This window comes from Mastigoproctus giganteus, chromosome 6, assembly GCF_048544385.1.
Source record: "Mastigoproctus giganteus isolate SK-2022 chromosome 6, ASM4854438v1, whole genome shotgun sequence".
In the NCBI taxonomy this organism is placed as follows: Eukaryota; Metazoa; Arthropoda; class Arachnida; order Uropygi; family Thelyphonidae; genus Mastigoproctus; species Mastigoproctus giganteus.
In genome coordinates, this window is record NC_143580.1 from 6,093,205 (window position 1) to 6,215,100 (window position 121,896).

At 37.3% G+C, this 121,896-nt stretch overlaps 2 protein-coding genes across 5 annotated transcripts; both read left to right on the top strand.

Annotated features, from left to right (window-relative positions):
• Window positions 1–38,580: 38,580 nt before the first annotated feature.
• Window positions 38,581–94,651, top strand: LOC150083864 (uncharacterized). Of its 4 annotated transcripts, none has more exons than XM_090374908.1 (9): window positions 38,581–38,822; window positions 73,126–73,252; window positions 73,384–73,448; window positions 73,688–73,714; window positions 73,940–74,031; window positions 79,509–79,562; window positions 84,863–84,941; window positions 90,526–90,595; window positions 94,453–94,651. In XM_090374908.1, the coding sequence occupies exons 2-9, from the start codon at window positions 73,134–73,136 to the stop codon at window positions 94,643–94,645; spliced, it is 699 nt and encodes a 232-aa protein (XP_090231034.1). In that variant the 5' UTR covers window positions 38,581–38,822; window positions 73,126–73,133; the 3' UTR covers window positions 94,646–94,651. The 4 variants fall into 4 exon arrangements, with proteins under 4 accessions (XP_090231034.1, XP_090231035.1, XP_090231032.1 ...); XM_090374909.1 differs by lacking the exon at window positions 38,581–38,822 and adding an exon at window positions 39,868–40,153; XM_090374906.1 differs by lacking the exon at window positions 38,581–38,822 and adding an exon at window positions 43,651–43,753.
• A 136-nt stretch (window positions 94,652–94,787) lies between these two features.
• LOC150083865 (uncharacterized) lies at window positions 94,788–114,050 on the top strand. The gene is made up of 5 exons (XM_090374911.1): window positions 94,788–94,819; window positions 99,561–99,681; window positions 99,833–99,971; window positions 108,757–108,840; window positions 113,310–114,050. The coding sequence occupies exons 3-5, from the start codon at window positions 99,846–99,848 to the stop codon at window positions 113,454–113,456; spliced, it is 357 nt and encodes a 118-aa protein (XP_090231037.1). The 5' UTR covers window positions 94,788–94,819; window positions 99,561–99,681; window positions 99,833–99,845; the 3' UTR covers window positions 113,457–114,050.
• The last annotated feature ends 7,846 nt before the right edge of the window (window positions 114,051–121,896 follow it).

Here is a 121,896-nt window from a genome sequence, read left to right on the forward strand (position 1 = left end):
GCAAGAACTAGGACTCCTGGTGCGTATAGACCAACGGTCCTACTTCTTAAACGTTGCACTGATGCCGCGTAGGGGTCTTAGGAGACCATGTGCATTCTGCCATGTTGCCTTTTTTTCCCATGATCATCCAAGGCAATAATGCGCCTCATTGTGCGCGAGTGGTTCGAGAACACAGAGAAGATATCACCCATCTTACCTGGCCTGCAAATTCGCTTCACCTCAATCCAATTGAACACCTGTGGGATGTTTTGGAATGGAAAGTGAAGTGTATGGACGATCATCATTTATTCTGACACCGTGCAAAACCTTGCAAGCAGCAAGGCAGCAGGTCCCTACAGACGTTTTCAAAATTCTAGTAAATGCACAAGAGAACAGTGACTGTTATCCATGGGAACGGTGGCTAAAAGCGGTATTAGGTAGGTGGTCATAATTCAGTGGTCATTGAGTGTATGTGGCACAATATGGTCTAAGTCATTAAAGCGCATTCAATCCTATAACAGCCAACCAACCACTGTTAGAGTGCACACTCTCTGTGCTAAAAACTATCGATCCATTGTGGTTGATCAGGTACACTCCTTCATGGTGGCTGCCTTCCCAGAAGGCCCAGATATGTTCCAGCAGGATAATGCGCCGTTCTGCTTGCCGGTATTGTTCGAGAGTGGTTCGCCGATGGACTTCTAGGTGTTACCTTGGCAGCCGAATTCTCCAGATATAAAAACCCCATATCACATTTGTGGAATTACGTGGATCGATAGATCCAACGATTGAGTTTTCCACCTAGGACTACCTCCGATCTATAGACGCAATCCTGGTGACATGGTACAATGTATCAAGTCGCCATGAAATCTAAGGCTTGTGAACCTTGCCGGAGGTTCAGAACCCTTAGACTCCATGACTCGCCGTGTGGTGGCTGCAGTGATGGCAAGAGGAGATCATACATTATGACCTCTGTAATGTAAAACTGCAAAAATCTTTCTGTGATCTCTGAAAAAACTCGATCTGTGCCATTGTATCCTGTGAACCACGAATCTTGTAATCTAGAGGTATAGAGAACTGGTTCACATGTCATCTGTTCGTGGATTTTATTTTATTTATTAATTTTGTTATTTTTCATTATCATTATTTATCTTGTTATCTTATTTTATTATATTACTATCCATGTCAAACCCCTGGCACCATGCAGTGATGGGTGCATTGCATCGTGTCCTTATGTACAATAAAGATTAATTAATAACTATTATGTAGGAGATCATAATGCTTTGACTGTACAGTGCATGTCTGAATGTCTGCGCAGGAAGCACAGTAGTATCGTCACCATCCTCCCAAAACTGGGTGGAAAAGGCAAAGGGTTCGAATCCGTCAATGACGCCAGGAACTTTTATGGGATTTTTCTGATTTAGTCGATGTCAGGCGTAGATAGCAAGGTTTTTTTCCTGAAACCCCCTTCGTCTAGCAAAGAAGGCAAACCGACCAGAGAATATACGCAATTTAAAGACATAATATGCATGGGTGGTTGAAAGAAAATTTCTAGCCTTAATATAATAGTTTAGTTTAGTTTTTTTATGTATGTCTGAGTGAAGGTATATCCAGATTTCACCATTCTTCTTCCATCAGGATATTTGTCAGCTACAGTTCTGTGATCAACAGAGAACTGCGAAGTCTAAAGACCCTTTTCAACGTATCCCAGATATTCCCAACCGGATTCAGATCTGGATTATTAAGCAGCCAGAGCAGATATTGAAAATCTTGGGAATATTCCTCGAACCATTTAGATGCAATTTTTGCAATGTGGATAGCTCGCTGTCGTTGAAAAAATCCATAGGAATCACTGTAGGTAAAGAGGAAACACTGTAGGGCGAAGTTGGTACCATACGACAGGAAGATAATCCTTGGTGGAAAGACCACCTTCTAACGGAATAAGAGGACTCAGTCCGTGCCACAAGAACATATTTTGCTATGATACCACCTACCTCCAGCCGCTTGAGTGAGCCAACATGGTTCGGACAGTTGGTGGGATCAACATCCTCACCACAGCGGGTAAAAAAGACATGAGTTCGAGTCCCATAGATTACGATTGAAATTTTTATGAACCTTTTAGATAAGGTGGCTGAGTTAGTCAGTCTCATGTGAGGTTATCTTGGTTTTTTCTCCCGGAAATTATGGCTTTTCATCCAGCAAACAAAATCTATTACAACAACAGTAAATTTCCTTAAAAAAAAGCACATCCTACAGTTACTCGACATAAAAAGAAATTTAGTTAATACCTAAGTTGACAATAGTTAGTTAACCTAACTTTAGTTAATACTTAAGTTGTTGCCAACAGCAAATCTTCCACAATTTGTTCAACTGTGCAATTAAAATCGTATTCTCTGCTTTCAAAACCTGCAATTATTTTTATTATATCTTTAGCAGTGGACTTGTATAAATTGCAAAAGAAAGATTATTTTATTTGGGACAGGCTGTTGGAAATTGAATTCTTTAAATTAATTAATTTAAATTAAAGAAATATGAACACGATAATTTTATTTAAAATTGCTGCATTTATAACTTTTGGTTATTTGCCTTTTTAAATAACAGATGGCGCTCACATACGTACGTCTCTTCAGTGTGTATCAGATATTTGGAAATCTTTCATATATGAACAAATTCGATATAAAGAAGTCTCAACAAATTATGGGATCTCTGGGAAGGGGAGGGTAATAAATAAAAGGGCCTTTATCATATCTTTATATGTTTATTATTATTCTTTGTATTATATGTATTCCTTCAATATTTTTTCTATTTATTATCTTATTATTTATCGTTGTATTTGGCTATCTCAGGTGAGGGTAGCATCGGTTTTTCTTCCTGAAACTCGGGTTTTTCGTCCAGGAATAAGGCGGGGTTATATCTTTCAGATAAGGATAAGGAAGAGTTATATCTTTCAGCTATAACTCCTCCTTATCCCTTACAAACTGTCAAATAAGAAGTAACACTACAAAGTAGATGCCCTTTACTATTCGTCTAACCCTTCAGTTTTATGAATATTCAAATTTCTTTGTTCACGGTATTTTTTGTTGTACTGTATGTCTTTTTTTTCTTTTTTTTTCTTGTGTTTATTTATTCACTCAATCGTAAAACCGAAACTTTTAGGACTTCAGGTATTCTCAGGTATTCCTATAAGTATTAAAAAAAAAAATGAGTGGCGCAGGATAATTAATAGCCGGATTTGGAAGATTAACCTGCATTTAAAAATAGTTTATTGTTATCATAGCAACAGTAGCTATAAAATAAGTGCCGCTGTGTGGTTACACCACAAGAGATATAAGAGTGTAGGAAACGTCCCAAATGATAGCATAGATTACATTGATTAAATTATATAATCTACAAAATATTTTGAAAGTTCGAGAAAATCAATATATGATCAATATAATCTCCAACTGATTGTCCTATTTTTTTTTAAATACAATTTCCCAATATGTTTTGATGGGTTTGGACTTCCTAATCTCGTTTTAATCAGATATTCTTGTATGGTTTCTGCGATGTGTAACATAGATGTACTCCAATATTTTTGTACCCTAAGGTTAATTTTGCCTACAGTGAGGCGGGGAAGGGGGATTAAGCACCAATGAAACCATGAAGGCATATACAGTGAGTGGACAGAAATCATGGGACACCTACCTAGTAACGGGTAGACCCACCTTTCGCCCAGATATGGGCAGTCATACAGTGAGGCATTGAGTTCACGAAAGCATTCCACAGGTATATCCATCCATGCTTGCTGTACCGCTGTTCATAATTCCGTCACATCCATGGGTGGAGGATCCAAAGCTCGAACGGATCTTTCCACAGCATCCCAAAGATGCTGTGTAAAATCCATTACCTCCCCAAAGGACTTGAACATCACTTCATTGACACGGAAGACGAGTAAAGAGCGCTTTCCCAGTATGCACAGGACCCCTTCACAAGGAGAAAGGTGTTAATTGCCATACATCGAGACTGATAGTACAGTATCATAAACAAATCGCATAACACAGAGAAACCACAGAGACAACTCCTGTAAAAGAAAACTTTGGAAGAAAAGAGAATGAACGGAAAAGAAAGGGGAAAAGGGATAACGAAAGTGTCCCAACCTGAATTAAGTGGACAGGAATAGAGAGAACAAACCGCAACCTAGCTGCGAAAGCCTTACGGCAGCCTGAAGAGGACACCCTAGCCCCCTTCACCTTTAAACCCTACTTCCCGGGGGGACGATTCTCTCGTCTCCCCACCCTAATTTCTACTCTGGTGGGACATAGGCATGCCCCACTGAAACTTAGGGCTGTCTTCCCTATTTGTCCCATACTTCTGTCTTTCCCCCCCCCCACAGTCTTCAGACTCTCCCCCTCTCTACCTTCACGCTAGCGAAGCCCACCCCCACACACCTAAATTTAAACACATCCAAAATATCTTCGCCCACGTCCTGGCCTATCAACTCAAGCGACATCAACCTTCACGATTGACTCTGGTAAGTGTATGCACGTTGTGTGTGTATATGTGTGTATGTGTATGTATATATATGTGTATATATGTATGTGTATAAACAATATAAGAATACTTTCTTTTTTTTTCTTTAGGTCCTAGCCACTGAAATCTCAGGAAATTAGGGGGCAGGACCTGCCAGAGTGAAACTAAAACTATTGGGTTCCTGGTCTGCCTCCACAGGGCGAAGTTGGGGCAACGTTGGGCCTCAGATGGGGTCCTGCGGCTAAACGACAAGATGAACAACGGTACACGACACTACACATATACAATATCCATGCAATTTTAAATCTCTGTCATTTCCAGCGAACTGGTACACTCACAATGAAAAGTATGCGGAGATGGGGGAAAACCCTGGTGCCGTCTGACACTAAATACACCTTACAGCTTACCTAAACATGTTTAGGTATATACCGTATATCTATACCTTGTGTTGCAACAGCAACTCCAATCTGCGACGTCTCAACCACGGAACTTACAGGAGTTAAAGGATCTGGTGCTTACGTGTTGTTACCAGATACCACAAGACACATTTAGAAATCTTGTAGCGTCCATGCCTCGCCGGGTACGAGCTGTTTTGGATGCACGTGGAGGATCAACATCATATTAGGTAGGTGGTCATAATGTTTTGGCTCATCGGTGCATAAACCTAATTTAAAGAACTAATTTTGGATAGATAAATATCTCGGGGTTTTTCGACCAGCAAAACAGGAAAATCTTTGTGCGCTTGCAGTTTTATAAAAATCGAAATTGGCTCTCTGACTTTCATTTGTTTACATTGAAGGAACTGAGTTGTAACCACTAACCCTATCTTTTTGTTATTATATTTATAGATGTAAATAAATTCAATTGTTTGTACTTAATATTCATTGAAATGTGCTTCAATTCAATACACAATTCAGAGGAGAAGGGTTGCATGCTACATACTCTAACCTCCAAAAATTATCTGAACGCAACGTCGGTTTCACATCTTCGTTACTGCCACTCAGTTCAGTTACATGTGGGTCCATCCTCCATTCCTCCTGCAGATCAGTAACTAGCTGAGCTATAATAAAAGACAAAAGATTATCGCGAATTATGAAGTAGAAACCCGATCAGTTGAGCTCTCTCAAAAAAGGAAGTATTTGGCTGGCCCTTACTCGCCGTTCCAGTTCTTCATAGGTGTTCCATAAAGTTGAAATCAGAACTGTGCTCTGCGCTTGCCATTCCAACTTTTATACATCCATGTCCATGAAGTATTCTAGAACAACACCGGGTGGAATGGCATGAGACATTATCCTATTGAACAAACATGAGTGAGGGGATGGTGCAATGCACTAAGAAATCAGGGATTCCCTGATACCTTTCGAAGAATAATGTGTATTTTATGATTAAGCTCCATGTGTTCACCTCTTCTGTTTCTTTGATTTAATCTTAGACAATTAATTTTAAACTTATTTGTCTTTAGAATTTTATACTTTTTAATTGTTACGTGGCCATCCCAGTGGTATCTTAAGAAAACATTTTGTGAAAAATGCGAAATGTAGTTTAAAACTTACGCAAGGAAGACAAATAAAATGGGTGTCATGGTGTTAGCCCACATATTAATTTGATAACACACATTGTTAAAACGTGACGCAAATTTTCAAAAGGAATGATTTCATAAAGTTTGGTAATGTTCTCTTTAAGTTCCTCAATTGAACGTTGATTGCTTTCAAGAGTATGCTCTTTAAGATAATTCCAGAAGAAATAATCTTACAAACTCAAATCAGAATGTCCCAACACCGAGCAAACATGTTGTCTAAACTCTGACGGAATCCTCTCTGTTGCAATACGGCAATGAAGACTTCCAGCCAGATGTTGCCCCATCTGGCTGGAAGTTTTCCAGGTGAAGGAAGAAACTTTGAAAAAAAAATTTAATAACAGTTATTAAAATTTCGATTCAGCACTTTTGCGAGAAAAACTGATCCAAACATTCGTGACTAGGGTTCACACATTGATTTTAAAGAACGTAGGGACACATCAGAATGAGTACATATCTTTATCTGGTTATTTCGACAAGTGGACAGTATTGATGCAATAAGAAGGTAATTTTATTTTGCGTGCTCTTTAACATGATTCATATGACAAACACTTCATCTCATATGAATCATATGAGAAGATGAAATGATTTCCAAAGATCTGAAACTTGTCTCTGGCACTTATACGTATTCTGAGGTAAAGACAGTTGCATTTACACTTCGAGGCTTGGCACAGTTGCTGTTTCACGAAATTGCTTCATAATTTTTCAAAAGAAAGATTTCGCGTGTACATATTGTTTCTATATAACGTTTGATCGAAAAGTAATTTCAAAAAAGAAAACAACACTGGTGCGAGGTTATCACTAACCTGGTTAGCCGTTTATTGTTGATATTCAACCAGCTAGACACTCCTTGATGTCTGTTATGTAACTTTGAGCTACATTTCTTATTTAAATGATCTATAATTAATTTTACTAATACTAATTAAAGCTTTGGTTTTTCTGAGTTTTGAATCAGTCTGTACTTATAGATGGTTGTTTTAAACAAAACCACGAACATTGAGGTCTATCTAGACGTCCTGAACAATAGTGGTTGGGCAGCGTCGAGGAAGGTCGATACCTGTATCGGCAACACAACGCTCCACAGTATACTGCTGGCCAAGTAACAGACTGTTTCGAGGACCAGAGCAACGAAAAGTTGGACTGGCCAGTCCAGGGACCCTGCTTCCAGTCCTATAAAGAACCTCTGTATAGGACTGGATACAGATATCGAAGACATTTACAAAAAAACTGGAGGAGAGTGTTTCACGGAGACTATAAGCTGTCATAAAGGCTAGAGATTTGATTTGATATTAGATTTAGTGTAAATAAAGGTTATTTGTAGATATGCTGGTATGGCAGTGTATATGTCCTCTTTTGTTTTGTATGAGATTTTCAAATTAACTTTAAACACCAAATTAACTCCTAACCCATGGGAAATTAAGTTTAAAGTAGAATATAAATGTAGGTTAAAGTAGGATATATAAATCAGTGCTCACTTTGAAAAGTGAGCACTGGTTTCAATTGCGTATGACCAAATATCGCCCCTGCTCTTATTTCACGCTATTTTATTTTGAATTTTTTGCGGTTAAGCTCAATGGCTTGACTTTATATGAAAATGTGTCTAATTTCCCCATACTGTTCGTAATAATCATTTCAGAGGTTAGCAGCAACATCTGAAAATTATTGTTTTCAACAACCTGATGGGGATTCTACCACCTAAGAAAAAAATGTAAAAGTTATTTTATTGAACATAGCCAGGGGCTCAAAATATTAAGAGAAGTATTTTCCGAATATTTCTCAGAAGAGTGTGCTTATGAATGGAAGATGCTCCACCTACACGTACAAAGGAAAAGTGTCTCAGATGTTGTTAGTCCTACCAAGGGAAAAAATTATAACCCTCCATCTAGATCTCGGTACTCCTCCCCCTCCCTAAATTGACCAGTTGCCAACATTTGCAGTCAGCACCTTCTAAGCCATTCTTTATATAGACGTTGATCCCCTCACAAATATTTCACCCTGCTTAAAAATTCCTTCTGTTATTGAGGGAACCTAGACCAGAGCCCTTTTTCCACCTGACTGGAGGAGACGGTGCTTATATGCACTGTATTACCTACGATGGCACCGTATAGAGGAATAATTACATCCTGATAAACTCATGTTTGACTATATCTTAACTCCTAAATGTTTTTCGCCGTGAACCACCTTTAACTACTTCCTTTAGTCTGTAAGTTGTTCCCTGGGTTTCTCTTCCCAAGATGTAAAACCTTACATTATTAGCGTTAAACCTTAGTTGCCAATTTTCAGACCATGTCATCAAGCTTAAATCATTTTCTTTTCGTTTACTGCCCTCTCCACCCTTCAAACTGTCAGAAAAATTCAGCTCCATCTGTACGTCATCAACTTCATCATTAATCAAAATTAGAAACAAAATCCCAGCACAGATCCCTCAGATCCAAGGTTCTTATAGTTCATGATAATAGCATAAATTCCCTTATTCTGCTAAGATCCACCGATGCATTGCATGATCTGGCGTTCCCTAATAACTCCATACAAATGAACAGTCGGTTCTGTAAATGCGGTGAATGATTTTTGTCTCGCAGGTCATGCTTTATCTTAACCAAACTCTCATGCAAATCTAAACATATACTGAACTACAATCATCTGATTAATCAACTGAAGATGTGAATGGCCAGCATGGAATTTCTGATCACTGCACTTTCAATTTAAGCCTCAGAAGTACTTTCAAATATGATTAGATGAAACAATTTCCTTTATTTTTCGTATTTCGTTGTAATCAAGTGTACTTTAGTCGTGTTTTAGTGTCATATTTCTGCTATGTTTTGAATGTATTGTATACCTGCCAGATGATAGCTATTAAGGGGTGCAACTAATATTGGTTCAAACTTGATAGCAAATAAATAAAAATAAATAAATTGAACTGTTTTCTGAAGTGAACATTTCATCGAATTCGTTGTAGTTCATTTATTCTTTAATAGATGGCGCTGTTGTTAATTATTACATATGATTTTCTCCCAAACAATCGAGGCTATATCATCTCCCACAACCTCTTGATGACCGTAAATGATGAATCTTTCAAGTATCTCTCCTGACTTACCAGCGACTGTGTTCATGGATCCAATTGCACATTGAAAAAAATTCATTCGAGAACCCCCCCCCCCCTCTGCACCCGAGAACCACTTAAAACAACCGAAAGAGAATCTTTAAATACCTTCAACTGAACAAACGAACGGAACAGACTTTTCCAATTTGATGGTGAGGTACAAAACGTTGTCGCAAATTTTTGTCATGGCCCTAAGGAAATGTGCTTTTTCACAGATATTCATGTTTAGTATGTTAACTAGTTTTGATGCATGGTGAAGGTACATTGCATAATCTGGAAATGCTAGTTATATGCAGTACAGGCAACAGACAGTGACATTCCACCAAGTCGTATACAGAATGAATTATTCATATACCACTCCTCTCCACCCACAACTATCAATATCACTTCGGCGTGTTTTTGAAACCTAATCAGGCCAAGAGACAATGGAAGTCTCCCGTTCTGCTTTATCACTGTCTGTTGAGGAGCATTGGAGCGTACGAATATACACACTAAACAATGACAGAGAAATCTGTAGCATCATCATTAGTAATTTCCTTCCATTTTCCCTCACCTCTCTTGGCCTTTACTCAGATCGGAGGTTACACCAGACAGACCTATTGCCATGAAGATCAAGTATGTGTTTGTTTAAAGCCCAATGGGAGCTAGCAACGAGTCTTCCAGTCTACTGCATGTGCTGTTAACTTTTCATAATGTAATATGACCCGTATTCTCTGCAGACTCGCATGTCAGATATTTTCCCTGCAGATAATTTTTCAAAGTGTACATTATCACTGGACACAACGGCAATAGAGCGTGTGTGGGAGTAGTTGCCTAGCAACCGTTGCTAGGTTTCTGAACTATGTCCACCAATACACGAAACAAGCCACACTCCAAGCACGTGCACAACTACCTTCCCCTCCCCGATAAAAGTGCACGATAATACCATGTTGCATTTTGACACCCACACTAGAAAAGTCGATCTGTCCGTCTCATCTTGAGGGCGTTATTTCTAGAAAGATCATCAACAGCGTAACAGGCCAACAGAAGAGATCCAAACACCGTTGCTAGGCAACAGGCGTCCAGTCTGAATAATCCAAACAGACGTGTTCTCCTTTGCTGTTTACAATGACGTCAAGAAGCCCATCTGTGTCAACACCACAAGAAAGGAAAAGATCCATACCAGTCGACCCTGAGCCTGATACAGACATAGCAAGGGGCACGTATACACCCACTATCAATTATTTGACGCACGCATTTTAGCAACGAAAGACAAAACGTGACATCCAGTAAGGCTGGAGTTAACACAACTACTATGATGTTGGAGCAGTTGTATTTTAGCCACATGCAGGTGGAAAAACTGGAAAAAAAAAATCGCCATAGTCCTATAACCTATTATTTTTCACTCTCCTCACAGAGTTTTAATTATCTTAATTAATATTCTTTGTGATATTAAAAACAGAAGAGCTTTTTTTGCATTCATAAAATAAATAAGTATTATTTAGGATATTTATTCATTTTTTTTGCACAAATTTGAAATGGAAAGGCAACTTTTATGAAGGTGACGCTGTATAGAATTATAGAAATATTTTGAAATAAAATGCAGCTACAAAAAGTTCTTCATTTGTCTTTAATTTTCGTACTTCCTCTCATCAGGTCCGTTGTTTGACCTCGGACCTCATTAGTACTAAATGGCATGATCACATCATTAAAATAATCTCTCACCAAGGCACTTCCTGTTGTCTTACACAAGACATTTTCATCCCTCTAACATCTGCTGATCGCGTGTTAAGAAACAATGCTATCTCATTCCTGCTGCTTCATTTAGAAATTTCGTAAGAATTTTGAAAAGATACGAAATCAGAGTCGATTAAATTTATCAAAATTTAGCTACTTTCATGATCACTTTGTAATATTTTCCAATTGGAAAATTTCGAAAGAATTTCCAATATACTCGAATAAAGCGACACCTACTGGTCTTGCTTCTAACATCGTCTGATTTAATTAATGACGGCTTCATAATAATCGATAAAAATTATAAATAAAATTTCCGATATTAAAATTAAGTAATAATTAATTTTTAAAATATGATAATTATATTCGCTTAACAAAAATTAAAGCTAGGCACTGTTAAAGATTACTTCACAATGCTTATCACAAAAAATCACAATTCCAACAGCTTTATTTAGACTATTATACAACGCCTATGACGCTTTATGACGTAATATGACGTCATGAGCCATTACAATGGCATATCTCACCAGCTGTGAATAGTCGATTGCTTTCAAGTAAAAACTCAAATAAAATAAAAGAATTTTGTTTCAATCAAATTTAATCAACTACAGAAGCAAAATTATGAGAAAAGTAACAGCGACACCTACCCTGTCTTGCTGTTGCTGTCGTCATAATTTTAAATTAAATATTAATGAAAATACTTTTAATGAAATATGAATGTTTTTTCTTGCTACTGAACAGGAGCAATCCAAGTTGAGAAATATGTTAAAAAACAAGCTCTATTTTATTACAAAATAAATAACATCCTTTCTGCAATTCACTTCTTTCCGGAAATTACATAATCACCAGTTTTAAAGCTTACGTAACCTAATTACAACCGATAAAACAGTGTTTTCAGCAAACCTTGAGTTTGGCCTTCCTCTACTTACCAATTCGAATACGTATAAAATAAAGGACAATGTTTATTACTGGACTTAGCTGACCTGATTTAATTAATAATCGTAATTAATATTTATAAAGTTTTATGATTAATTTCGCATCTTTTATAAAAAAGTAACAAAATTATTTGTTATCAATTAATGATAATTAATAGTACCTTATAATTATATATAAATTATAATTAGTTATAAATTAATAACTATAAAATTGGCACATTTTTACAGGGTACGTACAAGTAGTAGGCCCCCAAAACCTCTCTCTCAGTCTTCTAGATTCCATTCAGAAGAGGTTAATTAATGACTAATCTCGAACAGAGTCTTTCTGTCTCGTAGACGTTCTGTTTCTGCTTCATGTCTCTTCTATAGATACTTCCACGGGCACTGTTCTTCTGAATTGGCTTCTATAATTCCCGCTCTCTTTCAAAGCACTCGAACACGTGCAGCAACTCGTCAACATCCTTTTACTGTCCAACTTCAAACTCACAGAACCAACTTTTCTTCTTCCTCATTTATTCATTCAACTTCCGTTGTCTGGAACAACCTTCCTTCATATGTATTTCCTGAAAATTACAATCTACAGAAGTTGAAATCTAATGTCAACAAATATCTTCTTTCATCTTCTCAATCTCCAACCCAGGCACGGTACTATTATATCTTTATTGCAATCAGCGAAGAATTTTACATGGATGCCTGATGTAATACCCATAACAGCAACAATGCTTGGAGTTTAACATAAAAAGGAACCAAAACTAGTTGTTGAAGCTAAGTTCTAAGGTTCTAATAACTCTCGTGGTTGGGGGTTTCATTAAAAAAAAAATCTAACAGTTCTGTTGATGAGAAATATAGGCTAATAAAAGAAATATAGGCTATAAAAGTATGCTGATAACATACTTTTAGATCCCATTCTTGTAGATTAAAAAAAAAACCTTTGTTTCTACTAATTGGTTCTTGGGTTCTACTCCTTGACTCTTTGGTTCTACTACTACTACTACTACTACTACTGCATTATTGATTGAATTCTGGATCTTTGTTAAGAAAGTGGTGTAATTTAAAAATATACAGTATTATGGTTTTCTTTAAAAATATATTACGATCAAAATGAGTGACAGATTGCTAGAGATCTTAGTCGCTTCCTCCCTCGTGAATGTGACCTGCAACATCGTCTACCAATCTGGAAGAAAGCATAAAATCGCAGTAATTAGAATATTTTAAAGAATCTTTTTGAATATACTTTTATTGAAATTTGGTTATTGTAATTTTAAAATATATTACGTAAAATGTAATAAACATGTATTTTTAGGACACGTATTTTGAAAAACTTTTTACATTTTACATTTCAGAGATTATAGTAATTTCAAAACGTTTAGAAGTTTAGTTTAATCAGGAAATATAAAACATTGAGGATTTCCGCAATTATTCCAATCCACAATCATTTCCCGGTTTCGAGATACCCGGTGCCTCCCCATTAAAACAAAAGGACAATACATATTTTTTACCATCACGTGAGTACTATTTTGCTGAATGACGTTAACAAGTAGTTGTGTAACAACCACAAATAGTAAGAAATGAGGCTTTTTGACTCACATCTCCTCTTAGGTGTTTGAGGGATGATATAATGCAGTGTCTAAGAAACAGTGACTTCTTTTCGGTGAATAAAAGCCACTAAATGCGGTCGCTTTGTCCTGCTAGCAAACTTTATAGCGTGATTAATGTTTAATGACCACCTATAAAGATAAGACGTTTCATTGCGTGAGGATAATTTTACATACGGAAGAACTGATTAAATTTTGCCCCTTTCCTCGCCCTTTCTTTCCTAGAAATTCGATGAAAAGGCTTAGCTAGCACCTGACAATGAAGTATTGTCTCAATGTGTAATTAGTAGGATGTGGTCCTGTTCCTCCTACTTTCAGAAGGATTGGCTTTCAACAACTCTTTCAAACGACTACAGATAAAACTTGTGACCTTCAAAATAAAGTACCTCTATAATTAGTTATTCAACATCTATTCATAACATAAGACTATATTAGGATTTTTGGTTAGGGCCACCATGAATTTGGATTTATGGTGGCGCTAAATACGATCAAAGTGAGTGACAGATTGCCGATCTTAGTCGCTATGAATGTGATATGCAACATTCTCTACCAGTCTGAAATAACGCCTTAAGGAAGCACCTAAAATAAAAGTAGTTAGAATCTAAATTTAAGAATCATTTTTGAATACACTTTTATCGAAATTTGTTTATAAAACATCTTATCCTTAATTTGTAGTGTTTAAACATAACTGGTTATGACATGTTCATTTGGTTACCGAGAAAGTGATACTGGAGATTAAATGAAAAGAATCAAAAAAACAACATTGCTCCAAGCCATGACAGCCTATCAGTCGTTCCAAGAAATTTTTCCATCTCCTTACATCCACGTCACGTCGTACATCAAATCCTCTCTCAGGGAATTTACTTCCCTCATGACGCACATTGTTCCCATTTTATGGGAGGAACGTGCTTTCTTTAAAGACCTGGTTCTCAAACAAACTGGTATACTTGTGTTTTTTTTTTTTTTTTTAAATCTGAAACTGAAACATTATGGTACGTGATCTCGTTGACCTGAATCCATTTTTCCCTTTAGGAACCCTCATTTCCTTTAAGTTTAAATCAGTCATCTTCCATTAGAGTTAAGTACCTTTTCGATTACATTTAACTATGTAAATTGTTTCCATTTCTTAAGAGATCCTTCTTGTACGAAGTTACGTAAACACTCGAACTGTGAAATCACTTCTTACATTGTGTCGACAGTGGCAATGGCTTTGCAATTCATCCGAAAAATTTAAGACCTAATTTGATTCAGGTAAACGGGTAGTGCAGGTAGAATATAGCACTATGTAATTCTCCAAGGAAAAACAAAATTGTTAAAAAAATATCAATATCATATTACGAAACAAATCAATACGAGTTTTACACAAAAAATAGCTCTCGTGAGTAGGACGGTTAGTATAATCAAAAGGTACTAGAACCTATAATACTTAGTACCGTGAGTGGGTTGAAGGTTGAGCTGACAGAAGATGATTTGACATTACACTTGAATTTCTGTAGATGACTTTCGGGAAATATGTGTGAAAGAAGTTTGCTCCAGAAAACAGAAGTAGAAGAGATAAATAAAGAAGAAAAGAAGTTGGTTGGTTTTGGGGTTTGAAATTGGACAGTAAACGGATGTTGACTTGTCTGAGACACGTGTTCCAACTGTTTTGAACAATGCAATTACAGATGCAAATTCATAAGTATAGTGTCAATTGAAGTATCTATAGAAAAACATGTGAACGTCTAGGCAGAGAGACTTCATAAAAGACAGGTCATTAATTAACCCGACTGCCGTCTTTTGAAGGGAGTCCAGAACCATGAGAGAGATTTTGAGGCACCACTCCCGATGTGGGAACAATGTTCCATGATAGGGTGGATTTCAGATTTGAGTCATCAGAGTCATTAGCTGTATTGAAGTCCTCTCTTTTCCTTTGAGAACGGAAATCTCTACCTGTTTTACGACATTGTAGTCGCTACCTGTTATTGATTAGAAATCTTAATAAAAACCAGGTCGAGGAGGAGACCCCTCTTGTACTTTCTTTGATATATTTGAATAAATAACAATCAACTAGATAGCTCATAAATCTCTTTCCACATGGCATATTACAAATCCGAGATTTTCGATTTACAAGAGAGAGAGAGAGAGAGAGGTTGAACTCACCATTAATAATGAGGCACACTTGGCTGCCGATTCAATTTGCCTACAGATATTTGTCATATTCTTCATTATAGTTTGATTTGTAATATCATCTTCCCAAGTATCATCTTCCCTTTACAGCAAGGCATCTTGCACCACACAGATGCAACCTCCATACGAACTTGATCTGACTCTGGGTACAGTCTGTTCACTTTTACAGAGCTTTTGATAAAAAGCATGGATCAAAAGCACAAATTCGTTTAATTTCTTTACAGTACTCCCGACATTATTATATAGACAAATTAAATCCTTATCTTTTGGCTTTTTATAAACCTGGATATCCTTTATACCTTCATGGGCACCACAGAAACTGCCTTCCATATAATAATAATCTTCTCTGCACCTGGTGGAAAAATCCCGAGTTCATCAATGACGCTAGGAATTTTTCACAACGCGACTGAGTTAGTCGGTCTCAGACGAGGGTTGCATGATTTATTCTCTGGGAAACTAGGATTTTTCGTCCAGCAGACAGGTAAATCAACCACAAAACACACACAGTTTACAGGCATAATATAGAGGGCCCAATATGGTCTAAGTCGCTAATGCATCCAAAACCTTATACCCTGATCGGTAGCACAGTTGGTAGAATCGCCTTTTCCCAAAACCGGTTATAAAAGGCCTGCGAGCAGAAGGATGATTTTGTCCTATCTCACTAATTCATGTCATTCCAGTGACTCCAATCCTTCCGAATTAATAGTTTCTCTGAATTATAAGACACCCTCAATGACATTAGCAAAAACCGTTGCACTTCCTCTATTCAATTCTTTACAAAACTAATGTCCTCTATTAACTAGGGCAGGCCACGCTGCGAAAAATTTTCCCTCCACAAGCCTTGCACACTCCCTCAAGTCTAGAGTTAATCCACAAAGTTTTCTTCATATATTCCCTTTTTCCAACCACATTTTTCCAGCAGGACGACCTCCTTTTGGTACCAAAGCACTGCACTGAAAGATCCAATCCTGGGGACAATTTTGAAATGTCATAATTCAGAGCGCCTGAAGAATTTTATACGAGTTATTGTCCGTATTCACGTTACTTATTTTTTTATAAACAAAGTTAGACCTCAAACTTATTATACCAGAGTGTAACATAATTTCTTGGGCTTATTCTAACAGTTTATTTCAGCACAGTTAAACTTTTGATGTCATGTTTGTTCCTTTTTGATGCTGAGGTACATGTGACCAGTGATTAGTTGTGATGAACTCGGCGAAGAAGAAGAACGGCTTGTACATGATATGGTTTTTATGAGCCCATAATAATTAATTTTACCAATTGTTCTTACTGAATAGTCGAAAAGTAACTCCACCACCAAGGTTACACTGAAAACAATTTTGTTGAAAAACTAATTGAACCAAAAAAAGCGGTTAAGGCTGTTCCCACAGAAGTGTTGCTATAGGGGTTCGTTAGAGAATCAGTCTTCTCAATTAGTGTTACACTGCTCGATGAAATTAGCAGAACAAAACGTTCCTCATGAATATTTTATTGTGACCAGTGTTGCCAAGGCAATATTTAACACAATAGGTAGCCTAGCATTCAAATTCTGAGCATCCAATAGAAATCGATCTACTACCTTACAGAGCCGTACATTACGCAAACGACTGCCCTGGACACCACGATCACGACACTTAAAATCCGATTGAACATGTGTCGGATGACATTGGGTGTCTCATTGCACGACGACAGCCAACTCCTCAGTCCCTTATTCAGTTAAAGTCTGCACTGTTGGAAGAATGGAAGAATCTATAAACTACTCCTGGATTTCTGTTTCCTACTGTAATAATTTGCATTTGGTAGCATTAAACTTTAACTGCTATTCTGAAGGCCATACTTGTTGCTTCAATATGATTCTAAATCATTTTGAAGCGGCATAACCTGGTTCTTATCGTTAACCATCCTCCCAACCTTTTAATTCATCAGCAAACTTTGACAGAGTCCTCTGTATCACGTGGCAAGATAAGCAAGAAGAGAAGTCGAGCACTGATCCTTGAAAGTTATGACTATTTATGACTATTCTCTCTCCATCTACTCCAGCCCACTATGAAGAATACCTATTTATGATCTCTCTCTCTCTCTCTCTTTCTCTCTCTCTCTCTCTCTCTCTCTCTCTCTTCTCTCTCTCTCTCTCTCTCTCTCTCTCTCTCTCTCTCTCTCTCTCTCTCTCTAGTCCTTCAAGTAATCCGTAATATCAAGAACATCAACCAATTCTCTGTTTGTTTCTCTAGTTCAATCTTTGCGACTAGATAGTGATCATAATCACAGTCCTTCCACGAGGATGGTAAGGGTCCATATTGGAATCCCGTCAATGAGACGCGGAACTTTTATAGGGTTTTCTTTTACACCATGGTCAAGTTAGTCGAACTGGGACGAGAGTAGCAGGGTTTTCTTTTCTTTTCTGGGAATTCGTGCTTTTTCTTCCAGAAAAAATGTGCAATTTACAGCTACAATATTTGTTTTGCTTGTCTAGCTGATTTCCACGAACTATTCAGAAAGGTCCTGCGAACTCGTTTCATCGTTCCTTCATTTTCTCTCTTTCCTATTTTTCTCTTATCGCGAATGCAACCTGTTTCCGCAAGCGATATGTGCCCCTTGTCAATGAATTGCCTTGTTGGTGCTTACGTTGAATTGACGTTTCACTTAAACTGTAACGCAATTTGCTTTTTCGACTTTCATTAAATGTTATATATCTTCGGGTTTTCTTTTTTTTTTTTTTTTTTGCTTGTTCATCATAATGATGCCCATAGATCTATTGTTCTTGTTTGGAATTTGCTCCAAAGAAAGAAAATCCATGAAGCATCACCATATTTTGACTGCATATTTAGCTGGATGAAAAAGCTGTTTCTGAGGAAAAAAAACCATATTCTGCCAGAGCACAATATTCATGGTACTGGGTTAAAAGTCTTGTTAAATAAAAACAAATTGTTTAAATCATTCTTCTCATTCTGTCCTCCTACGACAATCATATACAACAGCATTGGTTACCCACGATCTTCTCCCTCCCATTTTATCTCTAAAATTATCTTTCTCTAACAGAACTTATGCGCATCACCAGTGTATGTGGGACTCTTCCCAAGTCTAATGATCTCCTTATTCCTTGGAAAGGTTCTATCAGTCCCTGGTGTTTTATTCACTTTTACGGGGAAAGCTTCTCAATTCAATACCCAATGGGTTAATATCTTCTTAAGCACTTAGCTTTTGTATTTGTTGAGAAATGGCTACTAGCATTCTTTTACCGATTCTTTATAATATCCAAGGAACCGTTAGTGGTAACCAGCAGTTCTGTCTCACGTTGTGCTATCTGTAACATGTTGATACACCGATGAGCCAAAACATTATGACCAGCGAATCGTTCTGCAAATCGAAGCAATGCAGGTGAACTACGTTGCGTGCGGGGACACGGTACAAAAAACACCTGACACTGAGCTCCGTTAGGGGACTTAAGGAGGCAGCGGGCTTAAACGAGTTTGACAAAGGCCAAATTGTAATGGTCAGATGACTGGGTCAGAGCATATCCAAAACGGCACGGCTGGTGGGATGCTCACGGTCAGCCGTTATTAGTACCTACCGAAAGTGGTCCCAGGAGGGGATACCTACGAACCGCCGGGAGGTGTTGGAAGACCACGGCTCATCGATGCTCGAGGTGAGCGAAGGCTCTCCCGGATGGTACGCGGCAACAGAAGGACGACTGTGGCGCAACTCGCCGGTAATTGGAATGCTGGTGATGGGAGTAATGTGTCACACCACACAGTACATCGAACCCTGCTGAAAATGGGGCTGCGTAGCCGCAGGTCACTCCGAGTGCCCAGGCCTTACCACGGTTCACCGGCGACGGCGCCTAAAATGGGCACGCGAACATCGAAACTAGACCTTGAGTGATTGGAAGAAGGTCGTCTAGTCCGATGAATCACGTTTCCTGTTGCACCATGTGGACGGCCGGGTACATGTGCGTCGTTTACCTGGGAAAGTGATGGCACCTGGATGCACCATGGGACGAAAACAAGCCGGTGGCGGTGTCATGCGTTGGACGATGTTCTGCTGGGATACCCTGGGTCCAGTCATCGATGTGCCGGGTACTCTGGCGTGTACCACCTAATGTGAATATTCCAAATGTTAAAACCTAGGCGTATGTGGATGACCTGGTTGTGATGCTGCAGGCTGACAGCCGGGCACGACTGGAGACCATAGCAAACTGGGCCACTAGCGATCTGCAAAAATGGGCTAGCGCAAATCTCCTTACTATCTCCTCAGATAAAACAAGTTCACTACTTCTCAAAGGATTTCTTTACCCTAGAAGACCTCTGCAGATTAAGATAAACGGGAAATCATATACTTGTTAACAGAAATAAAATATCTCGGAGTGATACTTGACAGAAACCTTAGCGTCACGCCACATCTCTACTACCTGAGAACAAAAATAAAAAGATATGCGAGCTTACTGGCCAGAGTCACTAGGAAAGATTGGGGCCTGAAGAAGAGGGCCCTTGGCGTCCTCTATAAGGCATTCTTTATCCCAGCACTAGCCTATCCAGCTGAGGCCTGGTACACAAAGACTAGCACAGCTGTCAACAAGAAAAAACTGGAGATGACACACCGATCGACTGATAACGACAAGAGCTTGCTGTACTGTGAGTACTCATGCGCTCCAGGTTCTGGCAGGATGCCTTCCCCTGGACTTGGAGATCCCGCGCTGGAGGTTGCTGTACCAACATTCCAAAGGAAAAATAGTCTCCCATATTCACCCAGCGAACTCCAAAACTGTGGAGAACATTCAGATTGTACAACATATGAGATCACTATGACAAAATCGCTGGAACCTCACTAACAAAGTCTCCATTACTAAGAGGTTTATACCGGAAGTCGAACAAGTTTATCCACTCTCCCCGGCCTGGGTTTCGCCTGGACTCCAAACCACCTACCTGTTGACTGGACATGGCTCATTTAGAAAGAGATTATATTACTTTGGAATCTCAGCTACTCCGCAGTTCTCCTGTGGACAGGTGGTGTCCTGGGAGCACCTGGTCTACGAGAGGGACCACTACGAGGACCTCAGATGGCAACTATACACCAAGATTCACTCCCTTCTTCGAAACCAGGAGGACATCGTTCGGCAAGAGGACCCCAGATGTCAACTATACACCAAGGTTCACTCGCTTCTTCGAAACCAGGAGGACATCGTTCTGCAAGAGGAAGAGACCTACAAAGCTTTAACACTTTTTGCACCAAATCTGTTTACAAGACAACGGACCCTACCCTCTCCTTGAGTGGAGGTGTCCCAAAAGTTCACAAATCCACGAATAGGACAATCAGTCACAAGACAACAACCATCCCTCAATGGCTCAGAGTAACAGAAACACAACTAAGACCTGACTAAATTCGGAGAAACACCTCTCTAAGTAACAACAGAAATAATGCCAGAAATATACTCGGGATATTTTGCACAGGATCGGGTACTGACCAAAGAAAAATTACACACAACACAAAATCACTGGAATGATCCCCAACCTGTGAGGCAACCAGGATCTGGTTGGTCCACCTTAGTGACAACTAATCTTATACAACCTACATACTCCAAAACAGGGATGAGACTAGTATACTAGTTTGAAAAGAAACCCATTGAAAAAAATCAGGCAGTTGGTCTCCCTCTTGACCTCCTAAGCGAATGACAACAGGAATGGATTCCCAAACTGAGAGGCAGCCGGGTGTGTTAAGGTTGACCTTCTAAGCAAGAACAAACTGCTATGATATAACTGGACCAAAACATGGAAGAGACTTTCTTACCACAGACAAAGAAAACACACCAATAAAGACTGGAGGTAGGACATATCAGTGTCCTCCACTGTGACAGTTATTGTGACTCAACTCACCAAGACACCACAGAAGACCAGAAGAACCTCATTTCGCCTTGTTGGGCACCTGGACTAAAGGACATCGAAGGTAGTCATATGACTCATCATACAGTGTTTCTCTTTTGAACGGTGCTTTCTTTCCCTTCGTGTTGGGAGAAGAGAGCTTCCCCCCACTCCTCCCCTTCCCCAAATCTCTTCCCTCTGGTGGGGCACGGGCCTGCTCCACTGCAATCGCAGGGCCATCCGTTCTATCGGTCCCTTACTTCCTTTTCTTCCCTCCAGTCTTTAGCTTCTCCCCCTTTACTGTTGACTTTCGCAGCGTTTTCAGCCCTACGCGACCAAATTTAACTACATCAAACTTTCTTGCCCGACCCGTTTAGGCATACAGAAAATATTATTTCAATACAGCCCCTTGCAAGTTTCTTCTAACTTATCCTAACAGACGCTAATGACTAACCGCAAGCATGTTTTTTTAAGGTCCTGGCCACTTACAACATGACCCATATACTTTTAAATCCCTGGCTTGTCCGATACAAGTACATACGCGGAGATGGGAGAAATCCCAGGAGCTGTTAGAGCCAAATATACCTATAGCTAAATACCTAAACATCATTGCTGACCAGGTACACCCTTTCGTGGCAACGGTCTTCCCCTCTGGCGGTGCCGTCTTCCAGCAGGGTAATGCACCATGCCACACCACACGGATTGTTCGAGACCGGTTCGCGGAACATAAGGGAGATTCCAGGTATTGCCCTGGCCTCCAAATTCTGCAGACATCAATCCCATGGCGCATCTATGGTTTGTGTTGGAACAGCAACTCCGATCTGCGGCGTCTCAACCACGGACCTTACAGGAGTTAAAGCATCTGCTGGTTACCGGTTGGTACCAGATACCACAAGACACATTTAGAAATCTTGTAGCGTCCATGCTTCGCCGAGTACGAGCAGTTTTGACTGCACTTGGAGGACCAACATCATATTAGGTAGGGGGTCATAATGTTTTAGCTCATCGGTGTATAATCTAGTTTGACTGCTGCTTTGAAGGAGTCACTAAATACAAGCCCTCGTAAGTAGCACAGTTGGTAGGATCGCTGTCCTCCCTAGATGGGATGGCAAAGACCTGAGTTCGAATCTGGTCGATGACGGGAGGAATTTTTATGGACCTTTTTCGCAACGTGGCTGAGTTAGTCGGTCTCAGGCAAAGGTAGCATGGTTTTTTCTCCCGGAAACTCGGGTTTTTTTTTTGTCCAGCAAACAGAAATTCGACACAGAACACAAGCAATTTACAGACAATATGCATGGAACAATATGGCCTTAGTCGCCGATGCTCCTAAAACCTAACTACAACAACAGACTAAATGCAAGTTCAACTCATTTATAGAAAATTAGTCAGCAAAGGTCTTAACAGTGTGAGGTTAATAAACCGAGAGTACAAATATGAATTTTATTAATAAAATATTTTAATAAATAAAGTGAAAAAAGTAAATATCCAATCCAAGTTTATTAATATAAGAATTCCCTGAATGGTGTTCATAAACAGCGTAAAGGAATAAAGAATTATAATATTGAGCAGACAAAATTAATAATATTTTCTTGATAAAATACAGCATTGCACAATGATGGTGTTGGCTGCGTGGTCACCAACGTGATTATCTAGCGATACAGAATCTCAGCATTAAAAACGCAACTAAGGTGTATGGAAAATGAAAGTTCTTGCCAAGACCAAATGCGACTACACTACATGATAGTTCCAGACTTCGTTTATACTCTCTGACCTAATGAACGTTAAAGATTTATTTGTGTTTAGCCGACGATTCTTCAACTCAGCAGGCTTCCAAGAATTTTCGGGGTGCAACGATGTGGTCTAATGAACCTAGACAAGAAATGGTCTAATTTGTACTGTCTAACCCCTTACATCCGCATGCTAAAATCCCCTGCTAGGAGAGATTGCGGGGAATTGTGCAAGAGTGCCTTTGAACGGTTTCCACACAAAGAAATGCTTGCAATTGGCTGCCTTACTCTTGTTCGTATTGTGAGTGCATAATATGGTTTAATGGGGAGGTACAAGTATTTTGAGAAAAGAAAAGATAAGCAAATCAGAATGTCTTCTACAATCGATCAACTTGTAGAATTCCTAAAAATGAATTTCAATTTCCTCAAGGTAATCAAATTTATGGTTCTCTGTTTCACCATATTAGTGACTCAACATGAAGGCAAGTTCGTAGTGAGAGAAGGCGATAAATGCTTAGCTGTTTATATTGACTACAATTCACTAAGATAGTAAAATCAATACGATAAACCACATTTCTGTGATTGATTTGACGGGCAAAACATCTTTAAATTCTGATAACCTCGTTGACTTTCCGATAAGCCTCGTCCATAAACCTAAAACAGCCATAAATAAACATTTAAAAGGACAAACATGACCCACACTAAGGTCCTTGCCCTCGACCTGACGTAACTTAGTGTCAATAAATACACGCCTCCCATCAGCCCCTTTTTCTCAAAATAAAGATCACAGAAGAATCATCGATAGGAAGGAAGGAAGGAAAAGAAATAACACCACGCCAAAATACCACTTATAGTTATTTCCACGAGATATTGCACAATGGTTCAGTTTAATCCTATAACAACTCATTTCCAATGGGTGCAATTTTCCAAAACAAAAAGCGCTTTGTTTTCTTTAATGTGAATTAATTAATTCAATAGCTAGGGAGTAAAGTAAAAGAATATCTCATTGAAAATTGCACCCATTCTGATATTTATCTTCGTGCATGTCCATCTGGGTATTTCCCTGTTCCTCCAATTTCTTCTGAGACTGAAACTGTAAGCTAGGTTTAATTGTTTCTTAACCACAAGATAAGAATGGGGACTCGTTTTCCTTCCATGGAATCCGTAAGCAGTCCCAGGAAGGCAAAATACTTACCCCAAGCAATTACCCTTTGTGTCCTGTTCGGTCAGATGGAAGGAGATGAAAGAGCGTGTGACACTTTGGGGTTACACTTGGCCAGCTTCCCAGAAAAGTTAAAAACGTTAGCTTTTTTTTTTTTTCCCAGAGGGTTGCAGTGAGTGGTACCAATCAACTTGAAATTTCACTGGTAAAATGTAATATTTCTTATTAATTATTTATTACTGTAAGTTTGGTACTTGTTATTATTTTGTTTCGATTATAATCATGAATTGAAAGTATGTGGAAGAAAATAACCCAGTACACCACCAAGATATTGATAGTAACTGATAAATTTTATTCTTTATATAATTAATAACATTATTACTCAAGAATTTGCATAATTCAATGGATATACTTGATGGATTTAACTCATCAAAAATCCATCAAACCCTGGCCATTTCCACATAGCGAGCCCTCTCAAGTAGCAGAGTGTAATAATCACCATCACCCCAAACTATGTGGAAATGGCCAGGGTTTGAATATTGTCAATAACAGGAGGAATTCATAAGGGTTTTTGCACACCATGGCCGAATTAGTCGGTCTCGACAAGAGCACCATGGTGTTTCTCCAAAAAACTCAGTAATTTTTTTTTTTTTTTCCATTCAGTGATAATAAATTCACTTTTTATCTCACATATGGTGTAAATAAGTCACAACTGGGTTGCGAGCTCTTATATTTTGGGTACTTACCTAACCCCCCACTGAAGAAAGGCCAGATAGCTTCAAACCGGTGCCATCTGGGTAGTAGTAGTAGTAGTAGTAGTAGTGGCACTTGATGCAAGAAAGCAAGTGTAGGAGCTTATGCAGCATCAGCCAAAAAAAAAAAAAAAAAAATCACACCATACCCTCCAATTGCCTGTCCAGTTCCTCCTTAAATTTATTTAACCTATCAACTTCCACAACGACAGATGGAAGTTTGTTCCAGCAATTAACCACCCGCTGGCTAAAGGCAAATTTCCGCACATCTATTCTACATCTATCCTTTCTTAATTTGAACTTATGTCCCCGTAGGTTCGTATTCTGAACAAGTGGGAGGATCCCATCAGAATTCAGCGTGCTCAACCCATTCAAGGCCTTATAGACCTCAATCAGATCACCGCGCAGGTGCCTAGTCTCCAGCCACTGCAATTTGCAGAACTTAAGCCTCTCTTGGTAAGAGGATCCCTTCATTCCCCTCACCAATCTTGTTGCCCTTCTCTGTACACGCTCAAGTAAATCTACATCCTTCCTAAAATGAGGCCTCCAGACCTGTACGCAGTACTCAAGGCGTGGCCTGACCATTGCCTTATACAGAGGGACAATCACCTCCTTTTCCCTGCTAGCAAAATTCCTATATATCATTGACAAAACCCCATGACCTGCCCTAGCAGCCTGTCTGCATTGCTCAGAAAACTTCATATCTGACTGCACAATTACTCCCAGGTCTTTTTCATTTTCTACCACCTTAAGTGTAGTACCACACAGTTGGTACGTTTCTCTGGGGTTACTTCTACCCATATGCAGTACTTTGCATTTGTCAAGGTTAAACTTCAGTTGCCACTTCTTAGCCCATCTGCCCAAATTATCTAGATCCTGTTGCAGTAGCACACTGCCATTACTGTCATTAACAACCCTGCCAACCTTCGTGTCATCTGCAAACTTTGACATTAAGCCTGATATACCTTCATCAATATCATTGATAAATATACAAAACAACAGTGGACCCAACACCGAACCCTGTGGGACTCCACTAATAACATTAGTCCACGAAGAGCAGCACCCATTGATTACCACCCTCTGTCTTCTCCCACTTAACCATCCTTTTATCCATTGTAGCAACTTACCCTTAATACCATTCTGCTCCAATTTGTACAGTAGTCTTCCATGCGCAACAGTGTCAAAAGCTTTCCTGAAATCCAAGTATATGATATCGAAATTATTTTTTGCATCCAGTTTCTTTGTGACCACATCATAATAACCAATCAAATTTGTCAGACAAGACTTTCCCTTAACAAACCGATGCTGTGTCTGAATTATTGCTGCAGTCTTGTCTAGATGATCCTGCAATGCATCTTTAACCAGTGACTCCATTATTTTACCCGGAACAGAAGTTAAACTAACTGGTCTGTAATTATTCGTGTCACCCTTCGAACCTCCTTTGTGAATTGGGGATACATTTGCACATCTCCAGGGTGGTAGTACTTAACCGAGAATAAGTGACAATGAACTTCTCTAACGGGGAAGTATTACTTTTTCGAAGTATGGGAAGAAAGTAATTTATTGTGAAGGATTTCCGAAGTACCAAACTTTCAAGCCAAACCGAAGTACCAACTTTCAAGCCAAACTTCGGTTTGGCTTGAAATTCAGCTGTGAACTAATGATGCTTTTGCACAAAATAATACCATAATCTGAATTTCTCATAGCTTGAGGCTTTTAAGCCAAGAAATTCTTTAGTCCGAGATTGAACTTTCACTGCCTGAATGGATGGATTCAGGCAGTAGATGATCTAAAACTTTTGGCGCCGTTACTAATAAACATTTTCGATCAATGGCTTCTGATGCCATAATATACAGAGATCAATTCTTTGAATTCAAATCACTCTATGTCCCTCTATTGCAGTTCAATGAAGCCCTACTATTGCAGCTCTTTGTCCTTCATTGCATTATTATATGTCAAGTACGGCATTTCGTTACCTGTATTTCAAGCAAGGTCAGTATAGATTTTCATTTTACTCAATTTTATGTTTCATTTTCATTGCATTTGGTAATTCTGCCCTATATTTCAAAATTTATATGGTAATGGTTGCAACTGTGGATAACACCTTGTTTGTTCCTTTTATTAATGGATCACTGAGCATCGACTGGCAAGTTCGCAGGCATCCCAGAACTACTGTGTTCTCCTATTTCGGTCAACACTAGGGTGTGTTTCATGTAAATTGAGAAACTGAGTAAGGTGTTGACGTATTCTCCACTAACTCGGATATTTCACATACCAAATGTACAAATCCGAAAGTAAAGTTTTATATGGAGACTTTCATAGCAATCATGGATGCATGGGTTTGTGAATTGCAACAAACTTTCTAGCTTCCCCCGATGTTAGCAGAGAGTTCGAAGAAATACGCGTCACATTCGTTAAAAACAATCTTAATAAGGAACTTCAAGAAATATTGCAAAACTCTGTTTACAGGTCAATTGTATTGATCAATTAGAGGTTCTTCAAGTACTGCTCAGCACAAATAAGATCATTATTACCCAACGAACCATGGGCATAACAATCTCGAATATTGCGACACAAAAGGAAATTGTAATAAAACTTTTTTTTATGTTGAGACACATCAAAAATTTTCAACACAACAGTGACTTAGCAATGTTTAGCAAAAATAGAGATGTGGAATCAGTTTTCCACCTAAGTTCCCTTTCGTTAGTTATCTCGATGGATAGTCATTTAATAAATCAACAAGATAACAAGTAAGTTACAAACAAACAAAGCTCCATAAATAATAAAAGAACGATTGTATGTTTTCCAATCGTTCTTATGTTTCGCAACTTATGTTTTTCTGTGTTCAAATTTATATCGTATAAGTTCATTGGTCGTTGGCTGTTTCAGAATTGTTGTAGCATTTCTTCAAAATATTTTTCTATAACCTCTATCTTCGCAAGCCCTCAGAAGATTAATATCCTCGTCGACAAATTTGAGTGTATTAGCTGGTAACACGTTACTTACCAAAACAGCATGGCTGATCAAGGGAAGGACGTATCTGCGCTATCTTTTGGTCTTTAATTCTTCTGTTAGTCTTAGGTTGCTTGATGAGTCCATATATGGATGTCTGAAGCACCAAGCCTTCCGGTTATAAGTCCCTGGAGTTGTTTCCGAGAGTAACAGTAAGGCTGTATTGGATATGGTGAGGGGTTTCCATTCGATTAAACCATCTGAGTATCCAGTACTCCAGTTCGATGTGCTGTTTCAGATACGTTGGTGGGATATTGATATGGGTCACAAAGAGCAACCAGGGTGATGCAAGTCTGTACACATTTTGCGACTAGTTTTATATTGCGAAAAACAACCAGTACTTGTCGAGAAATCCAAAGGGCAGCAAGAGATTTAAATTTTGCTTCTCTAAAATTATGTTGAAAGGAAAGGTTTCTGTCCCACACCAAGCTGAGGTCTCTGTGAAAATCGACGTTCCTAATTGAGACGCCACCAATAGTAAACAAACAATAGAGGGATCTTCCTCCTCCTTTTAGTGAAGGTCATCTGCACGATTTCCTGCCCGACTGACTGATTGTAAGTAGCTGTCGATATCGAATATTTGTTTCATCGCATTCTGATAGACTGTAGGAGCTTCTTCAGATTTGTCACAGATGAAAAAAAAATTAAAACAACGCTTCCAACGCTGCAGGAAAAAGGGCAGCAGACAACATCCCCCCCCCCCCCCGTTGAGCTCCTCTGAAAATGGTACAGCAGCTAAGAATTGTTGACGAGTGACAAGGAGAGCCTCTCTTGTAAGATCTTTCTGAGCACTGCGAGAACAGAGTCTATTTTGAAGTAATTCTCTGATATTGTTGACAAAGCAGGCCAGAGATTTTATCACATGCAGACTTTATATCAAGGAAGACTATATTTAATTGGGCTTTTTTGTTAAGGACTATCTCTATGTGGCAGAGCGTTTCAAGAAGATTGGTAATAGTAGATCCTCCAAGGATCAGTGAGCGATCAACTATTACCAATCTTCAGTCACTTTTCCTTCAGTTCTGTTGTTAATCTCCGAGGAAGCTACAGAACATGCACACTGTCCATAAGTGCCACTCTTCAATAACAAATAGCATGGTTTGCACCAACATAACCTTGCACACACTTTCAATTTCTTCAATAATAATGCGACAGTTTTCTGGTATGAGTGTTTCCACCTCTACCATTACTTGTTAATGACTGCTTTTTTTAGTAACCTCAGCAGATGGTATCATGTGGAAACTCCATGTTGCCAACAGACTTCGATAAATAATCTGAAACATGATTATAATTTTGTTTTTGCAAAATATGTATCTTATGTTGGTTTTTTGGTTTAATTTGAATGATCTTTGCATTCATATAAGTTTAATACTATTAATCTGATGACAACACTTGGAGGGAGGCAGAAAAGCAAACTTCTGAGGGTTGTTGGTTGAACCAACAGTAGTCAAATCATCCCTGGTTGCCCCACAGTTTAGTAAAATATAAATAAAACATAATATATAAAATGAAACATAAAATGCAAATATAAAAGCATTACAAAATAATGAAAGCTGTCTTGTTATGCAACCATTCAACGTACCAATAATAAAGGGGACAACTAGAAGGGATGCTAAAGTATTTCAGCTCCTTTGTGGTGAATACTTCCGCTGTGGTGCGCACCTGAATAAGCAGGCGTATACTTTAAAAGACCCCTCGAGGTAAGAGAATCACCCACATCGAGATCTCTGTTTCCTGTTAGTTCAGCCCTCAGTAAAGGCCGGACACATGAATAAAAAGTTTTTATGTCTACACCCAACAATTGGGTACTTCCTCAATTCGTAAAGGGATTGCGCCAACCTCCCCACTAATTTTCCAACATGAAAATGGAGCTTGGGAAAAGTCAAATAGAATAGGAAACTATTGTATATGTATGAGTTTGGCAGAACAGTGAGTAAACAGTTCCACATGGTCTCAAACGGTATGGAGTAAGGTAAACTGGAATTCTACTTCCGCTACTCTGAATGACAGGACTTAAAAGTAGTGTTGGATGTTGACCAGAAAGAAGGGGATTGTAATAGCGAAGGAGAAAAGAAGAGCACTCATCGCACACTGAGTAGCCACTTTATTAGGTACACGCTACTTAAGAGTAGGTCCAGCTCAACTGTCCGAACAACCCGAATTCTTCGTGACATGGACCCAACGAAGTGTTGAAAGCATACACAGGGATTTTAATCCATGTGAATTCAATTGCTTCCCACAGTTGTTGCAAATTGAATGGTTGTGGATCTCCGCTCCAAAGAGTTCATTGTACCTCATCCCACAAGTGCTCAATTGGAATAATGACTGGGGAAACCAGTACAGTAGGTTAAATTCACTTTCATGTTTCTGGAATGAGTTCTGTACAATTCTGTCCTCGTGACAGTTCACATTATTCAGTTGAAAATACGTAATCACAGAAATTCATATCACCATGAAATTCATTTGGAATCTAGTTTTGGATTCACGGTTATTCAAATTTGCAAACTAAAACGAAATTGAACAGTTTGCTTATGCTGACATCAATGATCTTCAGATCACATCACTATCTCTGGGCTATTTGATTCTCTGTGATGGAGCACTTTGTTTGCTCAGTTCGCTGAGTTCAAATTATTTCTAGTACTCAGAATATCTGTCGCTCTATCTCACGAGGATGCGCTCAAATTCTGTTCTTGGCCCACTCGTCTGGGATTTTGTCCTGGGTGAGTGGCTGCTTCGCTCTATTCCTAATACTTCAACAGTTGCTTACTAGACGATCTTACTCTTTTGGTTTATGGGAATTCATGTTCCTCACCAAAAATATCTGCTAACAAAATTATGATCGATTTATGTTCTTGGGATACCTCTAATAAACTTTCCATTTCCTCAGAGAAAAACAAAGCTGCTATTACTCAAAGGTACTCTATTACCTCCTCTTGTATGGCTTTATGAATATTCCCTCTCCATGGATAATTCTCAATTTCTGAGCATCATATTAGACCATAAACTTTTCCAAAAATATATTGCGTACCTGCATGATAACATTATAAATTTTAAAGATTGTCTGTCTCGCTAACCAACTTGGGGTCTTAATCATCATACTCTCCATCTCTTAAAAAAAGTTGTGTTTCTTCCTCTCTGTTTGTATGGTGCTGGCCCTTTGTTTTGGTACCTTAAAAAGGCTCACCTTTAGAAAAATTATCATCTATTCAGCGATGCATGCTTTTAGTGATGCATCGAACATGTACAGTTCCAATAGCTGCGCTTCAGGCCATAAATGGCTGTATTCTAAATAATCTTCAGTGGATTTCGTTTCCATCTTCGACGCTCAAGAACAATTATTTTTTTTTAATACACTTTAAATACTCAGTGTGACCCAAAAACTGAAAAGAAACGCTGCTGGAATTGCATTGTCCAACTTTAGCAGGATCTATGGTCCACTACTTCCAAAGGTCTGTTCCCACCAAAATTTATTTAATTGGTTACGTTTGCTTTGCAAAAAAACATGCTACAATGGTCTTATGGTCTTATTCAAGTTTAAACACACTTCGCTTGTTAACTGGACATGGCTCACTTTTAAATAAACTTTAATCTAACTAATTCACCTTTTGTTTCTGCAGTTAATTAGAGTATTGGGAGCATGTCTTCTTTAATTGTCCACTTTAGAGTGATCTTCGTCAGCGTCTTCATATCTCTTCCACTTAATTCGCTCCTAGTAACGAATCTTCCTTCTGAGAACAAAGAAAATATTTAACCTTCTTCAGGACTTTGCTTGCAAGACATTTATTTACCGCCTTAAACACTTTCTGGAGACTCCACTGATTCCTCTGCTCCAGCTTCCATCTCCCCTGAAAGTTTGAGCTGAAAAAATTACCTAGGCTACAAGCCTACACTGCCATCTCCTGCCTAACTACAGTTCCATCTGCTGAATTCTATTGAACCCCTTCTAGACCTTCTCTCCATCATCGTCACTACTGGCCTCAAACTGGCTCTGAGGTAAGATTCTTGCTGACACAAGCTTGCATGTGTGGGATTTCTCCTCATCTTTTTCTTTTTCGAACCTTCTCATTTCATTTTCGTCTATCCTATCAGGTGCGTGCTAGAGGATGATTGAGTGAGTGAGTCTGTGTGTGTTCTGCCTTCAGCATACACACAGAAGAAATATGATCCCTCTCCAGAAACCTGATGCTCGGTTTGGGCGTTCAGACCCAAATTGTAAAGGTGGGCTATGGTACAGACGTAGTTCAGTCCCATCTCCCCGCTGTGTAGTAGGACACTAGACATGCTTTTCAGGTGATTGCTTCTTGGTGACAAAGTGGCCAGAAACTAAATTTCTAGAGCCTCCCTGTGTAATGAAGTTTGGCGGTAGCATCATGATGGTCTTGGGCTTAGCTTTGACCATTGGTTGTTCTGGACAAAAAAAAAAGGCTAAAGGTTTGAGTACGTTTTATTCGTTTACCTGAAAATAAACGTAGATATGCAAATATTAATGGTAGGGCAATGTACATGCTCATATAGTTGACTCGTCTAGCACCAACTGTCATGCTACATTCAAAGTTATTTCGATCTTTCGTCTTGGCCATTCCCGCACACATACAGTGTCTCTACTTCCATGTTCACCAGTTTTATATCGATTAACAAGAATACTTGGTAGTATTCCTGTAAGTAAGGATATATTTATCTCAAACCCATGGATCGATGGTAGTGTTTGCGCTCGTGATTGAAGCTGAGAACTATACCATCGGGAGCTTATACTCCTATAAGGGTCACCCACGATGGACAGATCAAAGCTAAGCCAACAGAACTAAATCGATCGAAAATCTTCCAGTCTGCACTGGATCATATTTATCTGGCAAATGGAACTTCAAAAGAATAACAACCTGTTGCCATTCCTCTTCTGAAGGGATCTATGTCGTTATCTCATGCCCATTCTACCGTCACGGAGTATGTGCTTTTCATTCTACTTTTATCTGGTACCGCAATATATCTGTCATGCAATGTTTGGAATCAGATGGATAAAAAACTTTCATTGCATTATCTGTGGTAAATTGCTTTATCTAGGTTGGCACAGTGACCCCAGTCTCAGTGGTCATTCTAAATACCAACCCCTTAACGATAGCTTTCTAATTCTTCTCTCTTCGCCACTCCTCCTTAGATTACTGCTTCCATTTCCGGGACGGCCCACAGCAGCTTTCCATCCGAAAACACTGTTTTTAAGGACAGCTAATCGTTTTGGTAGTAAAAGTTCCATTTGTAGAGCAGCATATCTCTGTTATTAGTCCAATCGAATATTGGACAGTGATATAAGGAGTCACATGACGTTGTTTTTCAGGTTCTCTTGACTGTCCTTTAACTGTTCTGAGTGGGAGCATTGCTGTTAACCTTCACCGCTCAACCCTGTCTTCAACTATTGTTAGTTAAGAACTCCCCATCCGTGGGAACGCGAACGCGCGAGTGTTGTAATATAAACCGTGTGTAGGCAGCGTAGTTCCGGCTTTTTCGTTGTCTGTGCCTACCATGAGAGTGAGAACCACAGATGATAAGTACCAACCTGGCGAAGCAGCAAGAATAGAAGCAGACAGACAATGCGACACTGATACACCTGTGTTTGGAGAGGATTAATTACAAACCCGTTCCTTCATCACTCACCTGATCGTCACCGACACAAAGAGTACTGTCGGCAACTCTCTCCTTTTATCTATGACTCTTTCTCTCCATCTTCTCCATTAATTGGAACTTGAGGTCTGATAACACCGCTATCGACAACCCAGTTAAAGTATTTATTTGACGAGTTTGTGTTATCTTTTAGTAGCCCCAATACTTTTGATAACGTGGTGTAGATATTTTTATATTTTCGCGATAAAAGTTTAATTTTCTGGCTTTCTAACAATAAGCGTTAAGGACTTGGATAAGGGGCTATGATCCTATTAAGCATCATTAAACTACTGTGCATTAACAACAGTGTTTTTCCTCCATTAATTAAGTACAGGGAGTCTTTTAAAATGAAAAATCTACCTCTGGGTTGATAACCCTTGAAGTAGTTGCACCCTACATCGAAACATGGCTGTAACGGAGATGATGTCATCATATGAAGATAAATTATGTAATGTCATCAAACTGTCACAACTCATTGCTCATAAATTTCTTCATTGATTTATATAATCATTCAAATCAACCCAGAGGGCTCATTTGAATTTCATTTGAACCCACTTGCGATGTAACAGGAAAAGAAATTTTCGCCTTTAAACACCTGATTGGCAAACACATGAAGCGCATTTAGATTAAAGGGACTTTCAATAAATTTAATCTCTTGACCAGGAGAAATTGTTCCAACAGTAGTTTCAAATTCTGTCCTGATGTCCAAATATTGTAGAGAGTCATACAAAACATGGCTCCAACTCTCGGCCTCTCCGCAAAAACAGAGGTGTATTGCTCAAGCAGGATTTAAACAGTTTATAATTTAATGAACCATGTCCTGTAAGAATATAAGAGCTGAACATGCTCATATAGAACCACTTATCCCATCCCTTTCCACCTCTGCTGTTTTTAATTCAATCCCACTAAGTGTATAATTTATTTTAGGTTTGCTATTCTTCAAGCGTAAGACCTCGCATTTAGCAGCATTAACACATAGCTGCCACTTCTCCGACCATCTTTGAAGTCTGTTCAAGTCATCTTGAAGGAGCGCTGCTTGGCGGTGATCATTAATGACTTTGCCAATCTTTACGTCATCTACAAATTTTGACATCACGCCTTCTCGCTTCGTCGATATCGTCTGTGGAGAGCATCATCTAGCAGATGATGTTCTCCACAGACCCTACATTAGTTTGGAGCTGTGCAGCTAGTTCTTTGACGCTAATACAGCGATCTTTCAGGATTAATGCCTCGATTTTTGCCTTCAATTTTTATAGACCTGGGTAGCCTTCTCCATAAACAGCAACCACTTCTTCGTGGATTGTTTCGGGTGTTTTCCCTTTCAGAAAGAGGAACCGAATCATCACTGATCTGTATTCCAGTTTATGCATAGTGACATTCACAGCTGGAAAAAAAAAAAGAATTGTCAGATTGGAACTAAAATTTGTACGGTTGCTGTAGAGATTTCAAGGGATCAAACAAAAGACACTTTTATCTTTCTATCACAACTACTTCTGGGTGAATACAAATCTTGTTTTAAACCCCCCCCCCACCTTAAAATTAAAGATAAAAAAAGTCGGGGAAATGCAATATAGTATGGTAAACTAGAAGAAGAAGCTTTCCTACAGTCTGCCAGAGACGAATATTGCCTTGCCAAACAGTATCCTTGAAATACCCAAAAGTAGCAGGACTGAGATCTGAACTGCGAAGTAGCCATGTATTGGCAAAATGCCAGTACATGATGCTAACAAACGTGGTCTGATGTTTTACCAGCAGCTATGTGTGGTGGAATTCGATCCTGGACAAAAACAGTTGTGTCGAAATATCCTGTCTCTCTCTCGGACAGGAATGAATCATACGAGGTCGGAGAAAATCACAATAGCATTCTGAATGGTGCGCATTCTGAGGTTAGCGATAGTCCCCATACCCGATGAGTGTTCACAGCGCGAAATTAATCACATCGGACGATTCAAAGGCCACGTTATCCATCACAGCAGAAACCACTTAACTCCACGTAATCCTAACAACACTAATGCATTATTAGAAAAACCTGGAGAAACCATGGCATGCGGGATCGAACCACTTTTCAAACTATTGCCCATGAAATATCCAGTTGTCAAGACAAAGCATGATACCATCTACCACAGCAACAATGATTTCGTTAACAAGCTATTGCAACAGGGCTATACCCTCAGCCAGCAACTATGTGGCAAACCATTAAAAGATTCGTGGTTAGTCCAGGAATCTATCAATAGTTATTCACTACAGTCCACCAAAGTGAAGCACTTTAACCACAACCATCCTGTATAACAGTAAAAGTTAAATATGATCCAAAGAGTTATGAGATTCCTATTCCAAGTTAACGAGACCATATCATTTAAATAAAATAAATTAAACAGATGACAATATTAAAATCATATTAGATAGAATTAAAATGAAACGATAATGGGTTTATTGTTACTTTTAGTCTTTTGTGCGACTGGATCTGACAACCTTTCTTTCAATCAAAAAGAAAAGAAGATAAAAGTGTTTGTTTATTCTATCTTCCGCTGCTCAAAGACCGTATGTGCTGAGAACGTGTGCCAAAGCACGTCCGACGTCACGTGTCGCTGATTCACGATTCGTAAACTATCTTGAGAAGTACGGGTGTAGTTTCGGACAATTTGTTCCTCCTTCTAACAAACCGCAAGTTACCATAATTCGTTCTATCTCTTCTCTTATTTTTGGTGATTGAGCAACTGCTTCTTGTTCTGGATATTGACGCACAACTGCACTCAGGTAAAGAAAGGATGTTATTAACAAAAAGAACAAAATATAGAGAGAAACAAGAAGAAGAAGAAGAAGAAGAAGAAAGAAAGAAGAGAGGTGTTCTAATGCTTCTGCTTATTCAGTATTCCATCGCATCCCCATTAAAGACTCTTCTTTCCATAATTTTGCCATTTCTGGACATATTTCTCTGTCCCATTTTCTTTGTCTTTCCACTGCCTTTTTTTATTTTTTGTTGGTTCTCCAAATATCTTTAAAATTTTAGTTTTGGAAACAAAAATAAATCAGGGACCAGAGACGAGATTCAGTTCTTGAGTTTAAAAAGTAGGAACAGCCATCTTGGCTAAAAATTGCATATAGGAGAACGTGTGAGTTGGCTCATTATCACAATGCGGCAACCAATGCAATGTGTGCCTTGAAATGCAATGAAACACTACCACTACAAATGGAAATTGTCAAGGACATCGTATTGATTCATCTGAGAAAGACAGCTTTCGATGCAAAAGCTTGTTGGGCTTCTTCTTCTTGTTATTATAGGATTTTAGAAGCATCAGCAACTTGGAAAATATTGCTCCCTGTATATTGTCTGTAAATTGCATGTGTTCTGTGGTCGAGTTTCTGTTTCCTGGACGAAAAACCCGAGTTTCTGGGATAAAAAAACCATGCTACCCTCTCCTGAGATCGGCCAAGTCAGCCACATTGTGAAAAAGGCCCATAAAAATTCCTCACGTCATCGACTGGACTCGAGTATTTTCCATCTGGTGTGGGGGAGGATGGCGATTCTACCAACTGTGCTACCCACGAAGTCATGCAAAAGTCATCTTTTTTTTTTTTTTTTTTTTTGAGTTACACTCGAAATTTTTCAATGGAAGTGAATGTGTATCTCTATTCCAATAAGTGAGCTCCTCCTGGTGTCCTCGTGGTTAACACAGTTGATAGGATCGCCATCCTCCTACATCGGGTGGAAAATACCTGAGTTTGAGTCCTGTCAATGATGCGAGGAATTTTAATGCGCCTTTTTCACAACGTTGATAAGTTAGTCGGTCTCAGGTGAGGGCAGCATGATGTTTTCTCCCGGAAACTCTGGTTTTTTGTCCAGCAAACAGAAAATCGACCACAGAACACACGCAAATTACAGACAATATACACGGAGCAAAATATACACGGTTCGTTCTCCACGCGTTCGCGACCTTCCTTGAATAATTTGCATCCATTCCAGCACTAAAAGACCCTGATAAGGAGTTCCTGTATTCCAAAAGTAACTGATAAATTTCCGGTTCCTTCACATTTTTCTTGCCCACAGTTGGGAGGGTCGCTGTCCTCCCCACACTAGGTGGTAAAGACATGATTTCGAGTCCTTTCGATGAAGTGAGGAATTTTAATGGGCCTTTTTCACAAGGTGGCCAAGTTAGCCGGTCTCAGCAGCATAATTTTTGTTTTTCATCTAATAAAAGAAAAATGGACTTCAAAACACGCGCAATTTACAGACAATATACACGGATCAATACGTCCTTAGTCTCTGATGCTCCTAAAACCCCAATACAACAACTCCTTCCTTAAAAGAGAAATAATAAGGCACTGACCCACAAAAACTAAAAACGTGCAGAAGCCTTCTTATTTCATAACCTGTTGCTATTGACAACCAAAGATCGATTTTGAGTTGCTATTAGCAAGCAAAGATCGATTCAATACCCTGGACCAGGGTAAATTTAAATTGACTTTTTATAATTAATTTTTTTTTAAACTACATTCTATTTATATTTAAAATTGTAAATTAGATTTTGTTTATTTTCCCACAGTTGAGCGTGCAGATTTAAAATTCCAGTTGCGTATTAATGCCTTATAAGTCCACCTTTTGTTTTTAACTCCCACTTGTGCACCTTAACCTTCCAAGACTCCTAGATAAAGGTGGAGCTGAGCCTTGAGGCCTACGCTGCATTCAATACACCCCCAGTCGCCATACAGTCTGATCGCAGCAGCTTTGCATCAAATATCAATTGTTTCCTTCTGTTTGGACCACACTACTCTGCCCTCCCGCCCTTTGCGTGTCCTCTCCTAGCATTGGCTATTCACCTCCGACACGAACGTGACACAGACTACGTGCTAGTCCATTTTAAACGACTCGCCTGCACCGTGTGGGGGAGGCGGACCATCACGAGTGATATAAAAGCCACTTAGAGGGGGAAGGCATTGTTTCGAAGAGAAACGTTCCAGCAGCATCTGACTTCTGAGAAGAAGCGGTTTTTTAACTGATAAACGTTAGACAAGAGTGGTGGAAGGAGTTGCCGCGTTCACTGATCCCATCTTCCTGGTTTTTCTGCTAGCGTTCTGCTGTAGTCTGCAGGTAAGTTGTGCAACACTGCATAGAACGGTAAACATCTTTGTTTACAGTTTGATCGATACAGTTCATTGTTTACCATACCTTTTTTTAAAGAGTGTATAAATTCAAATATTTTTTGCATAATAAATAAGCTAGTAATATTAAATATGATAATAGAAAGACAGGAAGAGAATAAAAAGTGGACGAGCCGGGTGCCTTATTAGAGTCCCGGATGTTTACCCAATGCCTCTTCCCTAGAGGTCAGCAGGTTCTAGAATAAATGCAGCATGCACTTAAAGAAACTAGGGGGGGGCAACCATTTCCTGTAAGGACACAAATAAGAAAACATACTAAAGCTGCTTCAGATGAATACCGCATTGCAGCAACTGCAAGGATACAACTGACGAACCTACGTTAATTACAGCACTGCTTGAATGCTGACTATTAAACTTAAAATCTACATTTCGTTATTGTTGAAAAGGACCAATTCTTTTGTTTAAAAGACATGAGGGAAGGCAGATTAATGACCCCACTTCTGAAACGAACATAAACCGAATTTATTCCCCCCCCCCTCTCTTATTTTTTCAGTTCAAATAAAATCAGTTTACGTTCGTTTCAGTATACACCGTTTTTAGAGTAAACCGAGGATGGGGAATAACTTTCCCATAATCGAAAATTCGTTGATTCTAACGCAGGAATAGCAGTTTTTAAGGATTACTTTTTAATGCGTCAATCAGCAGTTCTTGAGGAGTACAATGAAGAGTTCTTACGCCACTTCAGCTATTATAAACTCAACTTACGTCCCTCCCTCCCCCGTGAACTCCTCTACGCCATTACCCAAGAGGAGGTCACGAAATGCGTAGCCTGCATGTTTTAATATTACCGCCGATACTATTTTAGGATATCCTCTCTACTACACAGCTTATAACCTCACATGTGGGATATACATCATCCAGTTAAATACAGCTTCCTAGCAACCCTCCTTCATTTTATTTTTAAGGAAACTCCTGTAGGAGACGGAAGATCAAACTCCACTAACAATAGCAAATCTGGGTTGGTTCATATTTATAAAGTGATGGGATTATATTTGGAATGGGAAAAACAGGAAAGGACTTTCAGTCCGCGCACAACGTTCCCACGTGGTGCGTCTGCGAGTCTGTTGTTAGCTTCCATCTTGTTCAAATGCGCGAGCACTGACAGCTGCCCGAGTGCCAGATGCTAGGCAGAGCGTGTTATCGATAGGAGATGCGCTGTGTCAGTATACAGTAAAATTGCCTTCTGATTTCATGAAAATGTTGTGCCCTTTTAGGGCCGGACCTGGAAAGAGAGTTTGCTGATCAAGATTCCTCAACAACGTAAGTACAATTATTTTTGTATTAAGGAATTATAAAGACAGAACTTTGATTGGAAAGTCATGGAACACTTAAGGCTTAATCAAAAGCAGTGGCGTATCATCGTAGGGAGGGCATATGGCCCCTCTTCCCATCCCTGATCAAAAGGTTACTCCGAAATCGGGGGCTGTCGGCTTAAAACTTGGATTTCTTATTTGTGGTGTAATACGAGCTCGAACTCGAGAGGTTTCGTACCGCAACATCACGCCAGACCACAGATAATGGCGCATGCGCTCTTTGATCGTTACTTTTGTTGCCGCAATGTTATAAATGAAATTGGATTTTAATTCTTTCTTTCCTTTTTTTGGTAAGTGGTGGCTGTTGTGGTTTTAATAAACAAAAAACAAAGGAGTTTTAAGACATTCCTGTCTCCTTGAGAGTAATTGTAGCTTTTGCCTAATTTTTGAATAAATGAAAGTTCGAAATAAACATTTTGGTCAAAAAATGTAAAATAAATTTATATTTTTTTCAGTTTGATATTTCAAAAAAAAAAAAAAAACTACCAGCCTAAGTTAACTACAGCACTGCTTCAGTTTAATTACCAAAACTGTAATATGTTTAAATTTTGGTTCGAAACCTGAAACCGACTATTTTGGTATCTACCAAAAGATAGAAATCATCTTTTGGTAGATCAGAAAAAAAATCTAAATTCAGCTAATTTTATTTGCTTAGCAGAAAAAACTAACTCTAAGAATAAGTTTACATCATTCTCCTTCGCTTGTGGGTTAATACCATTGCATCCGGATGGACCTCTTAACTTCCTTCCCTGAATTCTTTCTAAACAACCAACTATATTTCCCATTCATTCATCCAATCGGCGCATGACAACAAACATATCCAGTAATAAATAATTTCCATATTTCTATTGGTCCGATTTTAACAAAATTTGGGATCCAATGAAACTTTCTAAAAGAACTAAATATAAAAATTTAAGTCTATTCAGTAGTTGAGTTATTACATGCGGACGAACAGACGGGTGCCCAACTTTTTTAAAAAGAAAATTACTTAAACAGAATGTACAGTATGATTTTTGGATTTATCTTGATAAATTCAAATAACTGTCTACAGCCACTAAATTGTTCGCAGCCCCTCCCAGGGCTCCTGAGTTGCCAAGCCCTTAAAACAGCCCCTTTGTTTTCTCAAGTTTTGGACCTCTTAATAATGGCAAATATTAATTAAAGTGGGAAATAATTTTCGGTTAGGATCTTTCTGTTGGGTGTTATTTTTCTTAAATGAATTGGAAATAGCGTTGAACCAAAAAAGTATAATATGGATGGCTGGATGTCTAGACACAGATGGATTTTAATATATAAATGTTTTCAGAAAGGCTTAAATATTAAAAATTTATCAGCCATACTTTTCAAAACTGCCGATATCAATCAGCTTTTAAGTTAATGCCAGTTCTAGACAGTATTTAATTAGTAAACTGTGCTCTATAATTCCAATTATATTAATTCCATTCTCACAATGGATGCTGCCATTCTGTAGTTGGTAGAATCTATTTCCTCTGAATGGGGATAGTTAAATATTTGAATTATTCTCATGTGGGCGGTAACATTAATTACTTTTAGTGACTCGGTAGGTTAGAAGACATTAAAAATAGTTAACTGTCATTTTTAAAAAAAATGATGGACAGCGCATGCCTCGTGCATTCGTCAATGGCAGCTAGCAATTATTGTTATCTTTTGGTTAGGTGATGTTTCAGAATCCTGCGCGTAACTCGGGTTCTGTTAACGTCAGAACACTTTGCTCCTTCCTGCGTATAATTTTTGTCTACTCACCGATTGAGAAACTTCTGAATGGTTCGTTTATGATGAAAACCTTCTTTCTATGCCAACTTCTAAAGAGTGTCGCAAGCCCCAAACTTATCTTTGTAATATCAAATCTTTCGTCAATCCTTTTCTGTTTTGCGTTTAATGTACCCGCATATTACGTTCCTCGTTATAAGGCTGCATCCTTTTTCTTCTATGTCCAGAGACAAAATAACCCATAACCACTGCAATTGAAGGGACACTATAATCTCCTAGATGGCACAATTGAGTTCCCCCAGTGGGGGGATCACTGCCCTTCCAGCCGGGAAATATTCGAACAAAAAGTGCTTAAAAAGCAAACAAAAGAAAACCTTCCTCGTTGCTGCTTCAACGCAGAACATTGAAGAAGTTCCGCTCTTTAAACAGATACGTTTTTCCTTGTACCATTATTTGTACCAAACAAATACCTTTGTACCATTATTTTTGTTTATTTATTGTTTTGAAGACTCACTTCTCATTTTATATTACATAAACGAACTGCTTATCCACGTATCACTGAACACAAAACAGAGTTTAACATCCAAAAACAAAATTCACGATGAACACAGCACACTCGTGACAGATGCAAGTATTTCATCATGCGTCAGCTGTTTGTTAATAGGAAGGAAAGAAGTTGAGCAAACTAGAAACCCTTCTGGAAGAAAAAGCCAAATAACTCCCTACCCAATATCTGAAACATTTAAAATTATTCTTTCCTGTCCGTTTGAAAGTAGCTGACATCCCTCAACTTTGATAAATTATTTTCCCTTTTGAGTACCACGAGATCCATCGTGAGGTGTTCATAGGTGATGGTATTGACACGTACCTTTCCTATTGACCTCCTTACCAAGAAGTCACGTAACTAACACAGAGCAGCCTTTCTTTTTTTAGAATCTGTAAAAAATTAACGCGTTCTCAGAAGTCTTTACCGCCAAGTGTTGCTGCTTCACAGTGACAGCCAAACCCAGTCACTTCCCTTGTGACTAGTGGTGGACGCAACACACCACTAGTCATACGCTGGTGATTGAAATCACCTCCCAAAAAAAAACTCGGGGAAATTTTGAATTGTTCATTGTTGTGGGTTCGAAGAAACTTCAAAGTTGTGCCTCACCTTGATGATATCAGCAGCGTGGTGAAGCCTCAGCAATATCTGGAGAAAAAACCGTTATAGGTACTAAATCCTAAAATTCGGTAATCTATTGGTGGGAAAACAAACCTCAACATTATCTCAGGCCTGAAGCAACAGACAACCTTGCGAACCCTAAGGATGTAAAAAGGGACTTGGCGCACGCATAAAGATTATTAATCACTGGAGCTGTTGACCAATGGCAGTCCATCTCATTCTGTCAGTTTGGGAAAACGTAGTTGACACTGGCCTTTGTCACCTTCTTTCCAACCGCCCATAAGTTCAAAATACAAATTAAAATTCAAACTTTTTTTTCTTTCTTTACAACAAACCGCATAATTACAGTGCAGCCAACTTCAATTAAAGCGAGAAGAGTTCATAAAGGGTTTCGATCTTTTTCGGGTTTTTTTCCGCAGGAAAAACCCCCATTTCCAGATGGTATTATAATTATTAGCTGATGGAAAGTCATTGTTTAAAAGAACATCAAGATTTCTTTGCCACTACATTGGTGACGTCACACCATGATAGTAATTGACAAGGTTTGCCACGCTCCACTGTCCTTGTCTACCAGTCAACGGTTCAGAGGGGGTTGCCTTGCAGCTGGCGAACTAACAGAGATGAATTTCCTTGTGTGGATAGTACTCTCAGGTAAGGCTTACTGTGTAGAATGGAAACTAGTTTGTTTACATTGTGATGAATGGTGTGTGGCTGGGATAGTTCTCTTAAAATGAATTTTACAAAATAAGCTTCTACTTGTTTAATCTAAACGAACTGTAATAATGCAAAACTGTTAATTTTAGATTGGCCAGAGCCTTGCATTTTGAGCTCCTATCCTGTGTTAGTAAACATAGGATAATTCAAAAGTTGCTTTTGAAGCTCTTGATATATTGGTTGCCATAATTCTCAGTTCAGATGGGCTACTAGGAGAGTTCATGGATTCCTTCAGTGATATAGAAGAATCTGGAAGCTTCATTTTAGGAGGATGTAGATTGCTGTAGCGGGTGCAGAGAAGAGCAACGAGATTGGTGATGTGGAACAAAAGGGTGGTCTTACCAAGAAAGGCTTCAGTTCTTCAAATTGCAACGCCTGGAGACTAGGCAGCTGAGAGGAAATCTAATTGAGACGTTTAAGGCTTTAAATGGATTGAGTAAGATCAGTACTAATGGCAGCATCCTTACTCTTGCTCACACTACACAGGAGGAGGAGCACAATTTCAAATCGAGGAAGGTTGGTTGCAGAATAGATGTACGAAATTTTGTCATCAGCAACTGGATAGTTGATTGTTGAAACAAACTTCCATTTGGTCTTATAGAAGTGAATAGTTCGGATAAATTCTAGGAAGAACTGGATAAACTATTAAGTGTGATGGACAGGTAATATGGGAAATTGTTGTTACTGTATAAGCTTGCTTTCTTCCATCGTTTACCACTACTAATATTTTTCCATAATTTACATAATTTCTTGTCTAATTTGCTGAATTTACATTAGTATTAATACTATAAATTTGGTGATAGTGGTGGTTGATGAACGTGACCCTTCATGAAGTCCAGAGAAAAAATTCTAGCAAGTGAAGCCCGCGATTTTAGTCACTGAATATACAGTTCATCTTGTTGATATATGGGATGATGATCCTTGTAATATTTGATTTGTGGTAGAAAAAAATTTTCTGACACGCGAAGAGAAAAAATCTCGGTGATAGTTTTAAGAAGAAAAATTGCCCATCAATCTTCATGTGACTTCTGCAAGAAAAAAAATAAATAAAAGTTCCCTTTAAAACTATCGCTCATTAGCTGCACATGAGCATGTGATTCCTCATTTCTCCATATTCTGTTTTGTTTATTTACTAGTCCATTCACGAAAAGTGCACTCGCAGTTCAAAATGAAGTACTTAATGAAACTTTCTTCGTTGTCCATCTTCTCCAAAATGTTGACTCAGAATATTGTATCCTGAATGTTCCTCTTGTCATCTTCGATATCAACCCCTTTCTCAAAATTCTTCATAAGGCAGGTGAGGGACTATCGTATGGCAGTTTGACTTTGAAGGAATGCTATCCTAGTTTAATACAGTGCTCATCTTAAAAGATGAGCATTCAATTATTATTCCATGTATAAGAACAGTTCTGTATGAACAAAATTCTTATGCAACTCACTATTTGTTTCAATATTTTAGCTAGAGTATCTGGGATGGGGAATTCTAAAGTTTTAGGTAGGTTTATGTGGAACAGCGCTTGCCAGATCGTATGAGATTTTTAAAGCATTTGCAATTTGGAGTTATCCGAACAAGTGACTCGTATACCTGTACTGCATTATGTCCTGCAAATTGCATTTGTCCTCTGCTTGATTTCGTAATTTGGACAATAAAACAACCAAAGATTTTCAAAAGAGAAAATCCATCTACCTTCTCCCGAGACCGATTAACTCGGCCATGATGTTGGGAAAAATTAAATAAATGTAATCATAAGATGTCCTTAAGTCATTGACGGAATTCGAACTCTGCCCTTTTCCACAGAGTGTGTGGGTATGGAAGGATGGGGATTATAGTCACTGTGCTGCCCTGTAGTCCTTTATAGTGCTGACTAACAGAACTAAAATTACCGCCCATATCCTTTGACAAAAATTTCGATGACGTTCCAAAAACAAGCCAATGGACTTCCTTTACCTTACTGAAATCGGAGAGGTTAAACATTTTACTCCTTTATTTGTATCATAGACATTTCCATTGGCGGGTTTGGCGCATTATCGCTTGAATCAATTAGGATTAAAAAACATTGCTGCGCTTTGAAGTTGCGGTTAAATTTTGGTTTTGGTATTGCTTCATCAGAAATGGCATTTCCTGAAGGGATAGTTGACTGCTGACAGCGAGCGACAAGATGTGACCCTACCTACACCGTACTACTGTATATATCCTGTTTAAAATCCATTTGCGGTGCCAAGGTTATCAGTCATAGGGTTGTCGCATCAGTTGGAGTTAAGTAGGTGTTCGTTTCCAAGAATCTTTTTTTTTCGTATCTCAAGTTTTTTCTCTTTTTCACGACCCTACTTAACAAGATAGGCCCGGGTGTCACGGCTCACCGGGATGTGGTGAGCACATCGTGCTATGTACATAGAAAACCTACTGCTATGTACATAGGAAAAGAATTAAGTTAACAGTACAAGATTTTAGCCTGTTTCTAGTGTTTGGACAGTAATCATCATCACATTTTGAAACAGCAGTTGTTTCTATTGTACATCAAAGAAGCGCAAAGCAATATTCCTTTAAGGACGAGCTGTTCACTGCCAAAAAAATATATATCCAACTTGTTCTAAATCTTAATATTAGTCACTAGTAAAAGTTCTGGTAAAAAAAGTAACCAATGTCATCTTCGTTTACTTCATTTACCTATATCCTTCAAGTTCTTTAAATCTAGATAAATTCCAATCTGTACAAGAGTAGATGGAAGTTTAATCCAACAGTCAATCAGACATTGGTTGAAAAAAGATTACAGACCATCTATTCTACAATTATCTTTATCAATTTAGGCTCCTTGTGTCTATTCAACGTAAACTATTACCCTTGAACACATCCATCTGCCCCCCCCTCCCTCCCCAAATTTCTGGTTTCCAAACACTTTAATTTACAGAACTGAAGTTAGAATTGGGTAAAAAATACCCTTTTGTGCCCTTAATCAGTATCATTATTTCTCTTTGTACACTTTCAATGAAATCCGCATGTTTCCTACAAAGTGAAGAAATCATTTAATCTTACTATATTGTTATGAACTATTGTTATGGTAAATTATAGCTATCTCAGAGAAACGTCTTTTTTGAAAAGCTACTAAAGCTCAGCGAAAGTAAGACGCCACAAGTAGACAGTATACTAAAAAAGTCTGCACGTGAGTACATCATCATGTTGGGAATGTTAATGAGATTTTAATTAGGCCTTCCGCTTCCAGACCATCCCTTGGGCTGGAGAAGCGCTAATGTCTCCCCAATCCACAAAGGAGGTGCAAAAGTGATGGACAACTATAAACCAGTGAGATTGACTTCCGTAAAGGGAAAGATTACGGAGTCTGCGATACAGGAGCTTCCTGATAGAAATGGTATCCTTAATGGATTATAGCATAGGTCCTTGAAGTGGCAAGTGGCCTTACATGGCCAACCTAGTTAATTATTATGACGATGTTATAAAACGTTGAAACAACTTTGGTACTATTCTCCTTTACTTCAATAAAGACTTTGATACAGTTCATGTCCTCGCGGAGAACACAGGTAATATATTACCGTCCTCTCCACACTTGGTGAAAAAGGCCTGAGTTCGTATCCCATCAATGATGCGAGGAATTATGGGTCTTTATCACAACACGGCTGAGTTAAATGGTCTCAGGAGAGGTAGCATGGTTTTTTACCCAGCAAAACAAAAAATCGACCACAGAACACATGCAATTTACAGATATGTTGCATACTGCGCAGTTTGGCCGAAGTTGCTGATGCGTCTAAAAGCCCAGAACAACCAACACCCAGTAGAAACCGAGAACCTAATTCCGCTATAGGGAAAACAATTAAAGCAATGACACAGGATTGGAGAACCAAATAGCAAAACTACTTGAAAATTACTTTGAAGCTTCTGTGGTCAGAGAAGGGAATAAATAACTTCGGGTTGGAGATGGAAACTGAACCAGACCTTTTCAAATGGAAGAAAAACGCCATAGCCACTGGATTTACTTCAGTGGGTATAGACCCACTGAGATAAACCCTGGCTAGACCAGATATATTTTGTCTAGATATAAAACATATGTGTACCATATTCTCTGATAATTTCTAGGTGGTAGATGACTTTCATCAACCGGTGAAATACCACCACTTTGCTTATTGGAGGCTTGAAGTGGTGAAACCCATGTTTAGTCTCTAGAGCAAAGTTTCCGGTATCCCCCTCCCCCCCATATTTCACCTTCAACCCATGCACGGTACTAAGTACTATAGGTTTTGATACCTTTCGTGTTTGGGGTTTTCATAAAAAAAAAAAAAAAAAATTTTCAAGCCTAGAATTTTTCCTTCTCTTGTGCTAATATTGTTATCAGTTTCTTCCAACGATCCTGTTTACTGAACACTATCTTTTTGCTTATCTGAACTTCGATTGTAGGTTGTTCGATATTGACTCTAGTTTGTTAGCACAGAAAGGAGCGAAGAAGTTAATTCTTTAACAGCTGACAAGAAAACTCCGTAAAATATTTTGGAGCGTATGAAGAATAGCTAACACGACACACTTCCACTCAAAAGATGAAAGTCACTATTTCCTCAGAAACCCTTTTCACATATCCTCGAGGGCTGTCATTCTTGCATGACAATGTCTTTCTGGGCCGTTTCATAATTCTTCCTCATTCTGCTGACCTTCAAATCTCGAGTTCAACATCCGACGTGGCATTTTATGATTTGATAAGAAATCTTACAACTAGGTTTCTTTAATCTTTCCCCAAATGTGTATCTTTCTGGTGACTGTGATTGCAATGGAGATAAAGTGAGGTAATCGTGGTTTACGATAGCAAAACTGAAATTTTACAACAATGTTCATATTTTGACTATCTTTCATGGGCATTTGCAGGGAGAATGGACGCTAGACTATTGAGCAAGGGCCGCATATTAAAGGCCCTTGCTCAGCTTTCCAGTGGACTGTAGATAATAGTCTAGCTTCCATCCTCCCTGAAAATGCCCATGAAAACTGGTCATTTTGACAATGGCAAACATGTCATTGCCAAAATTCATTGAAATAATTTAAATGCCCTTTTCAATCAAATTGCTATGAAGCCATTGAAATTTTAATTACAGAGTGATAATGTTGATAATAATATTAGCTTCCCTATGCAATGATAAGTATATGATATGAGCGTAAGAGATTACTCCAATTATCAGTGTTTACGACTGGTTTTCATTTGGGGGAGGGGGGCATTTTATACTGTAGGTCAAGGCCATTCCTAGATACTATTTCTAGGATGAAACATCACCTTTTAGGTGAACTGTTTATTGAAATGAAAATTTAAAATTATTCTTCAAGTCATTTTAGTAGGCCAATCTGCTTTAAAATTTCATTAGCCAAATTCACTTTTGATAAAAAGTTAAAATTAAACAATATAAGGTGATTGCACTCCAGTGAACCCTTGCATTCTGGAGGGTGTTATTGGGGGTGTCTTTAGATTGCAAGCAGTAGTCGAAATAGCACACAATCTGAGAGATATCTTCAACCAAAAGTAGGCTCCATGGTATCGTAACACTATGGAGATAACTTGGTACAATTTATTGCTAAGAAGATAATGGATCTTTTGCACTCGTACCAATGTGTTTACCTTTTTTTAATCTAGTTTTCCAAGAGATTTTGTGTGATAAGTTCTATCTTCATATCTAGTAATATAAAAGACTAATTTGCAATCATTACCTCCTCTTTTTTTGATATTTACATGTTCTTGTGTAGCAATATCATTAAAAAATAAAGCTGTTAGCCTTAAATCATAAGCCTTCGCGGTTGGTAGAATCGCCGTCCTCCCTACACCGGGTGGAAAAGACTTCAGTTCGAGTCCCGTTGACGTGAGGAATTTTTATGAATCTTTTTGACAACGCGTTTGAGTTATTCTGTCTCAGGCGAGGGCAGTATGTTTTTTTTCTCCCGGAAATTTTGGTTTTTCATCCAGCAAACAAAATCGACCACAGAACGCAGGCAATTACGGGCATTATATGTGGAGCAATATGGCCTTAGTTGTTCATGCTCCTAAAACCCAACAACAACTTAACTGGTAGATTAGCATTTTAAACTAGGAAGCACGAATCCAAAAAGGAAATATTACGATTTTATCTTTTAGCAGCGTTGGCAAAAAAAAAAAAAAAGTTCCAGCTCTTGAATTCAGGAAACAGCGTACGTTACAGTTCGGTAACGCACACTTTAATGGAGTGTTTAGTACAGAACACTCCACAAATATAACGAATTGTACAAAAATTAATTTCGTATTTTTTAAAAAAGTTTTTCCAGTCTTAATTAACATAATGGTTGAAATTTACTTTATGGTGCTTACAAGGAGTGAAGAGCTGACCTAGATTCGCCTATTAGTTCCCAGTGAATTGGATGCTCCATTCTAGATTTAAAACCAGTTGCAAAAAGGGAAAGGTTGGCGGAGGCAACGTGATGCCAACTTCATTGTCTGGAGGATACAGTCCAGCAGGTAGCTTAAATTGTAGGACAGTGTAGTCTATAAAAATTATTGTGCTCAATTCTTATAAATAAGAAGTATGAGTTCACGTGGTCATTTGGGTGTTTTCCTGTCAGCCCAGCTTCTCACTGAAGAGAACACAATGAAGAGTCTGAAACAGCTGTATAAGGATGACAATATGTGCATGTATTGGGTCAATATACATTCTTTTATAGAATGGATTATTTGATTTTCTTACCAATGGTTTTGTTTTGTTATGTGTTCCTGAACTTTAGGAAATATCCAGTTCGTATTACCATCAGAAATAAATCCATGCAGTGGTTGCTATTAGTGGAAGGGAAGAAACTGAAATCTTCGAAATATATTAGTGTAAGACCATGCAGTTCACAAACATTATATTCTAGGCCTTTGCTTCCATTGACTCTTCCGAGTTTTTCATCCAACAAAAAGAAAAGCAAGCTTTAAAAAAAATTCTCAATTTACAGACACAAAAAACCAATACTTCATTTCAATTGCTCTTGATGGCAGTCATAAACAACCTCAAGGGCCAGCGGGAATACCCAGAAGTGGAGATAAAGGAGAATTAAAGGGATAAATTGGCCCAAAATTTAGAAAATATATTTTTAATATTTTATCTGCCTTCCAAAATTAAATTTCTGCATATTCCCTAATCACCAAAATAAACTTCAGAGTTACTAGCCTTGACGATACCTGACAGTTACACTTGCAGGCATTGTCAAAATTTATTTTTTTGGAGAGAGGGGGAGTTTGCGAACCTTGAGCTGTTCGCTGCACCACACACGTGTTCCAAAAGTGGCATCCTGTTGTCCTTCTGCAAATGCCATTAGTTCGAAGGCCATGCGCTGCCAGGAAACCAAATGACCTCGTTAGTGGGAAGGTCAGGTATCGCATCCTTGCCTTTTTTTTAAAAAAAACTACGCAAGCTGGCGTCACCTTAAAGTCTCCTTTTCGCCCTTCTTACAGTGGACCGCAACTAACACGAGAAGAGGTCATCAGAGGTCACAGGAGCGCAGGCGGGGAAATCCCTACATTAAAAAGAGCGCGAAGTAACGGCAAGGGTAGCAGTGAGAACTATCCCCACCTAATGGAAGACGTGTTTTCGTCCCGCTTTGAAGAATGAAAAAGGTTTTAAAAAAGTTCACAGACATTTATTGTTAAGAATTTGGTAAACATAAAAGAATGATGATGTCAATTCTGTTGTTTAGCCATTGCTTGTTCACAGTGCACATAAAAAAACATTTGACCTCATTACAGCACAAAACCAGGAAACACCCTAGCCTTGGAGACACCTACATACACCACCAAGTCCATTTGAAAGCAAAATTGTTAATGTTCTCCCATACAAAGGGTGTATTTTAAATTTTAGTAAGCAATATAAATTAAGACTAAATTTATTTACACTACTTGCTAAAATTTGGGGTATCACTTGTTTTTGAATTATCAATAATTTCAGTATCATCGAAAAATAATCTAAAACAGAAGGGTAATTTATTACAACATTAAATCTATCACAATACTGGAACTATCTGGTATTACATTACCATCGTCCGATCTTAGCAATCTGGCATCACTTGTTTTCACTGATAACAATAATACGCAGTGAAGAATTGATAATGTAGTAAAAATACTGTTTTTGTGTACTTGTAGTAACATCGAAACCCCACTTATTGGTAAATACACCATTCTTATTTTTAGTACTTGACTTTAAACGGTTCTTCGGAACGTTACAAAGCGAGGTATGTTTTAAAAAGACTGGATGAGATATTTCTGCATCCAAAGCAACTATTCAGAAGGGAATCTTCACCCTTCCTTCCCAGGTAATTACATTAAATGAACTTGCCCTGTTCATATAGTGCAAGTTCATAGGAAGAGAGACCTTGGCCACTTAACTCTTAGTAGGAGTGGTTCAATCTAACATTAAATTTTCCATGTAGTGTAACCAGGCAGCTAGGAAGGAACATGTCCTGTTCATGATTTATAGGGCCATTACTGGTAGGAAGAAGACGGCAGGTTCTTCCTCTACCACCCGACCCCTAAGCCACAGTATATTACCACGGCATTTGTCTATGTACATGGCATTTGTCTATGTGCATGCATTCTGGGTGGAACCTGGATAAGTTCTCTGAACATCTTTGGACGTATTTCTTATTTCCTCCCTTTATGCCCTTAATCTTTAGGAGTGCATTAGATCCCTGAAAATCTGTGGATCTATATTTAAGAATTAAAATTATGATGAATATGTCATTTGATTATTATTAGAATCTATATTAAATCATGTTCTTAGCGTGGAACTTGTGCAGTTAACAGCTAAGTGTCCTACGCTTTTATTTACGCTTAATTTGTGTATGCGTTTACTTAATTAGTAAATTAGTCTTGTAAATTGAAATGAATTCCTCCTCTTTTTTTTAAATTCCAGTTTAAGATTACGCCATTGTGAATGCGCAAACAGGAAAACCATTGATAACACGAGACTGTCTTAAGTATTCGCAGTGTTTCCCCTTTGTGCAATTAGACACTATGATCCAGTAAAACTAACTTTCCGAAACCAAAACTGCTCTCCTGGGAAAGTAAGAGGGTGTAAAGAAATTCACTGGGAAATAATATCGCTACATTTGTTGCTATTTATCAGCACAAATGATTAAGACCATGAGTCAAACATTTCACCATGCTGCCTACGCAAAAGAAAACATGAATTTTAATGTAAATCTGTTAGTATGTGCCGATGGAGTTTGGAGCTTATGGACCTTCATTTAGGCAAGCTACTATAAATATCTGCTACAATTAAATCTCGATACAATGAATTTAGATGAAAATATTCAAATGAAAATGAAAATACACAGTATATCTAGCTGCCACTTTATTAGGTACACGAGATCTTATCATGAAAAGAAGTGTTCCTTCAGTTAAAGCCTCAGGTGTTCGTACTATGCGATAGAAATCAGGTGCGTAGATACGCAGGGATACTGTATGTGTGAAATTCGGTGAGAAAATGGGCAAGACGAAAGATAAGATTTGAATGGCTGCTAACGTGGTATGGTAGTCAGCGCGCGACACGTCGATATCTCGGAAACTGGAACCCTCCTGGGGTTTTCACTTATAAATGTATCTCTGGTGTACTGAGATCTATCTAATAGCCAAATAACATCCAGCCAACATTGATCCTGTGGTTTGAAACAGCTCGCTGATGAGAGAGGCTAATGGAAGCTAACAAGACTTGTGTAGAAAGGCTAGTCAGTCAAAACACAAGCAATACAAAAGTGGTAACTAAAGAGGCATTTCAGAACTCACAACTAATCGTACCTTGTCGCGGATAGGTTACTGAAACCGACGAACGAACCAGGGTTTCGCTGCTGTAAACAAAAAAACAAGAAGGTACGGTTGCAGTCGGCTCAGAAAGGACCCAAATATGGCAAAGACATGAGTCCAAGTCAGTTGTCAATAATGCCAATGAGTTGATTCAAGATTCTTAATGCGCCAGGTCAAAGGCCAGAACTGTGCACAACTGTTCCAAGAGCCTACTGCGGTAGCCTCCCTTGTTACCAGATTTCATTCCAGTTGAGCATCCATTGATGAGGTGGAATAAGCTCTTCAGAGTAGAGATCCATACCCATCTAATTTGTAAAAACTCTGGAAAGCAATTGAGCTATAATGGACCACATTGCTGCGGCACTCTTACGACACTTCGTTGAGTTCGTGCCACAAAAATTTCAGGCTGTTCTGGGGTCTAAAGGCAAACCCACCCGCTATTTAGAACCGAATAAAGTGAAGCTTTTAAGAAAATCCAGTGAAAGGAATTATTTCCAATGTTCACCTGCCTAAAATTTACTGGATTATGACGAAAGAAAAGCTTTATTGGACAATTATTAATGGCTATGTAGCCCATATTGTAAACACGGCTATGGAAATATTCGCTTGAATTAAAAAAAAAAAAAAAAAAATGCAAGCGCTAAGGCGCCTCCGTAGGTGGGCAGGAGCAGCAATGCGTAGCACGCGCTTCTTGATTAGACCTGTGGTCGAGCCACAGGTCTAATCAAGGACCCGTGACCACCAAATACGGAGGATGCGGAAAGGTCAGGGAATGACCACCGCATATCCCCCTCGGAGCAATATGGCCTTAGTTGCTAATGTTCCTAAAAACCAAACAACAGCAAGTGCTAAAAGATGCGAAAAAGAATTCATAAAATACTTTTTTTACGTTTCCTTTTCCACCTTTTTGAACGTTATTGATACTTTTTTATTTTTTAACAATAAAGTTGAAATTTTGTAATTTAATGTGGGATAAAAAGTTAAAACATTTAAAAACAAAAATTTGACTTATCAATATGTGAATACGTATTTCGCCACTTTGCCCAAAACGTTGCCTAAAACAGTTCAGCTTAATTTTCATCAAGAAGAGAAACATCACTGATGCATCCATGATGATGGAAAATTCCCCAATTTAAAAAGTTACTCAACATAATGATCTGGGTATTCGTACAAAAACATATATAGGTATTTCAGCAGTCTAAAGGAGATCTCCAACTTTCATAATCCACATCTTATTATCGGCTGTATTCTCTGTGCATAGTCCCAATTCTCATATATGCAATATGGTCTCAGTAATTTGATCTTCTGCAACCCACAGTTTGCCAGTCCAGATTATTATCCCTCGAATACTGGCTCCTAAAATGGCCGAGCAGGAAAATCGCAGGTCTGCCAGATGCAATCTCAAAATCTGTCCTACTTGCCAATGTACCATCATATTATTTCCAGGGACTCTGTCATCTTTGCTCAGCTACTGTCCGGAAGCATCGACTGTGCATCCACTCGTCAGAAGATAGAATTATGAAAAACAAATATTTATTTATTAACCCATAAAAACACTTTGGTAATATATTTATTAAAAATAACATCACAGAGATCTGATAGCTCTAATTCCACTCACTGGCACCTTATTGCTTGTGTCATATTAGAGACCTATGTAGCAGTATTGACCGATATGTTTTAAGAAGTCAACAGTTTTCTTTTTTTTTTTATAGCATTAAAAACTGCCATATCCTTGTCCCTTTAGATTCCTCCAGCTGTACAAGTTTTTCTGAGATATTTCCAGCTGCAGATGACCTTTCTTCTTGTGGTTAGCTAAATACTTGTCACTCCACTTCATGGACACTAATTATAACTTACTCATCCAAGTTCCTTGAATTCTATTAAGAAATTATATCTGTAACTCGTCCTTTCTGTCCCGAAGTCTTCTTTCTGAGTGTCGGAACCTTCTGCCTTCATTAAATTCTTATTCCCCTTCAGATATAAATGTATATACAGTATATATTTTTTATGTAAGTTCTCTATTCAGTCTATTGTTCCTGGTGCTGCAAATGGGGGATCTCATTTTAATGGCAGTAAATGTTTCAATATTTCGTATCATCAACATATACTTCCAATTTTTGAGGTGTATTTCTGAACTAACTGTAGTTCTGATTGCATGATATTATTTCGTTCTTCCTTATACTCTCTTTTTTGTACGTAAAGAGAATGTGACCATTCTCTTGGTGTAATGAGAAATATTCCCTTACTGACTGAGTCAGTTAACTAACTGACTCAGTCGGAAATCGTAAGTTAAGTTTAAATAATCTTTTAATGGTTCATTAATTAATTACTTGTATTATTCATTACTATGCAAGTCTCCTGCAGCTTAGTATTGATCTACACGAAAATTAGTAGTTGTTGATAATTTGTCTCCAACACATAATACTGCCATAAATACTGTTACAGTGTTTTTATAATTAATCACTGTAAAAAATTTTAAAAAATACTGTTGTTTAATGATTTATTTATTGATGCATAAATTATTAATATGTAAACATAATTCACAATGTTATTCTAAATGGCTGATTTCAACTGTCCCAGCCATCTCAAGCCTCAACTTTATAGCAGGCTATGGACCGATGAATCACTATACACGGTAATTCAATTTTGTGGTCGTATTTGGGCAAGAAGAACGCTATTTATTGAGTCGTCTCAACTGTGAAGGTGATGGGAGTACTGTACTGTCACCATCTTGGGTTGTTTCTCGTGGTCAGGACTTGAACCATTGGTTTTTTGTTTCTGGAACAATGAATGTCATACAGTGCATTGACAATCTGGATTATTGTACTTTACCTATACTGGCAGTAGTATGGGGAGGGATCCTTTTTTTTTTTAGCATGGAAATGCATCATGTCATAAGGTACAAACTCTAGTAGCTAGGTTTTAAGGTATGGATGTGCAAAAGCTTCATTATTCTGAACACCTTTGAAATGAACTGGAATGTTGGCTTCAGATAGACCAATACTCTTTAATCAGTAGATAAATTGACCGCCATTTGAAAAAGTGGAACAAAATATTGCTTTCCTCTTATCAAAAATTGGTTCCGAATACACTTTTACTGTTATATAGCGTTTACTGTACAACAGTAAAAATAATTCATGCCTAAGTGTTTAATTTCTCTCTAAACTCACGCTATTTATCTCCCGTGATCGTTCCTCTTACATATTTCAAATATTAATGAAACTTTGAGTGCAGTCTTTTGATTTCATAGACAAAAGAATTGCGTTTCAATTAGATAAAACACCTTCTGCGAGGCCAAAAATAAATAAATGAATAAAAATTAATTACTGTATTATTATTTTAGGTTTTTTTTTTTTTTTTTTTTTTTAAGTAATTGCGCCAGTCAACTAAAGTTATGAGGTATCGCTGTATTCTGTGATCGGTTTGATTGTGTACTGGATGAAAAATCGGAATTTCTGCCAGGAACAAAACGGACAAGCTCGCACTCAGCTATCAATTTAGACCACAGTGTGAAAACAACTAATAAAAGTTCTTCTGTCCTTGATGGTATTCGAACCTATGCCTTTTCCATCAGAAAAGGAACAGCGAGAGCAGCTTTACTTGGCATTTATAAATCATTACAGATATGTTGTAGTAGGGTTTCAGGAGCATCAGCAACTAATGCCATATTGCTCCGTGTCTGTAAATTGTGTTCTGAGGGCGATTTTCTGTTTGCTTGAGTAAAAACCCGGGTTTCCGGGAGAAAAAACCATGCTACTATCGCCTGAGAATGACTAACTCAGCCAAGTAGTGAAAAAGTCCATATAACTCGAACTCAGGTCTTTTTCACCCGGTTGGGGAGGACTGCGATCCTACCAACTGTGCTACCCACGAGGTCGTTAGAGATATATAAATAAAATATATGTAGTGCAGTGAGACTACCATTTCGCACTTTGTGTTTAATCGAAGCTACTTCATTACACCTGATAGTTGTACCCAACAATGATATTTCAGAAATTGGATATGATAAAGTTTTAGCACATTGTTTTCACGAATAAGTGATAACTATATCAAATAAAATTATTTGCCAGTAAAATTAATGTTGAAATCATACATTTTGATAAAACTAAGTATTCGAATGCAAAGGCATACGTACTTCTTTTTAATTAAAGTCCAAATCGTAGCCCACAAGGTCATAATCACCGATTTATCCTGTTCTGGAACATATTGGAATTTTGTTGCTACTCTGGAAGCAAGAGAAATCTCAAAATCATGCAATTTTACAGCCATTTTAGGTAAGACAGATATTACATTCTCTGTTTTGTTACGTATACAAAATGAAATTGAGGTATCAATTAACGTGCTCGCTTTAATATGCTCCCGGAAAATGAGCACTGTTTTACAGAATGCTTAAGTCATCAAATATCAAATTACTGTTTACAATCGTTACTGTTGTAAACAGTAATTATCTGTCTGCTTCGCTTTCAAATTCCACATCGAAAACAGGAAATTATGATTAGAGATAGATAACAAAAAATCTTATTTGTAAGCATCACTTTAAAATATAAATAAAAACATCATACCATTCATAAAATCCTTTAATTCGGGAACCTTGCCCTTGGATTCTAAATGAGGATGTTTATAGTTTTTCTATCAAATACGTCAGTCTGATGTTATTATTACGCTATTTGAACTATATCACGTTTCAGTAATTTATTTTGATTTCCTACTGTAATCAAATTATAAATAGCGCTAATTTTAATCACATAAAAAGAAACCTGATATATGTCATATAGATTGCTTTCATAAAAATAAGTAGGTGTGTGTGATCATATGCAAATATGAATGATGTCATCTGTTTATCTTCTGATAGCACCATGTGAGCGTATATATAAAAGAAAGCAGTTTCAGCAAACCTTCAATAGATTGACAAGCTGAATAAAACGGCACAGCAATTTTTTTTTAAGGAAGGGACTGACATTTATTTATCTCTGAACTTTGATTGTCAGATAGGTGGCGCATGGGAAGGTATCCAGATTAATTTTTTTATCTGCTGCTTGGTAGCACGTTTGCTAGTATACCGTAAGTAATTGAGGAAAATCTTTTGGTCTCTGATTTTTCGTTTTAATAGTCGGCCTTGAAATTTTATCTCCCTTTTAAAAAAAACATTTTTTTTTTTCAGAATTTAGCAGTTGTGCATTATTATTTAAAGTTTTTTTATTAATGTGGTTTTTTATTATTATTATTATTCAGAAATACAGTGTATTTATTGAAATGTTTGTAACCCGTGGAACTTTGAACGACTAGATTTCGTGTCCATAAATGATCTTTTAAAGAGTGGATATAGTTATTTTATTTATGTTTTTAATTTTCTGATTTTCAGACTTCCAGTTTTGAAATCCTCTTTTGTGTAATGCACAATATGAACTAACTTATAAATTACCTTTTAATATCTTTTTTTCCTTTTTCTTTTATCTAATGCTGTTGAAATGGGAAATTGTAATTGTAAACAAATTAAATTTTGGTTTTGTACTTCTTCAGCCACTGAGTGCAAGGGGTTTTAGGGGTGTGTTGCTTTATTTGAATGCTAACTTTAACAGTCCGGTATAACCGTTAACGCACTTTTTTTTTAATTTATTTATTGTGGCCCTAGTGGGTAGCACTGTTGGTAGAATTACCATCCTCCCCACAACGGGTGGAGAAGACCTGAGTTCGAGTCCCATAGATGACGGAAGGAATTTTAATGGGCCTTTTTCACAACGTGACCGTTGGTCTCAAGCAGTGGTAGCACGGTTTTTCCTCCCGGGTTTTTTGTCCAGCAAACAGAAAATCGACCACAAAACACACGAAATTTACAGGCAGTGTATAAGGAGCAATATTACTTTAATTGCTGATGCCCGTATAACCCTACTACAACAGGTATAACAACAACTTTTCTTTTTGTCTGTCAGGTTAAGAGAGAAAACACCTCACATCAGGACACAATAAATATTATTTTTGTCCATATTAAAAAATTATCGGCATTGAATTCAAAGAAAGGAGTGTTCATTTTTAACCCATAAATAATTTTAGGAAAAACAACAAATAATTGTACTGGTACATGTTATTAAATTTCTCATATCACGCCATTTTTAGACATACGTCAAAGCACGTCACTCACCCGTTTCAAAGTCAGTGCACGCAATATGTTTTGAAAATGCGATTTACGTCATATCTCTTACGCAGAGGATAAAAGATAACCGCATTACCTTTATCCGCTACGTGATTAAATTATATGGAGTTTGATTTGCAGTTTTTTATGGTTCAATAGGATGAAACCAATATCAGGATGAACGTGACAGTTTGAAGTTTCCTAAAGGAACTTTATTTAGGCCAATGAAATAAATTATTTGCATAAAATCCTTTGTTAAAATTTTTAAGTGAAAATCAACTTATTTTTGGATTAAGGATAAAAGTTATTTTATTTTATTCCCAACTGAAATTGTGCTAAGAACGTTTGCGAAAAGGGAGGGGGGGGGAGGAAATAACATACTATAGACTACATTGATCATCAGATTTTCACCGTCCACTCCAAGTCCACGCGTGCAGCACAGTGGTTATAATCTTCGTCTCCTCACACTGGGTTGAAAGGAGCGGGTTCAATCCCGTGAATTACACCAGGAATTCTTGTGGGCTTATTTCACTCCGTGGCTGAGTGAATCGGTTTCAGGGGCGGCACTAGGGCTGAAGCGTGTTAGTGTGAGATGGCCCACTTCAGATAAATGCTTTGGAGGAAGTTTTCTGCCCGACTGTGCAATTCAGCAAAATGTGTGGTTGGCTATAGTTATAATAATAATAATACAGCTTTCTATATTAGTGTTATAGTACGGTGAGATGCATAACTGCGAATTTAATCGAATTTAACCTGTAGAGTGTGGTTAGTGAATTATAATTCTAATTAAATTCATTAAGTTTGAAAAGCAACTTCTTTCGCGTAAAAAAAATTTGACCCTTTTATCAGCTTCAAAAGAATATTTACACCTCTAAGTTACTGAGAAAATGCTTATACAATAGACTTTTTGCTTTAAGGTGTATATCTGCACATGGCCATGATCTGTACGAGGAAAAAGAAGATTGTGGTGATGGAGTGATTTTTTTTTCGAGAATTATTGAAATCTCTCAAAAGCTGACCTTGGCAGAGAGCGTTGCTCTCATGCAGGGTTATAGCCTCTGCCCGCAAGAAATTTTTCTTGATGTACAGCTACCACGGTGGCCTTGCATGACGCCTTTTGCGGCAGATGTTTTCTTCTACCTTCGTCATTACACCTAACGTTGGTGTCATTTTTAAAGGATCCTTGAATTTAGGTGAGGGACATCGAATCCCATAGAAAGCGTTGGCTGCTACCGAAAATCCTTGAAGCTGAAATAACTGTTTCAGGTCACGTGACTGGCCTCTCGGTAAACGTCGAACGTGTCTCCTCCACAACTTTGATAAGTATGATACTTTCTTGGCTCTTTCAGATTTAATAATATCCTCCGCTTTCGCATCCTCATTGACATTTTCTGTTTTTTCCTTTCTCACAGTACTTAGCCAACTGGTTTTAAATAAAAGGGTATACCAACGATCGTCCTGTTAGGCGGTCTTGATGTTATCTTAGACTGTAATCTCTCTCTCTCTTTCTCTCTGCGTGTCTCGACTACTCGAGTATTTTCATCCTGAAAAACAGTAAAAACCGACCACCGAACGGTTTAGTCTGATACAATACGATTCTAGCATTGACCACAGTTTTTGTATTTTCCGCTGGTGCTAAAATTCTTGCTACGACACTGCCTTCAGGTATTCAAAATGGGCGTTGTTTTTAAAACCTCCAAAAATTACACAGTTTATTTTCACGGTTATCTGTAACGTCATTTACAAAATGCAGGAAGTCAAAGACGGATGGGAGAGGTTTCCTTAGAAATTTTAGACAAATTATGTAACAATAAACGGAATTATTTTCAAATGATATCTCAGAGTTGATTAAACAGCAAAGTGCGGCGTTGCTTTCAATTTAGGGAATTTTTAGGGAATTGTCGTTCTTTACAGAAAATTATCAATCAGTCAATATCCGTTTACTACAAGTCAATATAGATTGCTTAAGTCATTAACTTGTCCTCGTGGAGAGCACAGTTGGTAGGATCACCATCCTCTTCACACAGTGTGAAAAAGGTTCGAGTCCGGTTAATGACGTGAGGAATTTTTATGGGCCTTTTTCGCAACTCGGCTGAGTAGGTCGGTCTCAGGCGAGGGTGGTGTGGTTTCTTCTTCCCGAAAATCGGGTTTTTCTCTGGCAAACAAAAAATCCACCACAATCTCCTAATATTGTAGTAATAATTTAGGAGGTAATTCTATTATTAATAAAACTGCTTCTTTTAATTTACCAATTCAATTTATAGAATTCAGCCAAATGTTTTTACTTTTAAATTATTCATACAGTTTCTCGGTGTAAGTGTAACAGTTTTTTTTCTAATTTAAAACTTTGGATTATTCTGAAAATTATTCATTTTCAGAATAATCCAAACATCAGAGTAAACAGGCAAAATTTATAATATATAAATAATTTTAACTACATTCATCATTATATAAAAATTGAAGTTATCGTTAAAAAGAGTACTTGACTTCTAAGTGGGATATTGGGAAATAATGAGGAGTGATGATGATTGTGTAAACTGCTTGTCGGAAATTTCTAAGGAAATTTCCCCTTCCTCTTTTAATTTCCTGTACTTTGGAAATGGTGTTACAGATAAACATGAAAATAAGCTACGTAATTTTGGGAGGTTTTAACTTCACATTTTGAAGAACCGGACCAGCCTTACTACCTGTTTAAATTACCAGCATTAATTTGTTAAACAACGTCATCTTGTTGGTATAAAACAGCCATATCCGCCATAAAGGGAACTTCTGGTTTGGATTCAGTAGTCGAAGCCAATGCAGTCTTATGATCAGTAAAATCAGCCGAAAAGCTTATCCAGAGTTGTTCTTGCTGTATAAGTAAAGGGGGGGAAAGCTCTATAAAGCTGTGCAAGTAAAAGGGTAGGAAAAGCCTATTATAGATTAGTTTTTGATTTATTTTTGCCCTTTTAATGATAGTATGATGGGTATATTAATTAATTTGAACTTTTACTTCTTGTGTCTAAAAGTCTCACGTTTGACTAGCCTCGCTAGGCAAACGTGACATTGTGTTTAGCTCTTTCACTGTGCCGAAAAGGTGTAGATTCGATTGCCATTGCGAATTGAAGAGATATGGCTCTCTTTTTTTTTTTTTTTTTTTTTAACAGTGTTTATATGAGACTTGAACATTGGGAAATTGTGGTATTGGAAATCTCATGTCAAATAAAAATGCGAAAATGCATCTATTCACACTCTGTGTGTCAATTTTTGGTTAAGAACAACATGCTGTACATCCGTATTTATCAAATCTAGATCCGAGTGATTTCTTTTTGTTTCTTAGACTAAAATTCACCTGTAGCAGATTAATGACATTTTGGAGATTCATTGAAAATCGAAATAGGCGATGCAAACAGGAGTTCCATAGCTGCTTTCAACAATTGGAGAGTCGCTGGACATTGGTGTATGACCCCGTAAGGGGTATACTCTTACATTATTCCATTGCAGGTGGAATAACCAGCAGTAAGACAAAACCATTTTTATTACACTTCAAAAGATTTTGGATAGCATCACGTATATTCACCATTTTAAATGCCTTGTTTAGCAATTCATTTCAGTATGGTGGACTTACGAAGGGGGTATCAAGAAGTTCGTACCCTTACCTAGAAATAATAGCCCTAGAAAGGTGAAACTTCACAGGAACTTTAATCCTTTTCTATGTACTCTCCATGTATAGAAAACATTTCTCCCATCTACGGATCAGTTGTTTAATGCCTTTATTGTAGAATCCGCACTTTTTTTTTTTTTTGCCTGAAATCACGATTTCATTTCATTGATGACTTTCTGAGACAAATCGAAGCGTCTCCGGATCATACTCGTACACCCAGCATTCGTCATTTGTCACCAACCGATCAAAAAAGTTCTCAACATCCGCATTACAAAAATCCAACAGTTGGCGAGAACATTGCATTCGACATTGCTTCTGCAAAGGCGACAGCAACCTTGGAACCCATCGTGCGGAGACCTTAGACATGTGCAGATGGTCATGTAAAATGTGTCTGCGCGAGTAGCACAGTGGTATCGTCACCGGACCGAAAAGGACCGGGTTCGAATCCCGTCGATGATGCGAGGAACTTTAATGAGCTTTTTTTTTTCACTCCGTGGCTGAGTTAATCGGTCTCAGGCATAGACAGCAAGGTTCCCCCCCCCCCCCGGCAACTCGGATATTTCGTACAGCAAAACAGGCTAATCGACCATAGAACACAAGGGGCTCACATCTGGTGAGTATGGGCTTGGCACACCCAGGGTCCTGAGTTGTATATTATCATTCTTCTCTTCCTTGGTGATTCTCTTTTCTCTCTCGGGGTAATTCCGAAATTTTTCTTTTTTTTGGCTGGTGCAGCATAATCCTCGGGCTTCCTTGCACCATATGGCATAATAATAACAAGCAATTTACAGACATAATACACAATGCACGGCAGATTAATTTAATTATTCGGGTGGCCGAAAAATAAGTTTGGTTGTGTACAATGCTGTAGACAGACCCATAACCAATTCCCACTGTTTGCGATGATATGAATTGTCACACTTCTGTTACTCAGCACCACCTGCTCAACCTTTGCAACATTCTCACTATCTGTAGATGTTGATGGCCTTCCATCAACATCTATAGATGTTGATGGAAGGCTTCGCTCGTCAAAGACACTTGTACTACCGCACTGGAACTCCCGTTTCCACTTTTTTACAGTGTCATAGGATGGACAATTCTGCTCATACACAGCTTTCATTTCTTCGTCGATTTCCTCAGCTTTCTTGCCCTGCAAATGCACGTACTTTATCCCATGTTAGTTATTGAATATGTAGACAACTTATATTAAAAACGGCATCTTCCTAGTGATGTTTTATCTTGGTCAGGGTACGAACTTTTTGATACCCCCCCGTACTAACTTCCACGAACGTTCTGGTGGTATACTGACCTATGCACACCGACTGTACTCACTGCTAACATAATGATCACGGTCGTTCTTTCAACTGTATGTGTAGAATTTCTAGATAGGAGGAACATAAGCTTAACTCAAATTTGTCAAGTTAGCTATTCTCTGGCGAGAGTTGCGAGTTGCAGTGTCTTTTTGCTCTCGGAACTTCTAGCTTTTAATCCCGTAAAAAGGCAACCCGATTGTACAATATGCTTAGTTTACAAACCTTCCTTCCCACATCAGGTGAAAAGAGCCAGAGTTCGAATCCCGTCAGTGATGAGAGGAACTTTTATGGGTTGGTTTTTTTTTCACTCCGTGGGTGAGTTGGTCGGTTTGAGGCGTAGATTGAAAGGTGTCCCAACCCCCAGAAACTAGGGATTTGCGTCCAGAAAAAGAGGCAAATCGACCACATTTCACGAATATAAATACATTTGACCAGATGAATTGATATTCCTGGTGGCACCTAGTGTGAGATTTATTTTTAGACAAGTTTACAGAGGCGCCTCCGTAGCCAGGTGGGCAGGAGCAGCAGTGCGTAGCACACGCTTCTTGATTAGACCGGGGTTCGAGCCCGTGACCACCAAATACAGAGAATGCGGAAAGGTCAGTGAATGACTACAGCTTATCCCCGGAGCAATATGGCCTTAGTTGCTAATGCTCCTAAAAACCAAATAACAACAAGTTTACAGACATAATACGCTGATGCCTAGCTTCCTTAGTTTCATTGATTAAAAAAAAAAAAAAATTGAACTGTAAAGTGGATGACAATGATTTAAGATAATGGACTGCCGTTCAAGCTACAGCTTTTCTGGAATGCTGTCTCGCAGATAGCACAATAGTCCTGTCCAACACCATCTTTAGTATCAACTAGATGGGTGCACTTTGGATGGGGCTTTTTTAAGCACCTGAGTGTCTTGGGCGAAAGTTGCATGTGAAAAAATACTTCTACCGGAAAGTAGATATTATTATTTTTATTTATTTATTTTCGGAGTAAAAGCAAACAGGCTATAGAAATGCGGAAATTCAGACACAATACACCCATGTCTCATTACCTTATTTGCGTTGCTGAATGGAAAAAAAAAAACGAGGGTCATTCAGCAAACGTTTGATGGATTTTTGGAATTTTTTTCAATGAATACTGTATTTTTATTCTAGAATAGCAAAAGAATTTTTGCTTGTCTTGCTAGAGGTAATAACCCAATCAAAAGAGAACCGTGCAACATGCCAGCGGTGTAAAAAAAAAAAAAAAACCGCTCCTCACTCTTGATTACGTTCGTTCAACTAGTCGCAAAATTTATGCACAACGGCATGATGCATCTTGCTGGAAGAGTAGGTGATAAGCACAGTGGAGTCCACCTGGTCTGCGCCAATGTTTAAGTTTATCCCTGCATTCAGGTATTTGTCCACAGAAATCAAGGACCCCACAGACTTTCAGAAAACATTCCTAGGGATTATCACATTTATTCCAACCACCGGTAGCCTTATGCATGACGGGCCCTTAGCTCAATGTTGACCCTCCACTGGCAGCTGGAACAGTACTTTCAGTCCACCAGTCTTCCTGTTGTGCACAGACAACAACGGGGTGGGGGAAGAGTTTGCAGCAGGTATTCTACTGGTGTAACTTATGGATTGTGCAATGCCTGTCGCTGTATTGACTGAGCTCGGCTTAATAAAAAAAAAATAAACTGTCATATTAAGGCTACCCAACAATTACCTCATCTGTCCGTGTGTATTAAGTCCATAAATTACGTGTGTTGGTTGGCCAGCAGAACAGGTAAACTCGGTTTGCCTGTTCTGCTGGACGAAAAACCCGAGTTTGCGAGACCGCTAACTCACACACGAAGTGGGGGGGGGAAAGGCCTCATAAAAGTTTCTCGCGTCATTGACGGGATTCGAAGGACGATGATTACAACCACGTACCCGCGAAAATTAATTGAATTAGGCTATTGTTTCCTCTCATGGTACATATCTATTTTCCCCTTGTAATCCTCTGCTTTGCTTAGACTACGTATTGGTTTTTGATCACCGGTCATGGACTGATTTTGTTTTTTAGCTTATCTGCTGTTCCTTGTTTGCCCTTGCATTCTCCATTATCTTGACTACTATCGAGTTACATTATTTTCACAGTGGTCGTCCTGTGGCAATCCCAAGATTTTCTGAAGAGGAGGGGGAAGAGGCTAAGGAAGTTGTTGTTTACTCCGGCACGACCACTAAGTCACTGGTGATTTACAATAAATCAATCAATACAAACGTTAATCGCATTTAGCAGTCACGGGCTTGAACCCTGGTTCACTCAACGAGCGCGTGCTACTGCATGCGCTCTCGTTCCTGACCACTCGGCTACGCCATATAGTGGTAAAAAAAAAAAAAAATCTATCACACCTCATTTTTCGATCGATTTCTACAGTTGCTCCAGTGTAGGAACTCGCAGAACTGTATAAATAAATTAAACGGTGCGCATCCCACGACTTTTACTGAAAGTTATTATTATAATTGCTTATACGTTTCTGATTATCTAGGTGGTTTCTAGGGGCGACTAGTTTCCAGATTCTTTGTGTTTCACACCATACTTGGCTGGGGAATAGTTTCCGTTCCCCTTCTTTATCTGCATTTTTACTCAGATCTCCAAGTACTGTACTGGAAAAGACCAGAGTTCGATTTCCGTCAATGTCACAAGAAATTTTTATGGATCTTTTTCACAACTTACTGAAAGCTGAGTTAGTCGGTCTCAGGGAAGTGTAGCATAGTTTTTTTATCCCCGAAACTGGGGTTTTTCGTCCAGCAAACAGCAAATCGACTACAGAACACATGAAATTTAGAGACACATTATATACGGCGCAATATGGCTTAAGTTGCTGATGGCCCTAAAATCCTACAACAAACCAACCATCAACTATCTTTTTATTTCACCCATCATTCCCTGTAAAGAAAGTTCTTTTGATCATACAGGCCTATAGAATTACTCATTCTTTTTCTATAAACGTTCATTCGTTTTTCTTCCATCACTTTCACTACCACTGGGCACTCATTAATGAAACTCATTCTCTAAGCCAGCATTTCCCAAACTGGGGTTCTTGGATCCACGAGAGTCTCCGTAGACAGTTCCAGAGGGTCTCCGAAACGTTCAGAAGGTATCAAGTAATATGTGTTTATTTTCTTAAAAATATGCTGATAGAATCGCAACGAATTTCGTTATAGAACATTAGTTATTTTCAATACGATTAGTATATACATATAATTGGATACATATTTCAAATTATTCGTTCTATGAATAGCAAATTGATGATAAATAAAGTTATTATTATATCTGTATAAAAATAAGAAAAGTTCAGTTGTTTCACACGTAAAACTTAGAATTTTCTTTTCAGAAAGGTTTGCGAACTCCTACTTTTCAGTAGGGGTCCGTAAAGCTCAGTAGTTAGGAAACCGTTGCTTTGTCATTTATATGCCTCTTTTTCGTATGACCCTAACTATAACCCCAGGGGCTGACATCTGGAGTATGGTCATGGCACACCCAGGCTTCTGAGTTGGATATTATCATTCTTCTCTTTCTTGGTGATTCCCTTCTACTTCTCTCTTTCTCTCTCAGGGTAACTCAGAATATATATATATATATATATATATTTTTTTTGGCTGGTGCAGCAAAAGCCTCAGACTTCCTTGCATCATGTGACTATTAATAATAATAATAACGCCGCCATTTAAAGCCAATAAGGATCACTCCTCCTTTTCCCATTCCTAAGCTTTCTTTTTAGTCTCTGTCACAGCCAGATTCATTATTGTTGTGTTCTTTATTTCTACAAGTAACACATTTTCATCTTTCTCTAATATTCGATTTATTGCAAGTTACAATGCTTACTTCGTGCCAGGTCATTGCCCACCTTCACCCTCTTCAGTTAGTTCTCTAGCATTTCTTCGAATCGGTTATTTTCAGGTGCGCTGGAGATTGGCCTACAATACCCGACGAGAGAGAGAGAGAGAGAGAGAGAGAGAGAGAGAGAGAGAGAGAGAGAGAGCCTCTCAGCACATTTATGATGCCCACTGTCTGACTGTTTCAAGGTCAAGGCAGACCATACTGACCTTGATCTTGACCTTTTCTTTCTTCCTGAGACATGAAAAACTGCTCTCCCTTCGGGTGCAGCTAGTATCCTGATGCTCGACGGCTGCTTATTGGTTAATGAAAATATCTGTAATCTGAGGACCTTGCTTCCTCTCATAGGATTCCCTAAACTCTACCACCTAGTGAGGTATTACTGGAAGAACAGTCTGCCCTAAAAAATTAAATTAAACTGACCATAATTCGGAAACTATTATTTTTTTTAATATTGCACAAAATATGACTGGGTGCATTATGCTGGTATGTGGACAGCAGTGATATTATGAAGCATGCATTTTCTTTTTAATCAGAAATGGAAACAAATTTTCATACACCCTTTTTTCTTGTATACTACTGTTTATCAGCGGTTGGGAACAACTAATGTACACACGGATTTTATTATTATTATTATTATTATTATTAGCCATATGGTGCAAGGAAGCCAGAGGCTTATGCTGCACCAGCCAAAAAAAAATTCCCGAGTTACCCTGAGAGAGAAAGAGAGAGAATCAGAAGTAGAAAGGAATCACCAAGAAAGAGAAGAATGATGATATCCAGCTCAGGATCCTGGGTGTGCCAAGCCCATACTCACTAGATGTGAGCCCCCGGGTTGATTAAATCTAGAGAGGCGCTTGCAGTGGCGGATTCAGGGTAAGAGCACCAGGGCACGTTCCCCCCTGTCGCTTTTCGGAAAATATACACCAATCGTTTAAATTCCCTTTAGCTACAAAAAAAAATTTTTTTTTTTCATTGTTAACATAGGAATTTATCTATTTTTATGTTTGTGTTTCAGCTATTTTCAACTGACTACAGTTAGCAACACTGCTAAAGTGATTGCCATTCTAGTGCCCCTCCTGTCATTTTTTCTGGATACGCCACTGGACGCTTGGGATATACCTCTGCCTGTTGACAAAATACCTTAAAACACTTACAAGAATTCTGTTTCCTGTTGCAGGAAACTTGGAAGTAGCGTAAAAAGGATCGGATATCATGCATGCGCGCTCTGTCAGAATGTGCCCAAGTTTTAAATAGGACATATTTTTGGTTTTGTTTCGTATTGATTAAAATATTTCAAAAATTAGTAAAATGAGAATACTCTGAAATCAGCGATCAATATACGTGCAGAGACGATCCCTTGGCTCCACTTATGATCAAAATAATGATATATATATATATATATATATTTTTTTTTTTTTTTTTTTTTTTTTAGCTATTCGTATGTATTTCAGAATATAATGTTCCTTAAATTTCTAAGAATTTCACGGACTTTATAGAATTTTTTTTAGCTTACTGATTACAACGAGGGGCTCGCTTGAGCAGGGTCAACCCCAGAAAAAATAGCCTGTTAAATTTTATGAAATTAGTTTTTTAACAAGGGATTAGTGCGATTTCTTCATCCTAGCCGCCTCTAGCATTCCCCTCGTTACAACTCTGTTGTAGCGGTGGTATTTGTCCCACTTGCCGAGCAGGCACTGCGTTAGCCAGTTCCAGTTGTTTTCGGATCAAGGCATATCAGGTAATGAGGCAACAGCCTCCAGCGCGATTTTTTGGAGAAAGGAGTGGCACATTTTCTCCATATACAAAGCAAGGTCAAATTCGCAGATTACTCTATAAATAGTAAGTAATCTGCGGGTAAAATTAAGATTTGGGTGAGCGCGCGAAGTTCAAGATTTGCCCCAGCACTGAAATCATCGTCTGATATACGGTACACCACCGCTAAGGAAACTATATTTTATTTCAGCGCTTTGTGTAGTTTTTACGATTTTAAATATTTTATTAACTTTTAATTATATATTAATATAAAATTTATATATTAATATAATAAATTATTTCCCGATAATTTTGTCTGAGCCATTAAAGGCAAAATTATCGGATTGGTTAGTTGATTTGGTGTTTAACGGTAATCATCTTTACTGTTAAAGATTATTTTCAAGTTTTTATTCAGTTTGGGATTTTAAGCTACTTTGGTTAATTAAAAAGCTTAAATATTAAGTTTTTTTTTTATTTGTAAATTTTATTATTAATGTACAGTGTATGTATTTTTTGGAAGTTTTGATTTAGTTTGCTTATTGTAATGAGATTTTTCTGCAATTGTGTACAATATTGATTAAAATTATTTTTAAATAAAATAAGAAGTTAAAACTGGGAAAAATGATGCTGCTGAAAGAATTAAAAAGTTAAAAATTAAATGCAAGTAAAACATAATTTAACACCCTGTGCTTATATCAGTTATTATTGTATAAGGCAATGGTCAGGCCACACCTAGAGTACTGTATACAGGTCTGGAGGCCTCATTTCAAGAAGGATGTAGAGCTGCTGGAACGAGTACAGAGAAGGGCAACAAGATTAGTGAATGGAACAAAGGGGTGCTCTTACGAAGAAAAGGCTTAAGTTTTGCAAATTATAGTGTCTGGAGACTAGGCACCAGCGAGGTGATCTGATAGAGGTGTATAAAGCCTTGAATGGTTTGAGCATGCTCAATGCTGATGGGATTCTTCCTCTAGCTCAGAATAATCACCTGAGAGGGCATAAATTCAAATTGAGGAAAGACAGATGTAGGATAGACGTGCGGAAATTTGCCTTTAGCCAGCGGGTGGTTGGTTGGTGGAACAGACTTCCATCCTTTGTAGTGGAGGTTGGTAGCCTAAATAAGTTTAAGGCTCAGCTGGACAGGTATTTTGAACGAACAGAGGGGTGAAGTGGGTTTTTTTTTTTTTGGCTGATGCTGCATAAGCTTGCTTTCTTGCATCAAATGCCTCTACTAATGCTAATTATATTGTCATCCCAGGGGCTCACATCTGATGAGTATGGGCTTGGCACACCCAGGGTCCTGAGCTGGATATCATCATTCTGCTCTTTCTTGGTGATTCCCCTTTTGACTCTCTCTCTCTCTCTCTCTCTCTCTCTCTCTCTCTCTCTCAGGGTAACTTGGGAATGTGTTGTTGTTTTTTTTTGGCTGGTGCAGCATAAACCTCTGGCTTCCTTGCACCATATAGCTAGTAATAATCCTACCTGGCGTATCCAGGTATCATCGTAAAGGGAGGGCATGAGGGCATGGTGACATTGCTTGAGTTTTATTTATTTATTTTTTTTTTAGAATGCCTCCTGCATTCTCTTTAATTTCAAATTTTTGGTTAAGGGGGGCATAAATTGCCACATAACACGCTTTTCTTTAGTGATAAATCACTCAGTGCCACGTAGGGTCGTCTCAAATAGTGTACACCATCAGGCTTAATCGGAAAGGGGATTAGGAAGTCTATAGTACCCAGTCAACAATTCTTCAATGAGCCCAGCCCTTGAACAGTTCTGGGCCTTTAAATTAAATTAAATTCATTTTGAAAAATTGACAAAAATATTCTACAAATTTAAATAATAAAAATGTTTTTTTATTTTATTAATTTTTTATTGATTGATTTGTTAATTTTTAACCCTGACATGTAAGTGGGTGTACGCATGCACACACACACACAAATGAGCATCCACACATACAAACCCAAGGGAGTATCATGCACTTTGCTCCAGGGACCATATTAGCTCTCAATTCCCCTGTACGTTTTCCCCATTTCCTTAATTACCATTAACAATGACTGTTTTATTTTTAAATATGGTATACCCTCTGCTTTTTTTTTAACAACTACAATAGCATTAAATTGGATACAATGTGTACGTAATAGCATCGTGCTCTTTTGATCCAGAATTAATAACATTAAACTTCAAATAATTAAAAGGCATAATATAAAAATAGAAACTAGGTTAATAAATCACTGCTAATAAGACCTTATTTTCATAATTGTATATACATAAATATTTATACAATTATGAAAATATCCTTTATTAGTGGATATCACAATTAGTCATTTGACTTTTTGACATTTTGATTTGGTAAATAATGGTTAATGAAGCAAAGCTGTACTGAGGATGCAGATATCCAGTTAGAGGTGTAATTCCATTTTAAAAAATGCTGATATGGATCTTAAACTTCAAGAAGTTTAAGCTCAAATAAACAAGATAAATCTGTGATGGTCATGGGTCTCTTTTCTGAAAGGACACAAGATGACAGTTGCTTCTTACTTAGAATTTGAAAAAATTAAAAATGCATGTCTAATGTTTTATTATATGTTAGTTTCGGTTTGTTTTTGATTATAGTAAAAACTGAAAAATAAATGTAATTAGTCTGGTAAGAATGATATGGCATTGAGGGAAGTTGGTCATGTTTAACTGAGTCATGACACTCACTTCACATAGAAAAATAGGCATTTTAAGCCATTGCACAGTGTTGTGCAATATCTGGCCTCGGTGCTGTTAGTCCTCTTCTAATCTCTCATTTCTTTTCATTTTTACAGGATACAGAATGACACATCATCCATGGAATAGCCGAAGAGCAAAAGCAAACTCAAAGACCAGGCAAAAGAGGCTACGGCTTCATACTCGAGAAAAATTGAGTAAAAGTCCTGTCGGATGTAAAAGACAGTAAGTTTGGAATTAATTACAATTTTAGTATATATAATTTTATAATTAATTTAATTAATGCATTAAAATGCATGTATAGAAAAATAAATGCAATAAGGGCAAGATTTTTTACTATTTTTATTTAAATTTAGATTATCCCGAAGGAATTCTACTTCAGAAATAGTTAAAAAGAAACCATATCAGCCAACAAGGGAAAGTAAGCATAATTTGATTTCACTTTGAAATTTTTTACTTTTAGCCTGCGAAACAGGAAATATAATATATATATTATAATACAAAATATTAGACATTATTTTTTATGTAGTTCTATCATTTAATAATTCTTTTCTTTACCCTGCATAATATATTATCAATATTTAATGAACAAAGTATTACATAACAATTTTATATATAAAGTAAAATGAATTAATTTCTTTTTTTTTTCTTTTTTCACAGTAGACCCAAGTTCTCATTCTCATCAAGGTGTGTAACATTTTTTTTTTTTTTTTTTATAATCAACCTTTTATTAAGTTACAGTAGTTAACAGTAATTAAATGTTCCTATTCATTTTTGAAATATCATGAACATGTTTCTTTAAACAAACTTATTGCATAAATTAAATATTCTTTTAATTATGTTTGTTTAAAAATGCTTCCTGTATATAAACAATTCCTTTTTGTGAAAAAATTTGTGATTCTTATTTTACAGTATTCCTTGGAGGGTCGTGCAATCCAACAACGTGGAGAAAAGAGATAGCCATTCCTTTCTTAAACAGAAAGAAAATTAGCTACTTCAACCCTGTAAGTTCAGCAGAAAGCAATTTTGTGCTTTATAAATAAAACAGAATCTATTCAATTGAAATGTGCTTGTGTATAAAAATATACTGTTCATTTTTATACACAAAAAATTTCACTGTTTTTTAAAATAAAAAACTTCATACTTTTTAAATAAATTTGATTTTTATTTAAAACACTTCACTGAAGAAAATTGCTCATATTCTTATGTTCCTTCATGTCTATGTCAAACTTGGGTATCCTTTTTAAACAAATGATTTAAATTTCAGATACAGTGTCAAAACCATGAAAAATGAAATGCATGAAAAATATTTATTTTTTCAAGTTAGTTCAGTATGAGGTAACTACAGGTTTTGAAGAGAAAGTTACTCCATGTGAATGTTGTCTGGAATATTGGCATCATGCTTTACTTTGGGTAATGCACTGAATTGATAAACTCTGTTCTTGAGATATCTCCATATACCTGGAGTCGCACAGATTAAGGTTGATAGGAAAAAGTAGCCAAGCATTAGCATAATGCCAAGAAATCATTGGTCATCTTTAAATGTGGCAAAAAGCAACTATTTTAACTTCAAAGCAATGGTGGAGCAATATCCTGTATAAAAACAGTTGAGCCCACTTATCCTCTGTTGCAGGGTATAAGTAGGCCTGACATTATTGAGCAGTTATGAAGAAGAGTGCAATAGCATATGCTGTTTGAGTGAATCGTGGTTCAAGCCCATGACTTCTAAATATGATTTAATGATTTTATTCATAATTAATTGTAAACTCCTTTGTGCTAGAGTATAAATGGCATTGGAGAGAGAATTAGAGATGTTGACCCATAATAGTACATAAATTTTAATGCATTCATAAAAGATTAGTCCATTTATGGAGTTTACTGTGAATCTCCACCAAACAGTAAATGTGGGCATTGGAGAGGAGTTTTGTTGGTAATATGTGCAGACAATGTTCCTTGTATCTGACAATTAAGGGTATTCACACTACTGCATTTAGCAGAAATGAGCCTTCTTCATCTATAAGATGTTGTGAGGCCACATTTCATCCTAGCCAAAAATCAGAGTGAAATAAGTCCATTTTTGGGATCATGCAGAGTTAACTGGTACGGAATGTGAATTTTGTAATGAAACCATTGCAGGAAGGATCAAATAAATTTGCAGATTGCTACCTGTGAAATATTTGATTGTCACAATAATAAAGGCACTAACAGACGAATATGAATTTCAAGTGATTATGATTAATAATAGCAATTTTGTCAGCAGTGGATGTCACAATTGGTTAGTATCCTTTGCCAGCTTTAGAAAAGCACCTCTAACCAATTTTGGGAAAGAAAACTGCATTTTAAGTTTTTTAATTGGGATCACTCCTGAAGGTGCAGCCACAGTATTACTATTGCACAGTATAAAAGAACTTGACAAACAAAGCATAATCTTTCATTTGCAGCATCATGTTGACTTTTACTTGCTTGATTGCATATGATTTTAGTACATGCTTGCTTTTGTATAAATTGGAGCACTGTGTCATTGGTGGAAAGGCACAAAATGTATAAAAAAATGGCTCTGAATCTCATAAATAATACATGAGAGAGAGAGAGAGAGAGAGAGAGAGATACCATGCAAATTGAAAACAGTGCAAGTCTAACAATGCTTAATTACAATATATTTTAGCATTAGTAAGGGCACATGATGTAAGAAAGCAAGCTTATATAGCATCAGCCAAAAAAAAAAAAAAAACCCTTCTCATTTCACCCATCCACTTGCTCCAACTGTTTGTCTAGTTCTGCCTTGAATCTATTTAAGCTATCAACTTCTACAAAGTCAGATGGAAGTTTGTTCCAGCAATCAACCACCCTCAGGCTAAAGGCAAACTTCCGCACATATATCCTACAACTGTCTTTCCTCAGTTTGAATTTATGCCCTCTCAGGTGATTATTCTGAGCAAGAAGAAGAATCCCATCAGCATTGAGCATGCTTAAACCATTCAAGGCTTTATACACCTCAATCAGATCACCTCGCAGGTGCATAGTCTCCAGACACTGTAATTTGCAAAACTTAAGCCTTTCTTTGTAAGAACAACCCTTTCTGCTCTTCTCTGTACTCGTTCCAGCACCTCTACATCCTTCTTAAAGTTATGCCTCCAGACCTGTATACAGTATTCAAGGTGTGGCCTGACCACTGCCTTATACAAGGGGATAATCACATCCTTATCCCTGCTAGAAAAATTCCTGTATATCATTGACAAGACACCATGAGCTACTCTTGCAGACTGTCTGCACTGCTCAGAAAACTTCATATCTGCCTGCACAATTACCCACAGGTCCTTTTCATTCTCTACCACGGTCAGTGTAGTGCCACACATTTGATACGTTATTCTGGGATTACTGCTTCCTGTATGCAGCACTTTCCATTTTTCAATTTTAAACTGCAGTTGCCACCTCTCAGCTCATCTGCTGAACTTTTCTAGATTCTGTTGCAGCAGCAGCATACTGTCATTAGTGTCATTAACAACCCTGCCGACCTTTATATCATCTGCAAACTTGGACATTAAGCCTGATATACCATCATCAATATCATTAATAAATACAGAAAACAACAATGGACCCAACGCTGAACCCTGGGGTCTCCACTAATAACGATAGTCCATGAAGAGCAGTGTCCATTGATTATCACTCTGTCTTTTCCCACTCAAATTATCCCTTTATCCATAGCAGCAATTTTCCTCCAATGCCACACTGCTCCAATTTCTGGAGCAGTCTTCCATGTGCAACAGTATCAAAGGCCTTTCTAAGATCCAAATATATGATATCAAAATTATTCTTTGCATCCGGTTCCTTTGGGACTACATCATAGTATCCAATCAAATTGGTCAGACAAGACTTCCCCTTAAACCCAAGCTGTGTCAGAGCTATAACTGAAATCTTGTCTAGATGATCCTACAATGCTTCTTTAACTAGTGCCTCCACTAATTTCCCCTGGAACAGAAGTTAAACTAACAGGTCTTTAATTACTTGTGTCGCTCTTTGATCCTCCTTTGTGAATTGGAGTCACATTTGCACATCTCCAGTCTATGGGTACCTCCCTTGAGTCCAATGGAAGCTGTCATAATTATGGCTAAGGGTTTGCCTGCTTCATTTGCTGCCTCCTTTTATATAACTGGATAGATCCCATTCACCCCAAGTGCCTTTCTTATGTTTAACTTTAACAATTTCTCCTCCACTTTCCTCTCAGTTATTGCAAAATCATCTAGCTCACTGCCAGAGTTTAATTCACCTCTGGCATTCCCCTCCCTGAATAACTCCTCATGAGTGAATGTAGATGCAAAATACTCATTTAGTTTGTTAGCTACCTGAGTAAGATCATCAACAGTTGAACCATCACTATCCAGTGGACCAATCTGTTTCATCCCCTTCCTTTTAGAGTTTACACAAGTAAAGAACTCTTTGCTGTTTTTCTTTGCATCTTTTGCCAAGGATTTTTTGGTAATCTGCCTTGGCCTGCCTAACCTCCTTTGTGACTTGGTTACAGACCAGCTTTTATCTATCATAGGCTTCCATGTAACCTGTTAATTTATATGTATCCCATGCATTTTTCTTCTCTGCCACATGTCTCATTAGTTTATCTGACATCCATTTAGGCCTAAACCGTGAACAATATTTCTTAGTTGATATGAAGCCTAGTTGCTTCCAAGATTAATTCTTTGAATGCTTCCCGTTTTGAATTTTCTGTTGGTAACATCATCAGTTGGTTCCACCGTATAGAATTTAAATACTGTCTCAGACCTCCATAGTTGCCTTTATGAAAGCAAAAACCCTTCCTCTTTCCCCTGATGTTAGTTACCTCTTTGAGTAAATCCTACTTGAGCACACTCTGGTGTGCTCAAGTGGGATTTACTCTGATGTGCTACCTAGTGGTTCCTTTATCTGCAGATTCTTAATGCATGAAGAAATACTACTGATAATCAGATCAAGAGTATTACTCCCTCTAGTTGCTCCCGAACATGCTGTAGAAAACAATCATACAATAAATCCACAAAAGCCTTGCTTGTGTGTGAGTGACCAAACTACAAATTCAAATCAATATCTGGGAAACTAAAATCCCCTATTATGAGATACTCTGATTTACTAGACCACTAGCCCACTCTATTTCTCTCTACAGTTGTTTATTATACTTATCAGAGTCATTAGGATTATAGCACACTCCTGCTCTCAATTTGCTTTCCCATTGCTTATGTCACACCCTACTGACTCGACACTGCATTGTCCAGCCATGTCGACTGGCTGTACTTCCTTGGATTTTGTGTTTCTTAACTAATAGCATAATCCCCTCTTCCCTTTCTATCCTTCCTGTACACATTGTACTCCCCAAATTCCAGTTCTGCATTCCTTATATCTGTGTGACACCATGTCCCCAATATCCCAACAATATCTGCCTTTGATGTTTTGACCAACACCTCAAATTCATCAAATTTATTTACCAAACTCCTATCGTTGGTGTACACATTTGATGTTGTTTAAATGGATATTTAAAGCTAAAATAAGTGGTGCTTATAAGAACAAAATAATATTATAATAGTATATAATATAATAATCCTTGTTATAAAATCCATAACTGAAACCTGTAAGTCAAGGACTTACTGTATTTAAGCCGTAAAACCCAGAATTTATAGATTTCGGTAAACTAAATGAGGGTGGATTTTGAATCTAAAGGACTAAAATGATATCCACCTTCATCCTAGCAAAAAGAGAGTGTAATTGGTGCATTTTTGGGATATGTGGAATTAATGAGGATATCTTTTAATTAGTGAGGATATCTTATAATTTAAAAAACTAAGTGAAGATATCTTTTGACACTAAATAAAAAATTAAATGAGGATATCTTTTTTCTTGTGCAGTGGTACAAGCTAGATGATGTATTGAAAATTGGATTGGATAGTTGCAACCTGGATACAAGAAAATTTTATTTCAGCTGAGAGTTATGAACTGAATAACTAACTTGCAACCCAATCTTTTACTGGAGCACATGTGTACATTTTGGGACAGGGTTAGACAAATACATAAGTCAAGTGGCAGATTTTAAAAAAAAAAAGTCATAATTTTTGCCTTATTAATACTACTACTGGCTTGCATAATGTAGTGTTCTTCTTCCCAACAAAGTGTACCATGTGAATTTGTAGAGTTGATGATTTTAAAACAGGAATTTTTACTAGAAGTATCACAGAATGTGAAGTGATATTCTTAACAGTAATTATTCAAATTATACTGTGTATTCAAAATGATGTAATGATTAAAAGTCAGTTTTTCTATTGTCGTGTTCAAGGGATGAGTTAATAAACAATTGTTCATGATTGCTTGTGCACTGGCCATGGTGTTTTAATTCAGTAAAATTTCAGTTAATTATCTTGATAGTTGAACTTCATAAATTATATATTAGCGTATTAATTTTATAATAGTTTTACTTTTTTTTTCTTTTTTTTTTGTTATATAGCAAGTAAAAGAGTGGAAACCAGAATTAATTGAAAAGGAAAGTGAAGCCAAAGAGGTAGATATATTTTTAATGTTATTTGCTTTAAAATCCATAGAAAAACAAAATAAAATTCAAAGTCACTACAGTTTATTTCCTCTTTCTGAATAATTTAATGGCAGATATTGTAGTGAACTTTTTTTTTTCCCACTAATGATATGAATATTAGTGACATTATGTATATAAATTATTTCGTTATGCTAGTCATTTGTGACAGTCTGACCAGATATTTAATTTTCACCATCAATAATTGAGATGCTGCTTAGGCAATGGAAAAATTTTGCAGCTTTGTCAGAATTATTCATTATCTCTGTTGCCAGTGTCTTACTCTACATTGTATAACTGAAGGGTTAGAGGGACCCAGAGTGTTGGTTTGGCATAGTTCCTAAAGAGTAAGGGGTGGAGTGTTCATGAATCTTATGGGAAGGGAGGGGGTGAGAACTTGTTTTGCTACCAGACAGAGACTGACTTTTGACCCTTCAAGGTTTGGGCTTATACTCACATTAGATGACACTGTTATTCATGAGCCAGCCTAAATTTGTAACATCATTATAATATAATTAGCATCACCAAAAGTTGGCTTAGCTATTTATTTAAGACCTAATTTATTTAAGGTACCAATGAGAATTGTTTCAAGACTTACTGGCATCTCATTAGATGACAAGTGATGGATGACCTGTCATTTGACAAGAGACCAGCCAAGCTGACTGAAGAATAATACAGAGTCTAAGTTAGCAGTCAAGTGGTGTATGGAAGAAAAACTTTTTGTTACACATGCCTTCAACACATAAAATGGGCCCCACTTTGTAGCAAAATAATACTGGTTGTGCAATTATATTTCAATGAAAGACAATTAAATAATTGAAAAAATTTTTTTTGTATTTCTGCATCCAGTTTCTCTCTTGGGAATGCTTTTATCCCTTCAGTGACAGAGACCAACTTTTGACCTTCATTCATTTCTAAACTAACATGTTGCAGAATTCAACTGATTAGGGCGACTCTTTTTTAGAATTAATTAATGTAAATCTTTGTAAGATTTGTATGGATGCAGAGCTGCTGCATTTCCTGTTGCAGCTATTATTAAGAATTCCCTCACTTATTTGACCTTACTTGCTTACCAACTGATAAATATGATATTCTGAATGTCTTCTATAACATGGTGTCTAAAAGACAAAAGAATTATGATGATAGAGCTTGAAAAATGTGCAAAATAAATTCATACAAAAGAATAAATTTGACTCCATGAGGCCCTGAAAGTGCAGGGCATGCTTCAACTATACCTGATGTACATGCTTAACAACAGCAGCAATGGGCAAATGGCAAGCTAGTCACAAGCCAAAGTTACAGAGCCTTAAAATTAAATGTGTCAAGGATGGCAATTTCAAGGTTATAACAACATCAGAAGATAACTGAAGTGTCTCAAAGGCAAATTCTCAAGGTTAGTCAAGAGGTACATTTTAGGAGGACTGCCATCCCACACAAATAGCAGTACACCTTAGGGTGAAGACAATCAAGCAGCTGCTATTGTAAGATTTCAATACATGTGAATCTTACAGTAATAATACTCTTTGCAGAATATCATAGAATTCCATTGAGTAGACAGCATGTTATTATTTATTTTTTGATATTATTTAATATTTGTAATTCAACATTTAGGCATTAGCATATTTACAACTATATCAGGAATAATATGTTAGCATTAGTAGAGGCATATGATGCAAGAAAGCAAGCTTATGCAGCATCAGCCAAAAAAAAAAAAAAAACCACTTCCATTTCACCCCACAGTTTGTTCGAAAAACTTGTCCAGCTGAGCCTGAAATTTATTTAGGCTATCAACTTCCACAACAAGGGATGGAAGTCTGTTCCACCAACCAACTTCCCGCTGGCTAAAGGCAAATTTCCGCACATCTATCCTACATCTGTCTTTCTTCAATCTGAATTTATGCCCTCTCAGGTGATTATTCTGACTAAGAGGAAGAATCCCATCGGCATTGAGCATGCTCAAACCATTCAAGGCTTTCAGATCACCTCGCCAGACACTGTAATTTGCAAAACTTAAGCCTTTCTTCATAAGAGCAACTCTTTGTTCCATTCACTAATCTTGTTGCCCTTCTCTGTACTCTTTCCAGCAGCTCTACATCCTTCCTAAAATGAGGCCTCCAGACTTGTATACAGTACTCAAGGTGTGGCCTGACCATTGCCTTATACAAGGGAATAATCACCTCCTTATCCCTGCTAGAGCTAGAAAAATTCCTGTATATCATTGACAAGACACCATGAGCTACTCTTGCAGCCCGTCTGCACTGCTCAGAGAACTTCATATCTGCCTACACAATTACCCCCAGGTCCTTTTCATTCTCTACCACTGTCAGTGTAGTACCACAGAGTTGATACATTGCTCTGGGGTTGCTGTTTCCCATATGTAGTACTTTACATTTGTTAATGCGCCTCCATAGCCAGGTGGGTTGGAGCAGCAGTGCGTAGCACACACTTCTTGATTAGACCGGGGTTCAAGCCCGTGACCACCAAATATGGAGGATGCGGTAGGTCAGGGAATGACCACCACATATCCCCAGCCCAGATAAAGGGTGAGGGTTGGCATCAGGAAGGGTATCTGGCCGTAAAAAATTTCATGCCAAAACATTAAAAATGCTGACCTCATATATATAATGGGAAAAAGGAGAGGACAAAAAAAAAAAAAAAAATGTTACACTTCATTTGCCACCTCTCAGCCCATCTGCTCAACCTTTCCAGATCCTGTTGCAGCAGCATAACATCTGTAGTAGTCTTGAGTCCAAAGAAGCTCTCATAATTATGGCTAAGGGTTTGCTTACTTCCTTTGCTTCCTCCTTTAATATAACTGGATAGATCCCATCCACCCCAGGTGCCTTTTTTAACAATATATATGTTTAAATGTTAAATTGGATTTTACATTCTATGTAAAATTGAAACCATGACATTAGTTAGTGCATTTGTATCATTACTACATAGTTGAATTTTTTAGACAAACCCAAATTTGTACATTGCCATCATTACTCGACTGAAAATAAGTAACAGTAGTCTACTCTAACAGGGAAGTGTTACTTTTATGAATTATAAAGAGGGCTACACGTGAAGTCACACTGATTTTGCAATATGAGATGTTGCAGTAATGATGCCAATGTACAAACTTTGGTTTGTCTAAAAAATTGAACTATGTAGTAATGATGCAAATGCACTAACTAACATCATAGTTTAGAAGCTTTCTGCCCCGAAATATTATTAATCTAAGAAATACACCTTTTGGCATCTCTCGTATTGTGTAAATAAGTCACAAATGTGTTGTCTCCCCTTATACTCCCTGGGTATCTACCCTGCCAGCTGATGAGAAGGAAAATAGCTTCGAAACAGTGCTGTCTGAGTAGTGGTACTCAACTGAAAATAAGTAGCAGTAGTCTTCTGTATTAGGGAAGTGTTGCTTATTTGAAGTATAAAGAGAGCAACTCATCGTGAAGGATTTCACAATAGGAGATGTTACAATAATGATGCCAATGTACAAACTTCAGTTTGTCTAAAATATTCAACTATGTAGTAGTAGTAGTGGTGGTGGTGGCATGTGATGCAAGAAAGCAAGTGTATAAGCTTATGTAGCATCAGCCAAAAAAAAAAAAAAAAATCACGCCATTCCCTCCAAATGCTTGTCCAGTTCCTCCTTAAATTTATTCAACCTATCAACTTCCACAACGACAGATGGAAGTTTGTTCCAGCAATTAACCACCTGCTGGCTAAAGGCAAATTTCCGCACATCTGTGTAATGATTCAAATACCACTAACTAATATTGGTTTGAATTTTACATAGTTTGAGGCTTTCTGCCCTCAAATATTATTTATATAAGCTGAGTTTATTAGAAACAACAACAAAAAAAAAAAAGGTTGCATTTGATATTCACTTATTTAGAGTGAAACATGAGAAATAGTCCTCTAAAAAAATCAAAACAAATCACCCATACAATGAAGTAAAGTCAGATCAGTGTAGAGTTAGTTGCTTACTTTTATGCAACTCTTATTAATACTGCTAAAAAAGCAAAATTAAATGAAAAGAATTCTTTTAATGTATCTTAATGTTTTTCTTCAGCATAAATTTACTCTGCATGTAATTTTTTTTAAATGTCTGAGCAAGGTTGTAGGGGGCCCATTTTGACTTGTTTTGCTATTTCATATTCAAAATGTGTCCTATTCACTCAAGAATATACCCTTAATTTTTTTAAATTTAATTTGATGTGCCCTTAACTTTTAGGGTAATTTTTTGCTGCACTTTCTCCATTAAAAATTTGAGAGGTCTCTGTGGAAGATGGTTAGAATGACCTTCAAAGGGACCATATCTTATATGTTTTCATGTGATTTCCAGTGGGTTAATAAAAATAAGGAACTGTACTCACCCTGTATAAATAGGATGAGTACAGTAGCATTAAACAGGAAGAGTTGCTTTTTCTCCTACATCAGAGAAAAAAAAAAGTTCTAGGAAATCAGAGGTCACCTGTGTGATTTTGAATTTATTGGATTTTCTTTGAGACCTTATAATCAATTGGAGCATTGTTCAGAAAGGTTCTACTCACGCAGGACTGATTTTTAGACTTTGAATAACAAGCCCATATTGAATTTTTTGACCTTTCAAATGTGACTATCTATGAAGATAACACAATTTGACTATTAGCAAAATACATTACATTATCTTTGTAGACAGAGGTGTGAATGTTATCTGTATAGTATTGGCACATCTGTTAAGCATTGAGTAACCATTAGACATTGGTTTCTTCTTTTCATGATGAATTTTTTTAAGTAAAAATATTATCTTGTTTGCTTTCCTTATCTTCCTGTTATCTACATGCTAACTCGGTAAATAAGTTTTTTAATGTATCATTTTGCTTTTCCACCTAGCAACTAACTGGTTAAATATAGGTATTTGATAATCTAGGATGTGCAATCACTCTTTATGATAACTGCTATCACTGTATTACCCCTTAAACTCTTTGCTACACAGTTGCGGACATATTCATTTGTCTCCCCTCCCCCTCCTCTCCAATGTTAAATCTAACATTTAGCTCTACAACTCAATGTGGAATCCATCATTTAAATTGCACAGGTGTTATTTTGTGTACTTGACAATATTTCTCATCTGTTAGTGATCCACCTGTCAATATATAGATGAATAAATTCATCTGTTTGACCAATATAATTTAAAATTTTTATCATTTTTTTAATCATATTTTTTTATTCTAAATGAAAAATGAAGTAGATTCAAATAGATGAATTTTATTTAAAAAGTCTTGTATTTTCAGAATGCAAAAGTCCTGTTTTTTGTAATTGACAAGTTGACAAAAGCTGTGGCATCCATCATTGAAGTGGCATACATAGCAGGTACTCAGTCTTTCTATAGGACTTCACTTTTTATAGAGATTTTTATTACTGGCTGCATTTATGTTCTGTTTAGTAGTGTAGTGGACATGTAGGTTACTGACAATACCTCATCAACTAGACACCTACAGCATGCCTATTTATGAATACTACTCATTAAATGTCTGTTTTTTTCTATTCTCTGGTCATTATCATTTTAAGAACTTCAAAATTACACCATATTCATTTATCTTGAATTTTAGAAAAGCTTTTAATATCATGGCACATGAAGACTACTGTACAAATTGAGCAGCATGGCATTAAGGGAAAGTTGCTACAATGGATAAAAGGATGGTTGAGTGGGAAAAGACAGTGGTAATCAATGGGCACTGCCCTTCATGGACTAATGTTATTAGTGGAGTCTCCCAGGGTGTTGGGCCCATTGTTGTTTTCAGTATTTATCAATGATATTGATGAAGGTATGTCAGGATTAATGTCTAAATTTGCAGACGATATGCAGGTTGGCAGGGTTGTTAATGACAGTAATGATAGTACACTACTGCAACAGCATCTGAAAAAGTTGAGCAGATGGGCTGAGAGGTGGCAACTGAAGTTTAACATTGACAAATGTAAAGTACTGCATATGAGTAGCAGTAACCCCAGAGTACACCATATCAACTGGGTGGTACTATGCTTGGGGTAGAGGAGAATGAAAAGGATCTGGGGATAATTGTGCAGTCAGATATGAAGTTTTCTGAACAGTGCAAGAGTAGCTCATGGTGTCTTGTCAGTGATATACAGGAATTTTCCTAGCATAAGAGGGTGATTGTACCCTTGTATAAGGCAGTGGTCAGACCACACCTTGAGTACTGTATACAGGTCTGGAGGCCTCATTTTAGGAAGGCTGTAGAGCTGCTGGAATGAGTACAGAGAAGGGCAGTGAGATTTTGGTGAGTGGAACAAAAGGTTGGTGTTACCAAGAAAGGCTTAAGTTCTGCAAATTGCAGCTTAACCCTCAATCCATTCAAGGTCTTGAATGGATTGAGCAAGCTCAATGCTAATGGGATTCCTCCTCTTGCTCAGATTACTCACCTGAGGGAGCATAAATTCAAATTGAGGAAAGACAATTGTAGAATAGATGTGCCAAAAATCACCTTTACCAACGAGTACGAGCCAGCCAGTTGATAGTTGGAACAAACTTTCATCTGTCATAGTTGGAGGTCAGCAACTTAAATAAGTTTAAGGCAGAACTAGACAAACATTTGGGGTGAATAGATGGGTGAAATGGGAAGGGTGTGTTTTTTTTTTTTTTTTTTTTTGGCTGATGCTATATAAGCTTGCTTTCTTGCGTCATATGACCTGCTAATACTAATCATGATGATATTTATTTTTTTCTTACATATTGTATAAATATTTTTTAAATTTCATAAGTTAATTGATCACCCTGTCTTGTGAACACATTGGTTGCTTACATCATCCCATCATTCATATGATTAAAGTACAGGTTTGTATGAATATTTTCGGCCAATTTTTTTTTTTTTTTTTTTGGCTTTAAATTAAACTAGTAATGTTTTAAAAATGTGGAGTAAAAAACTTATGTTAAAAAAAAAAACAACAGAAAATTGATGTAGCTGTATTTTGGCCCTAATGTGTGATGTAAATGAATAAAAACATAAGTCTAAGGGGATTTTGGGGCTAGTACCCTTGAATCCTGTTAAACTAATAAAATAACCTGACAGCTGCCAACTCTCGTGGAATAGAACCTTGTAAATCCATCAACATTGCTGGATTTATGATTTATTTTAAACATTGCCAAATTTTTGAAACCCAATTAATGCAATAGCCCTGTTGTGACGTGTTCAAACATCAGCTTCTGTAAAAAAATGGCCAAATATTCCAATTTTTTTTAAATGATGGCAAAACATCAAACATCATTTCAAAAAAATATTAGTCAATGCATTAATATGGTTAATCACATTATTAATAATTAATACAATAGAGCAAATACTAGTGGGATACACTTTGTCAAAACTTCTTGAAGCAATCTGTTTCCCAAGCTCCTCTGTAATGTATTTCACTGCTTTCTCTTAAATATGGCTGACTGCCATTGTTATTCAAACAGTACATATATAAAATTTTAAAGTAAACAGTTGTTTTTAACTTAGTGTTATGCTAGGGAAAGTTTCTTAAGGTAGTCAGAATAAAATAAATTTTCTGTTTATACTCCACCTCGGGATGACCTTAAGATCAGAGGAGTTCACATGTCAGATGGCCAGAATACAAGAAAACAGCATCACTGTATTTAGTAGTCATATGGGCTTGAACTTTGGTCACCCAAATGAATGTACACTTTACCTTTTGGCTATGACTTAAATTGCAAATCTACAATTGAGAAATATGCATATACAAAGTGATTTCTGATATCACATCACTATAAATGCAAACTTAATAATAAAAAATTAAACCACATAAAAAAAAAAAATCAGCCTGTGTACCCTGTATGCATGAAAGACATTTTATTTTATGTGAAAACATCTATGGTGGCACTAGAATAAAACTGTTTAAATTTTTGAATGGTTTGATTGAAACTTATATACTTACTTACACTACTCAGAAGGTTGATGTTGATCAAAATCTTGAGAAGCAGATTTTATTAGTCTGCATTTTATTTTTGCATAATATTACTACCTGCTGCTTACTTTACTGAATCAACGTTAGTGACTGAGTTGGCGTCTTTTAGGAAGTGACATCATTTCCATATCTTAGTATGAACTTACTCTACCAAATCAACATTAGTGACTGAGTTAGCATCATTAGTGCCATTTAGGAAGTGATGTCATTTGCATCATTTAAAATCTAACAGTCACCTAATAGGAAGTAACATCAATTGCGTCATTTCCATATCTTAGTATGAACTTACTCTACCAAATCAACATTAGTGACTGAGTTAGCATCATTAGTGCCATTTAGGAAGTGATGTCATTTGCATCATTTAAAATCTAACAGTCACCTAATAGGAAGTAACATCAATTGCGTCATTTCCATAAAAAATTTCATTATCAATCAATTGTCATTTCCATAAAAAAATTTTGTAAACAGTCAATTACGTAATTTTCTTAAGAAAATTTAGTTACCAATCGGTTTTACTCTAGTGCCACCATAGATGTTTCCACATCAAAAAGCAATGCATGTTTAAAATTGAAGGTGTTACTGCAGATTTTCTTCATTATTGTTAAGCAATTAAAATATATCACGGTGAATTGTTAAGAAATTAAACTATATCACCGTGTAAACACTGATATAGTTTAATTGCTTAACAATTCATTTCATTACAGGCATTATTACAATTTAGTTATTTAAGTTGATTCTCATTTTTTATTATGATGTTGTTTGGAATTGCCAGTGAAATATAAAATTTTGCTTCTTGCTTTGTTTTATATATTAAAGCACATGTTTATTTTTGCCACAGGGCCTTGAGTTGATACTGTATACTTGATAAAATATCACATATGCTCCATTCAGAAAAGCAAACCTATAAATTCTGCCCCCTACAGGGGGAAAGAATTTATAGGCTTGCTTTTGCCTTTGCAACTACAGCTGGATTTAGTATTAGTAATGGCAGACGATGCAAGGAAGCACGCTTATACAGCATCAGCAAAAAAAAAAAAAACACCCATCTCATCTGCCTAATAATTTACCTCATTCTTTCTTAAATTTATATAAACTACCCACCTTCACAACACCAAATGAAAGTTTTGTTCCCACAGTCAGTCACTCTGTGTCTGTAAGCAAGTTTTTATACATATATCCTCAATTCATCCTTTTTTCAATATGTCCCTGTATGTATGCTGTCCAAGAAAGAATAAGGATGCCATCAGTATATTTAGTTTACTCAATCCATTTGAAGCTTTAAACACTTCAATCATGTCTTCTTACAGGTGCTTAGTTTACAAATGCTGCTGTAGAACTGAAGTCTTTTGTGATAAGAGTATCCGCTTGTTCTCTTGACTAATCTTGTTGCTTTTCTCTGCACCCATTCCAACAGATCCACATACTATCCTAAAATGAGGCTTTCAGAATTTTATACCGTACTCAAGGTGTGGCTTAGCAATTGGCAATGGGATAATTACTTCCTTGACCCTGCTTGCAGAATTCCTTTATATCATTAACAGAATACCATGAATTGGCTGTCCTAGCAGCCTGTCTGAACAAAAGCATAAGAGTATACTTAGTGTCTGCATACTAAGTATATGATTTCTAAATTTATTTTTTGTATTCATTTCCTTTGTTGCTTGCATCATAGTAGCTAATCAGATTGGTCAAACAAGATTTAAAAATATAAAAAGTTTCTTTTTGTACTTACGGCAAGGGAAATACTAACTTTTTGTTTTTACCCCACACACATGCATTTGTACAAATGATTAACTTACATTGTAAATCAAAGTATTACATGCACCATGATAACATTTGAACCAGTAATATAATGGATAAAAGGGTTTCGCCTCTATTTTTATTACTTTGGGTATATGTGGTCAATTTCAGACTTAGCTGGTGGTTTTTTTTTGTTTTTTTTTTGTTTCCTCCCAACTCTTCCTTGATTCTTTTGACAGAAAAATTGAACAAAATGACATAAATGGGATATATAGATAAAAAGAACATGTGATGGAGGAGGAAATTTATTGATTAATTGAATGTTAAACTGGAACCTTATGTTTGATCTCTAACCAACCTCTGCAGCATTCTATGATCCGCTTGGATCACAAATATCACAGACAAGTTGATCACAGAATCCAATATGCCTCCAGGTAAACTGAAATTGGCTACTTTACATATGTGTTGTATACTGAATGTATTTCCATACAACACATAAAATATCTTTCAATACATTTAATTTTTCAAACGCATTTATTACCAAATTATGCTAAATGTGCAATTATATAACATTGAATTTTAAAATATCTTTGAATACATCTGACTTTTCAAAAACACTTATTACCAAATTATTCTCCTTGCCTTTCCATTGTGACAGACATTATATACCTTTCATTTATTACTTCCAGGCTATAGTACCATTCGTTAAAGATTATATAAGGCAGTACTTCAAATCTTACCTGGTGATATGCTAGGTTAAGTAAACTTGTTTATTATCATAATTATTGAGCTTCTCTTCACTTCACTTCATTAGTGCCATATGTATGGAATTACTTTTTGAAAGATGTTGCATAAAGATTTTGCTGATCATTTTATAAACGCTTTCTTGATATGATTGTAGCAAAGCACACTATAGCTTGCCATTATTAAATTAAAACTGCCACACTGTACATTGCACTGCCAAAATAGAATTAAATTTATTCTGTAATTTCCCACAACTTTTTTTTTTTTTTTTTTTTGCTGTTGTTTACAGAATAATTTTGTGTGTGGCATCTGACTACCATAGTGTACAATATTGTCTTCATTTAACAAATATTTTATACTGAAATTTTTTTATAATATAAAAATTAATATTCAAAGAAAGTACTTATGTTATATTAAACTAAAAATCTTTTGGTTTTTTTCTAAAAAAAAAAACCATTTTCTCAATTTTCAACATTAGTTTTTTTTTGTATAGGTACACAGAAAAAATTGGCACTTGTTTTGCGTGATCTTAATAAAAGAACTATAGATTTTATACCAGAAAGGTGAGTGCTTCAAAATGTAATTTCAATCTCTTTCTCTCTCTCTCACACACACAAGGTTGATTACGTTAGTTGGTGAAGGTAAAGAAAGCCTGAATGAGAAGCATGCAAAAGTTCGATGAAATTTACCGGTAAAATTACTTTGCCATAACAGACTGGAGATGTGCAAATGTATTCCCAATTCACAAAGGGGATTGAAGGGTGACACGAGTAATTACAGACCAGTTAGTTTAACTTCTGTTCCAGGTAAAATAATGGAGTCACTGGTTAAAGATGCATTGCAGAATCATCTAGACAAGACTGCAACAATAATTCAGACACAGCATGGGTTTGTTAAGGGAATGTCTTGTCTGACAAATTTGATAGGATATTATGATGTGGTTACAAAGGAACTGGATGCAAAAAATAATTTTGATACCATATATTTGGATTTCAGGAAAGCTTTTGACACTGTTGGGCATGGAAGACTATTGTACAAATTGGAGCAGAATGGTATTAAGGGTAAGTTGCTACAAAGGATAAAAGGATGGTTAAGTGGGAGAAGACAGAGGGTGGTAATCAATGGGTGCTGCTCTTCGTGGACTAATGTTATTAGTGGAGTCCCACAGGGTTCGGTGTTGGGTCCACTGTTGTTTTGTATATTTATCAATGATATTGATGAAGGTATATCAGGCTTAATGTCGAAGTTTGCAGATGATACAAAGGTTGGCAGTGTGCTACTGCAACAGAATCTAGATAATTTGGGCAGATGGGCTAAGAAGTGGCAACTGAAGTTTAACCTTGACAAATGCAAAGTACTGCATATGGGTAAAAGTAACCCCAGAGAAACGTACCAAGTATGTGGTACTACACTTAAGGTGGTAGAAAATGAAAGACCTGGGACTAATTGCGCAGTCAGATATGAAGTTTTCTGAGCAATGCAGACAGGCTGCCAGGGCAGGTCATGGGGTTTTGTCAATGTTATATAGGAATTTTGCTAGCAGGGAAAAGGAGGTGAGTGTCCCTCTGTATAAGGCAATGGTCAGGCCATGCCTTGAGTACTGCGTACAGGTCTAGAGACCTCATTTTAGGAAGGATGTAGATTTGCTTGAGCGTGTACAGAGAAGGGCAACAAGATTGGTGAGGGGAATGAAGGGATCCTCTTACGAAGAGTTCTGCAAATTGCAGTGGCTGGAAACTAGGCACCTGTGCGGTGATCTGATTGAGGTGTATAAGGCCTTGAATGGGTTGAGCACGCTGAATTCTGATGGGATCCTTCCACTTGTTCAGATTACTAACCTAAGGGGGGCATAAATTCAAATTAAGAAAAGACAGATGTAGAATAGATGTGCAGAAATTTGCCTTTAGCCAGCGGGTGGTTAATTGCTGGAACAAACTTTCATCTGTCATTGTGGAAGTTGATAGGTTGAATAAATTTAAGGAGGAACTGGATAGGCATTTGGAGGGAATGGAGTGTTTTTTTTTTTTTTTTTTGGCTGATGCTGCATAAGCTTATACACTTGCTTTCTTGCATCACATGCTGCTACTACTACAGCATTTGTATTGTTGCTCGCTCAGTAAACACAGTGGGTATTATCGGGGGTAACCTGACCTTTTTTCTTCAGAATCACTGGTGGACTAGTGGATAAATTGTTGATTAAGGGAAAAAAAAAAGGCAAAGGAAGCCCACATGAGAAGCACAGCACAGCAAACTTCAAAAAAGTTGACCGGTTATGAAAATTTTTAACAACACCAGAACTTCCAATATGACTCTGTTCGTGATTCAATTAGTGATTCAGTTTGATCTAAAGAAAAAAGGTCAGGTTACCATCCCCTCCACTTCGGGAGGGTTTCAAGCTTCCGTGGGATTCAACTTCTACTCCAGACCGATAAACACCCACTGTCTGTTTACTGAGTGAGCTGGCGCCTCCGTAGCCAGGTGGGAAGGAGCAGCAGTGCGTAGCACACGCTTCTTGATTTAGACCGGGGTTCGAGCTCGTCACCACCAAATACGGAGGATGCGGAAAGGTCAGGGAATGACCACCGCATATCCCCGGAGCAATATGGCCTTAGTTGCTAATGCTCCTAAAAAAAACCAAAAATAACAATAACTGAGCAACAATACAAAAGCCTTTACAGCAAAGTACTTTTACCGGTAAATTTCATCGAACTTTTGCATGCTTCTCGTGCAAGCTTTCTTTACCTTAGCCAGGTAGTTTAGTAATCTGGGTAAAGTTAATACCAGAATTCACCTTAAATATCTTCTACATACAGTCTTTTTAGATTAAAAGTTTTTGTTCTCTCTCAAAGGTGAGATGAATTAGTGAACACAAATTCTCAGGGAATAACAGAAGAATAGGCATTTGTTGTGGAACACTGAAATAAATTGCCTCGTAACATGGTTGAGGCAGTGAGTCTGGCTAAGTTTAAAGCAGAATTGGATGATTACCTTGTGGGAATGGGAATTGTGTGAATATTCCATTTTATTTTAATTTTTATTATTATTATTCTGTTTATTTATCTGTTTTTGGCTGATGCAGAAAAAAATTTGCTTCCTTGCATCATTTGGCCTTACTAATACATAGTTCAATAACAGTAAGTCAGACAACCTCACATGAACTAGAAGAAATTACTTCTTTAAGCATGGCATTTCCTTTATGTTTTAGAAGTATTTAAGCTTTTGATATCTTATATTTTTCAGTTAAGTTCAAGCAGCGTGTAGAAAATATTAACAAAACTGATAGAGAATTTATAACAACTGACTTGTTGTTATTGCCTATCCCAAGTGAAATGTGATTTTATATGAGAATTTGTATTAAGATTAAATAAATAAAGATAAATTTCATTTTGCACTGTTAATTTCCATGTAAATCTTAGGCCTTAGTAATATGAAATCTCTCAGAATAGACTGATTTTGATTTTTAAAGGAATATAATGAATAATTCAGATATAAGCTCAGTATTATAATGTTGGAAGGTGAGAGCTGATAGAAGCATGCCAGAGAATATTATTGGGCAGTTAAGTAATTCTTTTTGTTCTTGATATCTTGGAATTGATTTCTTAGTGGTGGCTCTTGTGGTACTTTGGAAAGCCCTTGATTGAATGAAAAGTACCCTATTTTTTTTTTTTTTTTTTTATAATGTATTGTGTCTGTCTGTCTGTCTATGAGGATGAGATATGGCAGCCATTGTGCACATATATTGGGTCCTTTATCTGTTGTACATTTCAATCCCCCAGTTGGTGCAGAAGCAATATAAGGATGGGATCTAGCAAATCTCACTTTGTAACACTGCTAGTTGGCTCAAAGTTAAATGATTGGTGCAAAATGCCACCAAGAATATGTAGGCATTCCATGAAGCTTTGGAGCACTACTATAAAACAAATTTGTTAAAATCTTTATATTGAATAATATAAAGAACAACAAACTTTTTTTTTCTGTATAGTTGTTGAGTAATAAATGAGTACTTCCGTATTAATATTATAGTCATGTAACGTAGTAATTATTTTTACAGCAAATATATTTTTGTTTAATTGCATTGCGATTATAGAAAGGCTGAAATAAATTAGTCCAGTTTTGAGGAATATTATAAGCAAGTCTATCTATAAGATAGGGAAGTTACATTTGTTCTTTTACCACTGTGGAAGTCTCTTTTGTGTGAGAAACAAAGAAGATTTAGGGTGTTGGTTTTATGGTTTAACCACAAAGTTCAGGATATTTTAAAAATTATAAAAGTGCTTTATAAAATTATAAAAATTGAGTGCTTTTTTTGTTTCTTTACTTAAATATTTTAAAAACCGAACACTTGTCTAAAGTTATTGTAAAAGGAAAACTGAATTATTAGGCACACTTGCAGTATCATAACTGTTATCTTATGTTTCAGGGAATATGAAGAATTAAAAGAAGGTCGCCATTGTCTAAAAGTGTTAGCATCTCACCATCAGATTTTTGCGTGTGGTAATATTAAAGAGGCACTTAAACATGTTGTGCAAAATTTTATTCATTCTCCTAGCCATACTGTTTATCAGTCAAGTCCCCTATCTAAGCGAAGAGACAGTGTATATAGTGTCAGGTAGGTTACATTGATGCAAATTTTGTGCAGAATAGTTTTTTATTTTTCTTAAACACTAATGCCAAAACATTTTTATAAATGTTGATATATAGATTTATACTTTCAAGATTTGGACATTCATAAATCTTCATTTTGTTTTACAGAAATCTTAAAAAAAAAGAACAGCACAATAAAGCAGGTAAGCTTTTTTTGAAATGTAGTTATATTGGAAAACTTTTTTCCACCTAAATTTTTTTTAATAGGCAGTGAAGGATTGTATATTCACTATATAATTAATTTTTTTCCTTTACTGTTACATTAAAAAAAAAAAAATGTTTCAATACTAGATATGTCTAATTATCACATGTGCAGTACTCTGCTCCCCCCCCCAAACATTACATTGAAAACCAGATGCTCATACGAGGATTTAATCTTTAAAAGTGAGAAATAGTTTATTTATTGTGGGGCAATTCCTTAATGATGACTACTAAAAGAATTAGATACCAGCCATTAAACAATCTCACCTTTGCATGTATGCATTTATTATTTAAATAAGAGCTAATTAAAATTACTAAATAAATAAACCAGACAAATGAAAATACTATCAAATATATCTAGCAACAAGAAATATCAGAATGTTTTATTCACAGGAGTAAAACATTAAAACACTGAAATGCATAATAAATGATGTAAAGATAGACATCAATATACTTTCTCAAAGTATAATCAAGGCTTCTTTGCAGTAATGATGTTCAGAAAGATGTGGGAGTCTTGAACTACTTAAAGATGATATCACTATTATCAGGGATTTCTCTTACAGTGCCATTCAGAGCTAAAACAATATCTGAATTTAGCATGTCATTTGCAGCATGTGTTATAAAGTTTAAATAGGAATGAACATAAGACTGTTAACTGTGAGATAAGAGTTAATAATGTTTAGTTTGGATTATTGGGTTCTTGTCTAAATATCGACCACTTCCTTCCCTCGAAGAAATTAAAATGGGGCCTATCAAGCTCTCGGCTGCCTAACTCAATGCCAGAGCTCTTACTTGTGCATCAGGCAATACCGTGGCAATCCCTATGTTTCTATTGTCAGAAACAGGAAATATATTGTGCAAAAAGGATAGGTGGAATAGAACTATGGTATGTCTGCCTGGGACAAAAGTAGATGATGTTATAGAACAGATATCTTTTAAGGGCACCAGAGGTGATATTGTTTACAGGGGGTACTAATGATATTAAGAGTAGGAGATCTGAGGACTTACTTAACAAGTACAGAGCAATTGTTGGGAAAAAGTAGTTTCCCAAGTTTAAGATTAAATTTGAAAGTGTCTGCAATCCTGCACAGACTTGATAGGAGGGAGTACACGTTGAGAGCCCTGTAAATTAATTCGGCTCTGGAGAGACTGCGCAAAGCTCACAGGGTAGAATTTTTCTGCATAGTCCTGCTTGTTAACAGGAGAGACTGTTTTTACAAAGATGAGACACGCTTAAATAGAAGGGGTGCAAGAATATCTACTGATGCTATTTAGCATTAGCACTGCAGGCAGGCAGATGTGAAAGTGATTCTTGCACTGCTTCTGTTTGGAACATGCAGCATTCGAAAGCAAAATGTTGAGGATTTCAGACCCTGCTGTGGGTCATCATGGTAAAAGTAAATACATGGGCTGTGTTAGTGTAACTAAGCGTATTAACAAGTGCATGTACACTAATCCAAGATGCACAGTAAATAAATTTGAACTAGTGATTAAGTCATCAAATGCACACATTGTGGGGATATTTGAGACATGGTGTTACTCAGACATAAGAGATGCAGAATCGAATATGGGAGCACAACATCTGCAGAAAGGACAGGAGGGGTTGAGTTACTTTGGTGTGATATAAGCATGGAGAAAACAACAATAAGAGTAGGAGTGTGTTATAGGCCTAATGACTGAGTATAAGAAATAACTATACAGAGAAATTAAGTGGGCCAGTAAATCAGAATGTCTTCTAATAGGGGATTTTAACTTTCCAGATATTGACTGGAACTTGTGGGTTGGTCACTAACACACTAGGAATTTTTCATGCATTAAGAATCTGCAGGTAAAAAAGATCCTCTTGGATGGCAGTGATCACAGTGTGCTGATATGGGATTTACCTAAAGGCATAACTACTGTTAAGAGTAAAAGGAAGGGCTTTTGTAAGGGTGACTACAGTGGTCTCAAGCAGTTTTTAAATTCTATACAGTGGGACCATCTGATGGAGTTATCAACAGCAAATTCTAAATGGGAAGCATTCAGGGAAGAAATTGTAAAAACAAGCTACTGGGGTTTTCTTATCAACTAAAAAAATACCATTCCAGGCTTAGACCTAAATGGATATCAGATGAACTGATGAGACTAATGGCAGAGAAGAAACATGCATGGGATGCTGGGATGCATATAAAGTATCAGGTGATACAGAAGCCTACAGTAGATAAAAACTAGTCTGTAATGAAGTCACAAAGGAGATTAGGCAAGCTAAGGTAGATTGCAAGAAGTCTCAATCGAAGAATGCCAGGAAAAGCAGCAAAGACTTCTTTACTTATATTAACAGTAGAAGGAGTTGAATCACATTGGTACACTTAATGAACTGTTGTTCATTCTCCTCAGGTTGCTGACAAAGTGAATAGGTATTTTGCATCTAAATTCATGCATGAGGAATTCTTTAGGGAGGTGAGTGCTAGGAGTTCATTAAAATCTAATGGAGCTAAGTGATTTTGTGATAACTGAGAGGAAGCTTAACATAAGAAAGGTGCCTGGGGTAGATGTGATCTATCCAATTATATCAAGGGAGGTCATAAAGAAGGTAAGCAAACCATTAGCCATAATTATTAGAGCATTTTTGAATTCACAGAAGGTCCCTGTGGGCTGGAGATATGAAAATTTATTCGACAATTCAAAAAGAGGGGAACAAAAGATGAAATAAGGAATTAAGACCTGTTAGCTTAGGCAGATGTGTTGGGAAAAGTTGAAGTTTAACATTCACAAAGAAGGTACTACATAGTACTTAGTACCATGCATGGGTTGAAGGAGAAATATGGGGGGAGGGGGATACCGGAAACTTTGCTCTAGAGACTAAACATGGGTTTCACCACTTCAAGCCTCCAATAAGCAAAGTGGTGGTATTTCACCGATCGATGAAAGTCATCTACCACATAGTGGTAGCGGTAATCCCAGCTTAACTTACTGTGTGGTACTACTCAGGGTAGTAGAAAATGAAAAACTACTTAGGGGTAGTTGTGCAGTCAGATATTCTCTGAGCAGTGCAGACAGTCCAGGAGCAGGAGTATGGGAGATTATGGTCCATTTTCTTCAATATGAATTGTTGAGGAGGCTTCCTTCCTGCAGTGGGTTGAAAATGGCTGCAGTTTACCTTGTAAATCATACTCAAATCTAATTCAAAGAATTTTTGTTTTAAGGTTAATTTTATAAGTAAATAACAATAATAAGTGAGAGTATTTACCAGCTAGCTTTATATTATCACCGTCAAAAAAGGTATCTTAGATCACAGGAAATTATTGAATACATAATGGAGTCATGCTTTGCAATACATATTTCCAAATTAGAATTGAACATAATTAGACCAACATAGGTTTGAGTGTTTATCTTGAAATAACAGCTTACCTCCACACCATGCCACTCAAGGAATTTCTAGGATGCTGTCTGTTTCTAGCATGTGTTTGGAAGAGAGCTAGAGAATTACAGATGACAGTTCAGTCCACAGAAGTATGTGGAAAAGGCATGCAACAGAAACTAAAGATCTATGAGACAGAGTGAAGAGACTTTGTAAGAGATAGGCAACTAATTAACTTGACTGCACTCTTTTGAATGGGGAGTAGAAGCTTGAGAGAGTTTTTGGGAGCACCACTCAGATGTGGTAACAGTATTCCATGGCAGGATGGATTTAAGATTTGTGCTGTTGTTGTTGTTTTGGTTTTTAGGAGCATTAGCAACTAAGGCCATATTGCTCCGGGGATATGCGGTGGTCATTCCCTGACCTTTCCGCATCCTCTGTATTTGGTGGTGACAGGCTCGAACCCCAGTCTAATCAAGAATAAGATTTGTGCAGAGAGAGTTGTCTATATGAAAAGTAATGCTGAGATTGAAGAAGAAACCCTTTATGTTTTGTTTTTTTAATGCAGAAGAAGTGATATTTGTGAGGAGAGATTAGAAGTTAAAGTAATCCATAATAGCGATATGTGATCTTATCTAGAAATTTGAATGTCATCAAAGATGAGCATGGGAGAAGTGAATTCTTTGTTTTTGCAAGAAGTGTACAGGAATAAGTTTTAGAAGGATTGAAATTAATCAAGTTTTCTTTATTCTTCCCCTATTGGGGAATTACTTGGAGATTAGCACATTTAAGGAATTAGTGGTGGATATTCAAGAAGCTAAAACTGAATATTATGCTCGGCAAGGTTTCTCAAACTGGAAGGTGGATTGGAGTATACTATCATCAGCAAAACTGTGGATAAGATTTTGTCAGTGGAAGAAGGTCATACTATAAAAGAGGAAAAGAGTAGAGGAAAAACTGAATCTTGGGGAATGCCAGCATTAGTTGAAGTTAGAAGGCAGGAGAGCCATCTGTCATCACCTGTAGTGAAGGGTCAGAGAAAAAACTGGATGTCCAATTGCAGATACCTTTTGGTTTCTTCCAGAATATTGACATTAGAGAAACAAAATACATATAAGAAACATTTATATATAAAAGATTTTTTGTTACTAGTGTTATTATTAAGTTTTATTTCCTCCATTGAAGAGGCACAAAAGAAATCCATTTTATTATAAAGTTGTGTATAAATAAGTATGCTATATTGCTCTGGGTGTAAGTTATTTTTAATTTGCAATTTATTTTATAATTTCTCTAAATTTTTGAAGATAATTGTACTGTATATTGATTGTATATTTTATTTTTAGGCCAAAATCATCTATCACCTGTGATAACAAGTGGTTTTCATCTATCTCAACCAAAACTTATTTACTTAGCTGGTTCTGAAAAATGTGGTTGGAGAGAAAAGCTTGCTATTCCTCTTTTGAGGTAAATGATTAGTAAGATACATGCATCTTCTCAGAAAATTAACTATAATACTTTCTTTTGAAAATTTATTGTTTTTCCCTAAAATCATCAGACTTTATTTGATCTTTTATTTTTTGCATTTCACTGACTTTTTTTTTTTTCCCCCTTCTAGAGAGGCAGAAGTGATGTGTAAATGTCCCGAAAAGCTTCAGAGTAGTAATCTGAGTTCTGAGCTGAAAGCAATGGAATGTTGTAATGCATTACTCTTTGTAATCGCAGATAATTCCTGGGGTTTAGTGGAGATGACAATGGTAAGTTTGACATGCTTTTACAAACAAATTATAAAAAAAATTGGAAACAAATACTGCTTGTGGTGTTCTCTGCTTGCTAGAGCCCTAACCTTCTTTAATAGATAAAAAAAATAAATAAAATGTAGGGATGTTCACATCCTCTGTGGGGATTTCAACACTTACACAACCTGCAAAAATCACTGTGAAAAAAAGATTGAACCCATTGGCCTCAAACTCAAAAATAAGCCAACTCAAGGGCATGATCCTTGACATCCTGGTCTTGGCGCATTATAGCCTTAGATGCTAATGCACCAATAAAATCTAAATCAACCAACCAAAAATCCTGACATCTACCCACTGCATATTTCACAGTCAGTTGGAAACAGCATTCACATCTGACCATGAGAATAGTTTTTTTTTCATGCAAAGTAAAAGGAGGAAAAAACCCTATACAAATCATCATGAAAACAAACTTGGAAGTTCTGATCTCAACATGTGGTTAGACTTTGTTACCAGATACTCATCAAATCCAGTTCAGTCATTAGGTGGAGATTGAGATCAAGTAAGCAAAGGACAGTTCCTGGAGTTAGACATAATCCATATTAGCAGACAGAAAATAATTGATGCAGTCAACTGTTTGCAGCCAACTTACTTAACCGTGAAGTGCCTCAGCCCATGTGCTAGAAACAATATTCAATACAATCCTCTTGAAGCAACCCTTCCCTGAGACATGGAAAAATTATTCCATAAAACCCATACCAAAGAATAACCTAACCATGCCTAAGCAATACAGGCCTATCTCATCAGCATCAAACCCTTTTAAGTCTTAGAAAAAGCAGTCCGACCAGTACTAACAAAACACCTCTTGCCATTACAACCACCACAATATTCAATCCATAACACTTCGCTGTGACAAACCTATTTCATGATCAATAGCACCCTTTTTTTTTTTTATGTGAACCCCAAACACGAGAGGTATTAGAACCTATAGTACTTAGTACCATGCTTGGGTTTGAGGTTGAAAAGACGAAAGAAGATATTTGTTGACATTGGACTTGAACTTCTGTAGATTGTAATTTTCAGGAAATACGTATGAAGGAAGGTTGTTCCAGAAAACGGCAGTTGAATGAATAAATGAGGAAGACGAAAAGTTGGTTCTGTGGGTTTGAAGTTGGACAGTAAATGGATGTTGGCTGGTGGCGGCACGTGTTCGGACTGTTTTGAAAGAGAGAGCGGGAATTATAGAAGCCAATTCAGAAGAACAGTGCCCATGGAAGTATCTGTAGAAGAGGCATGCAGCAGAAACAGTATGTCTATGAAAAAGCGAGTGGAGAGACTCTGTTAGAGATGAATCATTCCTGCCCTCTTCTGAATGGAATCAAGAAGCCTGAGAGAGGTTTTGGGGGCATCACCCCAGATGTGGGAACAATATTCCAGGGCAGGACGGATTTGCGATTTATACAGAGTGAGCAAACAAGAACTAGAAGTAGTGTACAGACCTAGAAGCAGCATTTGACAGTATCCCATCAGCATTGAGCATGCTCAAACCATTCAAGGCTTTGTACACCTCTATCAGATCACCCCGCTGGTGCCTAGTTTCCAGACACTGTAATTTGCAAAACTTAAGCCTTTCTTCGTAAGAGAACCCCTTTGTCCCATTCACCAATCTAGTTGCCCTTCTCTGTACTCGTTCCAGCAGCTCTACATCCTTCCTGAAATGAGGCCTCCAGGCCTGTATACAGTACTCTAGGTGTGGCCTGACCATTGCCTTATACAAGGGAATAATCACCTCCTTATCCCTGCTAGAAAAATTCCTATATATCATTGACAATACACCATGAGCTACTCTTGCAGCTCGTCTGCACTGCTCAGAGAACTTCATATCTGCCTGCACCACCACCCCCAGGTCCCTTTCATTCTCTACCACTGTCAGTGTAGTACCACAGAGTTGATACGCTGCTCTGGGGTTGCTGTTTCCCATATGTAGTACTTTACATTTGTCAATGTTAAACTTCATTTGCCACCTCGAAGCCCATCTGCTCAACCTTTCCAAATCCTGTTGCAGCAGCATAGTGTCAGTAGTGTCCTTGACAACCCTGCCAACCTTCGTATCGTCTGCAAACTTGGACATTAAGCCTGATATACCATCATCAATATCATTTATAAATACAGAAAACAATAAAGGCCCCAATACTGAACCCTGAGGGACTCCACTAATAACATTAGTCCACGATGAGCAGTGTCCATTGATTACCACTCTCTGTCTTCTCCCCCTCAACCACCCCTTTATCCATAGCAGCAACTTGCCTCCAATGCCACACTGCTCCAATTTGTGCAGCAGTCTTCCATGTGCAACAGTATCAAAAGCCTTTCTAAGATCCAAGTATATAATATCAAAGTTATTCCCTGCATCCAGTTCTTTTGTGACTACATCATAGTATCCAATCAAATTGGTCAGGCAAGACTTCCCCTTAACAAAACCATGCTGTGTCCTAGCTATAACTGAAGTCTTGTCTAGATGATCCTGCAGTGCTTCTTTCACCAGTGCCTCCATTAATTTTCCGGGAACAGAAGTTAAACTCACAGGTCTATAATTACTTGTGTCAGCCTTTGATCCCCCTTTGTGAATTGGGGTCACATTTGCACATCTCCAGTCAATGGGTACCTCCCCTGAGTCCAAGGAAGCTCTCATAATTATGGCTAAGGGTTTGCTTACCTCCTTTGCTGCCTCCTTTAATATAACTGGATAGATCCCATCCACCCCAGGTGCCTTTCTTGTGTTTATCTTCAACAATTTCTCCTCCACTTTGCTCTCAGTTATTACAAGATTCTCTAGCTTACTGCTAGAATTGAATACACCTCTGGCATTCCCCTCGCTGAATAACTCCTCATGTGTGAATGTCGATGCAAAATATTCATTTAGTTTGTTAGCTACCCGAGCAGGGTCATCAACAGTTGACCCATCGATATCAAGTGGACCAATCTGATTCATCCCCTTCCTTCTAGAGTTTACATAAGTAAAGAACTCTTTGCTGTTTTTCTTCGCATCCCTTGCCAAGGATCTCTCGTAATCTGCCTTCGCCTGCCTAACCTCCTTTGTAACTTGGTTACAGATCAACTTGTATCTATCATAGGCGTCCGTGTCACGTGTTAATTTGTATGTATCCCATGCATTTTTCTTCTCTGCCATATGCCTCATTAGTTCATCTGACAACCATTTAGGCCTAAACCTTGAACACTGAAGTGATGTTGACACTGAGTTGACACTGAAGTGATGACATCATCATTAAGAATAAGGTTGGGTACTCACACTGTTTGTTTGAACAACTTTTGGCTGAGGCTAAACCCAAATAAATTGGCAATGATGCTCTTCTTGCTAGAACAAATGCCAATAAGATCCTTCTCTCTCTCTCTCTCTCTCTCGCTCTCTCTCTAAGATGACCCTATCCTGATTGTAAGCAGACTCAGGAGTAATTTTAAACTCCAAGCTTTGCTTTTATAACTTTTAAGTAAAATGAGAAGCTTCATATGACATGCCAAACAACATTTTTATGTTGATGACTTGAAAACCACAAAGAAGTATATTCTGACCTTTACCTCCTCTGTGCTGTGTGCATGGAAATTTGGACATCTTCTGTCCTGACCCCAAAGAAAAAAGTTTATGCTGATACCAGCTCCTGAAATGGGTAACATACAACATTAGTCACTTTCCACAAATGTGGACCACTCTTCTTCAAATAGGCCTCTGGGGTTGGGTATACTCATACTATAATTTTTAGTGTTTTCCACCAACCATGGAATAAAACGAAAGACGAAAAACCCAAATTTTTAAAATATTTAATATTTACAATAAATGATTTACAAACAAAATATTACCGATAGTAATTTTAAAATAAAATAAAACAACTGTGATATACAGGATAATAATAAAATGCCGAATTTAAAATGCAATAAAATATACTGGGTTAAAAGCACTAAAATACTAACTGAAGCTTTCAAAGGCTTCTGCCTTCTTTCTCAACAGTGTAATTTCTGTTCTGCGGTGCATCATTAAATACCAGCAGGTTCACGGTGCATCTCACGTGAACGTGTACTGTTCCCGTCAGAACCGGAAGTGGCTCAGGAGCGTTTCAGGCAAAAACGTTCATCCCCTCCAAGGATTACCGCCTCAAAGAGGGGATGAATGCGTGTGCCCCTATCTCTATTTATATTTTTCTCAGTAGAACTAATTCGCAAGCTCTCGAGCCACTTGCGGTCCCAAAATCTATGCGCCCGATCAGTGATGACCGCTTCATCTGGGGAGATTTGATGTTGCTTCTCCCAGAAATGTTCAGCTACGGCAGATTTGCCATAGTCTGCATTTCTTATCGCATTTGTATGCTCCCCCAGACGATCTTTGAGACGCCGTTTTGTTTCTCCCACATAACACTCCCCACATTCCGGGCATTTAATACTGTATACGACCCCACTTATATTTTCATTTAAGACAGGGTCCTTCACCTGTGACACGATTGTGTGCAGCTTCCTGCCTGGGAGCTGCACACAACGTGTCTGGTAATTCCTTAATACGCGAGCTAAACGCTCGGATAAACCCGGATAGTAGGGAATGTATGCGGTGGCTATTGGCGTGAAGGACTCACTTCTACTCTGCCCTCCACTAATGTATTTCTCTATGATCCTCCGGGGGTAGCCACACTTCAAAAGATCCGCCGTAACACGTTCATACTCCAAGTTTCTATCCTCTGAGGTACTACAATGGGATTTTGCCCTATCCACTAATGCTCTTACTACACTGTTCCTGTGATAATTAGTCTGCGCTGAGTTGTAGTGTGAATATTGGCCCCTGCACATAGATTTTCTAAATACTTTTGTTTTCAAATGCTGGCCTTCTCTACAAATCAGCACATCCAGGAACGGCAAAACCCCTCCTTCCTCTACCTCAGAGGTGAATTGTATGAACGGGGAGAAGCTATTAAGAAAATTCAACGTATCATCCTCACTCCCTTCCCGAATAACTGAAAACGTATCATCAACATACCTTTTCCACGGACGCATAGGGAGAACTGTAGTGTTAAATAGTCTGGACTCGAGCTCCTCCATCGCTAAATTAGCTATGATGGCACTGATGGGGGAGCCCATAGCTGCACCGTTAACCTGCTTGTACATGGTGTTATTAAACACCATGGTAGTACTCGAAAGACATAACTCTATTCCTTTACATATGTCCTCTAAGTTTAGTTGCGTCCTATTATTCAAGGTGGTGTCTTTTTCTAAAGCCATGTACGCACAATGTATCCCATGGTCAATTGGGATGCAGGTAAACAACGATGTTACATCAAAGGATATCATAACCTCGTTTTCTTCTATACGTTGTCCTCTTATGAATTGTACAAATTCTTTACTGTCTCTGATACTATGTTCAGAGAGTCCAACTAATGGTGACAGTAGTTTGGCTAGGAAACCAGATAATGCATACGTGGGGCTGCCAATAAACGAGACTATCGGTCTGAGTGGCACACCCACTTTATGTATTTTTGGCAAACCGTAAAATCTCGGTATCTGGCTTCCTGTGGCATGTAATGCCCAATACCGCTCCTTTGAAATCTTATTGGATTTCATCCAACATTGCACCATCTTATTAACTTGTCGTTCCAGATTCGACAGGGGATTCTTATGAATAATCATATAGGTTGTGCGATCATTTAACAAATCTAATGCTTTGCTTACATATGCTTCTTTATCCAAAACCACCGTTGCTCTACCTTTATCAGCTGGTAGGACCACAACATTATCGTCCTGCTTAAGACTTTCTAGTGCTAATCTTTGCTTTGTATTAAGATTCGAGGGAACTTTCTTGGCTTGACTTAAAATAGCTGCTGTTTTCACACGGATTTCATTGGCCATGCACACAGGTAACTTACTAGCCGCTCTCTCAATGCCCATAGCTATTTCTGCTATGGGCACTTTGGGCGGAATCGTAGCAAACTTAGGTCCTAGATTTAACACATCTATTTGATCATCAGTCAACTGTTTACTACTAATATTAACAATAAAGTTACTATTGGTACTATTACCACTATTACTCCTGGACATGGTTTGTTCTTTAAGCCTTTACGTGTTACGGCGGATCTTTTGAAGTGTGGCTACCCCCGGAGGATCATAGAGAAATACATTAGTGGAGGGCAGAGTAGAAGTGAGTCCTTCACGCCAATAGCCACCGCATACATTCCCTACTATCCGGGTTTATCCGAGCGTTTAGCTCGCGTATTAAGGAATTACCAGACACGTTGTGTGCAGCTCCCAGGCAGGAAGCTGCACACAATCGTGTCACAGGTGAAGGACCCTGTCTTAAATGAAAATATAAGTGGGGTCGTATACAGTATTAAATGCCCGGAATGTGGGGAGTGTTATGTGGGAGAAACAAAACGGCGTCTCAAAGATCGTCTGGGGGAGCATACAAATGCGATAAGAAATGCAGACTATGGCAAATCCGCCGTAGCTGAACATTTCTGGGAGAAGCAACATCAAATCTCCCCAGATGAAGCGGTCATCACTGATCGGGCGCATAGATTTTGGGACTGCAAGTGGCTCGAGAGCTTGCGAATTAGTTCTACTGAGAAAAATATAAATAGAGATAGGGGCACACGCATTCATCCCCTCTTTGAGGCGGTAATCCTTGGAGGGATGAACGTTTTTGCCTGAAACGCTCCCGAGCCACTTCCGGTTCTGACGGGAACAGTACACGTTCACGTGAGATGCACCGTGAACCTGCTGGTATTTAATGATGCACCGCAGAACAGAAATTACACTGTTGAGAAAGAAGGCAGAAGCCTTTGAAAGCTTCAGTTAGTATTTTAGCGCTTTTAACCCAGTATATTTTATTGCATTTTAAATTCGGCATTTTATTATTATCCTGTATATCACAGTTGTTTTATTTTATTTTAAAATTACTATCGGTAATATTTTGTTTGTAAATCATTTATTGTAAATATTAAATATTTTAAAAATTTGGGTTTTTCGTCTTTCGTTTTATTCCATGGTTGGTGGAAAACACTAAAAATTATAGTGTGGACCACTCTTAATGGCCATGCAAGTAAATCTACCAAGGCCATCAATAGTATGAGGATCACAACTGCAAAAAAACTGTTTACAGGTGTAATCTCCTCCCCTGACGTCTGGGATATCTGCACACCTCACGACACCCATCATGGACTAAGAGCAACCCCCTCCCCCCACACTGCTTCTGAGGATACACAGACTGAAATGCTGCAGTCGATTTGTACCAGCACAAGTCCTCCCAATTCTCCAATTGATGGAAGTTTACAGGGTGGTTATGAATAAATATGCATTGGATATTAGGTACAGGTGAAGAATAACAGAACAATTATCCTACATACTGGATGATACTACTCGCCAGTCATAACCCTTACAAGACCTCATTGATCATCATCATGGAAAAAGATCCCTGTACGTCTGTGGTGTTGATCTCTCTGAACTATTCTGACTAGAAAAATATCCCTTTGTATGTATATGCATGTGTCAATTAATGAAAAATGTATCAAAATTAAAAATTAATGTTAATTTTATATATTCTCTAACTGTAAGATGACTCCTGGCTTTACACGCTGTGATGAGTCAGAGTTGCTTTACCATATTCTCTAGTAAGCAATACAGATCCTTTATTTATTTACAATGACTGTAGAGCAAAATTCATAAAAACTATTAGTCATTCCACAGTGTTACCAGTCTGTTCATAATACATTTTGTAGAAAGATTTTGTTTGTTAATGCAGTATTTTTGTAACTTCCACTCCAGCCTGCATTAATTGTATGATTCTTCAGCTTTTAATTTCTCATACTTTGAAAGTCACTGGATGACAGATCTGGATAGATCAAATTTTATTGTTAGTCAATTGTTAATGCTGTATGGAACTTGGATTAACATGAACCGTTTGCTCTTGTAACATTGTGGAATGCTTCATTGCTAAAAAAAAAATTATAATGATTAGAAGCACTGTAAAAAAACACCATATTTATTTCTTGATACAGCATTTATTATTATTGTTTTGTTTTTTTATAATTTCAGTGGCTACACTATCATTAAAAGCTGATGATATTCACCATTTATGAATTTTTTTGTTAAAAAATGTTTTTCTGACCAAATATAATGATTGAATTTTTTTTTTTTTTTTTTTTTTTAGAGAATGATAATATAAATAAAAAGCAAACGGACACTTTCGGTTCTAGGGTTACCTAAACTACAACTCATAAACTTGTAGTGTATATGTCTAAATTGCACGTGTTCTCCGGTCAGTTTCTGTTTGAAACAGCATTTTGGATAAATAAAACTATGCTGCCCTCACCCAAAGCCAAAGTTGGTTACTGTGTTAAAGTCCATAAAAGTTTATATACCTGTAAAAATATATATATATATATATATATATAAATAATTTGTATGTATACTTGTATGAGTAGCCCCCACAATCTGACCCAAAATAGTCTTATTTTGCTCTTGAAAATTTTATTATAAAATGTTCAAGGCATTGTTCTAGTCTTTTTGTCACAGTTTTAAAACATCCTTCATCTATAAGGTGGTCCAGGATCAACCTCATCATGTTTAGTGTTATGTTGTTTCATCCTGTAAACATATCTTCCAACCCCAGAAATATCTGGGGTTGGGAGATAGATGATAATTAAACAATAGTTTTCTTTTTATGTCTAGTTGGGTAAAGGTCAAACTTAAATTAAGTTTGACCATTGCCCAAACATAATAAGTACATAAATTGACTGGAAAGTTTTATTTACAGGCTGCCTTTTGCATGGGAAAGAAGTATAATGTTATTCTTTGTGTTCAGTATCTCAAAGAGGGTACCTATATTGATGGTGAGAAGGTAAATATCTCTTAATTATGTTAATTAATAAAAATAGAGCTGTTAAAAGCTCAATAATTGTTGCTGATATAAATTATAGTAAATTTCACAGAGGAAGGATTATTCCTCCACACAAACACTGTAATCTGTCCAGTGTTTGAATATAACTTTCTGTGTAAGAAATAATGAGATTTTAGTCAATTGTAATAAAGACCTTGTTCATTAGTTCTCTTAGTGCTATTTCTGTCATTCATCATTCAGTAAAATGTTATTTTTGGTGCACGAGACTGAAATTATAGGGACGAGACTGAATTTACAGTTTTGGATTCAATGAAGTTTGCAGTTAAAATCCACAGTAAAATTATCCATCTCAAGCTGGAGAAATCATTGAAAACACAATGAAATAATTAGAGAAAGAGAATGTGAAAGAGTATTGTTGCAAGTAACAAAGGCTGTTGGCTTAAGTAAGAGCATGATCTCTCCATCTGAATCTTTTTTTCATCCAAAAAAGGAAAAAAAAACCAATGTATATTACTATTAAGAACAAAATATTTATTACAAGAACATAAACACAAACCATTTATAAAAGTGCTCCCATTACAGCGATGCCATTAAAACTTTAATGGTAGGTACAACATGGCCATAGCAGCTATTGCACCATTAAACCTCAACAACATAGTAGTTTTATTGGGATGTTTTTACAACAGATGATTTTGTAGGATGTAGAATTAATCCATAAATCAGGGTCAATACCAAAATGCTTAAGCATAGAGAGAGAGAGAGAGATCATTTGTTGAGGACTTCTTCAAAACAAATTGAGAAGTGCAAATAATCAACCTCCCAATATAAATTTTAACAAAGACCTCAATTTTCAGTAGAAAATTGGATGAGTGTTTCTTGATTATTCTTTCAGTTCAGTCATTTCAGAAACTAGAATTAAGAAAAGGGAAGTGTGGTATGTGGTACCAACACGTAACCAGCAGATCCTTTAATTCCTTTAAGGTCCGTGATTGAGATGCTGCAGATCAGAGTTGCTGTTCCAACACAGACCACAGATTCCCAATGGGATTGATGCCTGGGGAATTTGGAGGCCAGGGCAATACCTGGAAGTCTTCCTCATGTTCCCCGAACCAGTCTCGAACAATCTGGGTGGTATGGCATGCTGCATTATCCTGCTGAAAGACGGCACCGCCAGAGGGGGAAGACCGTTTCTATTAAAGGGTGTACCTGGTCAGCAATGATGTTTAGGTAGGTGGTAGACATCATAGTGCCCGGCACATGGATGACTGGACCCAGGGTATCCCAGCAGAACATCGCCCAAAGCATGACACCACTGCCACCTGCGTGTTTTCGTCAGACGGTGCATCCAGGCGCCATCACTTTGCCCGGGTAAACAACGCATGCGTATCCGGCTGTCCATATGGTGCAACAGGAAACATGATTCATCGGATCAGATGACCTTCTTCCAATCACTCAACGTCCAGTTTCAATGCTAGGCACTGTTGCCGGTGAATCGTGGTTAGCAAGGGCACTCGGAGCGGCCTGTGACTACACAGCCACATTTTTAGCAGGGTTTGATGTACTGTGTATTGTGACACATTACTCCCGTCACCAGCATTTCAATTACTGGCGAGTTGTACCACAGCCGCCCTTCTGTTGCCGCGTACCATCCAGGAGAGCCTCTGCTCACCTCGAGCATCGATGAGCTGTGGTCGTCCAACACCTCGCCGGCAGTTCATGGGTGCCCCCTCCTCGGACCACTTTCGGTTGGTACTAACCACTGTTGACCATGAACTCCCCACCAGCCATGCTGTTTCGGATATGCTCTGACCCAGTCCTCTGGCCATTATAATTTGGCCTTTGTGAAACTTTCTTAAGTCCACTGCCCTTCTCATCTGAAGAATAAGAGTAACACTGATTAACAGAGCTCAGTATCAGGTGTTTTTTATACATTGTCCCATACACGCACCATAGTTCACCTGCAGTTGCTTCGATTTGCATAACAGCTCACTGGTCATAATGTTTTGGCTCATTGGTGTATACTTCTAGGACACTTACTGTAGGGAGTAGGTGTTTCCTTGCAAATTTATTCTTTATTTTTCAGTGCACACAACATGTAAATCAGACACATTTGTACAGACATAATACTGTAGTGTAATGCAAGATGTGGCTATTAAATAAGGAGACAGCACTTGCAGCCACTACATATCAAGTGCCATCTGTGAAACAGAGGTACAGTAATTGACTTTGAACCTCTTCCTAAGTTGTCTGCCAAGTCACTTTCCAACATGCTCATTTGCTGTACTGTGAGACAGGTTTTCATTACCTTGTGTTTTTCATATTGCCAGAAAAATAACAAAGAAAAGAATCAAACAAATAAACCTCAAATTTTTAACAAAACTAAAGAAAACTTCAATTGAAAGTTAAAGTTGTTATGTTATGTTTCTGGGGAAGATGCTATGTCAAGAGTTTGTGTGTTTGGATAGCATAAAAGATTTTTTAGAAAAAAGAGAATGTGGAAGATAATGAATGACCAGGCCATCCGTTTTCCATAAAAACTGATGAAAATGTGGACCAGGTAAAGACATTGATTAGAAGTGATGATCTTTTAAGCATTAGAATGGTTACATCAGAACTCAGTATGGAAAAAGAAACAAACAAATTTTAAATTGAAAATTTAGGCATGAGAAAAGTGTGTGAATAGATAACACAAAAAATTTTGAATGAAGATCAAAGAACAAGAAGACTCCAAGTTTGTGAAGATGTTTTGAAAAAAATTGAAGAAGACCCAGACATTCTGAATACTGTTATTACTTGTGATGCCAATTGGGTGTTCCAGTATTACCCAGAAACTAAAATACAGTCAGTGTTGATGGAAGACAAAACAATTCCCCAGTCCAAAAAAGCAAGTACATCAAAAATTAAAACCATGTTTCTTGTTTTCTTCAATATTAAAGGAATTATTATGGCTGAATACTTCCCTCCAAACCAGACTGTCAATCTTAGTACATTGAAATTTTGACAAGGCCAGGTGAAAAAATTCAAAGGAAGAGACCTGAATTATGAGATGGTTGTATGCTGCAGCACACTATGTGCTCTCTGCTTGCTGATTTTTTGCCAAAAAACAATCTCTGTGTGTGCATGAACATGCACTCTACTCACCAGACCTAGCCCTTTGTGACTTTTTTCTCTTCCCTAAACTGAAAAGTGTACTTAAAGGAACCTATTTTCAGTCCATTGAAGATTAGGAAAAAAAAAAAAAAAAACACAACCAAAATGTTAAAAGGGCTTACAGAAGATTACTTCCAGAAATCTTTTTGTGCTTGGAAGAAACATATGGAACAGTGCGAGCAAGTCCAAGGCAATTATTTTGAAGGGGTTACTTGTAGGGGATGAATATTTCATTATATTTATTTTTTTGTAACAGTCTCATTTTATATATATACAGGGTGTTTCAGTTAAACGTTTCAGAACTTCTAAGAGGGGTAGGGTACATCCTGACAACTCGAAATCATATAGCAATGTGGGGTCGGAAATGCTTTCCTGAAGCGGTGTTGTACACAGAAGCACCATAAAGAAAAGAGACCGTAAGTGAGAAATCGTTTTAATAATACATGAAAAGAAGCAAAAGGTACATGGATTACCGTAGGTACATGGATTATCAAGTAGATAGGTCTAACCAGACCTATCTACTTGATCTTTCTGCAGCAAATATTGCCACAACTTTTGAGAGATGAACAGATTTCTGCATCGACGCAACAGACAATGTGGTTCCAACATGATGGAGCCCCTGCCCATTATAGCGGAGATGTTCGTAACTACCTGGATGTCACATTTGGTCAACAGTGGATCGGACGTGGTGGTCCCGTGCGTTGGCCTGCTCGGTCACCCGACCTATCATGTCTTGATTTTTATTTCTGGGGTCATATGAAATCGCTAGTTTATGACACCCCCGTTGACAATGCTGAGGAGCTGGTTGCAAGAATCGCAGTAGCTGCCGAAGAAATTCGAAATTCGCCTGGAGTATTCCAGAATGTTCGGATGTCCATGCATCGGAGATGTGAGGCGTGCATTGTAGCCCCTGGAAGAAACTTCGAACACTTACTTTAATCCATGTACCTTTTGCTTCTTTTCATGTATTATTAAAACGATTTCTCACTTACGGTCTCTTTTCTTTATGGTGCTTCTGTGTACAACACCACTTCAGGAAAGCATTTCTGACCCCACATTGCTATATGATTTCGAGTTGTCAGGATGTACCCTACCCCTCTTAGAAGTTCTGAAACGTTTAACTGAAACACCCTGTATATATATATATATGTATATATATATATGTATGTATATATATATATATATATATATGTATATATATATGTATGTATATATATATATATATATATATATATATATATATATATATAGGGCATATTACTATGTGATAAAGAATGAAAAAGTAGATAGTGTTATCCTAATAAATTTTTCTCTTTCAGTTAACTAGCGAGGCAGTAAAAGACTTCAACCGTGGCAGAAAATATTTGTGTGACTTTGCTAGACTTGGAAATGTGCCTGTGTATGATGACATTGTAAGTGCTGTCCGGTGTACCCTAAGAAGATGCCAGGAGTCAGATGTACAGTGAACTTTCAGTTGATTCCAGAACATCCTTATTTCTCCGGTTAAATGAGCATTAATAGAACTCATTAAAACTACATTTTCATAGGTGACAAGAACTTTTTTGTCTATTTTGGATTATGAAATCCAAATGGATGCATCTGCTGTACATTCCTTAAGATTTTACCTCTGAAGAATATTTGGTAGCTACCAAACCAAGGATCTGAAGTGAACTGTGTAAATATGTGCACATTGTCATATGTTCAAACATTTAATCAAAGCATTTTGCTACTTCCATGATGACTCCAAAACATGAATCTGGAAATATCTCCCCACATGTGTTAACATTCCTACACTAAACATGATTAAATTACCAATTACATTTATTGAAAACTTTAAATTAAAGGTCACAATGGGACCAGGAATATTTGTGGAAAGAAAATCCATCTTAGTGAGTTTGCAAAATAAACTAATGTTGACATTTCAAGTGATGCGAGTGAAGCCAACTCAAAACTTATTTTTTGTTTGTTTGTACAGTTTTCACAACCACAAATACCTGCAAGATAGCTGTGATATTACATTGTTCCTGATAATATGATCATTTTTGTATATATTTTTTATATCTACGACATCTTTTTTTTTCCGTTTTGAAGTACGTATGAATTTTTTTAATAAAATACTCTAAAATTTCTTGTTGGTTTCTTTAACAAGAAATAAACATTGTGTTTATAATTCCACCATTTTTTTTTTTTTTTTTTTATCAAAAAAAATAAACTAGAGGTCTAAAACAATAGCCAGAAACGCTTCTCCCATTATAGGTACCATTTTCAAACTGACATATGCACAGTTTTTCTACTATAGATCATTTGAACTAATAAATGGATTAATCATAATATAAAAAAATAATAATAATAATAGTGACCAGTAAATGTCTGGACACAAAAAATAGTTTTTTCATGTAGAATTTTTTGTCCAGCAACTAATTCTGCAATATTGTATCCAATGATTTCATGAATTAAATTATTAAAATTTCTGAAATAACATTATGTTACATCTGTTAACATTGACAACTACAGTCTATTTATTTTTAGTTTATTTTTGCTGTAAACAAGTGGGATTTAGTCTTGATATTTAAAGCAGCCATCTCATACACTGGAATAACAGTCAAGGACACAGTTGTCTTTGCTGACTGATCCTTGAATGTTATTACTGCATATGAGGTAGCTATGTTCAGGAACAAGACCAACTCCCACTTGTTTATATTGGGAATAAACCAGAAAATAGAATTATAAACAAGATTTTTCCAGTAGCTGACCTGATGCACAGTACTAGTGCACCAGCACTAGTGGTCAAAATTGACAACAAGTACCATAAGAGGCACCAACCTTTTGACTCCAAAATACATCATCAACAGCGAGTTCCATATCTGTCAGTTGTAAACTCTTCCAACCCAGTATGGCTAGACTAATTATAAATGGAAAAATAACCTATCCATTTCACTCCAGCCACAACTGAAGACCCACTAACACTTAGTTCACTTTTGGGCAATAAAACAGATGTCTCAAAGATTTTTACCTTTCTCAAAGCGATCAATGTATACCACCTCCTTTAGCTAGTTAACAATCAGTTTCCTGACTCTTGATCCATAAAGAAATAGCATAAATACTAACCTATGTATGGCGCACTATGGCCATAGACGCCCATGCGCCAAAAAAATCCCCAAACAAACAAACAAACAAACCTATCCGTTAATAACTGAATTTGAAAAATTTTATTTTATTTCTATTCACGGTTTCATTCTCTTGTGGATGACGGTTCCTTATACTCCTTCCAATTGCCAAAAAATAAAGTAGAAATTAATAAAAGATGGACCTGTAACCTTGTAGGGCACTAATTCTGGAAAGAAATATTTTAAAAGTGAAACAGCTTAAAATTAAAAACAGTACACCTTTTGTTAACATAAAGAAGAATATAATATATTTACATGCATTTTTATCATGCTTGCATAATTATAAATCCAAATTTTATAGTTACTAAGGTATGCAATTTTTATTTTCTCAAAGTGTCACATTATGAGATTCAGACCTGTCGTTTTTTTTTTTTTTTTTTTTCCCCTACAGTGTTTGGAAGGATAGCAATGATATGTATTGGCAAATTCATTAATTGGTCTCAGCTGAGGGTTTCATGAGCTTTACCAGCTTGGAAAGTCTTGGTGTTTCATTTCCGTCCAGAAAACAGACACAGACAAATGAATTACAGAATACTTGCATTTACAACCACAATACACTGCCTCATGGTGCAAAGTATGATATCAAATTTGCTATCAAAGTATGATATCAGATTATCAAATTTGCCTTTTTTCAAAATGGAAAATTTTGATTTTATGCATAAAATGCAGACACTGTTCATGACAAAGATTGTGTTCATAACTTGTTCATAGTATGCCACAATGTAATGACAGTGTTCTATGGGTTTTGTTGTGTAAACCTAGTGGTAGCTCCTTGAGCTACAATAGCGACTATAATCAAGAAGAAACTTGAGGAACTGCTTAGACTTGACTGGACTTTATAATCTGGGTAATATATATAATATTCCTGATCAGAAAATATCTATTTTTTTTAAACTGCCATTTATCCAAATGACTATGTTCACACAGTGGGATTGGCAGAGAAGGCTGGGTGTCAGAAAGTGTATTGAGAGTGTTGCATGGTTTCCTCTTTCTGAAAACTAATTTCTTATTCAACAAAATAGGCAAACTAACAAATGATATATGCAGTTTACAGGAAAAATTAACTAACCTTATGTCCTGAATTGATTTTTTTTATTTTAAACAACTAACCAAATGCAAGTTTCAAACTGATTTCAATCTATGGTGTATTGATGTATTTTTTTGGGATGGGATTATTGCATGGAATCTGAAATGGTTGATAAAAGTATTAATTTTTATAATGAAAAGCAGAGGTCTGCTTTTTCTTCCAACTGGGATTAATATCAGTATTAGTAGTAGCAAATGTGAGAAAGCAACCTTATACAGCATCAGCCAAAAACATTACTTATCCATCCCCTCTGACAGTTTGTCCTTAAATTTATTCAAACTATCCACTTCCACAACACCAGACAGAAGTTTGTTCAAACAATTGACCACCTGCTGGCTGAAGGCATATACTTCAATTCTGCACATCATCCTTCAATTTAAATACAGGGTGTCCCAAAAAAGGTGTAACCAATTTTAAATGTTTGTAACAAATGTAATTTTAATGATAGAAACACAAAACCTGCACTAAATGTGAGAAAAACAGTTGAAGTTTTTACTGACATTCAACATGTGCACCACTTGTCACATGAACAAAAAGGTGTAACCAATTTTAAATGAGCAATACAAACATGTTGGAGAAAATGGAACAAGATGAACGTGTAATGACACGGATTTGTTTCAGGGACGAGTGCACATTTCGTGTTTTGGGAAAGGTGAATAAGCAAAATGTCAGAATTTGGGGGACTGAAAACCCACACTGCATGCAGGAGTATCAGCAAGATAGCCCAAAAGTGAATGTGTGGTGTAGCATCATGGTTGATCGTGTTATTGGGCCCTTTTTCTTTCAAGAAGCGACTGTGAGAGTGAATAATTACCAGGACATGCTTGAGCTTTGTGTATCCTCAATTGGATGAACTGCCAAATGGGGTTATTTTACAACAGGATGGAGCACCGCCACATTGGGCTTTGAGAGTGAGGTCTCTTGATGACAAGTTTCCTGGCCGTTGGATTGGGCTTGATGGTATCATTGCGTGGCTACCACATTCACCATATTTATTCCCTTGTGATTTTATCTTATGGGGATTCATCAAAGACAGTCTACAAGACCCCTATTGCAGACAGCGCAGGATTACAAATGGCAGGATTACAAATGCAATTACCATGAATAAGTGTGACATCCTTGAAAAAACATGGGATGAGCTTTATTACTGATTAGATATTGATCGTGTGACAAGTGGTGCACATGGTGAATGTCAGTAAAAACTTCAACTGTTTTTCTCACATTTAGCGCAGGTTTTGTGTTTCTATCATTAAAATTACATTTCTTACAAACATTTAAAATTAGTTAAACCTTTTTGGGACACCCTGTATATGCCTCCTAATTGTGCTGTTGGAGCAAGAGCATGCCATCAGCATTGAGCTTATTCAAAACCTTAAACACCTCAATCAGATCTCAAAGGGGTGCCTAGTCTCCATATGCTGCAATTTTCAGAACTGAAGCCTTTCTTGGTAAAAGTATCCTTTTGTTCTCCTCACTACTAATCTCATTGCTCTTTGCACTCATTCCAATGGAGTTTCTCAGTACTCCATTGAACTCCTGTGCCCAAGGCAGGTGCTCCAGCTGCCATATCCCTGAGCTGGCAATGGATCTTAGCATTTGCAAAAAACTTTGTTTTTATACCAGTTGTCTTGATATTACAGAAAAAAAGTTTTACAATTTTTGTTGTAATACCAAGGCAACAGTATAAACACAAAGCTTTTTGCAAGTGCTAAGATCCATTGCCAGCTCAAGGGCATAGCAGCTGGTGCACCTGACCTGCCTTGAGTACAAGAGTTAAATCCTTTAATGGTGTAAGTTCATATCGATATAGGTACAGTACTTATTGACATAGTTGGGGAGGATGGGACAGGAATCTGCACTTCTGAATAGCTGCTTTTGGTGCACAAATGCTTCATCCTGGCTCTGCAAACACCGCCATAGCTTCCCCTTCCCCATATTTAGTTTAAACTCAGCAGTATTATGTAAATCAATTATTGTAAAAGCCATAGCTTTTATATAGCTACAAGCTTTTAAATTGTTTAAACAATTAAAGAAATTTAATTATTAAATAATTTAATAAAAAAAGCAAATACATATTTCTGATCTGTGGTCGTGGGTATTAAAATACTAGTGCTAACTTCAGAAATTATAAGTGCAGTGATATGTTGTGGTCACTGACAAAAGACATACTCCCAGCACTCTGGAGAAGAGTGGAGAGAAATAAGCTTTTATACAAAATATAACAGTGGGAAGCTTATATGGCATCAGCCAAAAAAAAAAAAAAAAACAATGATGCCCACTTCATTTACCAATTCTTTCTAATGAGTTGCATAATCCTTTAAATTTATCCAAAATACCCACTTCCATAACACCAGTTGTCTGGGAAAGAGTAAGAATACCATCAGCATCTATTTTGCTCAAACTATTTAAAGCCTTAAAACTTCCATCAGATCTCTTCTCCATTTTTCAGTTGCTCCAGTTTACAGAACTAAAATCAGAGACATAAATGACTACCCTTTGTGCCCTCGACTAAGACGATCACCACTTTGTGCCTGTTAACAAAATTTGTTGTTGACAGAACCCTGTGAGCTGACTCAGTCACTCTGTAATGCTCAGAGAACCTCACATTGAACTGTCCAATACCTTAGGTCTTTTTTATATTCTCCATTTTGAGTGCATTACGGCCTTATTGGCATATTATTCTGGGATTATTGTAACCCAAATACAATACCTTGCAGTTATCAGCAAACCTCGTTTGTCACTTTTCAGCCTATCTGCCAATTTATCCAGATCTTACTGTAGCAACACCGATTATTGTCATTATTAACCACCCTGCCAACTGAGACATTAAATTTGTTATACTGTCATCAGTACAGTTAATAAATATCAAAAACAATAAGGGATCCCCTAACATCGAATCCCAAGGGACTCCACTAATAACATAAGTCCATCAAGGGCAGTGCTCACTCATAACCATCCTGTCTCCTGCCATTCAACATTCCTATTTATCCAAAGCAGTAACTTGCCCCAAATTCCACCCTGATCCAATCTGTATAGCAATTGCTTGTGTGGAACGCAAAAATTATTTTTTGTGACTTATATGATAGTAGCTGCTGATTAGATCAGATTTCCCCTTAAAAAAAAAAAAAAAAAAAACATGCTGAGATTTCCGTGTAACTGCATTCGGTAGTCAAGCTTATTCGCCTATAATTCTTTACATCATCCTTTGATCCCCTTTGTGAATAAGAGAAACCTGAATCCAAGCATGCTTTCATAATTATGGCTTAAAGTTTGCTTCCTCATTTCCTGCTTCTTTTAATACAATACAACTGGATGGATTTTGTCAGCCTCAGGTGCCTTATTACTTTTAACTTTGTCAATTTTGCTTTCACTTTCCTCTCAGCTATCAGAAAACCATAGGCTACTAGCTGAGTGGTCAGGCATGAGAGTGCATAAGTACATGTGCTTTGAGTGACCATGGTTCAAGCCCACGTGACTACTAAATGTGGTGCCATTTCTAGTATTCTCTCTTGTTTTGAACTCCTCTGTTGTCCCAGAATATGAAGAGAAAAATTTATTTAACTCCCAGTTAGAATTAGGTATACTTCTGGTATTTCCATCCCTAAAAACTCATTTAGACATGAATTACATACAAAATATTTATTCAATTTTGGCAAGTTGAATGGGATCATCAATATTTATGCTATTCATATTGATGAACCAATGCAGTTCATCCCTTTCTTTCTAGTGTAAGCAAAGTATTCTTTGCTGTTTTTTTAGCCGAAGACAGTATTGACAACACGATGCTAAGTAATGGAGAAATCAATTAACTGCCAACTCTTAAACTAGCCAAAAACCTTCCATCTGATCAACAATTGCCAGTATGGATTCTATCAGTGTCAATCCACTGGTGATACGGCTTATGTTACCGATTTATGGACAGATTCAATGGAAAAGTTTGGTGAAACACAAGCAGTTGCTCTTGACATCTCAAAGGCTTTTGATCATGTTTGGCATAAAGGTCTTCTAAACAAGCTTCCATCTTATCGTTTGCCAACTGTTTTTTGTAATTGGTTATCCAGTTTGTAATTGGTTATCTACCATCACGCTCACCGAGGGTGATGGTAGATTGCTCTCTGTCTTCTAACTTCTCTACTAATGCTGATGTCCCCCAAGGTTCAGTTCTTTCCCCCACTCTTTTCCTCTTGTATATAAATGACCTTCCATTGACTGGAAATTCTATCCATAGTTTTGCCGATGATAGCACATTGCATTCCACTTTCCATTTTGAAAAACCTTGTCCTGCTCAATCAGCTTCAACTGTTCAAATATCCATTACCAATTCCTTAAATGCTGATCTCCAGATAATTCTCCAGTGCGGCAATGACAACTTAGTTGATTTCAATCCTTCTAAAACTCAGTCTTGTCTTATATCTTGCAAAAAGGATTCTTCTGCTCCTATGCTTATCTTTGGTGATACTCTGATTTCTAGGCAAGATGATTTATCTCTTTTGGGGATTACCCTGACTTCTAATCTCTCTTGGCACAAGCACATTACAAATATTGCTTCCTCTGCATCTTAAAAACTTGGTTTTCTCTTTCACTCTCGGTGTTACTTTTCTTCCAAACAGCTGCTCACTCTGTATAAATCGCAAATCCGCCCTGCCATGGAATATTGTTCCCACAACTGGGGTGGTGCCCCCAAAACCTCTCTCAGGCTTCTAGATTCCATTTAGAAGAGGGCAGTTAGGTTAATTAATGACTCCTCTCTAACAGAGTCTCTCCACTCTGTCTCATAGACATACTGCTTCTGCTGCATGCCTTTTTTACATATACTTCCATGGGCACTGTTCTTCTGAATTGGCTTCTATAATTCCTGCTCTCTCTCTCTCTTTCAAAACAGTCTGAACACGTGCTGCCAACATCCATTTAATGCCCAACTTCAAACTCACATGACCAACTTTTCATCTTCCTTGTTTATTCATTCAACTGCTGTTTTCTGGAACAACCTTCCTTCATACGTATTTCCTGAAAATTAGTCTACAGAAGTTCAAGTCTAATGTCAAAAAATATCTTCTTTCATCTTCTCAACCTCCAACCAAAGCACAGTACTAAGTACTATAGGTTATAATACCTCTAGTGTTTGGGGTTTTCATAAAAAATACAGCACCAGCAAACAAAATGATTTCTCCATCCTTTTCAATAATTTGTCCAAACCTTCATTAAATTTATTCAAACCATCCACCTGCAACAGTAGGAGGAATAGAAATCAGCAAAATAATGAGCACCTCTTGAGCATTTCTTGATATACTTGTGTGCCGTGCTGCTTAAAGAATATTTAAGTAGGAGAAAGTTTACTCTAACTATTGAGTAATCCCTTGGCTGAATGCAAATTTCCACACCTGTTTTGCAACCATCCTTTTCTTATTTAGATTTATGCTCCCCTTGTGTCATCTAAAAGAGTAGAGATGCCATTAGCAGTTAGTTTATTTAACCATTTTAAAGTCTTTTCACTTCAGTTAGGTCACAATGCAGATTTCTAGTTTCCAGAAACTGCAATATACAGAATCCCAATCTGTCCTGGAAAGAATATCCCAACTAATCTTATTTCTCTTCTGTGCACCCTTTCTGACAGACAGATCAATGTCCTTATGTTTCCATGCCTGTATTCAG

Bases quoted from the DNA above. Each gene is read 5' to 3' on its own strand.
- LOC150083865 (XM_090374911.1), top strand. From the start codon at position 99,846: ATGTGTAAATGTCCCGAAAAGCTTCAGAGTAGTAATCTGAGTTCTGAG. The intron at 99,972-108,756 runs GTAAGTTTGACA...TTTTATTTACAG, and splicing joins GTTTAGTGGAGATGACAATG to GCTGCCTTTTGCATGGGAAA. The intron at 108,841-113,309 runs GTAAATATCTCT...TTTCTCTTTCAG, and splicing joins CCTATATTGATGGTGAGAAG to TTAACTAGCGAGGCAGTAAA.
- LOC150083864 (XM_090374906.1), top strand. From the start codon at position 43,723: ATGAATTTCCTTGTGTGGATAGTACTCTCAG. The intron at 73,253-73,383 runs GTAAGTTTGGAA...ATTTAAATTTAG, and splicing joins CCTGTCGGATGTAAAAGACA to ATTATCCCGAAGGAATTCTA. The intron at 84,942-90,525 runs GTACTCAGTCTT...TTTTTTGTATAG, and splicing joins TGAAGTGGCATACATAGCAG to GTACACAGAAAAAATTGGCA.